The sequence below is a fragment of the Sturnira hondurensis genome, unplaced genomic scaffold (genome assembly GCF_014824575.4).
Source record: "Sturnira hondurensis isolate 20B ecotype Veracruz unplaced genomic scaffold, ASM1482457v3 Scaffold0006667, whole genome shotgun sequence".
In the NCBI taxonomy this organism is placed as follows: domain Eukaryota; kingdom Metazoa; phylum Chordata; class Mammalia; order Chiroptera; family Phyllostomidae; genus Sturnira; species Sturnira hondurensis.
This window is the reverse complement of record NW_028079298.1, coordinates 513,753-657,931: the sequence shown is the minus strand read 5'-3', so window position 1 is coordinate 657,931 and position 144,179 is coordinate 513,753. Positions and strand designations below refer to the sequence as shown.

Below are 144,179 nucleotides of genomic sequence, written 5' to 3'. Positions count from 1 at the left end.
TTCTCTCTGCAGTTTCAAGTGCTGTAGAAAGAAAATGCTGTGTTAATAAGAATATTAGGAAAGCTATGTTGTTTTATTTCACAGTAGACAACAAGCATATTTGTATTTTGTTCACCTGACTTGTCTCGTTGTTTTTGTGTATTGTTTTAAGCTAGCCACCCCAGACATTGTACAGAACAGTAAGGTGGACTGTCCTTGCAGACTTTCTCCAATAATGCAGGTTGTTCACCAGAGTGGTGCAGACTCTCACTGCTGGTTGACATGGTCACTCACTTTGGGTTCCACACCAGCAGTGCTGCTGGGATCACATAAGATTGTCCCACAGATGTAAAAATCTGATGGTGTTGCCATAACATAGGACTCACTGGGTGGTGTATAAAGCAGACACTTAATTTTTGACAATTCCAGAAACTAGTAGTTAGAAATGAGGATGTTGGCAGGGATGTTTCCTTTTGAGGCTTTCATCCTTGCTTATATACAAGGCCATCTTCTAATGTTGTGTCACATGGGATCTCTTCTGTGTATCCATGTGTAATCCTCTCCCCTTCTAAGAACTCTGGTTATATGGGTGTAAGACCCACATCACTGAATTCACTTAACCACAATTTGTTACTTAAGGACTGCCTGATGTGGAGAGCAGAATTTGTGTTGGGAACTACCCATAGTGGCAATGCCCAGACAGGCCACCAATGACACCTAAGGCAGTATTGGGCTCAGTCTTTGCAGAAGTCCAAGGACGGTTTCATAGCATGATTGGCTGATGGGTGCACTTATGCCATCAGCCACTAAAAGGCACAAGTATACCAGGCTGGGGATACCATCCATTATTGGTCTGAGCTTAGAGACAGACACTTCCAGAGCCCTGATATGACTGAGGTGGTATCATGAACAAGACTCAAATCTGGGGCCTTGAGGTTTTCACATGCCCACTCCCACATTAATCTGTACCTCCAATCCTACTAAGTAGGTTTCTCTACAATAGAAGTCCAGGCCTCACATAGGTTAAATAATAGAAAAAAAACATTATTTTTTTATTTTAATCATTTCTATTGTTTAATTACATGTAACATGTATCTTGCTGAGTAGAAAGCTGTACTGGCCTTGAAATTCTTCGAGTGTGTTCAACATCACACATAGAGGCTTTTTTTTTCATCAACAACAACAAAAAACCATTAGATGGATTAACATATCTGACATATTTGTCCATATCTTGATATCTCACGGAGCATGTAAACCATTTAGAAAGTAAAATGTTGGATAATTTCTTGCAAATTCCCACTTTACAGACCATGGAAAATCATTATAATCTGGGTAGGTTAGAAGCTGTGGCCTATTCACCTCCATGTTATCACACAATGACGGTAAATTCACAGAGTTGACTCAGCATTTCATTGTTGATAGGTGTAGACATGATGCCATTTTGCAGTGATTTTACCAAGGTGACAAGAAACAAAATCCCTCTGTGTTAATAGATTGCTGGCTATATTGTGAGGTATGCCATTAAATAGGACCACAAATTGTTGTAAGGTCCCTGATGCCTTCCCTCTCAGCACCAAATGGTACCTTTTAAGACTGAAAATAGTGACATCGTCCACCAGCTGGTCAATGAGCCTCTCCATTACTGCTGCTACTCAGAGAGTGTGCAAGTGCAGCAGTACAACTTCATCATCCAGGGGTGATCTAAGCTGAGAGCTACACTAAGCATCATTTTCACAACCAGAAACTAAAGGAGATCTGAAAGGGCCAAGGATCTAGGCTGAAATAGGGGATAAATTCCTAACAGTACACCCAGGGCTTGTCATACAATGGCCCACAATCTCATCCAGATAGGACTCGGTACTTGCACTTCTTCAACCAGCTTCATTGCACAGGAAAATGGCACTCCTCACATATTTTAACCAATATTATTTTAAAAATCATGTCCCACTTCACTGTAGAACACGTGTACATTTACACTTTGCTTTTCTTTTGTTTTTTTCTACCCATGCCAAATTTCAGCTACAGTAGACATGACCACTGTCCTTGTACAGCACCACCTTTCCACATTACCAATCTAGAAGGAAGAGGGCATGATACAGCAAAATGGGGACAAAGTAAAATGATGGATATTTTCTACACACTTTCACTTCACAGACCATAGGAAACCTTTCTAATGTGGGCAGATTAGGAGTTCTGGCCTCATTTAATTAGATGTTATCATATAACAATGGTAATTTTCCAGACTGATTCAGCCTTTCACTGTTGTGAGAGGTGGACATGATGATAACTGCTGTGATTTCACCAGTGAGACAGAGAGCATTCTCCCTGTGTCATGATAGTGCTTACTAGTTTGCTAGGGCTGCCTTTACATGGGCTGACAGAATGGGTGAAAGATTCCTGATGCCTTCCCTCTCAGTACTCAATGGTATCTTTTCAGATTAAAAATGGTGGCATCATCCACCAGCTGGTGCAAGAGTCCTGTTACTGCTACATCAAGAGGGTGCACATGCAGCAATACAACTCTCATGAGCAGTACTGGTTTGAGGTGAGTGCTGTGCAGTGGAATTCTCCACACACAAAACCCAAGGAGACCCGAGAAATGCATGCATTTAGGCTGAAATGTGGCAAAGGCTTCCATTCAGCACTCCCATGGGTTTTCATACAGAGTCCCTAAATCCCATGAAGACAGCACTCTGTATTTCCACTTCTCCCACCAGCTACATTGGACTGAAAAAGAAACTTCTCATGTATTTCAAAAAGTATATTAGATAAAAACTATATTCACTTCACAGTAGAACACTTGAAAATTTATGTTGCCTGTTGTAATTCTTTTTCTTGCCAGTTTCCACTTTCAGGTGCAGTAGTCATGTCCACTTTCCTGGTACAGCATAACCTTTACAAATCACCACTCTGAAAGGAGGAGGGCATTGTACAACAAAATGAGGACAAAGTAGAATGTTGCACATTTCTTACACACATTTACTTCATAGACCATAGTTAACCATTGTAATCTAGGCAGATTAGGAGCTGTGGCCTTATCTCCACGTTATTATTCAATATCAGTCACTTTCCACAGAGATTCAGCCTTTCACTATTGCTACCTGTAGACATCACTCCATTCTGCTGCTCTTTCAGCAGTGGGACTGGGAACATCCATCCTGCTTTCTAAGAGGATGTGTACAAGATTCTTAAGTCTGCTGTCTACTGTACTACAGACTTTCAGTAGTACAGACTGAAAAGTCTGTATCTTTTCAGACTGCAAGTGGTGACATCATCCAGAAGCTGGTCAATGGGTCCATGTACTACTGCTACCCAGATATGGTGCAAATTCACCAGTAAAACTCTATTGTCCCATACTGGTGTGAGGTGAAAGCTCAGATGGGGCATTCTCCACACACAGGATGCCAAGAAGTCCAGAGAAGGCCAAGTATATAGGCTGAAGTATGGGGATGGCTTCCTAAGAGCTCTCCCAGGGATTTATATACAGTGTCCCACAAAACCATGCACATAGGACTCTGGAGTTCCACTTCTTCAACCAGATTCATTGGAAAAGAAAATGACACTCCTCACGTATTTCAACCAATATTAGGGAAAAACTGTGTTCCATTTCATTCTAGAACATGTGTACATTTATACTTTGTTTTTTTGTTTGTTTTTCCTACCAGTGCCAACTTTGATCTGCAGCAGACATGACTACTGTCCTTGTACAGAACCACCTTTCCACATCACCACCCTAGAAGGAAGAGGGTGTGATACAACAAAATGGAGACAAGGTACAATGATGGCTACTTCGTGCACACTTTCACTTCACAGACCATAGGAAACCTTTGTAATATGGGCAGGTTTAGAGCTATGGCCTCATATAATTTCACATTACCCTATAATGACAGTAATTTTCCAGAGTGATTCAGCATTTCATAGTTGTTAAAGATGGACATGATGACAACTGCTGTGATTTCTCCAGTGCGACTGGGAACATTCTCTCTGTGTCATGACAGAGTGCATACTAGTTAGCTAGATTTGCCATTACATGGGCTTACAGAATGGGGAAGATTCCTGATACCTTCCTTCTCAACTGTGTCTTTGCAGACTGCAAGTGGTAACATCATCAACAAGCTGGTCCATGAGACCCTTTGCTATTACTACACAGATAGAGGGCAAATACAGCAGTATCACTTTCATATGTAGTACTGGTTTGAGGTGAGTGCTGTGCTGTGGAATTCTCCCCACGCAAAACCCAAGGACACCAAGGGTAGTGTAAGGATCCAGGCTAAAACATGGGGAAGGCTTCCACAGGGCACTCCCATGCATTTTCAGAGTCCCAAAATCCAATGCAGACAGGACTCTGGATTTCCACTTCTCCCACCAGCTCCATTGGATTAAAAAAAAGACACTCCTCACATATTTCAAAAAATATTAGAGAAAATATATTATACTTCACAGTAGAACACATGAAAATTTATATGTTGCCTGTTGTAATTATTTTTCCTGACAGTTACAACTTTCAACAGCAGTAGTCATGTCCACTCTCCTGGTTCAGTAGAACCTTTACACATCACCACTATAGAAGGGGCAAGGCATTATACAACAAAAGAAGAACAAAGTAAAATGTTGAAAATTTCTTGCACATTTCCACTTCACAGACTATAGCTCACCTTTGTAATCTGGGCAGATTAGGAGCTGTTACTTATTCATCTCCATGTTATCATACAAAGATGGTAATTTCACAGAGTGATTCAGTATTTCACTATTGATAGATTTACACACGATACCACTTTGCAGTGATTTCAGCAAGGCAGCAAGAAACATTATCCCTCAATGCTAATAGATTGTTGACTATGTTTTGAGGTATGCCATTAATTGGGACCACAATTTGTTGGAAGATTTCTGATGCCTTCCCTCTCAGCGCCAAATGGTACCTTTTAAGACTACAAGTAGTGACATGATCCACCAACTGGTCAGAGTCCCTCTACTACTACTACTCAAACAGGGTGCAAGTGCAGCTTTACAACATTATCATCCAGGACTGGTCTAAGTTGAGAACTATGCTGGGCATTCTTCACAATCAAGAACAATAGGAGATCTGAGAGTGTCAAGGATCTAGGCTGAAATACGGGGCTAGATTCCTAACAGCACATCCAGGGCTTTTCATACATTGACTCACAATCCCATCCAGATAGGACTCAGCACTTCCACTTCTTCAACCAGCTTCATTGGACAAGGAAATGACACTCATCACATATTCCAAGCAATATTAGGGAAAAAATTATGTTCCACTTCACTGTAGAACATATGTACATTTACACTTTGCTTTTTTTTCTTTTGTCTACCAAATTTCAGCTGCAGTCGTCACATGTCCACTGTCCTTGTACAGCATTGCCTTTCCACATTACCAATCTAGAAGGAAGAGGGCATGATACAGCAAAATGGGGACAAAGTAAAATGATGGATATTTCCTACACACTTTCACTTCACAGACCATAGGAAACCTTTCTGTGGACAGGTTAGGAGTTGTCGCCTCATGTAATTCCATTTTATCATATAACAATGGTAATTTTCCAGAGTGATTCAGCCTTTCACTGCTGTTAGAGGTGAACATGGTAACAACTGCTGTGATTTCACCAGTGAGACTGAGAACAATCTCTCTGGGTCATGATAGAGTGTGTACTAGTTTGCTAGGGCTGCCTTTACATGGCCTGACAGAATGGGTGGAAGATATCTGATGCCTTCCATCTCGGTACCCAACTGTATCCTTCCAGACTGAAAGTGGTGACATCATCCACCAGCTGATGCAAGTGCCCAGCTGTTATTTCTACNGTTAGAGGTGAACATGGTGAAAATTGCTGTGATTTCACCAGTGAGACTGAGAACAATCTCTCTGGGTCATGATAGAGTGTGTACTAGTTTGCTAGGGCTGCCTTTACATGGCCTGACAGAATGGGTGGAAGATATCCGATGCCTTCCATCTCAGTGCCCAACTGTATCCTTCCAGACTGAAAGTGGTGACATCATCCACCAGCTGATGCAAGTGTCCACCTGATATTTCTACCCCAGAGGGTAAAAGTGCAGCTCCACCGCTCTCATGTGCAGGACTGGTTTGAGGTGAGTGCTATGCTGTGTAATTCTCCCCACACAAAACCCAAGAAGACCTGAGAAGGGCAAACATCTTTGCTTAAACATAGGGAAGGCTTCAACAGAGCACTCCCATGCCTTTTCATACAGATCCCATAATCCCATGTAGATAGGACTATGGAATTGCACTTCTCCCACCAGCTACATTGCACTGAAGAAAGACACTCCTCATGTATTTCAAAAATATTGGAGAAAAAATTTATTACACTTCTCAGTAGAATATGTGAAAATCTATATTTTGTGTGTTGTAATTGTTTTTCCTGCTAGTTCCAACTTTCAAGTGCAGTAGTCATGTCCACTGTCCTGGTACAGCATGACCTTTACACATCACCACTATAGAAGAGAGAGGGCATGATACAACAAAATGAGGACAAAGTAAAATTTTGGACATTTCCTGCACATTTTCACTTCACACACCATAGTTAATCGTTGTAATCTGGGCATATTAAGAGCTGTGGCCTCATTCATATCCATGTTATAAGAATGGTAATTTTCCTCAGCCATTCAGCCTTTTTCTGTTGTTAGAGGTAGACATCACTCTATTCTGCTGCCATTTCAGCAGCATGACTGGGAACATTCTTCCTGTCTTCTGAGAGTGTGTGTACTAGTTTCTTCAGTTGACCATTATAAGGGACCACAGAATGGCTGAAAAGTTCCTGATACCCTCCCTCTCAGTATCCAACTATATCTTTGCAGACTGCAAGTGGTGACATCATCCTGCAACTGTTCAATGAGTTCCTCTACTACTGCTACCCAGACAGGCTTCAAATTCACCAGTACAACTCTATTATCCAGTACTGGTCTCAGCTGGGGTATTCTCTTCAACCAGGAAGCCAAGAAAATCAGAGAAGGCCAAGTGTCTAGGCTGTAATATGGGGATGGCTTCCTAAGAGCTCTCCCAAGGCTTTTTATGCACCGTCCCACAAACCCATGCACATAGGACTCTGGACTTCCACTTCTTCCACCAGCTTCATTGGACAGGAAAATAACACTTCTCACATATGTCATCCAATATTAGAAAAGAATTTTGTTCCACTTCACTCTAGAACATGTGTATATTTACACTTTGCTTTTTTTTTCTACCAATGTCAACCTTCAGCTGCTGTAGTCATGTCCATTGTCCTTGTATAGCACCACCTTTACACATCACCACTATAGAAAGTTGTATGCATTATACACCAAAATGGGGACAAAGTAAAATGCTGGATACTTCCTAAGCTTTTCACTTATCAGTTCATAGCAACCTGTTTAATCTGGGCAGATTATAAATTGTGTCTTTATTTATCTCCATGTTACAGTATAAAGACTCCAATTTTCCAGAGTGATTCAGGCTTGCACTTTTGTTAGGTGTAGATATTGTTCCATTCCTCTGTGTTTTTCCCAGTTTGACTAGGAATATTCTTTCTTTGTTCTTATAAAATAGGTACTTGTTTACTGGGCCTGCCATTACAGAAGACCACAGATTGGGCACAGTGTCCCTGATGCCTATTCTCTGAGACCCAGCTCTATCTTTGCAGAAATCAAAGGGTGACATCATCCAGACACTGGTTCTGGAGTCCAGTTACAACATCTAGTTGGACAAGGTGCATGTTACCCAGGCCAACACCACCATCTAGTGGTGGTCTAAGTTGAGAGCTAATCTGGGGCATTCTTCAAACCCAAGAACCCAAGAAGATGAGTTGGACAACCATGTAAGCTCAAATATCTACCTCAGAGCTTTCATAGGTTTTTTTTATAAAGTATCCTACAACCCCATATTCATAGGAATCGGGACCTCCATTTTTCCTGTTAGTTACATTGAATGGGATAAAGACACTCACATATTTGAAAGAGTATTAGTGAAAAATGTGTCACAACACACTTGACAGTAGTTCACATGAATGCTTACATTTTACTGTTTTGTTGTCTTTCTACCTTCTCAAGTTTCTGGTGGGTTATTCAGCTCCAATTTCCTTGAAGACCTCCAAGTCGTACACATCACCACCATGGACTGTGGGTCAGGGGTGTTGTACACAGAAATAAAGAGAAGCTAAAATGTTGGATTATTTCTCTGCAAGTTTTGAGTTCACAGGTCAGAGCAAACCTTTGTAATATACTCAGGTAGGGGATGTCAGCTTATTCAACTCTATATGATCTCTTAAAATAGGTAGTTCCCACAGTGTTCAGCCATTCACTGCTTTTGGACTTGGAGATTATTCAATTCTGTTTATACTTCAGCAGGGTTTCCAGGAACATCCTCGCTGTGTCCTGTAAAGTGTATCAGTTTGCCAAGGCTGCCTTAAGGATGAAACAGAGGTCGTTTGGAGTGTTTCTGATGCCTACTGTCCTGGTAGTGCCTTTGTTTTTGTAGAGTTTCAGTGAAGGCATCCTGGTGGAGTTTGTCAATGGGTTGAACTATTCTACCCAGATAGACAAGTGTTAGGTGCATCAGGACACTGACACTAGTCCATGTTACACTGAGGCAAGAGCTGTGACATAAAGGTCTTCAAACCTGTGACCCAAAGTTTACATTCTACTGCTCATGGCGATACTCAATCTCTGGTCTCCCCCAGGCTTCTAGTGGTTTTCCCTACCCCATCCCACAGTGCAGCATACAGAGGAATCTGGACCCCAAATTCTCCCTCCAGCTACAAATGAGAATAAAATGAAAATACTTTTTATAATAGTAATATTTGGAAACATGTTTTTTTCTAATAGTAGAAACAAGGATATTTGTATTTTCCTTGGTTTTCACAGTTTTTGATGTCTTAAATTTTTACTATTTTTTATTGATGTTCAAATACAGTTTTCTCCATTTCAAACCACAACTTTCCAACACCTCACCCTCCCCCATCTCCCACGCTCATTCCCATCCCCCTTTGGTTTTGTCCATGTGTCCATTATACATGTTCATTTACGACCATTTTCCTTCTTTCCCACGTAATTTCCCTCTTCTCTCCCTTGTGGTTACTGTAAGTTTGTTTTTAATATCAATGTCTCTGGTTTTATTTTGCTTGCTTCTTGATTTGTTCATTAGGATCCCCTTATAGGTGAGATCACATGGTATTAGTCTTTCACAGCCTTGTTTCCTTCACTTAGCATAATGCTCTCCAGTTCCAACCATGTTGTTGCAAAGGTTAGGGAGTACTTTTTTTTCTGCTGCACAGTACTGAATTGTGTAAATGTACCACAGTTTGTTGACCCACTCATTTACCGATGGGCACCTAGGCTGCTTCCAGCACTTGGCCATTGTAAATTGTGCTTCTGTGAACTTGGGGTGCATAGGTTCTTCTGAAGAGAAGTGTTCTTAGTGTTTCAGGATTCTTAGGGTATAATCCCAGCAATTCCATTTTCAGATTCTTGAGGACATTTTATTCTCTTCCACTGAGGTTGCACAAGTTTTCACTCCCACCAACAGTGCACTAGGTAGGGTTCCCTTTTCCCCAGCAAGCCTACCAGCACTTATTGTTTCTTGGTTTGTTTATGATGGGCATTCTGACTGGTGCAATGTGGTGTCTCATTGTGGTTTTAATTTGCATCTCTCCAAGAGCCAGTGATGGTGAGCATCTTTCATATGTCTCTGGGCCCTCTGTGTGTCCTTCTTGGGGGACTCTGTTTAGGTTCTTTGCCCATCTTTTAATTGCATTGTTGGTCTTTCTGGTGTGAAGTCATGTGAGTTGCTTATATATTTTGGAGATCAAAGGTTTGTCTGAGATATCATTGGCAAATAAATTTGCCATATTTTGCCATACAGTTGTTTCCCTTTTCATTTTGCTAATGTCTTCTTTAGCCACAAAGAAGCTTTTTAATTTTCATGAAGTCCCATTTGTTTATTCTTTTCTTTATGTCCCTTGCTCTAGTGAATATATCAGTGGCAAAACTGCTGTGTGTGGACTATCTGAGATTTTCTTGCCTATCCTCTCTTCTAGGACTCTTGTGGAATCATGACTTTGATGTAAGTCTTTTATCCATCTTGAATTTATTTTTGTGTATGGTGTAATTTGATGGTAGAGTTCAATGTTTTTTTCCATGTAGCTGTCCAGATCTCCCAACACTATATGTTGATAAACCTTTTTTAATCCCATTTTGTGTTCCTCTCTTCTTTGTCAAATATTACTGGACCATGGGAGACATGGGTTTATTTCTGGGCTCTCTATTCTGTTCTATTGATCTATGTGTCCGTTCTTATGCCAGTCTCACACTGTTTTCATTACTGTGACCTTGTAATATAGTTTTATGTCAGGTATGGCGATCCAACCTCGTTTTCTTTTTGTTTCTCATGATTGCTGCAGCTATTGAGGGTTGTTTATGGCTCTATATAAATTTTTGAAATGTTTGTTGTATAACTGTGAAATAAGTTATTGGAAATTAAATAAGTATTGCATTGAATCTATAAATTGTTCTGGGGTAGCATGGACATTTTGATGTTTCAAATTCTTCTAATTAAAAAACATGGTATATGCTTTCACTTATTTCTGTCTTCCTTAATTTCTTTCTTCAGTGTTGTGCAATTTTCTCAGTACATGTCATTTACCTCCTTGGTTAGGTTTCTTCCTAGGTACTTTATTTTTCTTGTTGCTATAGCAAATGAAATTTTTTTCCTGATTTGTGTTTCTGATATTTCATTGTTGGTGTGTCTAAAAATGCCTTTGAGTTCTGAATATTGACTTTGTATCACGCTGTTTCACCACATTCACATATTAGGTTGAGTAGTTTTCTGGTGGTGTCTGTAGGGTTTTGTTTGACACTGTAATGTGATCTGTAAATAATGACAGTTTTACTTCCTTTTTTCAGCTTGTATGCCTTTTACTCTTTTTTTTATTGTCGTTTGGTTATTGTGGGTAGGACTTCTGATGTTGTGTTGAAAAGAAGTGGCAATATGAACATCCTTGTATTTGTGCTGATCTTAGAGGGAAAGCTTTTAGTTTCCACCTATTGAGTATGATGTTGGCTGTAGGTCTCTCATTTATGGCCTTCATTACCTTGAGGAATGCTCCCTCTATTCCCGCTTTCCCGAGTGTTTCTTTCATAAGTAGTGCTGCAGTTTATCAAATGCTTTTTCCACATCTATAGATATGATCATGTGATTTTTGCCTTTCCATTTGTTCATGTGATGTATTACCTTTACTGATCTGCGAATATTGTACCATCCTTGCATCCTTGGGATGAATGCCACTTGGTCATGGTGTATGGCTTTTTAATGTATTGTTGGATGCAGTTTGCCAATATTGGGTTGAGGATTTTAACATCTATGTTCATCAGCGCTACTGGCCTATTGTTTCCTTTCTTCATTGCAACTTTGTCTGGTTGTCATATTGGGGTGATGCTGGCTTCATAAAAAGGGTTTGGGGTTTTACCATCTTCTTGAGTTATTGGAATAGTCTGTGAAGGATGGGGGCTAGCTCTTCCTTAAATGTTTTGTAAGATCCTCCTGTGGAACTGTCTGTTCCTGGGCTTTTGTGTGTTAGGAGTTTTTTGTTTTGTTTTTTTTTTAATTAATGCTTTGATTTTGTCAGCTGTTACTGGTCTTTTCAGGTTTTCAGCTTTTCCTTCATTCAGTTTTGGAAGATTATATTTTTCTACAAATCTGTACATTTCACCTAGGTTTTCACTTTTCTTGGCATATACTTCTTCATAGTACTTTCTTAAAATCCTTTGTATTTCTGTGATGTCTCTTGTAATCTCCTTTCATTTCTGTTTTTTTTATTTGGGCTCTCTCTTTTTTTCTTGATGAGTTGGCTGAGATACATTTTCATTTTATTTACCTTTTCAAAGAACAAGCTTTTGGATTTGCTGATCCTTGTAAATGTTTCTTTAGCCCTTATGTCATTTAATTGTGCTCTGATCTTGGTTATTTCCTTCTTTCTGCTTGCTCTGGGCTGTCTCTGCTGTTGTTCCTCCAGTTCTTGTAGATGTAGGGTTAGGTTGTTTATTTTAAATGTTTCTACCTTTTTTAGGTAGGCCTGCATCACTATGAACTTTTCTCTCAGGACTGCCTTCTCTGTGTCCATGAGTTCTGGATTGTTGTGAGTTTATTTTCATTTCTTTTCAGAAACTTTTTTATTTTCTCCTAGATCTCATTATTAATACATTCACTGTTTAATATCATGCTCTTCAATCTCCTCATGAGTTTGAGTGGTTTTGAGTTTCATCCTTCAAATTGGTTTCTAGTTTCCTGTTCTTATGGTCTGAGAAGATGTTTGATATGATTTCAATTTTCTTGAGTGTTGAGGCTTGTTTTGTGTCCTATCTCATGATCTATCTTTGAAACTGTTCCATGTGGATTTGAAAAGAAAGTGTAATTTTCTTCTTTAGGATGAAATATTGTGTGTGTGTGTGTGTGTAATGAATGAAGTCCATTTGATCTAGGGCATTGCTCAATGCCACAATATCCTTTCTTGATATTTTGTTTGGAATATCTTTCCATTTTTGACATTGAGATGTTAAAATCCTACAGCATAAGTGTGTTACTCTTTATATCTCTCTTGAATTCCTCCAAAAATTTTCTTATGTATTTGGGTGCTCCCATGTTGGGTGCATATATATTCATAAAATTTATGTCTCCCTGGTGGATTCTTCCTTTGAGTATAATGAAGTGTCAGTCTGGGTCTCTGTTAAGGCCTCTGTTTTGAAGTCTATTTGGTCAGCCCTGGCTGATGTGGCTCAGTGGATTGAACGCGGGCCTGCGAACCACACGATCGCGGTTCGATTCCCGATCATGGCACATGCCTGGGTTGCAGGCCAGTTCCATACATTGATGTTTCTTTCCTTCTCTCCTTCCCTTCCTCTCTAAAGATAAATAAATAAAATATTTTTTAAAAATGAAGTCTATTTGGTCAGATATAAGTATTGCTACACTGGCTTTTTTTTTTCCTGTGCATTTGCACAAAATTTTTTTTCCACCACTTCACTGTATACTGTGTATGTATTTTGTTCTGAGGTTGGTCTCTTATGCAGCATATGTTTGAATAATGTTTTCTTATCCATTCAGCTACACTATGTGTTTTGATTGGGGCATTTAATCCTTTTACATTTAAGGTTATTGTTGATATGTTCTTATACATTGACATTTTACTCCATTTGTACCTTTTTCCTTTCTTTCTCACTGTTTTTCTTTCTCATTTTAAAGCAGTCCCTTTAGCATAGCTTCCAGTGCTGGTTTGTTGGAGGTATTCTTTTAGCCTTCTTTTGTCTTGGAGGCTCCTTCTTTGGCCTTCCATTTTAATGGAAAGCTTTGCTGGATAGAGTAGTCTCAGTTATAGGCCTCTGTATCTCATTACTCAAATTATTTCTTGCCATTCCCTTCTGGCTTGTAATATTTCTGTTGAGAAGTCAACTACTAGCCTAATCAGGGCTCCCTTTTATTTTACTTTCTGTTTTTCCCTTGCTACATTTAAGATCCTCTCTTTGTCTTTGAATTTTTCAATTTTCATTATGATGCATCTGGCAGTGGGCTTCTTTGAGTCCCTTTTGATTGAAACCCTCTCTGCTTCCTGGACTATTGTGGCATTTCCTTCATCAAATTCATGATGGAATTTTTCCATCATTAACTTTCCAAACAGGTTTTCTATTCTTTGCTCTTCTTCTTCTCCTTCTGGTAACCCACTTATAAGGATATTATTTCATGTCCCATTGTCCTGTATTTGCATTACCCTCTCATGACTTTTTAGTATTTTTTCCTCTTCTTGCTCTTTTGAGAAGTTTTTTTTTTTTATTTTGTATTCCAGCTCACTGACTGGATCCTCTGCTTCATCAAGCCTGCTTTTGATTCCTTCTACTGTGTTCTTTAATTCAGAAATTGTTTTGTTCATTTCTCTTATTTCTTGGTGATTGTTTCTACATCCTTTTTTATGCTGATTTTCTCTGAAAAAGGTTCCTCATAATTTCCATGTAGTTTTGGTAATTTGCTCAGAGTTCAGTGACCTCCCTTATAACCATTGTTTTGAACTAATATCTGATTTTGACTTGCTTCTATTTCACTTAGCATTCTCTCTGGAGATTCCTACTTTTCTTTTGATTGGGGGTTGTGTCGTTGTCTTTGCATTGTTAGTGGGACTCTAGTTTTTTGCTTCTGTTTCTTAAATTGATTTGTTTTGTCTTTCTGACTTCAGGAATAAACTCCTATGGTGGAAGGCCTGTGAAATTCAGTGGTGCAGTCACCTTGATCCCCTGAACTTGGTGTTCTTGGGATGTGCTTTATGCCTTTTATGCTTGTTTGCTGGATGTAATTGGGTGCTGATTGTCATTGGTTCCTTCTTTTGTGGATTCATCCCTGCTGTTGGTTGACTGAGGATCATTCTGCCTACAACATCTTGTGTGCTATTGTGAGGGTACTGCCTGAACAAAACCACAGATCCCAAGAAACAAACGTACACATGCAAATATAGCCCCTTCCAACAATCCCACTATCAACAGCAAATTAGCCAGTAGTGATAAGGGTGTAGTGAGATTAAGACTCATATGAAAGGAAAGTGGATATGAGATGACCTACTGAAAGACAAACCTTTTTGAGAGGGTATAGGGAGGAGCCCTAGTAAGAATTGGGAGTGGAAGGAATGGAAGGAGGCAAGGTAGAGTCTACCTCATGAATAAAGAAAGGACTGAAGAGAATGGAATGGCGTATGAGAATGGGAGCACGTAATATCGTTTAAACAGATGTTAATATAAAAAATAATTTAGGCAAAGAAAAATATTAAATAATTAATTAAACATACAAGCCAAATTGGAGAGAAAGACCCACTGGAGTACTATCAACAACACAAAAGCTAAAATTAGTATAGGTGGTATGAGAATGAGAGGGAGAAAAGAGACAAAGAAAAGTCTAAGATGTATTTAGAGGAGTGGTATTTGATTTTGTAATTATAGAGGGAATACTAAGAATAAGGTACAAAGAGCAGACTAAATAAGTGAAAATTAAAATGTTGGGATGTAAAGAAAAAAAGAGAATAAAGAAATATAAGGGCGGGATGAAAAAGAAAGGGAAGAAAGACAAAAAGAATAAAAACAGGTTAAGATGGCAGAATTAAAATTTGACTAAGAAAAATAGTAGGAGAGGGGTCTGGTAAAATTTGTTATTTGAAATGCAGAATCAGTGGAGCTCTAGAAATAACCTTAAAAAAAAAACAATGCAACAACTACCCTACGCACAACCAACTAGGAATATTTCTTAAAGGTGTAGAGAGAATGCAGGTGTTTTAAGAATGGGCAAAAGTAAGTGAAATGACCCTTAAGAAGAGAATTCATTTTGAGTGTCTGGANTGAAAATCTATATTTTGTGTGTTGTAATTGTTTTTCCTGCTAGTTCCAACTTTCAAGTGCAGTAGTCATGTCCACTGTCCTGGTACAGCATGACCTTTACACATCACCACTATAGAAGAGAGAGGGCATGATACAACAAAATGAGGACAAAGTAAAATTTTGGACATTTCCTGCACATTTTCACTTCACACACCATAGTTAATCGTTGTAATCTGGGCATATTAAGAGCTGTGGCCTCATTCATATCCATGTTATAAGAATGGTAATTTTCCTCAGCCATTCAGCCTTTTTCTGTTGTTAGAGGTAGACATCACTCTATTCTGCTGCCATTTCAGCAGCATGACTGGGAACATTCTTCCTGTCTTCTGAGAGTGTGTGTACTAGTTTCTTCAGTCGACCATTATAAGGGACCACAGAATGGCTGAAAAGTTCCTGATACCCTCCCTCTCAGTATCCAACTATATCTTTGCAGACTGCAAGTGGTGACATCATCCTGCAACTGTTCAATGAGTTCCTCTACTACTGCTACCCAGACAGGCTTCAAATTCACCAGTACAACTCTATTATCCAGTACTGGTCTCAGCTGGGGTATTCTCTTCAACCAGGAAGCCAAGAAAATCAGAGAAGGCCAAGTGTCTAGGCTGTAATATGGGGATGGCTTCCTAAGAGCTCTCCCAAGGCTTTTTATGCACTGTCCCACAAACCCATGCACATAGGACTCTGGACTTCCACTTCTTCCACCAGCTTCATTGGACAGGAAAATAACACTTCTCACATATGTCATCCAATATTAGAAAAGAATTTTGTTCCACTTCACTCTAGAACATGTGTATATTTACACTTTGCTTTTTTTTTCTACCAATGTCAACCTTCAGCTGCTGTAGTCATGTCCATTGTCCTTGTATAGCACCACCTTTACACATCACCACTGTAGAAAGTTGTATGCATTATACACCAAAATGGGGACAAAGTAAAATGCTGGATACTTCCTAAGCTTTTCACTTATCAGTTCATAGCAACCTGTTTAATCTGGGCAGATTATAAATTGTGTCTTTATTTATCTCCATGTTACAGTATAAAGACTCCAATTTTCCAGAGTGATTCAGGCTTGCACTTTTGTTAGGTGTAGATATTGTTCCATTCCTCTGTGTTTTTCCCAGTTTGACTAGGAATATTCTTTCTTTGTTCTTATAAAATAGGTACTTGTTTACTGGGCCTGCCATTACAGAAGACCACAGATTGGGCGCAGTGTCCCTGATGCCTATTCTCTGAGACCCAGCTCTATCTTTGCAGAAATCAAAGGGTGACATCATCCAGACGCTGGTTCTGATGTCCAGTTACAACATCTAGTTGGACAAGGTGCATGTTACCCAGGCCAACACCACCATCTAGTGGTGGTCTAAGTTGAGAGCTGATCTGGGGCATTCTTCAAACCCAAGAACCCAAGAAGATGAGTGGGACAACCATGTAAGCTCAAATATCTACCTCAGAGCTTTCATAGGTTTTTTTTATAAAGTATCCTACAACCCCATATTCATAGGAATCGGGACCTCCATTTTTCCTGTTAGTTACATTGAATGGGATAAAGACACTCACATATTTGAAAGAGTATTAGTGAAAAATGTGTCACAACACACTTGACAGTAGTTCACATGAATGCTTACATTTTACTGTTTTGTTGTCTTTCTACCTTCTCAAGTTTCTGGTGGGTTATTCAGCTCCAATTTCCTTGAAGACCTCCAAGTCGTACACATCACCACCATGGACTGTGGGTCAGGGGTGTTGTACACAGAAATAAAGAGAAGCTAAAATGTTGGATTATTTCTCTGCAAGTTTTGAGTTCACAGGTCAGAGCAAACCTTTGTAATATACTCAGGTAGGGGATGTCAGCTTATTCAACTCTATATGATCTCTTAAAATAGGTAGTTCCCACAGTGTTCAGCCATTCACTGATTTTGGACTTGGAGATTATTCAATTCTGCTTATACTTCAGCAGGGTTTCCAGGGACATTCTCACTGTGTCCTATAAAGTGTATCGGTTTGCCAAGGCTGCCTTAAGGATGAAACAGAGGTCTTTTGGAGTGTTTCTGATGCCTACTGTCCTGGTAGTGCCTTTGTTTTTGTAGAGTTTCAGTGAAGATATCCTGGTGGAGTTTGTCAATGGGTTGAACTATTCTACCCAATAGACAAGTGTTAGGTGCATCAGGACACTGACACTAGCCCATGTTACACTGAGGCGAGAGCTGTGACATAAAGGTCTTCAAACCTGTGACCCAAAGTTTACATTCTACTGCCCATGACGATACTCAATCTCTGGTCTCCCCCAGGCTTCTAGTGGTTTTCCCTACCCCATCCCACAGTGCAGTATATAGAGGAATCTGGACCCCAAATTCTCCCTCCAGCTACAAATGAAAATAAAATGAAAATACTTTTTATAATAGTAATATTTGGAAACATGTTTTTTTCTAATAATAGAAACAAGGATATTTGTATTTTCCTTGGTTTTCACAGTTTTTGATGTTTTAAATTTTTACTATTTTTTAGTGATGTTCAAATACAGTTTTCTCCATTTCAAACCACAACTTTCCAACACCTCCCCCTCCCCCATCTCCCACGCTCATTCCCATCCCCCTTTGGCTTTGTCCATGCGTCCTTTATACGTGTTCATTTACGACCATTTTCCTTCTTTCCCATGTAATTTCCCTCTTCTCTCCCTTCTGGTTACTGTAAGTTTGTTTTTAATATCAATGTCTCTGGTTTTATTTTGCTTGCTTCTTGATTTGTTCATTAGGATCCACTTATAGGTGAGATCACATGGTATTAGTCTTTCACAGCCTTGTTTCCTTCACTTAGCATAATGCTCTCCAGTTCCAACCATGTTGTTGCAAAGGTTAGGGGGTACTTTTTTTCTGCTGCACAGTACTGCATTGTGTAAATGTACCACAGTTTGTTGATCCACTCATTTACTGATGGGCACCTAGGCTGCTTCCAGCACTTGGCCATTGTAAATTGTGCTTCTGTGAACTTCGGGTGCATAGGTTCTTCTGAAGAGAAGTGTTCTTAGTGTTTCAGGATTCTTAGGGTATAATCCCAGCAATTTCGTTTTCAGATTCTTGAGGAAATTTTATTCTCTTCCACTGAGGTTGCACCAGTTTTCATTTCCACCAACAATGCACTAGGTAGGATTCCCTTTTTCCCAGCAAGCCTACCAGCACTTATTTTTCTTGGTTTGTTTATGATGGGCATTCAGACTGATGCAATGTGGTGTCTCATTGTGGTTTTAATTTGCATCTCTCCAAGAGCCAGTGATGGTGAGCATCTTTCATATGTTTCTGGGCCCTCTGTGTGTCCTTCTTGGGGGACTCTGTTTAGGTTCTTTACCCATCTTTTAATTGCATTGTTGGTCTTTCTGGTGTGAAGTCATGTGAGTTGCTTATATATTTTGGAGATCAAAGGCTTGTCTGAGATATCATTGGCAAATAAATTTGCCATATTTTGCCATACAGTTGTTTCCCTTTTCATTTTGCTAATGTCTTCTTTAGCCATGAAGAAGCTTTTTTATTTTCATGAAGTCCCATTTGTTTATTCTTTTCTTTATGTCCCTTGCTCTAGTGAATATATCAGTGGCAAAATTGCTGTGTGTGGACTATCTGAGATTTTTCTTGCCTATCTTTTCTTCTAGGACTCTTGTGGAATCATGACTTTGATGTAAGTCTTTTATCCATCTTGAATTTATTTTTGTGTATGGTGTAATTTGATGGTAGAGTTAAATTTTTTTTCCATGTAGCTGTCCAGATCTCCCAACACTATATGTTGATAAACCTTTTTTAATTCCATTTTGTATCCCTCTCTTCTTTGTCGAATATTACTGGACCATAGGAGACATGGGTTTATTTCTGGGCTCTCTATTCTGTTCTATTGATCTATGTGTCTGTTCTTATGCCAGTCTCACACTGTTTTCATTACTGTGACCTTGTAATATAGTTTTATGTCAGGTATGGCGATCCAACCTCCTTTCCTTTTTCTTTCTCAAGATTGCTGCAGCTATTGAGGGTTGTTTATGGCTCCATATAAATTTTTGAAATGTTTGTTGTATAACTGTGAAATAAGTTATTGGTAATTAAATAAGTATTGCATTGAATCTATAAATTGTTCTGGGGTAGCATGGACATTTTGATGTTTCAAATTCTTCTAATTCAAAAACATGGTATATGCTTTCACTTATTTCTATCTTCCTTAATTTCTTTCTAGAGTGTTTTGAAGTTTTCTCAGTACATGTCATTTACCTCCTTGGTTAGGTTTCTTCCTAGGTACTTTATTTTTCTTGTTGCTATAGCAAATGAAATTTTTTTTCCTGATTTGTGTTTCTGATATTTCATTGTTGGTGTGTATAAAAATGCCTTTGAGTTCTGAATATTGACTTTGTATCACGCTGTTTCACCACATTCACATATTAGGTTGAGTAGTTTTCTGGTGATGTCTGTAGGGTTTTGTTTGACACTGTAATGTGATCTGTAAATAATGACAGTTTTACTTCTTTTTTTCAGTTTGTATGCCTTTTACTCTTTTTTTTTTTAATGGTTGTTTGGTTATTGTGGGTAGGACTTCTGATGTTGTGTTGAAAAGAAGTGGCCAATATGAACATCCTTGTCTTTGTGCTGATCTTAGAGGGAAAGCTTTTAGTTTCCACCTATTGAGTATGATGTTGGCTGTAGGTCTCTTATTTATGGTCTTCATCACCTTGAGGAATACTCCCTCTATTCCCGCTTCCCTGAGTGTTTCTTTCATAAGTAGTGCTGCAGTTTATCAAATGCTTTTTCCACATCTATAGATATGATCATGTGATTTTTGCCTTTCCATTTGTTCATGTGATGTATTACCTTTACTGATCTGCGAATATTGTACCATCCTTGCATCCTTGGGATGAATGCCACTTGGTCATGGTGTATGGATTTTTAATGTATTGTTGGATGCAGTTTGCCAATATTGGGTTGAGGATTTTAACATCTATGTTCATCAGCGCTACTGGCCTATTGTTTCCTTTCTTCATTGCAACTTTGTCTGGTTGTCATATTGGGGTGATGCTGGCTTCATAAAAAGGGTTTGGGGTTTTACCATCTTCTTGAGTTATTGGAATAGTCTGTGAAGGATGGGGGCTAGCTCTTCCTTAAATGTTTTGTAAGATCCTCCTGTGGAACTGTCTGTTCCTGGGCTTTTGTGTGTTAGGAGTTTTTTGTTTTGTTTTTTTTTTAATTAATGCTTTGATTTTGTCAGCTGTTACTGGTCTTTTCAGGTTTTCAGCTTTTCCTTCATTCAGTTTTGGAAGATTATATTTTTCTACAAATCTGTACATTTCACCTAGGTTTTCACTTTTCTTGGCATATACTTCTTCATAGTACTTTCTTAAAATCCTTTGTATTTCTGTGATGTCTCTTGTAATCTCCTTTCATTTCTGTTTTTTTTTTTTATTTGGGCTCTCTCTTTTTTTCTTGATGAGTTGGCTGAGATACATTTTCATTTTACTTACCTTTTCAAAGAACAAGCTTTTGGATTTGCTGATCCTTGTAAATGTTTCTTTAGCCCTTATGTCATTTAATTGTGCTCTGATCTTGGTTATTTCCTTCTTTCTGCTTGCTCTGGGCTGTCTCTGCTGTTGTTCCTCCAGTTCTTGTAGATGTAGGGTTAGGTTGTTTATTTTAAATGTTTCTACCTTTTTTAGGTAGGCCTGCATCACTATGAACTTTTCTCTCAGGACTGCCTTCTCTGTGTCCATGAGTTCTGGATTGTTGTGAGTTTATTTTCATTTCTTTTCAGAAACTTTTTTATTTTCTCCTAGATCTCATTATTAATACATTCACTGTTTAATATCATGCTCTTCAATCTCCTCATGAGTTTGAGTGGTTTTGAGTTTCATCCTTCAAATTGGTTTCTAGTTTCCTGTTCTTATGGTCTGAGAAGATGTTTGATATGATTTCAATTTTCTTGAGTGTTGAGGCTTGTTTTGTGTCCTATCTCATGATCTATCTTTGAAACTGTTCCATGTGGATTTGAAAAGAAAATGTAATTTTCTTCTTTAGGATGAAATATTGTGTGTGTGTGTGTGTGTGTGTGTGTGTGTGTGTGTAATGAATGAAGTCCATTTGATCTAGGGCATTGCTCAATGCCACAATATCCTTCTTGATATTTTGTTTGGAATATCTGTCCGTTTTTGACAGTGAGATGTTAAAATCCCACAGTATAAGTGTGTTACTCTTTATATCTTTCTGGAATTCCTCCAAAAATTTTCTTATGTATTTGGGTGCTCCCATGTTGGGTGCATATATAGTCATAAAATTTATGTCTCCCTGATGGATTCTTCCTTTGAGTATAATGAAGTGTCCATCTGGATCTCTGTTAAGGCCTTTGTTTTGAAGTCTATTTGGTCAGATATAAGTATTGCTACGCCGGCTTTTTTTCCCTATGCATTTGCACAAAATTTTTTTCCCACCACTTCACTATATACTGTGTACGTATTTTGTTCTGAGGTTGGTCTCTTGTAGGCAGCATATGTTTGAATAACGTTTTCTTATCCATTCAGCTACACTATGTGTTTTGATTGGGGCATTTAATCAAATGTTGATATGTTCTTATACATTGACATTTTACTCCATTTGTATCTTTTTCCTTTCTTTCTCACTGTTTTTCTTTCTCATTTTAAAGCAGTCCCTTTAGCATAGCTTGCAATGCTGGTTTGTTGGAGGTATTCTTTTAGCCTTCTTTTGTCTTGGAGGCTCCTTCTTTGGCCTTCCATTTTAATGGAAAGCCTTGCTGGGTAGAGTAGTCTCAGTTATAGGCCTCTGTTTCTCATTACTCAAATTATTTATTGCCATTCCCTTCTGGCTTGTAATATTTCTGTTGAAAAGTCAACTGCTAGCCTATTTCACTTAGCATTCACTTAGCATTTCACTTGGCATTTCTATTTCACTTAGCATTCTCTCTGGAGATTCCTACTTTTCTTTTGTTTGGGGGTTGTGTCGTTGTCTTTGCATTGTTAGTGGGACTCTAGTTTTTTGCTTCTGTTTCTTCAATTGATTTGTTTTGTCTTTCTGACTTCAGGAATAAACTCCTATGGTGGAAGGCCTGTGAAATTCAGTGGTGCAGTAACCTTGATCCCCTGAACTTGGTGTTCTTGGGGTGTGCTTTATGCCTTTTATGCTGGTTTTCTGGATGTAATTGGGTGCTGATTGTCATTGGTTCCTTCTTTTGTGGATTCATCCCTGCTGTTGGTTGACTGAGGATCACTCTGCCTACAACATCTTGTGTGCTGTTGTGAGGGTACTGCCTGAACAAAACCACAGATCCCAAGAAACAAATGTACACATGCAAATATAGCCCCTTCCAACAATTCCACTATCAACAGCAAAATAGCCAGTATTAATAAGGTGTAGTGAGATTAAGACTCATATGAAAGGAAAGTGGATATGAGATGACCTACTGAAAGAGAAACCTTTTTGAGAGGGTATTGGGAGGAGCCCTAGTAAGAATTGGGAGTGGAAGGAATGGAAGGAGGCAAGGTAGAGTCTACCTCATGAATAAAGAAAGGACTGAAGAGAATGGAATGGTGTATGAGAATGGGAGCACATAATATCGTTTAAACAGATGTTAATATAAAAATAATTGAGGCAAAGAAAAATATTAAATAATTAATTAAACATACAAGCCAAATTGGAGAGAAAGACCCACTGGAGTACTATCAACAACACAAAAGCTAAAATTAATATAGGTGGTATGGGAATGAGAGGGAGAAAAGAGACAAAGAAAAGTCTAAGATGTATTTAGAGAAGTGGTATTTGATTTTGTAATTATAGAGGGAATACTAAGAGTAAGGTACAAAGAGCAGACTAAATAAGTGAAAATTAAAATGTTGGGATGTAAAGAAAAAAGGAGAATAAAGAAATATAAGGGCGGGATGAAAAAGAAAGGGAAGAAAGACAAAAAGAATAAAAACAGGTTAAGACGGCAGAATTAAAATTTGACTAAAAAAAGAAAAATAGTAGGAGAGGGGTCTGGTAAAATTTGTTATTTGAAATGCAGAATCAGTGGAGCTCTAGAAATAACCTTAAAAAAACAATGCAACAACAACTACCCTACACACAACCAACTAGGAATATTTCTTAAAGGTGTAGAGAGAATGCAGGTGTTTTAAGAACGGGGCAAAAGTAAGTGAAATGACCCTTAAGAAGAGAATTCATTTTGAGTGTCTGGATGCAGGAGAAACAGTTAGAGTGTGGAATGTGAACAAGTTGCAGCTAGGGAGAAAACCAAGTTTAAAATGAAAATATTGCAAGGAAAGAGGAAGGTAAAATGGGCTAAGAGATGGGAGGCATTAAATATGTGAATTGAAATACACCAGAGTATAAAATCAAGCGACTTTTTACATGTACTGGCTGGACAAGAACTGAATGTTATAAATTTATGTCGAGCCATAGTGTACTTAAGGCCAGTGTGGTGAAATGTTTAAATAAAGTTGCCAGGACCAAAAGGCCTCAGTTTCCTTGTTTGATGGCTTATAACAATATTGAACTCAAAGGATTCAATAGGGTGACTGGGGTAGGACTAGCCAATATTAGCCATGGTGGCTTCAGAAGGCCCTTTAGTGACATCAGAGCTGAGACCTCAACTCAGGGTGGGAGAGGCTTGTGCATTATCAGGGAAAGATGGACTCCATGTGTGTAAAGTCCTGGAAGGGTTCAGAACTAGTAAAGCAGAAAATAAAATCGAGGCGAGCCATGGCTGGTGTCACTCAGTCAATTGAGCGCAGGCTGCAAAGCAAGGGTCGGAGGTTTGATTCCCAGTCAGGGCACATGCCTGGGTTGCAGGCCAGGTCCCCAGTGGGGGCTCATGAGAAGCAACTACACAATGATGTTTCTCTCCCTCCCTTCCCCATACTCTAAAAAAAAAATAAGTAAAAATAAAATAAATTGAAAAATAAAAAAACACAGGACTTGTGTTTTTATTTGTAGCACTTAACATTGTCTGAAACAATGTTACTAGCGAAATTATGATTGTCTATCACCCTTACAAGAATACAAACTCCGAGTTGCCAGGGACTTTGGTTCACCCTGTTTTCCAGCACCTAACACAATGTCAGGCAGATAATAGGTATATAACAAATTTATTAAATGAAAGAAAAATATGCTAGGTATATGAAACTCTCACCAACACAGCTCCTGACTTTGCAGGCAAGTTAACAGACACCAAGCAGGGATGAAAAATTTTCCACGGAGAATGGGACAAGGCCTAGGCTTCTGGATGATGGACCTCTGATTTTTTCCTGCACCATCCTGCCCGCTCCTGATTCAAATGTCAAGAACCAGTCATGTCTTTTAAAAACCACTGGTTCTCCCACATAGAATGACTTGTTTCTGAATTTCACATTCTAAGGTCATCTTTGAAAAATCTTTGCATTTTGTGTGTTCCAACCAAAGAAAAAGAGAAAGAGAAAGATATTTTCAACACAGTGGAGAAAACCAAACAGAATGTGCCTTTTCTCCAAGCATTAAAACCTATATGAGACTACAACTCATGGCAAAGGGGAATAAAACAAAACCTGGTTTTAAAATGGGCAAAAGATTTGAACAGATATTTCACTAGAAGCCACTGTGAAAGTTCCTAACACAAGGAACAACATGAGACAGTTGGTGTTTGTAAGTTTAACAAAACACCACTGGAAGGTTTTATGCAAGTGGAAGATAAACTGGACATTCTGTAACTTCATCTTCTTAAGGTGTAACCTGAAACTAAGACTAAATTGGACCCTGTGTTCCTAAGCTCACAAGGTGGTCCTTGGGCCTGTTCAGATTGGTGTTCCACACTATGCCCCACATGTCCTTGTAAATCTTTTTAAACAAATTTCATTGATTTATTTTTGTAGAGAGGGGAAGAGAAGGAGAAAGAAGGGAGAGAAATATCAATGTGTGGTCGCCTCTCAAGCATTCCCTCCTAGGGACCTGGACGACAACTCAGGCATGTGCCCTAGACTTAGAATCAAATCAGCGACACTTTGGTTTGTGGGCGAATGCTCATTCCGCTGAGCTACACCAGCCAGGGCCTTTCTTATGATTCCTTTACTTCTATTTCTCAACATCAGATTCATAGGGTGTCAGCTCAAAGGTGTTAAAAGACATTATCTCATTCACACCTTAGGATGCCCTTAGGAAATGTTTTCTACCATCATTCTCATTGTGCAGGTTGGGAGACTGGGGAGGTGGTGAAAGCACAAAGGCTTCCTCAGGATACAAAACTGGTAAGACAAAGGACTTCTGACCTCAGCTTATTCCCCTAAGACAAGGACCTGATACTTTCCCAGGGAGCTGTGGAGAGCACTGTGTTAGGTATTAGTGTACAGACACAGAGATGACATGAGAGAGGAGGGTGAGGACTCAACAGACCACAGGGGACTTTGGGACACTCTGACTGGAGAAAGGGGCTCAGGTCATAGAACCTTGAAGGGGTGAACTCACTTCTTAGTGTCAGACCCTCAAGAGAAATTAGAACTCTGGTAATTGGGCACCCTCTTTCTAGAGACAAGTGCCCATCCAGGTCAGTTGACTGTACACAGCCAGGAGACTAGGATGTCTCTGTCTTGTTTCCCACTTTTTCAAACTCTAGGCTAGAGAAAGTCCAGAATGAGAAAAGTTTCTGTTACTTTTTATGCTGGCACAAGAGCCATTGTCATCAATACCTCCCATCACCTGACAAGGCACACCCTCAGGTAATGGTGAGCAATAAAGGATACGTGCATCTCGGACAGGGGCTCACTGAGATCCCACTTGGTTCGCATCACACCACTTACCCCTCTTCCTGTATATATATGTGTGTTGGAGGTGGAGAGGGAATGGGGATTAGGGGTGCTCATTCTCAGTACAAGATGGTTGTTAAATGCTAGAAACCAGAAGGGAGTGTCATGATCATACCCCAGGTCATGGTAAGCAGATGAGAAGGTAAGTGTGGGGACCAAGCTCTTCTGCTCACTGGTCTCTCAAGGTGTCATTTTATTCCTTCTCTGATTGGATGTGTTTTCAGGTGCTTCTCTGTGCCTGTGACATGTAGGGAGGAGACATTCTGGTGGAAATATGCTCCAGTGGCAATGCCTAGACAGGCTCCTGATGACACCTGACCCTTTACTGGGCTCAGTCTCTGTTGAAGTCTAAAGAGAACATTGTAGTGTTGGCTAATGGTTTCACTTATGCCATCAATTTTGATGGTGGACCAGAGAACCAGGCCAGAAACACCATCCAGTACCAGGCTGAGGTGAGAGCTAGCCTATACCAAGAGCCCTGAGATGACATGGATGTAATCATAAATGAACTCAAACTTGGGGCTTCATGGTTTTCACCTGCCCACTTCAAAATCGATCTGTACCTCTAAGTCTACTACCAGGTTTCTGGTAGAGGAGAAATCCATTCTTCACAAGTGTAAAATTGTAAAGGAAAAAAATCCTTGCTGTTCCATTATACTTGTTTTGATTGTTTAACTACCTGTAACATGTATCTTGTAGTCAGCTCTGCTGTCCTTGAACGTCTTCAAGTCTACATATCATCACACATATAGGGTGATTTTTGTAAAACAATGAAGAAACCAACATGGGAGGGATTTACATATTTGATACATTTGTCTGCAAGTTGGCATCTGACAGAACACAAAAACCATTTTAAGTCAGCCCAGTTAGCAGCTGTGACATTACACACCTGCATGTTGCTTTATAAAGAAGATAATTTTCTTTCATAATTCTCTTGTTAGACCTTGACACAATGCCGTTTTGCTGCAATTTCAGCAGTGCAACTGGGAACAGCCTCACACTCTGTCCTGATAGACTGTGTGCCAGTTTGCTAGGCCTCCATTACATAGGACCTCAGATTGTGTGGAAGGTGGATGCTGACTCCTGGCTCACTACCAGGCTCTGTCTTTGCAGATCTGCAATGATGACATCATTAAGGAGCTGGTACATGAGACCCACTATAATATCATTAGGGTCAAAGTACAGGTGCACCAGACCAACACCTCAATCCAGCGAATGTCTCTGATGACAGCTGGTCCAGGAATTCTACACACCCAGGAACCTGAGGTGACCCGAAAGGGCCAAGCTTCTAGGTTCAAATATGGGGATGGCTTCCTCATGGCCCTCCCAATGCTCTTTCTAAAGTGTCCTGCTATCCCATGCATGTAGGAATCTGGACCTTCATTTCTCTCACAAGGTATATAGGACAGGAAAAAGACATTCCTCACACGATTGTGGAAATATTAGAGAAAAGATGTGTTACATTTCACAGTAGAGCTTGTAAACATTAGCATGTTGCTGTTTTCCTTTATTTTCCTACCAGCCCAAAGAGTTTGGTGGAATAATCAGCTCCACTGTCCTTGCACACCTCCAAATCTTACACATCATCACACTGTATTAGGAGGTGTTTTACACAAAATTAAGAGAAAGTCACATATAGCATCATTTCTCTGCAATTTTTCAGTTCACAGACCAAGGCCAACCATTGTAAACTGACCAATTTAGGAAATATGACCTTACTCATATCCATAGTATATCGTGAAGGAAGTAGTTTCTACAGTGTTCTGCCATTCACTGATTTTGAACTTTGACATTATTCAGTTCTGCCTCTGCTTCAACAGGGCTGACAAGAAAATCCTCATTGTCAGGAAAGATTATATCAGTTTGCCAGGGCTGCCATAAGGCCAAACCAGAGGTTGGTTGGCAGGTTCCTGATGCTTTTTGTCTGGGTGCTGGGTTTATCTTTATAGAATTTGAATAAAGACATCCTGGAGGATATGGTGAATTGATTTAACTACAATATATTGCTAAACAAGAGGAAGGTGCATCGGGCCACTGACACCAGCACATGTTGCACTGAGGTGAGAGCTAACTCAGGAGGGTCTCCACACATGACCAAAAGATTACATCCAGGTGCCCAGAAGCAGACTCAGGTGCAGATTTCCCAAGGCACCCCTGGTGGCATCCCCTACACTCACCCACAGTGCCATATACACAGGAATCTGGACCTCATTTTCCCTCTCCACCTACAAGGAAGAGTAGAAAGAAAATACTTGTTGTAATAGGAATATTCAGAAGCATATGTTTTGCCACAGTAGACCACAAGCATATTTGCATTTTCTTATTCTTTTTTGATGTTTTTAAACTACCTGACTCACTTATCCTGCAAAGCAAGGAGTTCAACAGTCATTGAAGATAGTCTCCAATAATGGAGGCTGTTTGCCACAGCTATGCAGCCTCTCAGTGCTGGTAGACACGGTGTCATTCACCTCAGGTGCCATGTCATCAGTCCTGCCAGATCACTTAAGTGGGTCCCAAGAAACTGTGTATACTGCTGAGGATGCCAAACATATGACCCCCTGGGTGAAATAAAGAGCAGACAGTTCATTTTTCCCAATTACAGAGACTATAGGTTAGAAGTGAGGCTGTGGGCACTGCTAGGTCCCTTTGGCTGGTTTCTCCCATACTCATACACGGTCGTCCCTAACTCTCTATCAAATGCAATCTCTCCTGTGCCATCTTGTCTCCTTCCTTCTAAGGTCACTGGTCATATTGGGTTAAGACATACATCATTGAATTCACTTGGCCTTAATAACCTCCTTTAGGATATAATCATATAGACATTTTGAAGATCTAGGGGTTCCAAAGACACGGAATTTGGGTGACATCCTTAAGACCATAATGCTTACCTGTACTATCCTCAGCTGGAAGGACATGCACATGTAAAATTTTAGCAGCCACAGCCAGATTCCAAAATGAAAAGTCTGTAACATTACAGTGCCAACAGAACTTTTGTGATAATGGCTGCTACCTTTCACCCACTGAGTGTTTCCCATTCATTTATATTTAGAGCAATGCAAGGAAAATACTGACAACTGTATCTGAGCAATGACAGAAAAAAGAAAAAAATACCAATCTGGTTATAACATATCCAAGGCAATCCCGGCATTCCTTGGTTTTCATTTTTCCCCGGCAAAATTTGACTCACCTGTCAGCTTGTCTCCATCCCCAGAAATAGGACCTACCCGAGTCATCTGCTCAGACTCCTGCCTGGTGACCAGCTTTCTCCAGTCAGGTGTCACCAGGCATTTGCCCCTGTGCTATTTATGCATCTCAGAATGACTTTTAGTGTGCAAGAAAGGAAAACAAGTGTCATTTTGGAAGTCACTGGTTTTCATAGGCTATGTCTATCCATCTTTTACTCACTTCCCAAATAGTGAGAGAGAGTATTCCTCAACCATTTCCATCCATGTCAGGAACAGGTAAGTGTCAGGTAGCCAAGAGGAAATGCCATGCCTCAGTAGCTTTGGACAGTTCTCAGTTCTAACCTGCATGACTATGACCAGCCATTTGACATGCCCACACATGTATGATTTCATCCCTATATTGAGGGTGCTGTTTGATGTTTCATGGGTAGAAAGATCTTCATAAGACTATGACTATGGAAAGTCTGTCACTCCTCATCTTAAAAGAATGTCTGGAAAAGAAAAATTGAACCAATACCCACACTCCACCAAAAACTGATGGTAATTTATAACCTACTGACAAAATCCTATGTAGTGTGGGCGCTCCTGACCCTTGCCTTGCACAGTCCCTGATGGGATGGCAGCTTTGGATGAGCTTTAAACCTCAGTCCTCCTGGTGACTCATGGTGATTCCACAAGATGACTATCCTGCTCCCACACCGGGTGTAGCTGAGTGCAACTTTAAATTGGGAGAAGTCTGTAGAATGTGGGCCCTCCAAGGAGGCACACTGAAGAAGTTGGTGAAATTCCTGACTCCAGCTATTCAGGGTGGAAACATCTGCCACCTATCCACCTTCAAGACCATGCACCCATCATTCTACCAAGATCCTGGATGATCTCCTAACTTCATGAACAAGTGCCCCCTTTTCAGCACAGCTCTAATTTTGCCCACTGGAATCAGTGTGACAAAAAAATGTCACCACATCTCACTGTGATAACTTTTTCAGGTCCTGCCCTTTATCTATATGTTCTGATACAATAAAATACTTCAGGATACCTGAGACCTACCTGCTAATAATGATAATGGACACTCATCAAGATATGACATAAAAAAGTGGGTGGTGCTTGGGTCCAGAAGGAAGAGCTCCTGTGTTGAGGGCATACTAACTGTGTCAGGGAGGGTCTAGTACTGAGATCTTATAGATCTAATACCCAAAGGAGGCCTGAGCTTGAGTGGTTTCTATCTCAAAGGGACAGATATAAGAAAATGGTAGATGGGGCTCCTGCCCTCATAAAACCAGAAGGAGGTTGGGCTGCATCTTTCCCTAGGGGTCCAAATCTACCATACTCCACTCCCACTCAGCTTGCCCCCCCCCAAGAGTCAACTCTCCTCACCACCATCCCCAGGCTCCAAACAGGAGATGTGGTCACACCCTGCTCATCAATCTACCTCTAACTTCAGTATAGATGAGTAGGTGCATGAAGGGTTGTGTAGGAAATGTGAGACCTTGAGAAGAAATGTCATTGGAAAGAAAATACTCACAGGGTCTCCATACTAAACGTGCTGAATTGCCAGGCCTGCTCCTTCCAGGACAGCCACACAGGGGTCAGGGTTGGCACTGGGCTGTCCCCTGGTTGGTCATGGGCATGCACAGAGGCCCTGTCCCAAAAAAGGTTTTCCTGGGATGATGCACCAAAGTAGGTTTTGAGACCGTGACTCTGATGACCAACTGCCACTCTTTAGGGCCATGGCTTCTACAGTGGAAACCTGGTCAGACCAGGTGCAAGGGTTTGACAAGCTCCTATGTTTATCCTTGTTCCATCTGAAGCAGTCCTTGGTGCAGGTCAATGTCCCCACTTCACAGCAACTGTGCCAGGTTCACCTTCTTTGTGTGAATCTGGAGTATCCAGAGCCCTGGGATGCAACGCCAGAAGGTGAGGGAACTGCAGTCTGGGAAGATGATCTGGGAAGGGGTTGTTCATGGGCAGGAGTTCCCTTAAATGCAGCAGCAACATTCCTGTCTCTGGAAAGGCAAGTGAAAATCAGGTATGTGTTTAAATCTGTTTTCTTCTGATGCTCCAGATCTACCCGCAGAGTTCAGACTCCCTGCACAGTTACAGAAGGACCTGCACAAGGGCTAGTGCCTTTTTCATGTAGAGGCCTCATTCTGGCTAGCCCTGCATGAAGCAGTACCAGAAGCCAAGATGCAGGCATCCTTGCAACAAGCACATCCTCAGGGAGGATGCTTAAATTGTTGCTTCAGTTAATCTACCTCCCTGGACAAGTGGAAGATGCATGTGGCTGATGACACCAGAAAGTTCTGCGCTGAGGTGAGAGCTAGCTCAGATAGGTCTCCATACACGCGACCTTGAGATTATATTACAGTGCCCCAGGACAGACTCAGTCTGGGGACTCCCAGAGGGACCTTCAATTCTTTTCCCTACAGTGTCCTACAGGCCCAAGTAAAAATGTCTCTGGACCTCCACTTCTCCCTGCAGTTTCAAGTGTTGTAGAAAGAAAACACTGTATTCATAAGGATGTTAGGAAACCTATATTGTTTCATTTCACAGTGGACAGCAAATCTATTTGTATTTTTCTTGATCTTTTTGGGTTGTTTTCATTTTTGTTTTTTTTTAAGCTAGCCACCCCAGACATTCTGCAGAACAGTCAGGCGGACTGTCTTTGCAGATGTTCTCCAATAATGCAGGTTGTTCACCAGAGTGATGCAGGCTCTCACTGCTGGTTGACATGGTATCATTCACTTCGGGTGCCATGTCAATAGTGCTGCCAGGATCACGTAAGAGTGTCTGATGATGTAAAATTTGCTGGAGCTGCCATAACATAAGACCCCACTGGGTGGTGGAAAGAGCAGACACTTGATTTTTGACAATTCCAGAAACTAGTAGTTAGAAGTGACAGAGTCAGCAGAGCTGGTTCCTTTTGTGGCATTCCTCCCTTGCTTATATACCTGGCCACCTTCTAATGCCATGTCTTCTAATCCCTTCCGGGGTTCCATGTGTCCTCCTCTCCCCTTCTAAGGACACTTGTTATACGCATGTAAGACCCACATCACTGAATTTGCATGTCCATAATTAATTTCTTAAGGACTGCCTGATGTGAGGAGCAGAATATGTGTTGGGAATTGCCCAATACCCAGACAGGCCGCCAATGACACCTAGGGCAGTACTGTGCTCAATCTTTGCAGAAGTCTGAGGAGGACTTCATAGCACAGTTGGCTGATGGGTTCACTTATGCCATCTACCACTTTAAGGGACAAGTGTACCAGGCCAAGGACACCAGCTAGTATCAGCCTCAGCTGAGAGAGACACACCCAGAACCAGGAGGTGACTGAGATGGGATCATAGCCCAGACTCAAATCTGGGGCCTCCAGGTTTTCACATGCCCACTCCAAACTTAATCTGTACCTCCAATCCTACTAACCAAGTTGCTGGTAGAGTAGAAATTCAAGCCTCACATAGGTTAGAATGGTAGAGAAAAATCATTTCTTTTTCTACTTTGAATGTTTCCATTGTTTAACTACCTGTGAGATCTATCCTACTCAGTAGTAAGCTCTGCTGGCCTTGGACATCATCACACATAGAGGGTTCTTTTTTATAAACAAACAAACACAGGATGGATTAAAATATATTTGATATATTTATGTGTATCTTGGCATCTCACAGAGCATGCAAACCATTTTAAGCCAGCAGGGTCAGCAGCTGTGGCCTTAGTCATCTCCATATACATTCTCATATAAACAGGGTAAATTATCTGAGAGATTCAATGTTTTAACATTGTTAGACCTTGACATGATCCTGTCCTGCTGCATTTTAGCAGGGTGACTGGGTCTATCCTCACTATGTCCTGATAGACTTTGTACTAGTTTACTAGGTTTGCCATTATACAGGACCACAGATTGGGTGGAAGGTTCCTGATGCCTACTGGCTAAGTGCCCAGCTCTATCTTTGCAGAAATTAAATGGTGACATCATCCACCTCCTGGTCAGCAAGTCCAATTACAATATCTGCTTGGATAGGGTGCAGGTGTTTTGTGGACTCCTCTGCCTGGTTTCAGGAATTGTAACCCGTCCCCCTGTGACTAAAGGCGAGTGACGACCTTTGAAATTCAAGCCCAGGGATACAAAGCTTGTCTCTGGTAGCAAACGTTGCCTCAGTTTCCTCTCCCTGCCCCCAAAGCTTGGTCAGAAGTCAATGACATGTCAGACCCCTCCCAGAAGAGGGGCAACCTAGGCCAGACACAACCACTTTGGAGGCCATCATGGAAGGACTTGGGGGTCTGCAACAAAGAGGCAGCAATGGACTCTTGCACCCTAGTTTTGACAAAGCCCAAGTCACCATGTCTCCCAGGAGAAGTGCTTCCTGGCTCTAATCCCCTTAAGCCTGAATCCTTGTTGGGGAGGGGTGCAGCTCCCTGCCTTGCTAGAGTGTGTCCTGGGGAACAATCTGGCATCACAAAGACTTCCTGATAAACCTGTGAAATGTGCTTTGCTAAGAGTGCTTTCATTCATATGATAAGGGTTCAAGCAGGAAACCCTAAAACCCTAAAATAGTTTTTCCACCTGACAGACTCTGACTGGGACTAAGCCCTCAGATTTCTTTGAAATGTTATCTACTGTTTGATCCTTGCCGCCCTGTATTCCTGTGTATTACAACCCAATAAAAGCCCCTGGAGGAGGGGGAATCAACGCCTTTTTCCCCTGAGAAACTGGCCACTGCTAAGGCCTTTTTCCTCTGGGAAACTGGCCACTTCTCCTCCCCAAGCAGATCATGTCTCAGTCATGTTTACTCTCATCTGTGGCATACGGGAGGACTTACGAGGAAAGTTGCCCCCAGACACAGGTGAACCAGGCCAACACTACCATCCCATGCTGGTCTAAGGTGACAGCAGGGCTGGGGAATTCCTCAAACCCAGAGACCCAAAAAGACCTGAAAGGATCAACCATATAAACTCAAATATGGGGAACAGGTACCTCAGCCCCCTCCTAGGAATTTTTATAAAGTGTCCCACAATCCCACACTCATAGGAATCTAGACCTCCACTTCCCACACCACCTACATTGGATGGGAAAAAGACACTCCTCACATACTTGAAAAATATGTTACACTTCATAGTAGAACACGTAAACATTTACATTTTGCTGTTTTGTTGTTTTTCCTACCACCCCAATATCTGGTGGATTATTCAGCTCCAATTTCCTTGCAAACCTCTAACTCTTAGAGATCACCACAATGGAATGGGGTGTATACAGAAATGAAGAGGAGCAAAAATGTTGGATTGTTTCTGTGCAAGTTTTCAGTTCACAGACCAGGGCAAACCATTGTAATCTGGTCTATTTAGGAAATGTGACCTTACTCACATCCATACTATCTCATAAAGGAGCTGGTTTCCACAGTGTTCAGCCATTCCCTGATTTTGGATTTTGAGGTTATTCAATTCTGCTTTTACTTCAGTAGGGCTGCCATAAGGGTGACACAGAGGTCATTTTGAGTGTTCCTGATGCCTACTGGGTGGAACTGGGTTTGTCTCTGTAGAGTTTCAGCCAAGGCATCCTGGAGAAGCTTGACAGTGGATTGAAGTACTCCACCTGTCTAGACAAAGGTTAGGTGCATCAGGCCACTGACACCAGCCCATGTTACACTGAGGGGAAAGCTATGACATAAGGGTCTCTGCACCTGTGACCCAGAGTTTACATTCTAGTGCCCACAACCAGGCTCAATCTGTGATCTGCCCCAGTGACCTCCAATGGCTTTCCCTACACTCTCCTACAGTGTCCTGTACAGAGGAATGTGGACCTCCAATTCTCCCTCCAGCTACAAGTGTGGACAGAAATAAAATACATGTTGTAATAGCAGTGTTAAGAAACATGTTTTTTTTGTCATAGGAGACACAAGTATATTTGCATTTTTCTTGATCTTTTTTGATAGTTTTTGACCTTTTTATTTTTATTAAGTTTGTTTTGATGTTAGAATACAGTTTTCTCCATTTCCTAACCACCACTTTTCCACACCCCACCTTCCCCTCAATTCCTTCCCCCCTTGGCTTTGTCCATGTGTCCTTTATACATGTTCATTTATGACCCTTTCCTTTCTTTCCCATGTAATTTCCTTCTCTTCTACTCTCTGGTTAAGGTCAGTTTGTTTTGAACATCAATGTCTCTGGTTATATTTTGCTTGCTTGTTTGTGTTGTTAATTAGGTTCCACTTATAGGTGAGATCATATGGTACTAGTCTTTCACTGCCTGGTGTACTTCACTTAGCATAATGCTCTCCAGTTCCATCCATGTTGTTATGAAAAACAGGAGCTCCTTCTTTCCTTCTGCTGAATAGTATTCCATTGTGTAGACATACCAAAGTTTATTGAACCACTCATTTACTGGTGGGCAACGAGGCTGCTTCCAGCACTAGGCTATTGGAAATTGTGCAGCTGTGAACACTGGAGTGCATAGGTTTTTTTGAATTAGTGTTTCAGGATTATCACTAATTTAGTCCAGTGGAATAGCTGGGTTAAAAGGCAATTCCATTTATAGATTCTTGAGGAAATTCCATACTGATTTCCACAGAAGTTGCATCAGTTTTCATTCCTACCAAGAGTACATTAGGGTTCCCTTTCCCCCAGAAGCCTGCCAGCACTTATTGTTTGTTGATGTGTTTATGATGGCCATTCTGACTAGTGTGAAGTGGTATCTCATTGTGGTTTTAATTTGTATCTCTGTGGGCTAGTGATGCTGAGCATCCTTTCATATGTTTCTGGGCCCTCTGTATGTCCTCCTTGGGCAACTGTCTGTTCAGGTCCTTTGCGTGTCTTTTCATTGGATTGTTGGTCTTCCTGGTGTGGAGTCATGCGAGTTGTTTATATATTTTGGAGATCAAACCCTTGTCCGAGAAATCATTGGCCTATATATTTTCCCATACTGTTGGTTCCCTTTTCATTTTTCTAATGTTTTCTTTAGCCATGCAAAAGCTTTTTATTTTGATGAAGTCCCATTTGTTTATTCTTTCCTTTATGTTCCTTGCTCTAGGGAACACATCAGTGACAAAATTGCTGCGTGGAATATCTGAGATTTTTATGCATATCTTCTCTTCTAGGACTTTCGTGGTATCATGACTTATATGTAAGTCTATTATCCACCTTGAGTTTATTTTTGTGTGTGATTTAAGTTGGTGGTCGACTTCCACATTTTTTTGCATGTAACTGTACAGATCTCTCAACACCATTTGCTGACAATGTTATTTTTTATTCCATTTTATGCTTCTGCCCCTTTTGTCAGCTATTACTTAACCGTAGAAACATGGGTTTATTTCTGGGATCTCTATTCTATACCATAAATCTGCGTCTGTTCTTGAGCCAGTCCCAGATTCTTTTCATTACTGTGCCCTTGTAATATAGTTTGATATCAGGCATTGTGATCCCAGCTACTTTGTCCTTTTTTCTCAAAATTGCTGCAGCTATTCTGGATCATTTATGGTTCTATATGAATTTTTGAAATGTTTGTTCTATAACTGTGAAATATGTCATTTGTATTTTAATAGGGATTGTGTTGAATCTATAAATTGCTTTGGGTAGTATGGACATTTTCATGGTGTAAATTTTTCCAATCCATAGACATAGTATATGCTTCCATTTATTTATGTCTTGCTTAATTTCTTTCTTCAAAGTTGTGTAGTTTTCTGAGTATAGGTCTTTTACCTCCTCAGTTAGGTTTATTCCTAGGTACTTTATTTCCCTTGTTGTTATAGCAAATGAGATTTTCCCCTGATTTCTGTTACTAATATTTCATTGTTGGTGTGTACAAAAATGCCTTCAATTTCTGATAATTGACTTTATATTCTGCTGTTTCTCTAAATTCAACTACTGGATCCAGTTGTTTTTGGTGGGGTCTGTAGTGCTTTTTTGTACACTATCATTTCATCTGCAAACAAGGACAGTTTTACTCCCTCCTTTCCAATCTGTATGCCTTTTATTTATTCTAATTGTCTGATTGTTGTCACTAGGACTTCCAATACTGTGTTGAATAGGAGTGGTGAATGTGGACATCCTTGTCTTGTTGCTGATCTTAGTGGGAAAGATTTTAGTTTTTGCCTATTTAGTATAATGTTGGCTGTAGATCTCTCATATATGGCCTTTATAATTTTCAGGAGTGCACTCCCTGTCTTCCCACTTTCCCATGTGTTTTATTCATAAATGTGTGCTGCACCTTCTCAAATGCTTTTTCCACATCTATTGATATAATCATGTGATTTTTGCCTTTTCTTTTGTTCATGTGATGTATTACCTTTATTGATCTGTGAATTTTGTAGCATTCCTGCATTCCTGGAATGAATCCCACTTTTTTAATATGGCTTTTTAAAGTACTGCTGGATATGGTTTGCCAATATTTTGTTGCATATTTTAGCATCTATGTTCATTAGAAATATTGGCCTGATGTTTTCTTTCTTTGTTGTGTCTTTATCTTGTTTTGGGATTAGGATGATGTTGTATTCAAAAAAGAATCTGGGAGTCTTTCATCTTCTTGGATTTTTTAGAATAGTCTGTGAAGGAGGGGGTTAGCTCTTCCTTAAATGTTTTAAAGAAAATTCTCCCATGAAACTGTCCAGTTCAAGGTTTTTGTGTGCTGGGAGTTTTTTTAGAACCGTCTTGATTTCATCAGCTCTTATTAGACTTTTCAGGTTTTCTGCTTCTTTCTCATTTAGTTTTGGAAAGCTATATTTTTCTAGAAATTTGTCCATTTCACCTAGGTTTTCAAATTTCTTGGCATATACTTTTTCATAGTACTTTCTTACAATCCTTTGTATTTCTGTGGTGTCACTTGTAATCTCCCTTCTTTCATTTCTGATTGTGCTTCTTTCGAGTCTCTCTTTTTTTTTCTTGATGAATCTGCTGAAAACTTGTTCATTTTATTTATCTTTTCAAAGAACCAGCTACTGGAATATTGATCCTTAGAATATTTATTTTAGTCTCTATGTCACTTAATTCTGCTCTGATCTTGGTTATTTCCTTCCCTCTTCTTCTTCTGGGCTGTGTTTGTTATTGTTCAAGTTCTTGTAGGTGTAGGATTAGGTTGTTTATTTGAAATGTTTCTTTCTTTTTTTTAAATAGTCCTGTATCTCTATGAACTTCACTCTCAGGCATGCCTTTGCTGTGTCCCATAAGTTTTGGGTAGTTGTGAGTTCATTTTCTTTTGTTTCCAGATTTTTTTTAAATTTCTTTCTTGATCTCATTTTTTGACACATTCTTTGTTTAAGCATGCTATTCAATCTCCCTGAGTTGGAGTGTTTATGAGTTTTTTTTCCTTGAGGTTGGTTTCTACTTTCAGAGCATAATGGTCTGAGAAGATGCTTGATATGATTTCAAATCTCTTGAATTTGTTGAGCCTTGTTTTGTGTCTTATCTCATGATCTATCTTTGAAAATGGCTCATGTGTATTTGAAAAGAATGTGTATTTTGACTTCCAGCCAAGATGGGGGCATAGATGGAAACACTGTGCCCCCTCCCACAACTAAATTTAAAGACAGCAAAGTTTTAGAAACAAAAATGCAGCCAAAACAGTGAAAATTGAACTGTATGGAAGTCCGACAACAACAAACCACTCAGCCAGACCAGTAAGAGGGGCAGAGTCGGCTGCAGAGTGGGGTCAGGCTGGAAAGATTGTTTGGTCTAACCAACGCAGGAGCGGAGGTGGAAGTGGTTGGTGGATCCCAGGTGTGGGGTGGCAACTCACAGACCCAGTGAGGGCACAGGGTGTCTGGCTGACTGTGGTCACACATTCACGCGCAGATAAACCAAGCAAAGGAGCAAACAGTGAGACAGACGGCTCAAGCTAGGGCCTAAGCAATGGGAATTAGAGTCTGAAAGCACCAATTGGAAAGACTTTCTCGGGGTTGAGGGGCCAGGAGAGGCTCCCAGGCTCACAGAGAGTTCGTTGGAGAGACCCACAGGGTCCTGGAGAGTACGTAGTCCCACACACCCAGGAACCAGTACCAGAGGGGCCCAATTTGCTTTTGGGAGGCTGCAGAGGGGACAGAAATCTGAGAGAGAACAGATCGGAGCGGAGCGGAGCAAAGCACCATTTTTTTTACCTCTCTGACCCCTCCCCCACATATAGGTTCACAACCCAGAAACTGGGTCTCCCTGCCCAGGTGAACACCTAAGGCTCCACCCCTCATACTTAACAGGTGAGAACAGACCAAACATTATGACTCAAGAGCAGCTCAAAGCCCCAGAGCCTATAATTCTAAGTGACCAAGAAATAGCCAGCCTTTCAGATGAACAGTTCAAAATACTGGTGATCAGGATGCTCACAGAATTGGTTGATTTTAGCCACAAATTAGAGGAACATATGAAGGCTAAACTGATTGAAATGAAGGGAAATGCACAGGAAACCAATAGTGATGGAATGGAAACTGGGACTCAAATCAAGGGAGTGGACCAGAAGGAAGAAAGAAACAACCAAACAGAAAAGAAGGAAGAAACAAGAATTCAAAAAAAAATAAGTAGAGGCTTAGGAACCTCCAGGACATCTTTAAACATTCCAACATCCAAATTATAGGGGTACCAGAAGGGGAAAAGAAACAGCCATGACTGGAAGACTTATTTGAACGAATAATAAAGGAGAACTTCCCCAGTCTGGAAAAGGAAAAAGACTTCCAGGAAATCCAGGACACTCAGAGAGTCCCAAAGAAGTTGGACCCAAGAAGGGACACACCAAGGCACATCATAATTGCATTAGCCAAGATTAAAATGAAGGAGAGAATCCTAGTAGAAGCAGCAAGAGATAAGGGGACAGTCACCTACAAAGGAGTTCCCATCAGACTGTCAGCTGATTTCTGAAAAGAGACCTTATAGGTAAGAAGGGGCTGGAAAGAACTATTACAAGTCACGAAATCCAAAGACCTACAGCCAAGATTCCTCTATCCAGCAAAGCTTTCTTTTAGAATGGAAGGGCAGATAAAGTGCTTCTCAGATAAGGTCAAATTCAGGGAGTTCATCATCACCAAGCCCTTATTATATGAAATATTAAAGGGACTTATCTAAGAAAGAGAAGATAAAAATATGAACAGTGAAAGGACAGCAAACTCACAGTTACTAACAACCACACCTAAAACAAAAGTAAACTAAGAGGACAGCTAGATCGGGAGTGGAAACATAGAAATGGAGATCACCTGAGGGTTAGCAACAGGGGAGTGGGAGGAGGAGAAAGGGGGAGAAAATACAGAGAATAAGTAGTATAGATGGTAGGTAGAAAATAGATAGGGGGAGGGCAGGAATACTATGGGAAATACAGAATCTAAAGAACTCGTGACACATGGACATGAACGACAGGGTGGNGTCCATTTGTGTAGGGGACTGGTTTGTTTTGGTCTGAAAAATGTGACTCAGCTCTGTATGGAAAACCTACAGAAGCAAGGTGGTGGGCAGGAGTCAGATCTTCAAACTGAGTTTTCCCATGTGAATCAGGCCTAGAAAATGCATACAGACTATCATGGCTTGCTCTTGCTAAAACTCCATCACCCTGGTCTGAAACAATAAATGTGTATTGTCTGACTTCAAGGTAATTTCCAAAGCCTGTGAGAGTTTTTCCAAGGACAGAGCTAATCAGCTTGCCTCCTTTCCCTTCTGCATATGTTATTTTCATTTCCTTGATTGTACCTAAAATGTAGACAATACTATTCTATCTAATAGATAATAAATCCTTTGATGTAAGAACCAAGAAAAACAATAAAAGCCTGTTTAGGCAAGGGTTGTGGCACTCTCCTCCTGAAAGAGTGGCTGTGCAGTCCCCCTTTTCTCCACAGGACTGCAGTAGCGTGTGCATTTATTCTCATCTTCAGTCACAGCAGGTGTACTCTGCTGGCCAGAGTCCACCACACATTTGATCTAGGGCATTGCTCAACACTGCAGTATCCTCATTGATATTTTGTTTAGAAGATCTATTCATTATTTTTGTTGATCTATTCATTGATATTTTGTTTAGAAGATCTATTCATTTTAACACTAGGGTGTTAAAATTGCCTAGAATAAGTGTGTTGCTGTCTATGTCTTTCTTGAATTCCTCCAAAATTTCTTATGTATTTGAGTGTTCCCATGTTGGGTGCATATATGTTTATAATGTTTCTGTCTTATTAATGGATTCTTCCCTTGAGTATTATGAAGTGCCCTTCTGGGTCTCTTTTTATGGCATTTGCTTTGAAGTCTATTTCATCAGATATAAGTATGGCTACTCTGGCTTCTTTTCCCTGACAATCTATATAGCATATTTGTTTTCCAGCCCTTCACTTTCAGTCTGTGTAGGTATGTTGTTCAGAGGTGGGTCCCTTGTAGGCAGCATATGTGTGGGTCATGTTTTCTTATCCATTCAGCTACCCTATGTGTTTTGATTGGAACAGGCAAAACATTTACATTTAAGGTTATTACCAATAGGTTCTTATTCATTGCCATTTTACTCCCTTTGTACCTTTGTTTCTTTCTCTCTCACTGTTTTTCTTTCTCATCTTAAAGCAGTCCCTTTAGCATATCTTGCAATGCTGGTTTGGTGGAGGTATTCCTTTAGCCTTCTTTGGTCCAGGAAGCTCCTTACTTGGACTTCATCTTAATTGAAAGCCTTACTGGATAGAATAATCTTGGTTGCAGGCTTTTTTTCCCCATTACTCAGAATATTTCTTGCCATTCCCTTCTGGCTTGTAATTTTTCTGTTGAGAAGTCCGCTGCTGACTTTATCAGGGTTCCCTTATATGTTACTTCCTGTTTCTCCCTTGATGCCTTTAATATCCTCTCTTTGTCTTTAAATTTTACCATTTTAATTATGATGTTTCTTGCAGTGGACCTCTTTGCATTCCCCTTGATTGGGGCCATTTCTGCTACCTGGACTTGTGTGGCTTTTCCCTCATCAAATTAGAAAATTTTCCTTCTTTATTTTTCTAAACAGATTTTCTATCCCTTGCCTCTCTTCTTATCCTTCTGGTATCCCTATGATGTGGATATTATTTCATTTCATGTTATCCTGCATTTCCATTGATCCCTCCTCATTCTTTTTTAGACTTTTTTCCTCTTCATGCTCTTTTTGGGAGTTTTTTTCCACTTTGTCCTCCTGCTCACTGATTCAATCCACCACCTCATCGAGCTTGCATTTGATTCCTTTTATTGTGTTCTTTAATTCAGAAATTGTATTCTTCATTTCTTCTTGGCCCTTGTTGATTGTTTCTCTCTCTTTTTTATTCTGATATACTTCACAGTAATTTCCTTGTAATTTCCCTGTAGTTTTTGGTAATTTGCTCTGAGTCCATTAAGTTTCCCTATAACCATTAATTTGAACTCAGTATCTGATAGTTGACTTACCTCTATTTCATTTAGCATTCTTTCTGAGGATTCCTCCTTTCCTTTTGACTAGAGGTTGTTTCTTTGTCTTCCCACTGTTAGTAGGACTCTTCTTTTTTGCTTCTGTTTCTTAAGTTGATCTGTTTTGATATTCTAACTTTCCAGTGTGAACCCCTATGGTGGGAGGCCTCTGAGATTCATTGGTGCAGGCCCCTTGATCACCTGAACTTGATGTTCTTGGGATGTCCTTTATGCCTTTATTCTGGTTTGCTATATGTAATTGTGTTTTGATGGTTGTTGGGTCATTTTTTCATGGGCCCTTCTCTGCTGCTGGTTGACTGAGGGTCACTCTGCCCACCCAGTCTTGTGTACTGCTGTGCAGGCACTGCCTGAACAAAACCAAAGAGTCCAGGAAACAAACCCCAGCCAGCAAATATAACTCTACCCCACAACTGCACTATCAATAGCAAATGAACCAGTATTAGTAAGGGTGTAGCAAGATTAAGACTCATATAAGAAAGGAGAGTGGATATGAGATGACCTGCTCAAAGAGAAGTGATTTTGAGAGGGTAGAGGGAGGGCCACTAATAAAACTTGGGAGTTGGAGCAATGGAAGCAGAAAAGGTAGAGTTTACCTTATGAATAAAGAAGGGGAATGAAGAGAGTAGAGTGGAGTATTAAAAGGGAAGCATATAATGTCAGGTTTAAATAAAATTAAAATAATATAAAATGAAAAGATTGAGACAAGAAAAAGGAAGGAAAAATATTAAATAACTAATTAAAGGAGCCAAACTGGAGAGAAAGACCCACCAGAGTACTATCAACAACACACAAGCTAAAATTAATATAGATGGTATAGGAATAAGAGGGAGGGAAAGAAACAAAGAAAAGCCTAAGAGATATTTAGAATAATGGGAAATGATTTTATAATGATAGAGGGAGAAGGAATACTAAGAGTGGTCTCTTGCCAGTGTGTCTTGTACACACCAGAATAAGTGGTCTGCCTGAGCAGAAAGGCTGCTGCCTTCTAGATCACAAGTGGCAATCACAAGGCCTGAGGGCCAAATCTGGTCCTCCACCTTGTTTTATCCAGCCTGGTACCTTGTTTCTACCTGGCGACAGCACTGAACTTCTTGTCCCTAGTTAAGGAGTGGTTACATTTGTACAGTCCTAAAATTACATTTGGCCCTTTGAACATAACCATTAGGCTATAGCCCCTGGTGAAAATGAGCTTGACTCCCCAGGTATCCAGGATGTCTCAGCACTGGGATCCCCATAGCTATTCTCTAGGTTCTCTCCCCAAAGCTTCTGACCCCCGTCTCTCCTCAGGTGTATCCAGCCCACTCTGCCCCCATCTTTGTGGAGCCCCTGGTAAGTGGCTGCAAATGAAAATCTGAGCGTTGACACTTTGAACAGCCCTTGTATCTCCAACAGTCTTTCTCTGGCAGAGAGCAACCTGCCACTTTTTGCCGCTGGTTGTTATCACTGTGTTTCTTCAACTATGGTGTTCTAGGCTGGGAATTCTTGCTTAGGGTTTAGACTGTTGGAAACCATCCTGCCTGGTTTTGGGAGCTGTAACCCCCCATGGCTAAGGCTGAGTGAGCAACCTTCAGAGCATAAGCCACTAAGAAAGCAAAGCTTATCTCCCTGGCAGGAGCCTCGCTTCTGCTTCTTTTTCCATAACTGACCTCCGATACTTGATCTGTTAGCCAATGATGGGAAAGATTCCCCCAGTAGGGAATCACCTAAAACAGGCATGATCACATGGAGGCCCCAGGGAAGGACTTGAGGGGCTATGGAGAAAGGGGGTGATGGACCTTCACCNTTGGGCCCCCCCCCCCCCCCCCCCCGCTGGCTTTGACGAAGCCTGAGTCCTCAGTCTGTCTGCAAGAAGTCTCTGAGAATTCCTTGGTTATCTGCCTCCTATGCCTGACTTAAGCCGGAAAACAATGACAGAGGGCGGTGCAGCCCTGTGCTGGGAATGGTGGGCTCCCGGGGTGATCAGGCCTGAGAAAGGATATGTAAAATCCTGTGAAGCCTGCTTTGATAAGAATGCTTTTAGTTAAATGATAAAGGCCCCGGGCAGAAAATAAGTTTGTTTTCCCAAAGTTTTGTAGCCTTTTAGCTGATAGATCTTGACTTAGAAGAAACCCTAATAGTTTTTTGTATGCCACATACTATTTACTGTCTGACAATGATTAATAAGTTGCACCTGAACTCCTGCACCAAAAAAAAAAAAAACAATAAAAAGTTGTCTAGGCAATGGTAGGGACACTCTCCCCTTGAGAGGGTGGCCAGGCCGTTCTGAGGTGCTTCCCCCTTGAGGGAGTAGCCCTGCCATCCCTTTTCCTCCACAGGACTCGGTAGTCTGTGTAAGTTTGTCTTAATTTTCCATCTATAATGCCTTGGGCACTGCAGGCCAGTGCCCAAGTAGAGTAGAATATTGGCCAGTTCCCAATATTCTACTGCAGGCCAGTAGAATAGAGGTCAGTGCCCTCTATTCTACTCAATGAATCAGTCAGTCACAATAAATATCTGTTTCATGTCAGGTCCTCTATCCATTAGATCAGAGACTCTCAATGCCTTCTTAATACCTGAAGGTCTCCCTGTTTATACTGAAAATAAACACTCACCAAGGTATGAAATAAAAGAGTGGGTGTTGTTGGGTTCAGAAAGAAGACCTCCTGTTTTGAGAGCACACTGGCTGTGGCAGGGAGAGCCTGGAACCAATGAGATCTTATATATCTGATTCCCAAAGTAGGCTTAGGAAAGCACCTTCAGAGCTCTGGTGGCTTCTATCCCAAGAGGACAAAATAGAGAGAACTGTGGATGGGGTCCCTGGCCTCATAGAACTGTACAGAGGCTGGGCTTAGTTTTCCCCTAGCATTCCTATCCCACCACAGTCCAGTCCTGCTCAGCCTGCCCTTCTCCAGAGTGAACTCCCTTCACCAGCATCCCCAAGCCCTAAACAGGGGATGTTGTCAGAGACTGCTCAGCAATCTACCTCAAACCTTAGTGTAGATGAGCAGGTGCGTGAAGGGTTGGGGTAGGCAGTGTGTAGACCTTAGGAAGAAATGTCATTGGAAAGAAAAGACTCACAGGGTCTCCATGGTAAACCTGCTGCATTACCAGGCCTGTTCCTCCCAGGACAGCCACACAGGGGTCATGGTTGGCATTGGGCTGTCCCCTGGTTGGTCATAGGCATGCTCAGGTACCCTGTCCCAAACAAGTCTGTTCTGGGGGCAGCAAAGAAGGAGAATTCCAGACTCTGACTCTGCTGCCCATCTGCCTCTCCCCAGAGCCATTGCTTCTACAGGGGTAACCTGGCCAGATCAGATGTAGTGGTTTGGCCAGCCTCTACATTTCCCCTTGTTTCATCTGAAACAGGCCTTGGTGCAGGTCAGCTTTCCTACTTCAAAGCAGCTGTGTGAGGCTCAATTTCTTTGGATCAGTCTGGAATATCCAAAGCCCAAGGATGCAATGTCAAAAGGTGAGGGAACTTCAGTCTGGAAAGATAATCTGGGAAAGGTGGTTCATTGGCAGGAGTTCCCTTAAAGGCAGGGATACCTTTCCTGTCTCTGGAAAAGAAAGAAAAAATCAGGTATGTGTGTGTGTGTGTGTGAATCTGTTTTTTCTCCTGCTCTTCCAGATCCACTTTCAGAAGAGTTCGAGAACAATGCACATTCGTAGAAAGTACATGCTCACTGGCTAGTGCCTGGTCCAGCTAGAGGTCTCGCCCTGGCCTGATGCAGTGCCTGAAACCACGATGGAGGCATCTCTCATGTTTTTTTTTTCTTGTCCTCTTAGATGTTCTAAGCTTTATACTAAATAAATAAGAGGAATGTACCCCAACAGTAAATATATAACAGGAAAAATTATAATATTCAACAATACCAGTTTGTTTATATGAAATATATTTCATGAAATAGTGTAAAGGAAATAGATATAAAGTTGTTAATTGTAAGGATGTGTGAACAATATGTACTCATATACATATACATAACATAATTTTTGTATATGTATATATAGAATTTTTAAATATGTTCACTATACCGTATATTCTTGAAATAACTTCTAAAACAGATTTAAATTTTAGAATTCAGTAAATATAAAGTAATACAATGATGAATAAAGTTGGAAATGCATGCACCAATGTGTTACTGGTAGTAACTGCAGAAAATTGAACCAATAAAACTGACTGCTCCTTCTTTTTTTGCTAAGTAACTTTTCTGGGTTTTGTACAAGGGTCATATACTTACATTACTACATTCTAATACTAAATATTTTAATATATTACACTTAAGTGTCCTTACATTCAATAATGTGACCATTGTCAATATGTTCGTAATTTACCCTAGCACCATTTTATAGCTTGAAACAGTCACATTAGGTGCTACATTGCTTAATGGGCTACATTTAACTTCACTCAACATTTAATTGAATTTGTTATCTGAGCAACAATAACCACTCTAATTAGCTCTTACCATCCCTGGGGAGAGAGATTGCATTTCTTTGGCTATAACTAAAATCGCTCAAAGGAAGTTGCTCCACTGAACACTCATTCTCTTTCTTTTTTGAGCCTAGAATTTAACATAACAGTCCAATTCGACTTAGGAATTGGCAATGGTGGTTTTATGGAACTGGCCTGAGAATGGAGAGGGTATTGCTCAGGCATGACTGTAGTTTGTGGGTTCATGCCTTCATATAGAAATGGTTTCAGGGCAATGTCCAGGTGACATTGAGACTGTGTTCATTAAAGCTGAGAACAGTGAAATAAAGGAATAACTTAGGGCAGAGGAAGCAACAGGAGAGAGCATACTCAGTGCTCTGCTTTGGTTCCCTAGGAACTTTATAGAAAAGAAGTAAGCCAAGGTAAAGCTGCCTTTAGGTCACTGGCAGAGGCAGGATCAGAAGTAATCCCAAGACTGGCTGCCACTGTCAGATGCACCCCTGGTTGTAAGCCTCATGAGTACCCTTCAGTTTAGTATGAAGTAGAAAGTTCTGGCCAGTGAAGAGGCATGGAATGCTCTACAATGAGCCCAAACCAGCGCTTTGTCTTAAGTAGCAAGCACACAAGCCTGTCTCTACATTCACGGCACCTTGTAACCCTTTTTCCACAGAGTATGAACCCAAAAATATTTGTGAATGAATAAATGATCAGAACAGTGATTCTTTTAATGCAATATTTACTAAATGAATTTTGTAGGGTATTGAATTTATACCCTGGTTATAACCTCACTTCTGGGATTCCATGTCTGTTACATGATTTTTTAAATGCTTACATATTTAATGAAATTTTTATGTATGCATTTGATGATGAGGTGATAACTCTTCTGCTGTTTCACCTTTGATCATTATTTTATAACAGGAAGGTATTTTTGAAGTAAGCTAGTCAATCAAGTCCTGTTAACATTGCTAAAATTCTGACAGATTCAGAGTGTTTAAAGACCTGCTTAGACTTACTAACATGTGACAAAAGGGTGACAATAAGCATGCATCTCAGAATTGCCAGGGTGGAGTTCATGTCACTGCTCCATGCTGTCTCTCCATCTGGCAGCACCAGCTTTTCATCACACCCCACCATAAGTCCATGTGTCCCTTCCACAGAGTGAAGATAATGGTTAGGTCTTCCAAAGAGCAAGAAGACCAGATTCTGAAAGAAGGCATATAACCTGCACTGAAATTGCCAAAATAAGGTCAGAACCATTTGTACACATTGAAAAGTCACACATACACTCACATCCCAGGGCAATATTTAGCCACTAAAGTTTTGCCATTAAGGAGCTTTCCATTAGCAGAAACCTCATGTTCGAGCGACTTAAGAATTTTTTCTCTGCATATTTTTTCCTTGGAAGTAGTTACAACAGTGGAGTCAAGCACAGGAAGCATGAGGACCTTTAGACAGTTCCACAGAGAGCTTTGGAAACAGGTGACAGAGTTGCTGGCACATTTACTGCAGCAGGAGCTGCATCCAGACCCATTCACCACTGGGCATGTCACTGAAATTAAGCAGCTATCACAGGCTCCTTTTCAACCTCTGATCTGCTCTTTGAACCTGTGGGCAGATTCCACACCCAAAAGACAAAAACATGACCTGGAGGAAGCAGGGTCAGACCTGGTGAGACAAACTCAATGTGACCATGGGTGTGAGGAACTGGTCCCATAGAATAAAGACATGGGCAGAATTGTGTCTTACTTGTTCAAGTTAGTTATAATACTTGTCAATTTCTTTTAAAAATGTAGTTAGTATCATAATTAGGATTTTGATAAATTTACAGGTTTATTTTGGGGAAATTACCATGGTTAGGATATTGAATTTTCTGCCCATTAATATTATATTTTCTCTTTTTAGAAGTTGACACATCTTTTTAAAAAGACTTTACTTATTTATCTTTAGAGGGGAAGGGAAGGAGAAAGGGAGAGAAATATCAATGTATAGTTGCCTCTCCTGCGTCCCCTGCTGGGAACTGGCCTGCAACCCAGGCATGTGCCCTGACTGGGAATCAAACTGCAATCCTTTGATTTGAAGGCCCACACTCAATCCATTGAGCTGCACCAGCCGGGGCAATATTATATTTTCCTGTTAACACATCTATAATAGCTTTCAAAAATAATAACTTTGTCGATACTGATCTGACACATCTTTTGTTAGATTTGTTTCTAGGTACCTTGTAGTTTGGTTGTTTTGAATGAGATATTTAAGAGATAATGATCATTATAGGCTTTTGTAGACAAATAACATAATTTTTTCAGCTATGTTGAAGAACCCATTTGTTACGGTAGTGTGTCTGTATATTCTCTTGAAGGTTTTATGAGGATAATTTATATCATAATTTTGTATGGTAAAATAATTTTTTTTCTTCTTTGGCACCAAAATGTCTTTCCTTTTCTTGTTTTATAGTGTTGGTTAGTATTTTTACATTGTTGCAGTTATGCACACTGTGCCCCAGAGGTCTGGAGTTGTTGTGTGTTCATTTTCATTTGTTTCCAGACAATTTTTTATTTCTTACTTGATCTCCTTATTAGCCAATTCATTATTTAACAACATGTTACTCAGTCTCCATGTATTTGAATGTTTTTGAGTTTGTTTCCTTGAAGTTGGTTTCTAGTTTTAAGCCCTTGTGATCCAAGAAGCTGCTTGATATAATTTCAAATTTCTTGAATTTGTTGAGGCTTGTTTTGTGCCTTACCATGTGGTCTACCTTTGAATATGTTCCACATACATTTGAAAAGAATGTGCATTTTGCTTTTGGGGGGTGAAATTTGTATTATATATAATCCAATAAGTCCATTTGATCTAGAGTGTAGTTCAAAGACACATATCTTTGTTGATTCTTTGTTTGGAAGATCTATCCGTTGTTCACAGTGGAGTGTTAAAAGTCCTATGATTACTCTATTGCTGTTGACATCTTGCTAGAACTCCTCCAGGATTACCTTTATACACCAAGCTGCTTCTATGTTGGGTGCATATATGTTTACAAGGATTATATCCTCTTGGTGGACATAAGGCCAATATATAATGGTATTATATAATGGCCTTATTTTTCTCTCGGTATGGCCTTTGTTTGAAGCCTAATTTGTCTGTTATAAATATTGCAATCTCAGTTTTTTTCTTAATGTCTATTTGCGTAGAATATTTATTCCATCCCTTCACTTTCACCCTGTCTTTTGTTCTGAGGTGGGTCTCTTGTAGACAGCATATCTGGGGATGGAGTTTTCTTATTCACTCAGCTCCCCTATACCTTTTCATAGGAGAAATCAATCCATTTCCCTTTAAGGCTATTATTGATAAGTACTTTTTAATTGCCATTTTTCCTTTGTACCTGTGTTCCTCTCATTCTCTGTCTCTCTGTCTTTCTCTCTCTCTCTCTCTCTCCTTTTCTGTGTGTGTTTCTCTTTTTCTTAAAGCAGACCCTTTAGCATCTCTTGCAATGCTGGTTTTGTAGAGATGTACACTTTTAGCTTTTCTTTTTTTGTCTGGAAAGCACCTTATTTTCATTCCCTTTTTAAGTGAGAGGTTTATGGGTAGAGTAGTTTTGTTGCAGATCTTTGCTTTTCATTACTAGCAGTATTTTGTGCCATTCCCTTCTGGCTCATGATGTCTCTTTTGAGAAATTAGCTAAGAGCCTTATTAGAGCTCCCTTGTATGTCACTAGTTTTTTCTAACTTGCTACCTTCAAGATTCTCTCTTTATTTTTAAATTTTGCCATTTTGGTTATAATGTGTCTGGAGGAGGCCTTTGGGTTCATCTTGACTGGGACCCTCTTTGCTTCCTGGACTTGTGTGACCTGTTCCCTCTCCAAGTTAGGGAAGCTTTCTGTCATTCTTTTTTTTTTGAACAGGTTTGCTCTCCCTTGTTTTTTTCTCCTTTTGGTATCCCTATGATACAAATATTATGTTTCATATTGTTCTGTAGCTTCCTTAAAATATCCTTATTCTAAGGAAAATGAGGAAAGACTCATTCTGCGTCTTTTTGTTTTGTTTTATCTCTGCATGTTTGTTTCTCCCTTGTACTCCAGCTTGCTGATTATGTCCTCTGCTTCATCTACCCAGCCTGAATTCCTTCTAGTATATTCTCCACTTGCAATATTTTATTCTTTGTTTACTCTTTCTTCTTACTCATAGATTCTATGCTGGTGTAATTCCCAGTAAGTCCTTGTAGCTTCCATAGAGTTCCTTGTAGTTCTCATGAGCTCCTTGAGCACCTTCAAAACCACTATTCTTTTTAAGATTTTATTTATTTATCTTTAGAGGGGAAGGGAAGGAGAGAAGGAGAGAAACATCAATGTATGGTTGCCTCACGTGTGTCCCCTGCCGGGAATTGGCCTGCAACCCAGTCATGTGCCCTGACTGGGAATCGAACCGTGATCGCGTAGTTCGCAGGCCCTCGCTCAATCCACTGAGCTACGCCAGCCAGGGCCAACAACCACTATTTTGAACTCTGTGTCTGATAGATTGCTTGCCTGAATTTCATTTAGCACTTTTTCTGGGAATTCCTCCTTTCCTTTCAGGTTGGAGGGGTGTTTCTTTTACTCCCCAGTTTAGGTAACTCTTTTTGTTCTTTTCTGTGTATTAGGTTGATCTGCTTTGACTCCCCATCTTTACAGGTGAATTTCTGTGGTAGGAGATATGGGACTCAGTGGTGCTGTCTCCTTGAGCTCCTGACTTGGATGTTCTTCAGATGAACTTCATGCCCTTTACGTGGCTTCTCTTATTGTAATTCATTTTTGGTTAGTGTTGAGTCACTTTTGGAGTGTTCTTCTCTACAACTGGTTGACTGAGAGTCACACCATCCTGCATGTCTTGTATGCTGTTGTACAAATGCTGCCAGAACAAAACAAAACAACCCAGGAAACATAATGCACACCTGCAAAAATAACCCCTGCACATAGCCATATTATCAACAACTAATGAGCAACTACTAATAAATTGGAAATGAGTTAAGACATGTATAAGAAATGGAAAATGGCCCTGGCTGGTGTAGCTCAGTGGATTGAGCCCGGGCCTGTGAACCACACGATCGCTGTTCGATTCCCAGTCAGGGCACATGCCTGGGTTGCAGGCCAGTTCCCAGCAGGGGACTCACCAGAGGCAACCATACATTGATATTTCTCTCCTTCTCTCCTCCCCTCTAAAAAAAAGTGGAAAAAAAGATGGAAAATGAATATGAAGTGACTAAGAGAAATAAAAAAAGATTATGAGAGAGTAGAGGGAGGAGATATAAGAGTAGAGAATAGAAACAAGGTGAAGAAAAAAATAAACTTTTACACCATTAATAAAAATGGGAGGGAAGAAGGCAACATGGAGTAAGAAAAGGGAGTATAATGTGAGTTTAAAAATTAGAAAACAGTGAAAAAATGGGAACAAAATTGAAGAAAATATATACCAAAGCGGTATCAACAATAAATAAGCAAAGATTAACACTGGTAGAAGGCATTAAGAAGAAAAAAAGAAAACTTAATTATAGTCTGTCTAAAGGAAGAAAATTGATTTTTGAGAGAATGTATAGAGAGGAAACATTTGTGAGTGTGGAATAAAACTAGGCTAAGATGCGGGGAATGAAATTTAAAATGAAAAAAAAAAAACCAAAACCAAAGGGCAGGAGGAAGGAAAAATGGAGTAAGAGAGAGGAACAACACAATCTCAGGTTTGAAATACAAAAATAGAGAACTTCTCAGAATAAATTGAAGAAAAGCAACAACCACTACCATATCAACAAAGCATGAGCAAAGATTAACAAAGGTGGAGAAAGAATAAGGATATTATAATCAATGGAAAAAGGTTATGAGATGACTACTGTCACAAAACATGGCTTTGAGGGCCTGGAGGGAGGAGAAATAGTAAGTGTGGAATAGAAACAAGTGATAGAAAGAGAAAAAAAAATTTAAAACAAAACAAGAACAGGAAGAAAGAAGGTGAGCTGGAATATGAGAATGGGAGAGTTAAATATGAGCTCTGAAATAAACTAAAATAAAAACATAGTGAATAAATAGGAGCAAACTTGAAGAAAAAGAAAAAAGTTAAAACGCTATGAAGGAGAAAAAATAAATCAAATAATGCAGAAGACCATGGGGGGATTTGTTTCATCAGAGTCTAGTGTTTGCCACTGTCTTGTGTCCTAGTCAAGCCCTAGCCACACTTTAGCGTTTCTTCAGCGTGATACTTTCTGTTCTTCCAGTGCAGCTGAACTCAGTGAGAGAAAATTATCCCTTCTCTCTGGTTTCTTTGTTGGGAGAATTGCTGTGTGTGCACGCATGCAATATAGGGTCCCTGCTTAGTCTCGCCTCGGCTCCTCTTTTAAAAGAGTCTGTGTGCCCCAACCTGCTGCCCTCCCCTGCCCACTGCAGCACCTGGGCAGGTTCTTTGCCCATTCTACCTCTCCAAAAAGCACAAAATCTCTCTTGATCAGGGCTTTCCACAGCCTGCCAATGGCCCTGGTTATTTTAGGAGGTAGAGTTTCTCTCTGGAACTCTCCTGGATGGCGCTGTAGCTATGGATGTGCTGCTCGCTGTGTGTGTGTAGCTTCAATCTCCCAGACTTTGTCTGTCTTTCCAAGTGTCTCCCAATTAGGGTTGGTGGTTTCCCTGTGTGGGACCAGAATCTTACCTACTCAGCTGCCATCTTCTGAATTCCTCTGTTGTTCTACATTTTAGTTGTAATGTTGATATGGTTGTGGGAGGAAACAAGCCATGTTTACCTATGCTGTCATCTTGACCAGAAGTATCCATGACTGTGCAACAGTAAACTCTATTTATTTAATAAATAACACTTATTTATTAAACAAATAAATGTATAATTTGCAACCATAGTAAGTGCTAAAGACAAAACAGTGTGATAAAATGAAGAACAATGGGGGTAGCCACTCATGTTATTTTTGAGGACAGTTAGAGAAGGGCTGTCTCAGTAAAGGATCACACAGAAGTTGTCTGAATCCCTAAAGAAGTTCACACAGAGCTCCTCCAGCTGAGCATGAGGTCTGGGGTCGGGGCCCTGAGGCCTGAGCTAGTGAAACTTTGCCTGTGGGATGGAAGGTCAATGGTCTCATTTATAGGCTTTGAGCACAGGGCCAATTTGGATACACACACACACACACACACACACACACAATCAAGTGTGACTGGAATGTCTCGAATTAGTCATGAGATTCCAGAAGCAGAGAGGGGTAAGATCCTGCAGTGACCTAATTATGAAATGGTAAGTTTTGGTTTTATTTTAATTAGAGTTGGCAACTTTTGAAAAGTTTTAAGGACTGTGATGCCAATTTGTATGGCATTGCCAAACTGAAGTCATATGATTTTACTTCAAAAGACCAATTTTAATGTTTAGGTATAGAGGGAACCATGTGTGCAGCTCACTGTCAAAATTTGGTGAGAAATTATATGTTTACATAGCCCTAGACAATCTCCTCACAGGATACTCAAAATCATGGAAGGAAAAACAGTAATTTAAAATTAAGAAATTTGATAGACACCACTTTATGGAGGTGATCAAGGTTAAGCTCATCAGTAAAGGGTCAGGTTTACTGATTCTCCTTTGATGCACTGAGGACACAACAGCACTGTATTCCTGCCAGAAATGGATATCCAGAACCTAATCATAAAGACATCAGACAAATCCAAAGACAGGGACATTTCACAAAGGAACTGACTGGCCCATGTTCTTTAAAAATGTTAAGGCCACGAAAAGATGAGAAAAAGCTGAGGAATGTGTCGCTGGTCTCCTTCAGTCTGGAGAAGACCAGAGACACATATCTAAATGCAATTTGTGTTCCACAAACAGAAATGTGTGTATGTATGCACACACACACACACACACACACACACACACACACACATATATATATATATATATTTGGTATGAAAAGTATTATCAAGACAATTGAAATTTGAATGTTTGTCAGTTAGAAAATCTGAAGATTAGAAAGGAAGGGCAGAAAGAAAAGAAAGCAGAGGGAAGGAAGGAAGAGCAGATGGGAGGATCATTACACACCAGGAAGAGAATACTGGTTTGGGCATTTTCTCAAAAGGATGGTGTTGCTGAGGATGAAGCTCTATTTGATCCTCATTTTCCTCCTCTCTTTCATGGGGATTATCACAGCAAACCTGAATTAATTATAATTTCTTTGTTTATAAATAGGTATTGGATCAGATAATGATGTCAATGTACTTTAGAAAATACACTGAGCCCTTTTTGATGTGACTTGGATGGGCTCTGTCCCACAAAGGATAGGTTGCTGGTTGGATCCACAGTCAGGGCACATGCCTGGCTGGATTGCAGGTTTGGTCCCTTTGGAGCACATGCAACAGGCAAACAATCAATGTTTCTCTGTCACATCAATGATGTTTTTCTCCCTCTTCTCCTTTCTCTAAAAATAAAATATATAAGATCTTAAAAAATTGATATGCACATGAAATACTTTTGTAATTATTATGATCAAGAGAGTTCATTTGTTTTTGCTTTCAATTTTTCCTTACTCAACCTTTCATTTAAGTTTGGAGTGAAAAAAAGAAGACTCAAAAAAACTAAAATTCTCATATTCTACAGAAATCACTAAAACCAGCTACTAATCTTTTTCCCTTTAGCAAAATATTCCAAATATTACACAGCTCCCCCAAATGCAAAACACTCATTATTATAATGACACCTTCATACAAAACACTTTCCTAATGGTACTCATCCAAAATCTTCAAGTACACTAATCTTCAAAGCTTGAAAATATTTTATTGGCTTGCCAACATTCAGACCTCCTGTTTATCACAAGCATGAGGCTGCTACACCTTATGATTATCTGGTACCTGCAGAAGTTTACTTACATGGAACTTCATTTTGTTAGGTCTCTTACATATCAGCCAGTTCTAAATCACAGAGCAGGTGCTCATCCTTTTGGGGTCTTTTCTCTTCCTGAGAGTTTCAACTGCAAATGGTAAGGCCACATCAGAACAGGGATAGGGCTGGGGGAGGGACTCCCTGGATCTATGAAAACACACAGGTGTTTGATGTAGCCTATCTTCAGAGTCAAATATGGCTTTTTTGGGCATATCACTTTTTGATTTTTTTCATCCACATCTCTATTCTGTTCTTGGTGGGAACCACTCTGTGTGGTTTTAGAGATTGTAGCCCCGTGAGAGCAAGTCCCTCTGCATGGATGGACTTATAACTTGTAGGTCCATCCATGTTGTGGCAGATGGTTTATTCTTTTTCATGGCTAGGTCATACTCCATTATATATATGCACAACTTTTTTTATCCATTCATCAATAAATGGACACTTAGGTGGTTGCTTCCATATCTTGGCCATTGAACATAACAGAGCAAAGAACACAGGAAGTGTTTTACATGTTACAGCTTTACCACTTTTGTTTAAGAAAAAGATTAGGGTACTTCCACTAGAACATATGATAGGACATTTTTTGCATAGGATAGGAGTATAAAATGACACATTCCAGGAATTAGTAATGTAGTGGTTATGGAGAAATCAAAAACCTATAAGTAGGTTTTTAACAATTTACTAACACTTGACACGTGCACTGACCATCAGTGACTGCAGCATCATGGAAGAGAAATGAGACAAATTCACATGGACTACTGAGTCCTGTGGAGGAAAAGGGATGGCACAGCTACTCCCTCAAGAGTGGAGAGCCTCCAAAAGGCCTGGCCACCCTATCAAGGGGAGAGTGGCTTGGAGCGTCCTGGCAACTCTCTCTCAAGGAGAGAGAGAGCACGTTGACCCTCGCCTAGACAGGCTTTTATTGTTTTGTTTTGTTTTGTCTTGTTTTGTTTTGCACAGCAGTTCAGGTACAACTTATTAATCATTGTCAGACAGTAAACAGTAGATAGTATACAAAGAATCATTAGGACTTCTCCTGAGTCAGGGTCTATCAGTTAAAAGACTACAGAACTTTGGGAACATAAACTCACTTTTTGCTTGGGCCTTTATCATTTAACTAAAAACATTCTCATCAAAGCGGGCTTCACAGGATTTTTAGGAATTCTTTCTCATGACAGATCACCTGGGAACTTGCAGTTCCCAGCACAAGGCTGCACCACCCTCTGTCATTTGCTTTCAGGCTTAAATCAGGCAGAGGAGGCAGATAACCAAGGAATTCTCAGAGACATCTTGCAGACAGACTGAGGTCCATCACCCCCTTTCTCCATAGCTCCCCAAGTCCTTCCCTGGGGCCTCCATGTGATCATTCCTTAGGTCAATCCTTCCTTGGGTAATCTTACCCATCATTGGCTAACTGATCAAGCACTGGGGGCCAGTTATTAAAAAAAAAAAGCAGAAGCAGTACCCCTGCCAGGGAGATAAGCTTTGTCTCCTTAGTGGCTTAAGGTCCGAAGGTCCCTCACTCAGCCATAGCCGGGGGGGGGGGTTCATCTCCTGAAACCAGGCAGGCCAGTCCCCAACAAACACTGTCTTTCTAAAGAAGAAATGTGTGTTATTTTACATAATTTACAGAGATATATTAAATGCCATAATAAGGAAGCAAATAAGTATGAAATATAAGGGGCAAATAGGAAACAAGGGAACTGAGAGCTGAATTGAGTACATACATTATGTACCATATTTACTAGAGATTCAGCTTTGCGTTTCCTAGAAGCCAGAGCCAAGAGGAAAGGACAAAATTCCTATAAAATTTATTTGCCCGAATAAAAAGAATAGCTTTCTCATAGGTTTTAATCATAATAGTAATTGCAACCATTTATTTGCTTTTTTAATTTTATTGATTTGGGAGAGAGACAGGCAGACAGCCATTGATTTGTTGTTCTACCCATTCATGGACTCTTTGGTTGATTCTTGCATGTGCCCTTACTGGGGACCAAACCTGCAGCTTTGGCCCATCAGGATGATGCTCCAACCAAATGAGCTACCCAACCAGGGCTGATGGCAACCTTTTATGGTGCACATTTGATATGCCAAACTATGTTAAGTGTATTAAGTATAAATCTTAAGGTTACCCCCATTTCACTGGTGATAAAATGAAGATTAGATGCCTTTTGTAAGGTCACAAGTAAACAAACGGTTGGACTTAGTCTCTGTGGTTCCAAATCTATTATCTTTCTTCATGGTATACTTACGACTTGTGTAAACTGTGCTTGGAAAACAATGGGGAGATCTATACTCCTTGACCACCTTGGCCTTTACTGCCTCTACTGCATTCTTGAGATTTTCATATTGCCTGTTGCCTTCTGCTGTTAACCACAGACACTACATTTTGCTTCCACAGTTGTTCTTTGATGGCTCTGTCTGCCACTTTAGATATCTTTTGAATCACTTCTTTCTGCAATTACATTTCCATACCGGTCAAAGTTTTATTAGTTTGGGAATTTTTTTATTTCTGTGATTTTCTTCCTCTTTCATCTATTTTTTCCTGGTTACTTCTGTTTCTTGTTTGTCTCCCAAGATATTTAAAGCAATTTTCAACCCTACTCTTTCCTAGTTGGCACTGAGGCTTGTTGTTCTACATACAATTGAAAATAAGCAAAAATTGAACATTTAGTTCTTCATGTTTCACAAAATCTGACTTCCTCTCATTTATTGTAATTTACTCGTCAAAGAACAATACGTAGAAAGATGATAGGATCCCTACCCACTTGGCAAGTCTTTTATACAAAATGTAAAGAAAATATTTATGTATTTTGTTATTAAAATGTAAGCATGTCCTAAGAAAATATTTATAGTTTGTAAAGTAGAAGTGAATCTGGGGAATGGTTGGCCAGTTGTTAATTTTGATTTTTTGTGAGGGGTGGAGGGATAATATTTATACTTGCCATTTTCCATTGTCTGCCCTAATAAAATAATAAATAAATGTTAATAGAGGTTCATCAACGGCCAGGGGTAATTGGGTTGGACATTTGTGAAAAGTGCATAATAATGATTACTAAAACAATATGTGTAAGATTAGCCAGGGTTCAATAACAGTAAATTGGGAGAGTGTTTAGAATCTTATTGCTGCATAAATAATTATTCCAAACTCGCTTGACTGAAACAGCAAACATTTGTTATCTCCTTATTCTTGGGTCAGATCTGGGCATGCCTTAGCTGTGTTCCTCGACCTCAAGATCTCCAGCAGAGTGGCAACCAAAGTGTGGGCCAGGACTGCAATGTGATCTGCAGACTTGACTGGTGCGGGGAGGATCTTCTTTCAACCTCACTCCCATGATTGCTGACAGGATTCATTTCTCCATGGCTGTTGAACTGAGGGCCTCACTTTCTGGAAGGTTGTTGGCCAGAGGATGATCTCAGTTCCTCGTCATGCAGGATTGTCTAGAGGGAATTAATCAGTATGGCAGTTGCCTTCCCTCAGAGGGAGCAAAAGAGCAAGAAAACACAGCAGATGGAATTCAGTCTTAAAACATAATCTTAGACATGATATTTCGGTACTTGTGTTACCAAACAGGAGACTGGCCCTGAGTGGGTCTGCCTAGGGCCAGCAGGTAGTGTGTGGGTTCCTGACTTCATGTAGGAAAGATATCACAACAGAAGTCCAGGTGACTGCCGTGGCTGGTGTAGCTCAGTGGATTCAATTGGGGCCTGCAAACCAAACAATCAGGGTTGGATCCTCTGTCAGGGCACATGCCTGGGTTGCAGGCCAGTTCCCAGCAGGGGAGGTATGAGAGGCAATCATATATTGATGTTTCTCTCCCTCTCTCCTTCCCTTCTCCTCTAAAGATAAGTAAATAAAATCTTTAAAAAAAAGAAGAAGTCCAGGTGGCTAAAAGTTTTATTCAAGCTGGTGACAATGAAACAAGGAAGAAGTCAGTACAGAAGGAGCAACATGAGAGCCCAGGCTAGCTGCCTCAACTAACTGAAAAGCCAGAGAAAACGGGCCCTGGGGACAGGTTCAGGGATTGCCTGGGATGAACTGCCATGCCCACTGCTCTCCGGGTTGCAAGACTTGTCGGGACCCCTAGAATTGTGAAGATGTATGCCTTTGGAGGCAGAAGAGAAGGAAATAGAGCAAGAAGCAAATGGAGCAGGTGGCTCTCCGAAGGCAGAGTGTGCTGTGTTGTTTGTCTTGAGGAGTTTGTCTCTCTTATAGGTGGGGATTTTAGGGGAGGTTCAAGGGATTGTTTCAGCCTAATACTCATCGGTTTTCTAGGTGTGCTCTTTCAGGGTCATGGTGTCCACTGATTGGTCAGCACCCGTGTAACTGAACAAAAAACAGTGGAGGTTCAGCTGCCTGTTGCACAAAAGCTAAACTCGTGAGGCACATGCTGACTCAATAGGAAAGCGGTGTTGTGTGATCTGGGAGAATGGCATATTCTCATTTCAAAGCCTATTTCCTCAGCAAGACAAAGACAAATGCCAGTGTGTCCAGAGTTCCAGCTCCAATTTAGAGCACAGAGCTTGGGGACCCACAAGTGGTTGCTAAGCAGTCATAGTCCCCACCCAGGTAGCTTCGTTTGTTCCTGTATGTTGTTCATTTCACACTCCCTCCTGGAACCTGCCTGTGGATCTTGCACTGCCATGGGCTATGTGGCTGCTAGGACTGCAAGTTTGTTACTGTCAGGAGAGCATGTGAAAGTATTGACAAGTGCATCAGCAGGTGAGCAAGAGTGAGTGAGAGATTCCCTTCTGGAGGCCATGGGCCACGTGGCCTTAGCAGGTGAGTGCACTGTGTGAGTTTAGGTAAAGAGCCAGAGGGAGTCATAAACCAGACAGCCTCTTTGTTTCCTTGGGATTGGATTAGTTCGGGTGTGGGATGGACCAGGCACTTTCTCAAAATGACCAATCAATTTCCCACACTTTCATGGGCTTCCTGTGGGTCCACCTCTCAACAAATCCTTTTTTTCACCCCAGGCTGGACCAATAGGACTCTTTGGTCCAGCAACACACCCTGTGCCAATTTGACTTCTGTGATGCCTTTACTTGCCTTCTCTTGGTCCCACCCCCAGTCTGGTATGGGGGAGAAGGGTGTTTTTTCTACCCAGTTATCTTGCTAGCTTTTCATGGGTTCAGGCTCAGTTCATTGATATTTCCAGCTTTCCGTGCACTCATTCTGAGAACCTCCCCTTGCCGCCATCCTAGCCAATGGAGGACACTGCTCCTTGCTCCTCCTGGATGTTTCACAGTAATACCAGAGCAGGAGGTCATTTGTCATTGCAGCTGGTCCTGGCATTGCCCACCTGATTTTGCTGCTTTTCTGGGCCTGGAGCTGGATATTATTATGTCTAGAGAGGTGACCTTTTGTATCTGGCTGTAAATTGCTCAGCCGTTTTTTTATCTATCTATCTCAGTTTCCTTATTATACTTGTCCTGTCTTACTGGCCTGTCTCAACTGTCTAATTTTAAATGCAATCAAAAATTCTCTACAGGTTCAAATGTTTCACACTAAGGGTGTAAAATGTCTGCTTTTTAAACACATAATTCCTCCTCGTTACTTACAAATTTTGTTTCATATTCTTTGTAACCACTTTTCAAACTTATCTGTGGATTTTAATTGTTTTGCTAGTATGCATAGCTCTAAAGTAAAACAGAAATTAAATAATTTGGTTTAATTCTTAGGGCCACTTGAAAGCTTTTGTTCAACTCTTTTGAATCATTTTCAATGCAGAATTGTCAATACCCATATTTTGTTTGGCCTTTTAATAATGTAGTCTAGTTCAACATATCAAAAATATTTTCATCTCAATATTTAATCTATATAAAACATTGTTTCCCTTTAAAATTTATTTTTTAAATTTGTATGAACTTACTGGAGTGACATTGATTAATAAAATTACATATGGCTTTGGCCTGTGTGGCTTACTTGGTTGGAGCATTGTCCCATAACTGAAAGGCTATGAGTTCGATTCCTCGTCAGGCCATATACTTAGGTTTCGGGTCCCTGGTCCAAGCACATGCAGGAGGAAACCAATCAATGTTTCTCTTTCTCACTGATTAGTCTCTCTCCCTTCCTCTGTCTCTTCCCCCTCTCTAAAAGGCAATGGAAAAATACCCTCAGTTGAGGATAAAAAATTAAAATTTCAACAATAGTTACTGGTTTTATAAGTTTCAAGTGCACAGTTATATAATACATCACCTGTATATTGTATTAAGTGTTCACTATACAAAATCAAGACTCTATCACAATTTACTTCTGCTTTATCTTCCTTACTTGCCTCACCCACCTTCCCTCTGGCCATCACTATACTGTTGAGTGTGTCTATGAAGTTTTTTTTGTTTGTTTGTTTCGCTTAACCCCCTCACCTTTTTCATGGAGCCCCCTAACTCCCCTCCCCTGTGACAGCTGTCATTCTGTTCTCTGTATGTAATAGTCTGTTTTTATTTTGTTCATTACATTCCACGAGTGAAATCCTACAGTATTTGCCTTTTCTCTCATTTCATTAAGTAATAATGCTTTCCAGGTCCATCCATGCCCTGGCAAAATGGTAAGATTTCCTTCTTTTTTACCTTCTTAATAAGATGTTTTGTAGGTACCACCTTTTCCTGTGTATAACGTGAACCCATGTTTCAGGCCAAGCTTTCAGGGAAAAAAATATTTCCTTATATTTAGATACCTGTTTATTGTATTATAAAAATTTGAGCATTTATTTTTGAACATACTATGGTACAATTAATTTTATGGAACGAATAATACAAGACACAAGAACAGATACAAGGTATTTCAGGTACTACCTCGGTATAATGCACAGCCTTATTTTCTTCTGAAAAAGTGGGCAAAAAAAGTGCGCATTATACTCGACAAAATACTGGGTGCATAAAACTTTAAGACAAGAGTTTGAAAATCTGCGCACATTCTCCCTACCAGCACTTCTCAAGACACGCTGCGATGGCTTACGCAGACCCACTTGCACAGGGTTTTAAAAAGTATTTTCTCTTTGTCTTCGCTTTAAATTATGGTGATTGACTCATCTTTGTCTTCCAAAACACTCTTTGCTTAACGTTTTATTTTGAATTAATATCACAATCTCGGAAAGCTGCCAACAGGATAGCAAAACTCCTTAACCTCTTCCTCTAGCTGAGACACCGGGCCAGAGGGCGGAGTCGCCGGTTACGCGAGAATTGGAAGCTGCGCGGCGGGCGGATTGGCGAGTTCTCGAAAGGGACGCACAACGTCGCCGTGCGTGAAGACGACTGCGTCCGGGTGCAGGAGAAGATGGCGGTCTCCACAGGTCGGTTCCCGGGCCGGGCTAAATGATTTCCCACTTCGACCAGGCTCTGCCCCGCCGTCTGCTGCTGGGAGCTGGGCGCTGACCATGTGGGTGAAGTCAGAGTGCGCCTTCTCAGATGGCGGGCTCCTTGCAGAGAGGAGCCTGGGACTGGGGAGGGTCCGGCGCCAAGGTCCCGGGGCGGCCGTCGGTGGCGACGGGTCGTGCTCGCTCCTGGGCCGCGCGCTCGCGAGCCTGAGGCGGGGTGACGCTGGCGCACACGTAGGGTCCCGCGGGTGCCTGAATCTCAGGTGGAAGGCGGAGTGGGAAGAAGGTGGAAAGGCCGAAGGTGGGCGGGTCTGAACCTGTGACACGCGAGGCTGTGTCTCGTTACCGAGCATCCCTGGTCGAGTGGAAGTCCGCTTCCCCTGGATTCTCCTTAACGTGGGTAGAGGAGGAGAGAACTAAGAAGAGGACTGTTTTTTTCTTTGTAATAATGGGAAGATGACCGTTCTTACCTGATTTAATACGTATTACCTTTTTTCATTAAGTGAAAAACTGCAGTGCAAACAAAAGTCAGAAGAAAACGAAAGCTACCTGAATAAAAGTGGTTTATTAGATAAGCTGCTCAACTCCTGTATATAGTGTTTAGTTTGCTATAAGCACGGACTTGGAGAGCAAGTTTTAACAATGAGGTTTAGAAATTTCATCATTTAAAAATGTTTTAAATGCTTTAATCCTTAAAAATGTTAATACGTATGACCTTTGGAAACCAGATTATAGGACAGTGTGATTTAATATTTCATGCTCTCACTGCATAATAAAAATAATTTTCAGATTATGTTTTGAAATGGAAGGCTTCAGTGTATTGTGATTGATACTTTTAAGGTAATACCTAAGGATATAGTCTAATTACACCATAATGAAAAATGGTCTTAAATCTCATCTTTATTATTTTACAGGTGTCAAAGGGGGTAAGGTTTTCAACAGTGTTACCTTTGGTATATTTTGCGTCAGAGCAACTAGTAAAGCAAGGATTATTTTTAAAAGTGACCTTTCATTGCTTCTCAGCCTTTTGGTTGAGATGAAGTGTAGTTATCTGTTCGTATCAGTTTGGCTATCTGATACATCCTCTCTCCGAGGACATTATATTAAACGGAATTTTGGAGCTGGGAGATGGAATAAGAGCTTGCTCCATCTCCTCCGGGTGGCATCCAGCAGTTATTTCAGTACTTCTGGAGAGGGTGCACCCCTTGGAGAGGGGGACAAAGAAAAGTGAGCTTTTCGTGTTACAACTTCGGTTACTGCACTTGATGTTTGAAATCGAGTGTGCATTGATGGAGATACAACTTTTTAAGAATTGTACTTTTAGTACCTGTAGGTTCTTGAAAATTTAGCAATAAAATGGTGTGTTTTAATTTGATTGATAGTTTTCATTTTATGGATTGTTCATTTAAACATGATTTTTGTCTAACATTGAACATATGAGAGAGTGTGGAAATATTTTGAAACGACCAAATACTAGATAATACTAATTAAGATACTTTTTAAACCATGTTTAGTCATTTTTGAACATCAAATGTAAATTCTGAGGAAGTTGCTGCTAGATTATTAGCATATTTTACATAGGAAGTCTGCATTTTTCAGTTGATATTTACTCTTATTGTTGCAGTTTAATTCTGTCTTTGGATTTATGAAATTTGAAACTTTGAATAATTAAAAGAAGGTATTTGGGGCAGGTTACTGAGCTTTCTTAACTGAAATTTGTTTTGAAACTGCTGTTAAAGATCTGCCCTGGTTTGACAGTGATTACATTTGTTCATTTTTCATGCTTTAATTTATTGACAGTGCTATCAAATGGGTAGAGGTGAGTGCAGAAAAAATTTTGGACTGTGTTTTGAAACGATTTTAAAATTATATTTTTTATTAGCTATGTTTTGTGTTGTTTGCTTCTTGGTAGTAATGTTGGTACACAGTACCTGTATATTTGTGAAATAAATGTGATATAGCTTGAAATGTAAAATTAGGTGAGTTAGATTTTAGGTCAAAATACTTGATAAAAATACAATAGTTGTTTGATAATAGGCCAAAAAGAGAAAAAAACTGACAAATAGATTTTGATCCTTATTAAAGTATTGTATTTTAATGTCATCATCTAAATCACATATTTTCCTTTTAGTAAAAGAAACATTTTGGGGAAAAATTCTAGTTGGACTGAGCCCTTTAAGCTGAAACATACTTGGGTCCTCTTGTTTTGCAGATGAGATAACTGAGCCTTAAAGAAACAAAATGTTTTACATAGTTGGTTACTAATTCAATATTAGAAGGCAGGTTTCCTTTTACCCTCAGTCTAATGCTCTCTCTGTTTTGAGGAACTATGAATTGGAATATTCCTCAAATCATGCATCTTACTGTCCTTCAGACTAGAGAGTGGCTTTCACCCTCCCCTTCCTAGCAGATTCTGCAGGGTGTAGCTTAAGAATCACTACTCTAGGGAATGGAAATTAGTACATACAGTACCTGTATTTTAAAAATGTCATTATATCCCAGCACTAATAAAAAGGTAGTGTTAGATAAAGAGTATGTGCAGAGCTCTTTAAAGAAATATTTAGTCTTCAGTGGTTTTAGATTTACAGGAAAGTTGGGAATTTCTCATTACCTCATTCTCAATTTCCTGTGCTCTTACATTAGTGTGGGACTTCTGTCACAATTAATAAACTAGTAGTGAGCCATTATTAACTGAAGTCTGTGGTATACTCACATTTCCTTAGTTTTTGCCTAAAGTCCATTTTGCATCCCAGTATCCCATCCAGGATACATTGAAGCGTGAAATGTTTGAAAATTTCTTATTAAGTTCTACTGGCGTTATAAGAGAGCTCTGAATGCAGATGATTTAAAATGTCTCAGTAGTCCTGGCCAGTGTAGCTCAGTGGATTGAGCGCGTGCCTGTGAAGCAAAGGATTGCGGTTCGATTCCCAGTCAGGGCACATGCCTGGGTTCCAGGCCAGTTCCCAGTGGGGGACACATGAGAGGCAACCACCCATTGATATTTCTCTCCCTTTTCTCCTTCCCTTCCCTTCTCTCTGAAAATAAATAAATAAAATATTTTAAAAAATAATAAAATGTCTAAGTAATGAGCCCTGGCTGGTATAGCTCAGTGGATTGAGCGTGGGCCTGTGAATAAAATGTCTAAGTATTGAGAGACTCAGAAAATATGGAATATTTTTTTTCTCTGCTAGTAGGTCTGTGGAATCATGTGGGTGGGAAATAGAACATAGAGCCTGGGAAGTAAATAACAAAAGAGCTGAAGTGCAGCAGGCCAGGGTATTTCTGTCTTGAATCTTTAATAAAAGGCATAGTGGATTTTTCTAGGCTAGTTAGGAACCGGGATGCTCTTGAAAAACATTTGCAGTTGATATCATTAAATAATACCTTACTATACAGGCATTACTCCCTTGACACAATAGTATGAGGTGGCAAAAATGACATTCAAACTGAAACTTCAGATGAGTCCTACTAAGTGAGATAAATTATGATCATTCTGTGACATTTGAAAATGTTTATTAAATGGTTAAAAACTCTTCTTGTGGTTTCAGTGTATAGAAAATAATAAAATAGTAAACATATTTGTTTAGTATACTGTACTTCAAACACTAGAGACGTTAAGAACTAGTGTTTTGTTTTGTTTTTTTTTAAGATTTTATTTATTTATCTTTAGAGGGGAAGGGAAGGAGAGAGGGAGAGAAATATCAATGTATGGTTGCCTGTCGTGTGTCCCCTGCCGGGAACCAGGAACTGGCCTGCAACTCAGGCATGTGCCCTGACTGGGAATTGAACCACAATCCTCTGGTTTGCAGGCCAGCACTTAATCCAGCCAGGGCCTGTTTTGTTTCTTTATGAACTTTTCAATGGCAGTTTGAACAATGCTTGCCTTTTTCTTCTGATTGTACAGCTTGTGACGCAGCACAAGCATATCTTCTATGCTTTGGTGAATTCTCATACTCCTAAGTCAGGATCAGCTTCCAGTGTTTTGTCCTTTGTGCTTTCACTGTTAGGAAATCTCTTTGAGAGATTATTCTGAAGTTTTCTACTTCCTCTGGAACATTGTGATCCTCTCTTTTTCAGTTACTTCCCTGATTTCCATACATAAACTCACCTTCACCAAGTTCCTCTGGCTGCTCCTCTGGAATCTCAGACATTCAGGTGGTGGGGTATTTCTTCTGTAACTATTTCCATTTGATTTATATTTCACTTCCAGCATTACCAGTTTTTGTTTCTTTTCTGCACATTCATCTTTGTGGGCTGATTGTCTTTTTTGACTATTTTTGTAGAATGCCGCATGGCTTCACTTACCACTGTTAGACAAGGAGGCAACACTACATGTTTTTCTGTCTAAGTGAACTGAGTGACAAATGTGCAGTGACTCACCATTAGACAGACTTTGAAGGATGTGAAGCCATTGGTCACTGGTAGTGTGCTCAACTCTTAGTCATATAGTGATTTCTGGACTGAAGAAATAGCAGCAAAATTGTTACTTTATACGGGTAGTCATCGTTAATATATAGTGGTACAGAGGTCTGAACTGACTTGTTGGGAAACTGGTGTTATTTAACTAAACCATGGTTACTAAATCATGCAGAATGAAAACTATGGAAAGCAAAGATTGCCCAGATGTGGAAACTTCCACATAGCAGTTGTTTGACACAAAACTTCAGAGAAGCAGATACGCAGCATTGGATTGGAATAAATAAAATAAAAATTTATGTTCAAAAGCTTGTTTTCAAAGAAGTTGCCTTTTTCAAGAACAAATGTAATTGTAAGTAATAATTTGAGATTTATATAAGATGGGACTTACAGACTGGGTTTGGGAATGATTTAGTCTTGTTTACAAAGTCTTAGTGGATTTGTGTGAGAACAGATGCTATTTACAGTTTACCTTGGAACTCAGAAGTTTCAAACCACTGAAGGAGAGAAATCCTTATGGCCTTATATTAGGTCTTTACGTATATTGAAATAAAACTTCTAATGGAAAGTACATTATGGATGGGCTAAGCTATAGGCAAGTTTATTTTTTATATGGGCAGTGGAAATACAAATATGAAGTGACTTTCACAAGTTGTAGCTTGATGTTGAGTCCAGAGATAGATTCTTAATTTTAATTTCAAAATTTATTTATTTTTTGCATTTTCCCATTAACTTATATTTCCCTTATGACCCTCTTCTCCCCAAATCACCATACTATTATTAATGTCCATGAGTCCTTTTTTTTTTTTTCTGGCTGTCCTCACTTGCAACCCCCACCCCATGGCTGTCCTCCAGCTCTCTCATCTACAAGTCTGACTCTGTTTTGCATGTTAATTCATTTTGTTCATTAGATTCCATGTATGAGTGAAACATATAGTAGTATTCTTCCTCTGACTGGCTTATTTCACTTAGCATAATGTTCTCCAGATGCATCTATGCTGCTGCAAAGGTAAAATTTTCTACCTTTTTGTGGCCAAAGTGTATTCCATTGGTAAGTGTCCCATAGTTGTTTTACCCACTCATGTACTAATGGACACTTGGCTGCTTATTTACACTTGGCAGTTGTAAATAATGTTGCAATGAACATAGGTGTGCATATGTTCTTTCAAATTAGTGTTTTGGGTTCCTTCTAATACATTCCCAGAAGTGGGATTGCTGAGTCACCAGGCAGATCCATTTTTAATTTTTTCAGATGTCACCATGCTGCTTTCCACCAGTCTGCATTCCCACCAGCAGTGCACAAGAGTTCCCCTTTCTTTACATCCTTACCAGCACTTGTTTGATTTATTGATGATAGCCACTCTAACTGGTGTGCTGTCTCACGGTTTGGATTTGCATTTATTTGATGATTAGTCATGTTGAGCATGTTTTTGTTTAGTGTCTTGGCAATCTATGTCCTTTTTGGAGAAGCGTCTATTCTGGTCCTCTGCCCATTTTTAAATTGGATTTTTTGGGTTTTTTGGTGTTGAGTTTTACAACTTTTTTAAAATAAAATTTCAGTATTAAGCTGTTATCAGATGTATCAGCATATAAGTTCTTCTATTCTGTGGGTTGTCTTTTTATTTTTTGATGATTTTCTTTGTTGTGCAAAACCTTTTTAGTTTGATGTATTCCCAGTTGTTTGTTTTTTTTCTTTTGTTTTCATTGCCTGAGGATATACAGGATCCAGCAGAAGTAAAACTTGCTTGAGTATGGTTGGTAGGGTAATATGGATGTGAGAATTCATAGTTTTAATTTGAGTATTTCACCTAAAACATCATAGGTTGTGCTTGAGTGTGATACTGTTATGTTCCAGAATTACATGCTTATGATTTTGTAATAAAAGATTTTGTAAAAAAAAGATTTTTTAATAAAAAAGGTATTATTTCTGCTGGATCCCGCATATCAGATAAAATATTGCAATGAGCATTGTATAAGATTTTATTGCCTGTGTTTTCTTCTAGGATATTTATCCATTTTGAATTTATTCTTGTGTGTGGTATAAGATGGTCTTGTAGCTTCATCTTTCTGCATGTATTTGTCCTGCCCATTTTTTCAGTACCATTTGTTAAATGAGCTATCTTTAGCCCATCCTATGTGCTTGCTTCCTCTGTCCAATATTAATAGACTGAAGTTGTGGTTTCATTTCTGGGATCTCTACTCTGTTCCATTGAACTGTGTTTCTGTTTTTATGCCAGTACTGTGCTGTTTTGATTACTATGGCCTTATAGTATAGTTTGATATTAGGCAGTATGATTCTTCCAACTTGATTCTTCTTTCTCAGGACCACTGTTGCTGTGTGGGGCATTTTGTGTTCCATATACATTTTTGAAATATTCTAGTTTTGTGAAATAAGCCATTGGAATCTTGATAGGAATTGCATTGAGTCTGTTGATTGGGTAGCTTGGACATTGAACAGTGTTAATTCTTCCTGTCCTTGTATGTGGTATGTGCGTCCACTAATTTGTATCTTGATCAGTTTCTTTCTTCAGTGTCTTATAATTTTCCTAGTAATGATCTTTTACATTCTTTGTTAGATTTATTCCTTGTTATTCTATTCACTTGAAAGCAATTGTGAATGGGATTGTTTTCTTCATTTCCCTTTCTGATAGTTCATTATTGGCACATAAAAATTCATCTGTTTTGGGGATGTTAAGTTTGTGTACCCTGCTACTTTGATGATTTCATTTATCCGTTCTAGTAGTTTGTTCATGGAATCTTTAGGGTTCTCTATATAGAATATCATGTCATCTTCAAATAAAGACAGTTTGACTTCTTCCTTTCGAATGTGGATGCCTTTCATTTCTTCCTGTCTGATTGCGGTGGTTAGGACTTCCAGTACTGTGTTGAATAAGGGGAGTGAAAGTGGACGTCCTTGTCTTGTCCAGATCTTAAGGGAAACACTGAGTTTTTGCTTACTGAGTATGATGTTGGCATTATGTTTGTCATTTATCATCTTTATTATGTAGGTATGTTCTCTCTATTCCTACTTCACTGAGAGTTTTTATCATAAGTGAGTGCTGGATTCCATCTACTGCTTTTTCTGCAGCTGTTGATAGGATCATGTGGATTTTATTCTTCATTTATCTGGTGTATTATATTGATTTGTGAATATTGTACCAACCTTGCATTTCATGGAATAAATAGCACTTAATCATGGTGCATTATCTATTTGCTGCATTGCTGTATTTGGTTTGCTAATATTTTGTTGAGGATTTTAGCATCTATATTCATCAGGGATAATGACCTGCAGTTTTCTTTTCTTTTTTTTTTTTTTCTCTTTTATTTTTTTAATCTAGTTTTGGAATTAGAATACTACTGGCCTCATATAATGATCTTGATAGTCTTCCCTCTTCTTGAATTTTTAGAAATAGTTTGAAAAGTAGAGGTGTTAGTTCTTTTGGAGTGTTTGGAAACATCTTCATGTAAAGCCATTTAGTCCAGGGCTTGTGTTTGTTGGGAGTTTTTTGATTATTGCTTCAATTATACTATGTGTAATGTATCCAGAGTCTGTGATTCTTCCTGATTTTGTTTGGAAAATTGTGTGTTTCTGGGAATTTATTCATTTTATCCAGGTTGTCCAATTTGTTGGCATGTAGTTATTCATAATATTTTCTTAACAACCCTTTGTATTTTTTTGTATGTGTCAGTTGTTATTTCTCCTCTTCCATTTCTGATTTTATTTGTTAGGTTCTTTCACCTTTTTTTTTTTTTTTTTGATGAAACTGGTTAAAGGTTTTCTGTGACAGGGGGCAGAGCTCCCCTGGCCACTTCAATAAGTCTACGAAGACATGAAGTGCTTGGGGAGGAAAGACTGACCAGTGTCTGAGAGGAGAAAGGCCTTGAGCCTCTTTCTCAGTGAGCTTTTATTGGGTTTAGTTTGCAGAACTATAAGGGCTAATTCTGAGTCAGGGTCAGATAGAGTGACTGTTAAAGGGCCATAAGACTTTGGGGAAAATCTCATTTTATGCTTGCACCCTTAACATTTATGTTGAGAGCATTCTTTGCAAAGCAGGTTTCAGAGGATTTTATGCATTCTTAGGCCTGATTGCCCTGGGGAACTGTCTCCAGCATTGTTTCATGCTCAAGTTAGGTGGGGGGGAAGTAAGGCAGCCGAGAGATTAGGAGACTTCTTGCAGACAGAATGAGGACTCAGGCTATAACAAAGCTGAGGAGTGAAGGTGCATCACCCCTTTTCTATAGTCCCCATGTCCTTCCCTGATGGCCCCTTCATGACTATACCTGTCTTAGGTTGTTCCTCCCTTGAGGAATCTTACCTGTTACTGACTATCCAACCATACTCCATGGGCCAGGCAGGGTGAAGTAAAGGGGGTAGAGGCTGTGACCCTACTGGGAGGATACGTTTTGTATCCTTAGTGGCTAATGGTCCCAAGGTCTTTTTACTCAGCCTTAGCCATGGGCAGTTACAGCTTCTGAAATCAGGCAGGGCAGTTCCCAACAGTTTTCAGTCTTGTTTATCTTTTCAGAGAACCATCTCTTGGATTTTTTGATCTTTGGTATCATTTTTTAAGGCTCTATTTTGTTTATTTCTACTCCAATCTTTATTATTTCTTTCCTACTACTCACTTTGGGTTTTGTTTGTTTTTCTTTTTCAAGTTCCTTTCAGTGTCAAGTTAGATTGTTTCTTTGAGATCTTATTTCTTTATATAGGCCAGTAATGCTATACTTCCCTCTCAGGATTGCTTCCTCTGTGTCCCACATATTTTGGGTTGTTGTATTCTCATTTTCATTTGTTTCATGGTATCATTTGATTCTTCCTTCATCTCAGTTGTTGACCCATTCATTGATTAATAACATGTTATTTAGCTTCCATATCTTTGCTTTTTTTTCATTGTTCTTGTGATTGCTTTCTAGTTTGATAGCATTGTGGTCTGAGAAAATGCTTGATATGATTTCAGTCTTAAATTTATTGAGACGTGTTTTGTGTCCTAATATGTGGTCTATCCTAGAAAACATTCCATGCACATTTGAAAAGTATGTATATTCTGCTGGTATGGGTTACATTGCTCAGAAGATATCAATTAAATCCATTTTTCTAGTTTGTTATTTAAGGCTGCTGTCTCCATGTTGATTTTCTGCCTACAAGGTCTATCCATTGGAGTAAGTGGGGTGTTAAAATTCTTGACTCTGGCCCTATTTCTGTTGATCTCTCCCTTTATGTCCTATCAAGATTTGCCTTACATATTGGGTACTCCTTTGTTGGATGCATAAATGTTTACTAGGGCCCTGGCAGGTGTGGCTCAGAGGATTGAATGCCAGCCTGTGTTCCAAAAGGTCACTGGTTGGATTCCCTGTCAGGGCACATGCCCGGGTTGTGTGCCAGGTCCCTAGGTGGAGACATGTGAGACGCAGCCAGCAACTAATTGAATGTATCACTCTCACATTGATGTTTCTTTTCCTCTCTCCCTCCCTTCCCCTTTCTCTGAAAGTAAATAAATAAAATCTTTTTAAAAATGTTTCCTAGGGTTTTATTCTCTTGTTGGATTGTTCCCAATATCATTAAAAAGTGTACTTTTTTTTTGTCCCTTACTGTAGCCTTGGCTATGAAGTCTATGTTGTTAGGTGTAAGTATTGCTACCCCAGCTTTATTTTGTTTTCTGTTTGGAGAAAATATCTTTTTCCATCCCTCAACTGTTTGTCTTTGTGTATCTTTTGATCTGAGGTGCATCTCTTGGAGAGAGCATATATATGGGTCTTGCTTTCTTATCCTATCAGCTACCCTGTCTTTTGGTTAGAGCATTTAAGCCACTAACATTTATGGTGATAATTGACAGATACAGATTTCTTGTCATTTTATTTTTTAACTGTTTTCCTCATCACCCCCTCCTCCTTTTTCCTCTGTTTAAAGCATGTTCTTTAACATTTGTTGCAGTACTGGTTTGGTGTTAACAAACCCCTTTAGCTTTTTCTGGTCAGGGAAGTTCTTTATTTCTCCTTGAATTTTAAATGATAGCCTTGCTGGGTAAAGTAGTCTGGTTTTAGGTCCTTGCTTTTCATCACCTTGAATATTTCATGCCAGTCCCTTCTAGCCTGAAATATTTCTGTTTAGAAATCAGGTAACAGTCTAATTGGAGTTTCCTTGTTGGTAACTATCTGCTTTTTCTCTTGCAGCTTCAGGATTCTCTCCTTGTCTCTAAGCTTTGCTGTTTTAATCATGATGTGTCTGGGGGTAGGCGTCTTTCGGTTCAACTTGTTTAGGACTCTGAGCTTCCTACACTTGTATGTCTTTTTCCTTCAGCAGATTAGGGAAGTTTTTTAATCATTATTTCTTCAAATAGGTTCTCGATCCCTTGCTCGCTCTCTTCTCCTTCTGGTATTCCCATGATGCAGTTGTTGTTACACTTGGTGTTGTCCAAAATAGTTCTTAAGCAATCCTCATTTTTTAAATTCTTTTTCTTTTTGCTGCTCTGCCTAAGTGCTTTTTCTACCTCCTCTTCCAAATCATTGATTTGATCCTCTGCTACATCTGACCTACTATTTATTCCTTCCAGTGAATTATTTATTTCAAATATTGCATTGTTTATTTCTGACTGGTCTTTTTTTATGTGGCTTCTATGCTTTTTTCATGCTGTTGAATAACCTTACAATTATTACTGTATACTCTTTATTTGATAAATTCCCTGCCTTCATTTTTTGTAGCTCTTCTCCTGGAGAATCCTCTCGTTCTTTCATTTGGAATCAGTTTTTGTATTTCCATTTTGGCTGTTTCTTTTAATTTGTTTATGTATTAGGTGGGTCTGCAAAGACTCTAGTGCAGACCCATGTCAGGTGCTCCGTGTCACTGGACCTGGGCTTCATGGTTGGGGTGTCAGTGATCTGCAGTATATGGCTTCCTCTCCTGGGCCTGTGTGTGTGCAGGAAGAACCAGGCTGTGCCCCAAGGCAGGATTTTAACTGCACCAGGCCTGGGAGATGGTCAGCTAAAGTCTCAGAGCTCCCACAGGTCTGCCTTAGCTACTAGACTTGATCACTGAATAGCCTCCAGCTGTAGCTTCACAGGATAGGGCGATAGGGCTTCCTGTGGGGTGGAGCTGTTGCTTCTCTCCAGGCTGATGCCATGTGGAAGGGAGTGCTCTGACCCAGAAGGATGGTCTCTGCATTATGGGGAATGAGTCAGTACAGAGATCCTGGTGGCTGACCATACCATTCCCTCCCAGAGCTACAGACCCCAGACTCCTGCATCTCTAGTGCACTCTGCCATCCATTTGCCAGTGTCCAGGGTAAGTGGCTGCAAATGCAGTTTGGTCCTTTAAGAGACTCATTGTGTCTCCAGTTTCTCCTTAGTGGACAGAAAACCCACTGCTTTTCACAGTCAGAAGTTATTTAGGCTCCTTTTCCAGTTCTCGTTCTCTAGTCTGGGGAGCCCAGCTTGGGATTTAGACCCCACACTTCTCAGGGGGAACCTTCCTGGCTGCTGAGGTATCGCTCCAGCAAGTTAGCTGTTGCTCCTGGGAGCCCAGCCAGTCCTCTAGTGCCTCCCCCACACTCCCTACCGGTCATGTTGTGGTGGAGTGGTTTCTTTCTTCATGTTCAGCTAGTGTTCAGGTATTTTTTTTCCTTTTTTTTTTCCCCAGGATAATTTTCCTTCAATTTATTTGAAATTTCAGTTTGGTCCTGGGAGGAGGTTAGTGTAACTTCCACTTAGTTTTCTGCCATGTTGGGTCCATCCCAGAGAAAGTTTCTTAATTTCAAGTTTTGATGTTCCTTCTGTATCTGATTGTATTCAGAACTTTCTGGCTGCTTTCATTTAGTGGAAACCCAATAATGTTTCTTCATAAATAAATGCCACTAAGAATTAAGAGTAGACACTTTGATAGAGTCTAATGTCATTATAAGTAAATAAAACTTCAGCCCTGGCTGGTGTAGCTCAGTGGATTGAGCACGGGCCTGTGAAGCAAAGGGTTGCCGATTCGATTCCCAGTCAGGGCACATGCCTGGGTTGCAGATCCCAGTAGGGCACACATGAGAGGCAACCACACATTGATGTTTCTCTCCCTCTCTTTCTCCTTCCCCTCCCCTGTCTCTAAAAATAAATGAATAAAATAATTTTAAAAACTTCATGTTCTTGTATGGAGTGAATGTTGAATTACAAATACTTTAGGAAAAGTGATTTTAGTGGCTAAATATATTTTTAAAGATTTTATTTATGGAGAAAGAGAGGGGGAGACACATCAATGTGTGGTCGCCTCTCACATGCCCTCTCCTGGGGGCCTGCCTGGAAACCTAGGCATCTGCCCTTTCTGGGAGTCCACCTGGGGACCCTTTGGTTCACAGGCCTGAGCTTCAATCCACTGAACGACATCATCCAGGGCTATTTTGCGGGCAAATATATATGTATTGATTGTTTCTTTAGTGCTTCTTATAATTCTAATATTTTCTCTCTGATTTCATTTTGGGGAGCTGAGGGGAGGTTATAGGGAGTGTGGTGAGGGTTTTATAGAGACTCATCACTGTAGCAGAAGTAGGAATTACAACCTAATGAGTTATGTTCACATTTTCAGGATTGCTTTATCATGTAGGTATTCGGGATGTATAATACTGATTGTCCCCACCCCAAGCATTCATCCTTTCATCTGCTTTCTCAAATAGAGTGCCTCTGGACAAAATTGTGTTCTTTATCAGGTAGGCTAATCTTGTTTTCAAGATTTTGGGGACTGGAAGAACTAGGTAACAGCTGTGTAACCTAGTCTTTTTCTCTCCAGGCATTTTGAAACTGCTCCCACAATCAGGGTCCTATGAAAAAAGCCATTCTTTTCTGTGATGTCCTTGATTATACCTACTAGTGATGGGTCATAAAAAATTGAAAGCTTCTAGGAGCTGGAGCTATAAATGAATATTGAATTTGGTTTTAGGGAGTTCATTTTTTTTATTTAAAAAAAAAACACTTTTCTTGTGATATAGTTCACATAGCATACAATTCACCTATTTCAAGTGTACAGTTCATTGGTTTTTAGTCATGTTGTAGCATATATTAATACTCATTATCTACCACATTTTATTTATCTGTTCATCTGTTGATTTGGGTTGTTTTTATTTTTTGCTATTATTAATAATGCTGTTATAAACATCTGTGTACAGTGTACAAATGGATATATATTTTTATTTTTCTGGGTGTATACCCAATAGTGGAATTGCTGGGTCATATGCTAACTGTATGTTTAATTGTTTGAGGAACTGCCAGACGTTAAAATAGTGTCTTGCGCTCATAGGGACACTATTTTATATTCCAGCCACCAATGAGCAAGAGCCACCAATGACCATGTGATTTCTCCACGTCCTAAAAAACACTGTATGACTTATAGAATCTGGCTATTCTAATGGTGTTCCATAGTATTTTATCATGGTTTTGATCTGCGTTTCTCTAATGACTAATGATTTTGAACATCTTTTCATGGGCTTATTGGCCTTATGTATATCTTATTAGAAGAAAATGTCTATTCAGATCCTTTGCTCATTTTTTAATTGGTCTTTTTTATTGTTGAGCTGTCAGAGTTCTTCATATATTTTAGATGCAAGTCCCTTATCATGTATATTGTTTGCATTTTCTCTCATTATGTTTTCTTGGTATCCTCTGAAATGCAAAAGTATTAAATTTTGATAAAGTCCAAGTTCAATTTATTTATTTTTCTATTTTATTAGAGTGCAAAGTCTTGCTTTTGATATGTAGTTGGATTTTTGTTTAAAAACATCATGTTGAAGACTATACTTTCAGGGATCATTTCTATAGTTCATAGTTTGATACTAGAGAAGTTTCTCTCTGAACCCGTAGAGCACCTGAAACCACAAGGAGGAGACGCACTGTTCTCTCCTGAGCATGAAACTGGCTTTTGGTGTTGCTTTAGCAACTGCCAATAGCCATTGATGATTGTTCTTCTCTTCCTTTGAAAGAGTAAGAGGGAGACAATGCAGTCTAAGTGGTAAAGAACAAAACAAAACATCATGTCGACTTTATGTAAGTTCTAACTAATGATCTGGTTGTGATTATTTTACATGGTTATCATGAGACAGGGGAGGAGCCTAAGCTCCACCTAGGTGTGAGGTTTAACTTTACATTAAAAAAGAAAAAATTGTATACCCAGATAATCAGACATACTCCAGGCAGAGTATTCTTTTTAAGTACTGAAATTATGCCATAGATTTTTTTAGTCTACTTACTGAAAAATGTTACTGACAAGCACAGAGAATGCATAGCTTGGTTTACTGTGTGTTTTCATGTTAGTGTCACCTGCTATCCAAATGATCAGTGTTGGTTCACTCAACAGTATTAATGTAAGTAGTTATTTCTTAACAGGAAATACTACTTAAGTAATTGAAAAGTCTTAAATTTCTGAAATGTTTACAAGCAGTGATTTGGAGAGAGATTGCCCTTTTTTTTGTGTAGTGTGTTTTTCTGACTTTGGAAGCTAACTGTAGTTTCCTAGACTCAGAGGGGAGCAGTTAATACTCATTTCAGTGGACCCTCTCAGAAGATCCCATATTTTGTAGTGTGTATGTCCCTCCTAATTTTATGTAGAAATTCATACTAGAGAAGAACCACAGTGTATTGTGGCTTTCCTAATTTCCCTTCACTCCCTAGTGTGTTCAAAGGGGATTGTCCTTTCCTGGTTCCGAAATGACCATTGTTAGCTGCTTTTCTGGAGAATGTTAGATACCTTCTGTATTCTTGCTTAATCAGTAAGATATATATAGTGTTTCTGAGCAGATTTTTCTGCAACAGTTTATTGCATTGTATTTGAATGTATCTGCCTATGTTGTAGTCTTCACTGCAGTTGAACTTGGGGAAGGGATTTCTTTGTGTTTGGAATCAGCAAAACCCACCACAGGACTGGTCCATAAATGTTGAAATATTCAAAGTAGCATCTGCCATAAATTCATCGAGTGTTTATTGAGTGCCCCTTATGCCATCATCATTTTCTTTTCTTTTTTCTTTTAATTTATTTTTATGCTGACACTATTACAGATGTCCCCATTCCACCCCCATCTGCCTGCCCCCATCCAGTGCTTGCCACCCCCCCTTCCCTCTGGCCATCACCACACTCTTGTCTGTGGGTTATGCATGTGTATTCTTTGGCTAATCCCTTCACCTTTTTTCATCCAGTTCCCCCCTCATGTTTTTTACAACACTCTTTCTATGTATGTGGTTTATTAATGAGAAAATAAATAGCTTAAGTGAAATAGAGCTTTTCCCGTTTGTTATTTGGGTTGGCCAAAAAGTTATTTTGGGGTGGTATATAAGATGGCTCCTGCAGTGCTTATGTATCTTTAACTTCATTTGAAACAATTTTATTAGATTGTATTGTGACAGCTGTCATGTCAGCATGCATTTAAAAAATCAAAATTAGTGAATTTTTGTGTAGCCATTTTAATACTGAAGATGGAAGGATGTAGGGCATATTGTGCTTTACTATTTCAAGAAAGGTTAAAATGCAGCTGAAATGCAGCAAAAATAAGATTTGTGCAGTGTATGGAGAAGATGCTGTGACTGATAGAACATGTCAAAAGTGGTTTTGTGAAGTTATATTACTCACTTTGATGTTGGGGTTGTGTGTAAGTTAAGAGGAAAAAAACCCTGACCATATTTCCACATGTGATTTTTAAGCATAAGGAAAACATTCTGTTTTTAAAACAAATTGTGACAGTCAGTGAAGAATGGATACATTATCATGTGGAACAGAAGAGATGGGGGAGGCAAGGGAAATGAACCACCACCAACCACACCAAAGGCCAGTCTTCATCCAGAGAACGTGATGTTGTGTATAGTGGGGTTGAAAGGGGGTCCTCTTAAAAGAGTTCCTTCCAGAAAATCAGACGGTTCTTTCCAACAAGTACTGCTCCCAATAAGACCAATTAAAAGCAGGACTTGATGAAAAGCATCCGGAATTATTCAACAGAACACGCATAATTTTAATTTTAATTTTAATGCAAGTTGATGACCAGGCAAAAACTATTACATCTTGGCTGGGAAGTTCTAGTTCACCTGCTGTATTCATCAGACACAGCATCTTTGGTGTTCCTCTTATTTTAGTCTTTATAAAATTTTCTTAGAGGTGCCCTGGCTGGTGTAGCTCAGTGGATTGAGCTCAGGCCTACGAACCAAACAGTCATGGTTGGATTCCCAGTCAGGGCACATGCCTGGGTTGCAGGACAGTTCCCAGCAGGGGGCGCATGAGAGGCAACTATCCATTGATATTGCTCTCCCTCTCTTCTTTCCCTCCCCTCTAAAAATAAATAAATAAAATCTTAAAACAATTTTCTTAGTGGAAAAAATTTCAATTCCCTGGAAGACCGAAAATGGCTCCTGGAACAGTTCTTTGCTTACACAAATAAAAAGTTTGGGGAAGATGGAATTAATGAAGTTGTCTGAAAGATGGCAGAAAGTAGTGGAACAAAATGGTGAATACATTGTTCAATACAGTTATTAGTGAAATTGAAAAAATGTTTCTTAAGGTTTAATCTCCAAAATATACAAAGAACTCACTCGACTCCACTCAAAGAAGACGAGCAATCCAATTAAAAAAATGGGCAGAGAACTTGAACAGACATTTCTCCAAGGAGGACATACAGAAGATCCAGAGACACATGAAAAGATGCTCGATATTGCTAGCTATCAGAGAGATGCAAATTAAAACCACAATGAGATACCACTTAACACCAGTCAGAATGGCTATCATAAACAAAGAAACAAACAACAAGTGCTGGAGAGGTTGTGGGGAAAAGGGGACCCTAGTTTACTGTTGGTGAGATTGCAGACTGGTACAACCACTATGGAAAACAGTATGGAATTTTCTAAGAAAACTAAAAATGAACGTGCCTTTTGACCCAGCAATTCCACTCTTAGAGGTATATCCTAAGAATCCTGAAACACCAATCCAAAAGAACCTATGCACCCCAATGTTCATAGCAGCACAATTCATGATAGCCAAGAGTTGGAAGCAACCTAGATGCCCATCGGTCAATGACTGGATCAAAAAGCTATGGTACATTTACACAATGGAATTCTATGCTGCAGAAAGGAAGAAGGAACCTACTACTCTTTGCAACATCATGTATGGAACTGGAAAGCATTATGCTGAGTGAAATAAGCCAGGCAGTGAAAGACAAATACCATATTATCTCACTTTTAACAGGGATCTAAACAAAACAAACAAGCAAAATATGACCAAAGACACTGAAATAGGGAACAGGCTGACAGGGTCCAGAGGGGAGAGGGGTGAGAATCATAGGGGAAAAGGGGATGGACTCACATGAACAAGTATAAAGGCGACATGGACAATAACTAAAGGGTGGGGGTGGAAATGGGAGGGAGGTGGGGGGCGGGAAGGGTTGAGAATATAAGACAGAAAGCTGTACTTGAACAAGAATTAAATAAAAATTATTTTAAAAAATGTTTCTTATTTTAAAAGCCAAACAAACGTTTTGGCTAACCCAATATAATGTTTTGCTCATAAATTTTGTTTGTTTTGAAGTGAAACAGTATTAAAATATTTTATGTTCAAATATAATCATTAAATAAATGCTAGCTGAGTTAGTGTACAGCAAATAGACTTCTAAATGAATGATTCATATAGTTGTAGTTTGGGGGTGTAGTTGAGGGCAGAGTAGTTTTGGTTTTAGCCTAAAAACTCTTTTAGGTAGCATGACTCATATTCTCCTATGTACAATACAACCCCCCTATCACAGAATTGAGGTACTTTACAAGTCCTCTAATCCAGTTTTTTTTCACTTATGTTTGAAGGTGTAGTACAGGTGCTTCAGGTGCACAATGTTTGACTTGATCTTTTTTTCAGATATATCTTTATCTGCCATATTTCATCCATTCTAAGACATTTCAATATGAAGTGTGTATATGTTATGTAGTTTACTTGATACTATTCTTTATTTGCTTAAAACAAGTCTCCCATATAGTTGATGCCATCTTAGATTTGATTAAAACAGTCTTCAGAAATTTCTTAAACACATAGTGAGGGGAATATATACCAGATTTTAAAGTACTGGGTTCTACAAACATGTTCTCATTTTATAATTGAATTTTAATTGATTGCTATAAATTTAAACTTTAATGTATTTTGGTGAAATAATTTTTAGTCTCATGTAAGTTTTAGAGAAAAAAGTTAAAGTTGCTTTCCCTGATAAGCCTTCATTTAAGAAGAATATCATCCTTTGATTTTTTCTGTGAATTATTTAAATATAATATAAAATATTTAATAAAATCAGTATTTGTGTAATTTCATATCTGAGGGGATCCATTTTTAAAAATTTAAATATAAATCATATGCCTCAATATCAGCAATATCAGCAATTGTATATTATTAACATTTTTCACATCATTTTCGCTGATGTTAGTTATAGTAGGGTTATAACTACTGTTTTTGAAACAGCACTGTGGGGTTATGGGCCCAATTGGGATTGTGGGGCAAGATTTTGAGTGAAGAACTGTGATAGGGATTAATTTAGTCAGATTCCTTTCTCTACTGACTGAGTGTGCATGTGCATATGACAAGACTTCAGCTAGGAATTCCACTGATGTTGGAATTCCACTCTTGATGGCCTACAAAGGAGGAAGTGCATATAGTTCAGAACAGAGGGCAGTAAAGCAATCACACAGAACTTCCCTTCATTTACTTTTGGAAGACTCGTGTTATTTTCTAAAATATTATGCTACTAGTAACTTTATAAAGTAAAAAAGCCTAGTGAATTTAAACATCAGTTGTAGTTTGTCTTTGGATCCATACTGATGTACTTTTGGAAGCATTTCATAATTGTGATCAATGCATATATGTTGTTGTTAGGTGTTTTTTCACTTATACACATTTAATATAATTCATGTACTTTAAAATGACTATGTAATATTTAATGTTTTACTTATTTTTAAAAAGATTTTATTTTATCTATAGAGAAAGGGGAAGGGAGGGAGAAGTAGAGGGAGAAACATCAATGTGCCAAAGATACATAGACGGGTTGCCTCTCACATGCCTCCAGTCAGATGGTATATAGCCTATTGTGGGCCATATTTTTATACAACTGGCAGTGCATTGTATTTACACCAGCACCCCCTACACACACATGAGTAATGCATTACACTGTTATGTTATGATGCTATGACCTCATATGTTAGGACTTTCTCAACTTCATTATAAATGGGACCACCATCAGGTATACAGTCTGTTGTTAACTGAAATATCCTAATGTGCTATATGACTGTAAAGGTTTTTTTATTTTTTTTTCTTTCAATTGTGGTAAAATAAACATAACAAAATTTACCATTTTAATGCCTCACTGTAAAATGTATCCACATTGTTTGTTTGTTTTTTTTTAAAGACTTTATTTATTTATCTTTAGAGGGGAAGGGCAGGAGAGAGGGAGAGAAATATCAATGTATGGTTGCCTGTGGTGTGTCCCCTGCTGGGAACTGTCCTGCAACCCAGGCATGTGCCCTGACTGGGAATCGAACCGCGATATCCTGGTTTGCAGGCCCTCGCTCAATCCACTGAGCTACACCAGCCAGGGCAAAATGTATCCACATTGTTATACAGACAGTTTTCACAACTTTTTCAACTTACAAAATTGCAACTCTGCACGTACTAAACAGCATGTTCTTTAAAACTTTAGCATTCATTATATTTATAGCTCTAATTCTTTCATTTCAATTGCAACAGTACTCTGTCATTGATTATACCATGTTATGCTTAGGTTGTTTCTGAAATTTTACTATTAGAAATAACACTTAGTGAGCATTCTTATTCTTGTTCCTGCCTCCCTGTGAACACTCACAGTAATTTCTCTAGCCTGGATCTCTGTAATTATTACCCTTTCATCATCAAAGTAATTGTACCTACCGGTTTATTCTGTTCTCAGCAGTGAATGGGCTTCCCATTCTCTACATGCTTGTTACCACGTATTGTCATGAGGGTGGCACAAAATATTCCATAATTTATTTATAAAAAATGATGTATTCTTACATGTTTAAACTAGCCTCCCTCAAAGTATTCTCCATTTGATGCTGGACACCTATCGAAATGTTTTTTCCTCACTGCTGAGGGCAGTTTTTGAACTCGTTGATTTTGATGCCTTTTAGTGCTTCTGCCGTTTTTTGTTTCATCTCTCCACAGGGGCGAAATGTTTCCCTTTAAGGACTTTTTTCATTGGAGTAAAACAGACTCTTGGGGCTAGAACGGGTGAATAGGGAAGGTGGGGCACAGAGGTCATGCACTTTTTGGTCAAAAACTGCTGAACACAGCTCAGTGTGGACAGGTGCAATCATAAGTCACCCATTATGAAATGGGCATATGTTTAAAAGAGTCTTCCAAAAAATTCACTGAAACCAGACACAGCCTCTCACCATGACCCCAGCTGGTGCACTGATACAGATGGATTTCTAGAACACTCATCTAGTGACAGAACTCCGTACTACAAGGGGCCCACCCTCCAGAAGGTAACTCCAGGTTTTGTTTTGGTTCCCTCTTGTGTTTGTCAGTCTGGTTTCTCTGATACATGTTTCTCTGATTGTTCATTCATTCCCGTTTCCTTCACTGTGAGTGTCCTTATTCATAATTATCTTTTCTTTGTTGATACATTCGGGATGTTAATGTTTTGCCTGTTACATGTTACCATTTTTCAGATTGAGGATCTTCATTTGTCTTTTGTTGAACTGGGTTGTATTTTACTTTTAGTTTATGCTCTGTAGAATTTTATTTAAGAAATCCTTTCTTATATACCAAGGTCATAAGGATATTTTATATTTTCTTAAAGTTTGTTTTATCCTTCCTATTTAGGCATTTAATCTGCCTAGAATTAGTTTTTTTGAACACTGTGAGATAGGATTCATTTTATTTTTTCATATGTATAAAATGTTCTATTACCATTAACTCAATAGTTCATTCTTTTTCTTTTTTTAAATTTTTTCAAATTTAATTATTGTTCAAGTACAGTTTTCCATCCCCCACTCCCATCCCAGCCAATCCCCCCGTGCTTCCCACCTCCCTTCCATTTCCATCCCCATTCCCATTAGTTGTTCTCCATGTGTCCTTTATACTAGTTTCTGCGAATCCTTCCCCTTTTCCCCTGAAATTCTCTCCTCTCACCCCTCTGGTCCCTGTCAGTCTGTTCTGAATTTCAGTGTCTTTGGTCTTACTTTGCTTGCTTGTTAGTTTTGTTCTTTAAGTTCCTGTTAAAAGTGAGATCATATGGTATTTGTCTTTCACTGCCTGGCTTATTTCACTCAGCATAATGTTTTCCAGTTCCATCCATGCTGTTGCAAAGGGTAAGAGCTCCTTCTTTCTTTCTGCTGCATAGAATTCCATTGTGTAAATGTACCATAGTTTTTTGATCCATTCATTTACTTATGGGCATTTACTCTTGGCTATTGTAAGTTGTGCTGCTATGAACATTGGTGTGCATAGGTTCTTTGGGATTGGTGTTTTAGGGTTCTTATGATATAATACCAGCAGTGGAATTGCTGGTAAAAAGGCAGGTCCATTTTTAGTTTTCTGAGAAAACTAATTTTATGTTTTCCAACCACTCTGCAATCCCACCGACAGTGAACTACGGTCCCCTTTTCCCCACAACCTCTCCAACATTTGTTGTTTGTTGCTTTGTTTATGATGGCCATTCTGACCAGCGTAAAGTGGTATCTCATTGTGGTTTTAATTTTCATCTCTCTGATAGCTAGCGATATTGAGCATCTCTTCATGTGTCTCTGGATCCTCTGTATGATTCTCCTTCGAGAAGTGTCTGATCAAGTCCTTTGCCCATTTTTTAATTGGGTTCTTAGAGTGCAGTTGAGTAAGTTCTTTGTATATTTTGGAGATTAAACCGTTGTCTGAGGTGTCATATGGCAAATGTGTTTTCCCAAACAGTTGGTTCTCCTTTTATCTTCATACTGTTTTCTTTAGCTGTGTAGAAGCTTTTTATTTTGATGAGATCCCATTTGTATATTCTTTCCTTTATATTGCTTGCTCTAGGAGACATATCAGTAAAAATGTTGCTGTGTGAAATATCTGAGATTTTCCTGCCAAAGCTCTCCTGTAGGACTTTAATGGTTTCAGGGCTTATATTTAAGTCTTTTATCCACCTTGAATTTATTTTGGTGTATGGAGTAAGTTGGTGCTCAAGTTGCATTTTTTTTGCATGTAGCCATGCAGTTCTCCCAGCACCATTTGTTGAAGAGGCTATTTCTACTTCATTTTATGTCATTGCCCCCTTTATTGAATATTAATTGACTGTAGAGAGTTGGATTTAATTCTGGGCTCTCTGTTCTGTTCCATTGGTGTATGTGCCTGTTTTTATGCCAGTACCAGTCTGTTTTGATTACAGTGGCCTTGTAATACAGTTTGATATCAGTTATTGTGATCCCTCCTACTTTATTCTTCTTTCTCAAAATTCTGGCTGCTATTCGGGGTCGTTTATGGTTTCATATAAATTTTTGAAGTGTTTGTTCTATGTCTGTGAAATATGCCATTGGTACTTTAATAGGTATTGCATTGAATCTGTATATTGCTTTGGGTAGTATGGACATTTTGATGATGTTAATTCTTCCAGTCCATGAACACGGTATTTGTTTCCATTTGTTTGTGTCTTCCCTGATTTCTTTCTTCAGTGTTGTGTAGTTTTCAGCAGACAGGTCTTTTACCTCCTTGGTTAGGTTTATTTCCAGGTATTTTATTTTTGTTTTTGCTATATCGAATGGGATTTGTTTCTTGATTTCTGCTTCTGCTGCTTCATTGTTGGTATATAAAAATGCCTTTGATTTCTGGTTATTGACTTTGTAACCCACTATTTTGCCAAATTTGTTTATTAGGTCAAGCAGTTTTGGTAGATTCTATAGGATTTTCCATGTACACTATCATGCCATCTGCAAACAATGCCAGTTTTGTTTCCTCCTTTCTGATTTGGATGCCTTTTATTTCCTTCTCTTGTCTGATCACTGTGGCTAAAACTTCCAATACTGTATTGAATAGAAGTGGTGAGAGTGGACAACCTTGTCTTGTTCCTGATCTTAGTGGAAACGCTTTTAGTTTTTGTCCATTGAGTATGATGTTGGCTGTAGGTCTTTCATATATGGCCTTTATTATATTGAGGAATGCTCTCTCGGTTCCCAGTTTGCTGAGTGTTTTTATCATAAATGGGTGTTTTATCTTATCAAAAGTTTTTTCCTCGTCTATTGATATGATCATGCAGTTTTTGTCTTTGCTTTTGTTTATATGATGTGTTACATTTACTGATTTGGGAATATTGAACCATCCTTGCATCCCCGGGATAAATCCCAGTTGGCCATGGTGTATGATCTTTATAACGTGTTGTTGGATGCACTTTGCCAATATTTTGTTGAGAATTTTAGCGTCTATGTTTATCAGCGATATTGGCCTGAAGTTTTCTTTCTTTGTTGTGTCTCTATCTGGTTTTGGAATTAGGATGATGCTGGCTTCATGAAAAGAGTTCGGCAGTTTTCCATCATTTTAGATTTTCTGGATTTTTTTGGAATAGTCTGTGAAGAATAGGGGTTATCTCTTCCTTAAATGCTTTGTAGAATTCTCCTGTGAAACCATCTGGTCCAGGGCTTTTATGTGATGGAGTTGTTTAATTACTGCTTCAATTTCATCTGCTGTTAATGGCATGTTCATGTTTTCTGTTTCTTTTTCTTTGAGTTTTGGAAGATTATATTTTTCTAGAAATTTGTCCATTTCACCTAGGTTTTCAAATTTCTTGGCATACAGTTCTTCATAGTAATTTCTTACAATCCCTTCTATTTCTGTGGTATCAGTTGTAGTCTCTCCTCTTTCATTTCTGATTGTGTTTATTTGGGTCCTCTCCTTTTCTTGATGAGCCTACTTAAAAGTTTGTCTATTTTGTATATCTTTTCAAAAGACCAACTCCTGGATTCATTGATCCTTAGAATTGTGCTTTTAGTCTCTGTGTCATTTAATTTTGCTCTGACCTTGGCTATTTCCTTCCTTCTACTTGCTCTGGGCTGTCTTTGTTGTTGTTCCTAGATTTCTTTCAGTCATAGGGTTAGGTTGTTTGTTTGAAATGTTTCTATCTTCTTTGGGTAAGCCTGTATTGCTATGAACTTCCCTCTCAGAACTGCCCTAGCTGTGTCCCATAAGTTTCGTGTTGGTTTGAGTTCATTTTTATTTGTTTCCAGAAACTTTCTGATTTCTTCCCTAATTTCAGTCATCACCCATTCGTTGTTTAATAGCATACCATTCAGTCTCCCTGATTTTGGGTGTTTTAGGTTTTTTCTTTGGGGTTGGTTTCTAATTTCAGTCCCTTGTGGTTGGAGAAAATGCTTGGTATCATTTCAGTTTCCTTGAATTTGTTGATGCTTGTTTTGTGTCGTATCATGTGGTCTATCTTTGAAAATGTTCCATGTGCATTTGAAAACGATGTGTATTTAGCTCATTTGGGATGAGGTGCTGTATATATATCAGTTAGGTCCATTTCATTTAGGACATTGTTCATTGCCACAATATCTTTGTTGATATTATGTTTTGAAGATCTGTCCATTTTTGACAGTGGGGTATTAAAATCCCGTCCTATAATTGTGTTACTGTCAATATCTTTCTTGAAATCCTCCAGGATTTTTCTGTATATATTTGGGTGCTCCTATGTTGGTTGCATATATATTTATGATGTTAATGTCTTCTTGATGGATTCTTTCCTTGAGTGTTATGAAGTGACCTTCTGGGTCTCTCTATGGCCCTTTTTTTGAAGTCTATTTTGTCTGATAGGAGTATTGCTATCCCAGATTTCTTTTCCTGTTCATTTGCTTGGAAAATTTGTTCCCAGCCTTTTACTTTTAGTCTGGGTAGGTCTTTTGTCCTGAGGTGGGTCTCTTAGGCAGCATATGTGTGGGTCATTCTTTCTTATCTATTCAGCTATTCTATGTGTTTTGATTGGAGCATATAATCCATTTACATTTAATGTTATTATTGATAGGTACTTATTCATTGCCATTTTTGTACCTGTGTTCCTCTCTGTCTCTCTCTTTTCCTTTCTTTCCTTAGAGCAGTCCTGTTAGCATCTCTTGCAGAGTTTGTTGGAGGTGTATTCTTTTAGTCTTCTTTTGTCTTGGAAGCTCTTTACTTGGTTTTCTATCTTGATTGAGAGCCTTGCTGGGTAAAGTAGCCTTGGTTGCAGGCCTCTGGTTCTCATTACTTGGAATATTTCTTGCCATTCTCTTCTTGCTTGGAGTGTTTCCATTGAGAAGTTAGTAGCTAACCTTATTGGGGTTCCCTTGTGTGTTACTTCCTTTTTCTCCCTTCCTGCCTTTAAGATTCTCTCTTTATCTTGGAATTTTGCCATTTTAATAATGATGTGTCTTGAAGTGGGCCACTTTGGGTTCCTCTTGATTGGAACTCTTTATGATTCCTGGAATTGTGTGACTTTTTCTCTCATCAAATTAGGGAAATTTTTCCTTATCATTTTTCCAAATAGATTTTCTATCCCTTTTCTTCTTCACCTTCTGGTATTCCTATTATTCGGATATTATTAAGTTTCATATTGTCTTGCATTTCTCTTAATCTCTCTTCATTCTTTCGGAGTCTCTTTTCATTTTCTTGCTCTTCCTGTGAGTGTTTTTCTACTCTGTCCTCCACCTCACTAATCTTATCTTCTACTTCATCGATTCTACTTTTGATACCTTCTACTGTGTTCTTCAACTTGGAAATTGTATTCTTAATTTTCTCTTGTTCCTTACTGATAGTTCCTATTTCCTTTTTCATGTTGATATAGGTTGCAGTGAGTTCATTGTATATCCCCTGTATTTTCTGGTAGCTCATTGTCAGCTCTTTGAACTTCCTGATAACCTGTGTTTTGAATTCAATATCTTATAGTTGACTTGCCTCTGTTTCATCTAACATTGTTTCTTCAGCTTCCTCCTTTCCTTTCATTTGGGGGTTGTTGTTGTTGTTGTTGCCTTCCCATTGTTTGTGAGCCTCTTTTTGTTAGCCTCAGCTTCTTAAATTGATCTGTTCTGACTCCTTCTGTTTATGGTGTGAACTTACATGGTGGAATGCCTGTAAAATTCAGTGGTGCAGGCTCTTTCGGTTATCTTGGTGTTCTCTACTTCCACCTACTTTTTTTGTGTGTGTGTGATCAGTTGGAGGAGGAGGCAAAGTGGTTTATGACAGCAGGAGAGTACTCCATGATATTTACAGTAAGAGCGGGTAGAGAAAAGATAGGTGATCCCCTGGCTATGTACAGAGATAACCGTAATCTTCAATCCCACTAGCCCCTTTTCAGAAAGGATGGAAGGAAGATAAGGCTCTTGTTGGGGAGGGAAGGTTTGTGATTTGGATCTAGAAGGGAGTGAAGTTGAGGGATGTCAGATTCTGAGGTAAGGTGAGAATATAGGATGGTAAATAGGTGTAGTGTGAGAGAGAATAGAGTTAATCACTACAGTATTATAGTTCAGGCAATAATGTAGTAGGCTAAGTTAATCACTACAGTATTATAGTTCAGGCAACAATGTAGTGGGCTAAGATATGGGGCGGGGGTGTTGTGTAGTATTTACAATAATATGTAATAGCTATTATTTCCAATAATATTAGAGCAACGGTCATATGACAGAATCTATGATATACCAAGATTAGGGAGTATTGGACCTTCAATAGTGTGCTAGCTGGGCAAGGGGAATTAAAAGGACAGTGAATTAACAATACACTATGATTGAGGGGAGGGAGAACCCTGTCAAGTGATACAATGTATCCCGCCAAGGAAAAGAACACTATACAGAAAGAGGGGTAATACAGAGATACTATTAAAATGAAAGATGTAAGAATAATGACAAAATAATGAAAGAATATACAAATATGCAGTAACTTGTAGTTTTTCTGTTATAGCAAAGTGAATTTTGTCTTTCTGTTTCTACTGTTGGGATGTCCCCTCTTTGAGTGTAACTCTGGTCTTTTCCCCTTTTCAAGTCTTTTGTCTCACTTCAGGGGAAGAGGGGCGAAAAGAAAGAAAGAGAGAAAATAAGAAGAAAAAATTAAGGGCAGTAGATGGGAGGAAAAAGCAGTAGGTTTGGAAAGAAAGGAAGAAGGAATAAAACAAAGAAGAAGAGAGAGGGTAAAAGTATTGAAAGATAAAAGAATAATAAAGTTAAAGGAATAAAAGATTATTTAAAAACAAACAAGCAAATAACAAACAAGCAAAAAAAAAACCACACCTCTTGTTGGTTTCCAGCCGGTCAAACCTTTTCTTCTGGTCTCACTAGCTGCAGCAACCTGAGGGGCTATTAGTGTGGCCTTCCTCCCTTCTCGGTGAACTCAGCTGGTCTCACCAGTGCCCTCCCAAGATCCATACTGGTTCCGCTCTCCAGCACCCCACAGAGAGCAGATTTTCCCCAGGATTCACAGTCCTGGCCTGGGGTGTGGGCGCACTCTCCCGGCCAGGCTTCCCTGGTCTTGCAGGCTTGGGCTCAGACCTTTCCCAGTGCTATTGCAGAACGCACAGGAAGACTCTCAATTCTCCCAATCCAGCAACTTCAGCCTGATTCCTCGTGTGATAAAAACTCTCTGGCTTGCTTCTTAGTGCCCACTCTTCTCTCTGCCACTCCAAGCAAACCAGCCTCTCCTGGCGTTTTTCAGTCTGTGCCCGGCTGGGTAGGGAGGGTGCTTATGACTGGCTCTCTCCCAGGGTCCTTGCTGCCAGCCCTGGGCTCCCAGAGACCTAGGCGGACTGGCAGAGAGAGGACCTGCAGCCTCTGCACTGTTCCCTCGGACCTTGTTGACCTTCATCACCTCCTCTCCTTACCATCTGGTCATTCCACTACACTTTCTGGAGTCCTACCTTCCTGTATGCTGGGTCCCTGTTGGCTATCCGCTGAGCTCCTTTGCAGATCAGCCCGATCTTTCTCTGGCACCGGGGTGGGGGAGTGAAATCCTTTGTCCTACTCCACTGCCATCTTCCGAGCTCCCTGTCCTTTTTCTTTTGAATTAATTTTTGATTTAGAGAACAGTGCCATAAACAGTACAAAGAATTCCCATATACCCTTGCCCAGATTCACCAGATGTTAATATGTAATGTTTTTCAGTCATTTACATGTGTGTTTTCTTCCCCTCCTTCCACACCGGTACAGTATATATTTTCTCAACCATTTGAAAATAACTTAGAGACATAATGTCTTTTCCTTCCTAAATACTATACTGTGTATTAACTGAAAACCAGAACATTCTCTTACTTTACACGAATATAGTTATCAAAATCAGAAATTAACATTGATGCAGATTTTTATCTAGAGGGCCTATTCAAATTCTGCCAGTTTTCTGAACAATGTCCTTTATTTTTTAATTTATTTTATTTTTATTATCTGAAAGATTTTATTTAATTTTTTTACATTTTTTATTTGTGTTGAAGTACAATTGTCTCCATTTTCCCCCTACCACCTAACCCCCACTTCAGCCATCCCCACCTCCACCCTCAATTCTACCCCACTTTTGTCCATGTGTCCTTTATACTTGTTCCTGAAAATCCCTCCCCCTTTATCCCTTCCCATCTCCCCTCTGGTTATTGTCAGTTTGTTTTTTATTTCAATGTCTCTGGTTGTAATTTGCTTGCTTGTTTGTTTTGTTGATTAGGTTTCACTTAAAGTGAGATCGTATGGTATTTTTCTTTCACCACCTGGCTTATTTCACTTAGTATAATGCTCTCCAGATCCATCCATATTGTTGCAAGGGGTAGGAGTTCCTTCTTTCTTTCTGCTGCATAGTATTCCATTGTGTAAATGTACCATAGTTTTTTGATCCACTCATTTACTGATGAGCACTTAGGTTGCTTCCAGCATTTGGCTGTTGTAAATTGTGCTGCTGAGGACATTGGGGTGCATAGGTTCTTTTGAATTGGTGTTTCGGGGTTCTTAGTATATAATCTCAGCAGTGGAATTGCTGGGTCAAAAGACATCCATTTTTAGTTTTCTGAGGAAATTTCCATACTATTTTCCACAGTGGCTGCACCGGTATCCATTCCCACTAACAGTGCACTTTTCTCCGCATCCTCTCTTTAACACTTGTTTGTTGATTTGTTTATGATGGCCATTCTGACCAGGGCAAAGTGGTATTTCATTGTGGTTTTAATTTGTATCTATCTGATGGCTGGTGATCCTGAACATTTTTTCATATGTCTCTTATTATTATTATTATTATTATTATCATCATTATTATTTACAGAGAAAAGAAGGGAGGGAGAAAGAGAAATATCAACATGTGAGAGAAAAATTGGTTGCCTCTCGCATGTCCCAACTGGGGATCTGGCCTACCACCCAGGCATGTGCCCTGACAGGGCATCTCTTTGTTGTCCTTTCAGTTACAGAGCAGCACTCAGCCCACTGAGCTACACCAGCCAAGCCTGACAAATTTCCCTTAATTCAAAATAGTAATAATTTTTATTTCTGCATACATGATCCAAGTTTGCATTTGGTTGTCATGTCTCTAATCTGAATTTCTGCTGACTTTTAAATGCCTTTAATACACTGTTTTCATGTATGTATGTATGTATGTTTCTGTTTAGGGACTTTTTTACTAGGCTGTTGATTCCTGTACTAACTTCACATTATCCTACTTTTGGTTGATGATTATAGTATCTATGGAAATAAACCCTATATTTTCTTTTACTTTAAAAATTTTCTCCAAACTCACCTCTTAGGGCTTCCATCAGAATATTATTAGTACAGTTCCAGGACTTGCTATTGGAATTGTTTAAATTGAAAGACTCTATAGATTAATTTGAGGGGAACTTACATCATTACTGTGAGTTTGTCATGTAGCTAGAGTGCACTACTTAGTTTTTGATGTTCTCCATGGTCATATTACTTACTTTCACCCACTCTTTACCTGGGTGGTTTCTGTTCTCTATGGTGCATCTAGAGAATTTCTTTAAGGAAACCTTCTTGTCCCTTTTTTTGCAGTGAGGTCTCTATTCTAGGTGCTCTCATAATACTTTTCCCTTTGTATTATGCTCCTTAATTTTTCTCTTTTAGACTGTAAGCTTGAAGGTAAACAGAGGTTCTAGTTTTTCAGGTAGTAAATGTCTAGCATAGTAATTGCGTGTAGTTTCAGTGAAGTGTTTGACTGAATGAATTAGTGTAAAGGTTAATAGATGATAAAATGTAGGTCTCATTATTATGCTGCATAATTATGTGTTCCTCATCATGGTGGTGCTTTCATAATTTTTTAAGGAAAATAATCAGGAATTTAGGAAGATAAAAGCATTTGAATAAAACCAAAAATATTTCAGTATTAAATTTCTGAAAAATTAGGAAAATTAAAGAGGAGCTTTTATCAATGCTTATATTAACATGATTTTGAGTACTGCAAAACCAGAAGGTGAGTTCCTATTTTTGTGACTTAAATTTTGAAGCTTTGGCTACAGTGTTTTACTCCTGCTTTTTGAGCAGTGGAACTCATTAGGCAAGGTGACTGGGCTGTGATTATTGTTGGGGTGCTGCTGGTGTTAGTGCTGCAGAAGGCCATCAAGAATGGTGAGGTCTGGGGTGGGGGCTTTTTAAGCAGAAATCCACACTTCTCAAAAACCCCACTACTAAACCAACAGGGAATACTCCCAGATGTACCTTTCAGCCTTACAAGTGAATCTTCCAAAGAAACCATCTACAATTCCAGTTTCCGCAGTCTCAAAAATGGATGCATCACCACCTTGAAACCCATAGCAACATCTAAAATTGATAACACCAGAGGTCTCAACAAATAAAGACTTCCACAACCTTAAAGTACCTACATATAAACAATTTTTCACAAAACACATCCCGCGTGATGACTACAACCCATGATTGTTAAGTGACCTGTGTATCTTCATCAATAAGTCACTGTAACTATGAATTTTAAAGAAAAGAAAGGATCAAATTTTGATATTGGCAGCTTTGTTGGTGGTATTGGATTACCTTGGGGAATTTTATCTTTTTTATATTGGATGCAAAATGTATTATTCAAGAAGAGACAGTCTATAAAGAACCATTGATGAACATGATCCTATCATTTGAGGGATTCCAAGGACCAGTGGAAAGATTGATGCACCCAATTATTTAGTTTAAGACAGTGTTCTCTTTTTGAAAATAGTATAAACAGGCCATGCATTAGAGGTACAATATATTATGTAAATACTTTAAAATTCCTCATGATTACTAATGGTAAAAAGGGTTTGGTTTGGGATTTTAATGAACATTTGTAGCATATAGTCAATGCAATGATTATATTCACTTTTAGAAAATACATAGACAAATCGTGTCCTATTTTCATTTAATTGGAAGACATTAAAAAGCACAGTGCCATCTGGGCATGCGAATAAGATGCTTGTCACAGCACTCAGTGTTGATTGTGTTTGTTGCTCATGCAGAGAACTTCAGTGCTCTTCAGAAGTGGATATAACCTGATTACTAATACCACAGCAAAGCTTTTACTGTGAGTAAACTCCTATGAGTAAACCAGGTCTTACACATAATTTTAGTTTAAGAGTCTCTTCAGAGAGCATCAGTGTTTTATGTTTTAAATCTTAGTACTTGGCTTAGAAACAAAATGCACACCACCATCTGCCCCACACCCACATCAAATAAAATAAACAATACCTGAGCTTAGCTCTGTTAGCCAATGGACAGCCTGTATTTTTATTAATGACCTTCTCACTTTCAGTAGTTGATATATATCTCTTTTTAATATCAGTGAGTTGCAATATTTAACATGATAATTTTTTTTATTTTTTAATTTATATTCTATTGAATATGCTATTACAGTTGTCCCAATATTTCCCCTTTGACCCCTCCCCCTGGTACTTGCATTCCCCCCTTCAGTTCATGTCCATGGACATAACTCCATTTCCTATACTGGTCATAACATCCCCTGCCTTGTTTTGTACCTACCAATTTGCAGTTCTTAATCCCTGTACCTATCCCTTATTCTGTCCCTTCGTCTTCCTATCTGATAACCCTCTACATGATCTCCATATCTATGATTCTGTTCCTGTTCTGCTGTTTGCTCAGTTTCTTTTTTAGATTCAGTTATAAATTTATTGCCATTTTAATGTCCATAGCTTATTTTTAGTATATTTTACTGATTATACTATTACAGTTGTCCCATATTTTCTTCCCTTTATGGTGGCACTCTACCCTGTACCTCCTTTCTCTCCAGGATTTCCCCCACACCACCTTAGTTCATGTCCATGGGTCTTACATATAAGTTCTTTGGCTTCTTCATTTCCTATACTGTTCTTAACCGTCCCCTGCCTATTTTGTACCTGCTAATTATTCTTCCTATTCCCTGTACCTTTCCCCCATTCTCTCCACTCCCCCTCCACACTGATAACCCTCCATGTGATCTCCATTTCCGTGACTCTGTTCCGTTTCACTTGTTTGCTTAGTCTGCTTTTGTTTCTAGGTTCAGTTGTTGACAGTTGTGAGTTTGTTGTCATTTTACTTTTCATAGTTTTTATTTTCTCCTTTTTCTTAGATAAGCCCCTTTAACATTTCATATAATAAGGGCTTGTGGTGATGAACTCCTTTAACTTGACCTTACCTGGGAGCACTTTATCTGCCCTTCCATTCTAAATGATAGCTTTGCTGGATAGAGCAATCTTGGATGTAGGTCCTTGCCTTTCATGACTTTGAATGCTTCTTTCCAGCCCCTTCTAGCCTCTCAAGAGGTTTCTTTTGAGAAACCAGGTGATAGTCTTATGGGAACTCTTTTGTAGGTAACTCTCCTTTCCTCTTGCTGCTTTTAAATTCTCTCCTTATCTGGGGAGGGGGGTAGATGCAGACAACTGTAATTGAACAATAAAATATTTTTAAAGGATTCTCTCCTTATCTTTAATCTTTGCTAACTTAATTAGGATGTGTCTTGGTGTGTTCCTCCTTGTGGGACTCTTTGAGCTTCTTGGAGGTCTATTTCTTTTGCCAGATTAGGGAAGTTTCCCTTTATTATTTGTTCAAATAAGTTTTGAATTTCATTCTCTTCTTCCAGCACTCCCCTAACTCAGATGTTGCAATGCTTGAAGTTGTAACAGAGGTTTCTAAGCCTCTTCTTATTTTTTTGCATTCTTGTTTCTTCATTCTGGTCTGGTTGGATGCCTGTTTCTTCCTTTTGTTCCACATCATTGATTTGAGTCCTGGTTTCTTTCCCTTCACTGTTGGTTTCCTATATGTTTTCCTTTATTTCACTTTGTGTAGTCTTCATTTCTTCATTTTGCAACCAAGCTCAATTCTTTGAGCATCCTCATTATCAGTGTTTTGAACTCTGCATCAGACAGGTTGTCTATCTCCTTGTTGCTTTGTTCTTTTTCTGAAATTTTGATCTGTTCTTCCCCTTCATTTAGGCCATATTTCTTGAGTCTGGGTACCTGTTAACGTGGTAAGGAGCAGAGCCTTAGATTCATTGGGTCAGGGCAACCTTCTTTCCTGTGTTATGGCCTGTGAGGGAGTGGTTAGATAGGGAACAGTGTTGCTTGCTCTGCTTTCATCCCACTTTTTCCTTTATGCCCACAAGCAGATTGTGCCCTTTCAGTGTTCATTTGCAGGTAGGTGAGTTTGTTTACATTTTAGGATCTGGATCTCTTCAATGAATTCTCCTGTAAGGCTGGGATTTTCTCCCACTTCCACAAAGCCCACAGGTTTTTGTTTTGTTTTTTACAGTCTGGGATTTTGAATCTTTTAGTTTCTGACGCTGAAACCCTGGATTTCGTGGTCTGTCTTGCTCCCCTGTTGTTCCTCCCCACTCCTCTGGGCACGGATGTGGGTTCACGCCTGCCTGTCCTTGCTGTTTGTCCTCTCCACCCCACTGCCAGTCTCCACCTCTCTTACTGTCTGGATGAATTTTCCTTTAATTCCTTGGTTTTTAGACTTAAATGCAAATGATTTTCTGGCAGTTTTGGCTGTTCTCTGTTTTTAGATTGGTTGTTATCCTCCCTTTGGTTATGTTAGGAAGCAAAGCATTTCTGCCTGCCCTTCCATCTTGGCTAGCACTCCTGATTTCTTCCATGAAATCATTGTTAACCCATTCATTGTTTAGTAACAGTTATTTGGCCTCCATGTGTATTTCATTTTTTCCCCAGAAATTGATTACTTGTTGCGTACCGTTGTGGTACGCAAATCATATAGAGAAGATGCTCTATATGATTTCAGTGTTTTAAAATTTATTGAGACTTTTTTTTTGGTCTAATGGGTGGTCTATCCTGGAAAACATTCTTTGTGTATTTAAGAGTATTTAACTGCTTTGGGATGAAATGCTCTGAAAATATTAATAAAATTTATTTGGTCCAGTGTGTCCTTTAAGGCTACCGTGCCCTTACTTATTTTCTTTCTGGAAAATCTATCCATTGATGTCAATGGGACATTAAAATTTCCTACTATGACTCTGTTAGTGTCAATTTCTCCCTTTATGTCTATTAATGTTTATATATTTAGGTGCACCTATGTTGGGTGCATGCATGTTTACAAGGGTTATATTCTCTTGTTGGAATGCTACCTTCATTGCATTACTGGTTTGGTATTGATGGCCTCCTTCAGGTTTTATTTTTTGGTCTGAGAAACCCTTTATTTCTCTTTTTTATTTTTTCTTTAATTTTAAATGATAGCCTTACTGGGTAGAATAGCCCTGGTTTTAGGGCCTTGCTTTCAATCACTTTAAGTACTTTGTGCTAGTTTTTTTCTGGCCTGATATGTTTCTGTTGAGAAATCAGCTGACAGTTTTACGGACGCTCCTTTGTAGGTGCTAACCATCTTTCTCTGGCTGCTTTTAAGATTTTTCTTTTAGACTTTAACCTTTGTCACTTTAATTATGATGTGTTTTGGTGTGGGCCTCTTTGGGTTTATCTTGTTGGGAGTATCTGTGCTTTCTGAACTGTGTCTTTTCCTTTGCCAGGTTATGGAAGTTTTCAATCTCTATTTCTTCAAATAAGTTCTCAATCTCTAGCTGTCTCTCTTCTTCTGGTACTCATATGACCTGAACATTGTCATGCTTGATGTTGTCCCAGAGGTTCTTTAAACTATCCTCATTTTTAAAAAATTCTTTCTCTTTTTGCTGCTTTGAATGGATATTTTCTGCTACCTTATCTTCTGAATAGCTGATTCGTTTCTCTGCTTCATCTGACCTGCTGTTGATTTAAGTTCTCACTGAATTCATTTATTCTTCCCCTAAGTTCCTTAGGTATCCTTATAATTTTTGGTTTGAAATTTGTATCTGGAAGCTTGCTTACCTTCATTTAGTTCTTTTCCTGGGGATTTCTCTGTACATTCATTTGAATAATACTCTTTTGTCTCTCCATTTTGATTACCTGTTGTATTTGTTTTTGTGTATTAGGTAGATTGTTTCCCAGTCTTGGTATTATTGCTTTATGTAGTAGCTGCCTTGTGGGGCTCATTTATTACTACAGTCTTTCTGATCACCTGAGCAAGGTGCCCCAGGAAATTCCCTTGTGTGGGTTTGTGAGCCTTCCTGATGTAGTTGAGTCTTGATTGCTGTTGGACTGTTTGTTGGTGGAATTCATCCTCAGATTGGCTGACTATGATCCACCCTGACCACATTCTACATGCTGCCGTGCAGGGCCAGATCTTGGGAGTGAATTCACTCCAGCAGGCTCTGATGCCTCCTGAGATCTCCCTTTTGGGTGTGCTGCTTGTGAAACTATTTGGGTCATGCTCTGACATGATCGGAATCATGCCACCTGGGTGTGTTTGTTCTGGGGCCTTTTGAGAGGGACCCCAATGAAGGCTGAAGTCAGGAACTGCCTGTGACTGGCTCTGGGCTACCTGTTTGGAGCTGCAATGTGATCCACAGTTAATGGCTGTCTATGCTTGGCCTGTGTGCCTGTGGGAGATGCCAAGCTGCCTTCTATTAGAACTGAACCTAGAGCTGAGTCTAGAGCAAATCACCAAAAAGCCCAAGACACCCCAAGATTTGCCTCCACCTACTGTCTGCTTGTTAGGTTCAGTTGCTAAAGAGCCTCCCATGATTCACAAATTCTGTGAGGTATGTTCTCTGTGAGTTATCAGGTAGGGGTGAGTGGTATTTACTGGTTTGGTACAGATTCAGACTCCACCATGCTGAGTGCGAGGCCTCTCTATACATCAAGGCTAGCTGCCACCTGCCAGGCGCCTACCAAGTTTCATGGTGGGCTGTGGTCTGAGGGATTCTTTAGGGTGGGACCACAGAGTTCATCACGCCAAAACAGACCAGAATTGCACTGTGAGAAGGGAGGGATCTGTACAAGAATGGTGATGGCAGTCAGGCGTGTGAGGGTAAAATGGTCCCCACCCCAGAGCTGCACAGTTCAGTCTCTGACACCCACTGTGTACACCTGAACTTCAAGATTTCTTTAGGAAAGTTTATAGCACTGGTTCAGGCAGCTGATGATTGAGCATGGCAGGGTAGGTGACAAGTAGGAGGATGGGGGCTAGTGAATCCCCCAAGGCTGATGCTAATTGGAGGAGAGGGTTCTGTCCAGGAATTATGGCTTCTGTGTACAGTAGGGATGAGAGATTCAGCCCAGAGATCCCCTGGAACCACACAACCCAGTCTGTCCTCACATGACTCCAGTCTACTCTTTGTTGTCCCTGACAGAGCCTGGAATGAGTGACAGTGAATGAGATTTTGTGCACTGGTCCTCTATGAGGGAGCCTGGGTTTCTAGCAGACTTCCTTCTCTCCCTGGCAGATAGAATCCCTGATTTTCACAGCCATGTGTTTGTTATATGGGCTCCTCTTCTTGGCTCTGGTGATCGTGGCTGGGGAGCCGAGCATGGGGTTAAGACCTCTTGCTCTTCTTGGGGAAACCTTTGCAGCTGAGATATGCCTCCAGATTCTTAACCACTGCACATGGATACGGGGAAGACTTCTCTTTACCTAGTCCTCAATTAGTTATTTAGGTTCATAGTTTTATAACTTAGTTGTAGTTCCAGTTTTGTCTTGGGAGGAGGTGCGTGTAACTCCTATCAAGTGCACCACCATCTTGGATCCCTCAATAATAATTATATCTTAGATTGGTCAAAGAAAATCACACCAATTTTTAATAGTCTAGAAATGAGCAAAGATGTCCTAATAAACATGGAGCTACAGTAGGGATTATATGTAACTTTGTGATCAGTTTTTGGTCTACAGAGAATATCAAGAATTTTGATATAAAAGGATAATTTCTACTCACTGTACATTATGGCCAATTGATGTGGTGAATAGGGGTGATAAAAATTTTCTAAAATATGTATGTGACAGGCTATGTGTGACATGTACATTGTGGAGGAAATAGTATGAAAGGCATGTATACATTAGTTTGAAGCAAGATTTGGGCTGATAGGTAAGTTGTATGTTACCAATTTAGCCATACTACTTTCAACTACTGCTTTAATATCTTTGCAAAATACACTTAAGGTATATTTTATAGTAATGGGAGCCTTTTAAGTTTAAGTTTAAACTTAAGTTTAAATGTAATTAAGTGTTGTTGCCACATTCTTGGTATTTCAGTACTTCAAATCACTCAGAACTTTGTAGATAGGCCTGCAATTTTCTTGAGTGATTGTTTCTTTAGCACCTTGGGATATAAAACCACTTTGTAAATTTAAATGTCATTATATATCTTTCAAATGTTCTTTTAATGTGAAATAATTTAGTTAATGTCTTTCCTCATCAGGTAAGTTGTATGATTTATTACTTTGAAATACCAGTACTTCAATATAGTCAGTTTTTTTGTTTGTTTGTTGTTGGTTTGTTTTTGGGGTTTTTTTTTGCGGGGGGGTCATTACAAAATCGAGGGGAAATGGTAATGCAAACCAATATTTTGCTTTGGAGCAGCATATTTCCTAAGCATAAATTTATCTTTCTAATTGTTTTTACTTAATCAAATGTTCAATTTGTTAGTAATACTTGAGAATATATTTACTTGAAGACAAATGCAGTCCATATATATATATATATATATAGGCAGAATCCAGTCAATGATTTTAAAATTTCCTTGGACAACCCATAAAATCAGTAATTAAAATACAGGTAAATGATAGTTGGCAGTGTATTATAATGATGAGACTATTTTTTAGAAAATAATTTAAAACAAGTACCTGCTTTTTCTTTTTATTATAATAACCAGCTTTTGGTAATTCATTTTTACTGAGATCCATTTTTAGAATAAACTTTTGTTCTCCACACAAAAAAAAAAAATTGGAATTATTCTTGGGGAATGACTGCATAATGGTAAGGGCAGTCAAGCTCATATAAGATTACTTTAAAAAGCAACTCAATAATAGCAAATAGCAGTTGTCAATGTTATGTGAATAGAAATTTACAGCTTAGGATAAAATTTCCCGGGGAATCACCCTACAGGATTGTACAAAAAGCTTTTATTTCTTGCACAATTTATATAAAGTTAAGTAGAAGTTTTATGCAGTTCTACTTAGTATCATTGGAAACTAAAAATGGTCAGAGCCATCATTTGTTTCAGGCGGATTCCCTTGTATAAATTTCACAATGCTTCCGTGAGGTAGGAACTATCATTATCTCAAATTTACAGGTGAGAAAACTGCTGAGGTCACATGTCATGTAGGTAGTCTGACTCCTAGATCTGTGTCAGGATATGTTGCCTGTGTAGCTTGTAGTGCTATGTAACTTAAGGGTTAAAGAGTGACTTTGGTCTGGAAACTGACAAGTCACATAACTTCTTCAAACTTGAGTTTCCACAACTGTAGAATGAATGCTTTTATGATTAAATGGGATAATTTATTTAAAATAGCATACAATGTATGCTAAACAGTTATTAATAATCACATTAGTTAGAATAATAACTACTCTTGTTTTTGTGATTTATAACAGTTCCATATTTCTTTGGCCCAAGATATTCAAGCATTTTTTTATGAAGCACATAAAGTGACTAGTGTTTTTAAGTTAAATACTTACTGGCTTTTGATTATATGTGTAGAAGGATTACTGTGAACAAGCAAGTTAAGAGATGTTTTGGTTTCAGCAAGAGACAGAAGTTATACAAAATGATACTTGCTTTAAAGAAGATATCACTTCTTTGTGCTTTATAATTGCTTGTTTGTGTGTGTACAAGAGAGTGAGAGAGCATGTGAACACGTGCTTTCCACCAGAGCCAAAGATAGAGGATTCTCAGAGCCATTATCTAATTTTTCAGGACTTGTGTAGTGGGGCTGGATGGTGTTTTATGTTAGATGCTATTGTGAACAGAGGAAACCACAGGGTCCATATTTTGGAGAGCCCAGGCCAGTGATCCTAGGAAAGTTTGTGATAAATTGGAAGAATCATAGTATGATTCCACAGATTGGAGGCCAAAATGATGGCAAAGACTGGATTTAGTGAAAATGAGAGTGGGAAACTGAAAGGCTAGGAGATTCTAGGCAGAGAGGAAAGATATCTGTGTTGATTTTGAGAATAAAATAAGGAGCCATGAAGTTAAAGGGTATAGAAGTGGAGGTGTGAGAATGGTTTGTGGCTTGTGTGAAATTTGCCAGGTTCTGGACAAATAGGTGAAGGGTAGGCCCTAGGGGATTTGTTTTAAAATTGAGTAACTGTCCTATTGAATATTAAGGATTACTGAATGTTTTGGATTGTAAGACGCACCAGACCGTAACACGTACCTGGGTTTTAGAGGAGGAAAATGGAAAAAAAGATTTTGAGGCAAAAAATGTGGTAAATATTTAATAACATAAATAACGTAGGCCCCTGCCCTGCGCCCTCTCTCCCCACCCCCCGCCACCGCAAGCCAGGTAAACTACATTCAGACTATAAGACGCAGCTCCTTTTCCTCCCAAATTTGGTGGGAGGTGGAAAGTATGTCTTATAGTATGAAAAATACGGTATGTACTAGTGCTTACGTGGGAGACGTAGGACCACATTGGTTGGGAATAAGAACAGGAAAGAGACTGGCTGAGGACTGTGAGTAGGGCCGCTTTAGCATTCTAGAAAATAATACCTTTTAGTGCCTTTTAAAAGATGTATATAATTCTATTCTTTAAAAATCATTAGAGAGTATATGTTAATAAAATTGAACTTTTATGAACTTTCTGATCATGTCCATTTATTTAATACATTGTTCTTGGCTAGGAACAGAAATCTCATTAAATAAATATAACATTTTATATATAAATTTTAATAAATTTATTAAAGTCATAAAGTTTACATATATCAAATAAAGTTAATAAAGTTATACATATATAAAATTTTGAGATAAAAACAATTTTAATATTTTCTCATATATAAAAACATGAAAATTGTCTATTTTAATTTTCAAAATTAGAAAGATACACTCTGGAGTCATATATTAATGATTATTTAGCAAATAAGTTTGCTGTAGCATATAAGCTATAATATCCAATCAACTATGTCACTTTCTATTAACCTCTGTTAGTAGGAACACAAGCTAAACAAATACTAGAAAAAGTTATTACTATCTAAGTAAATGTGTTATTTCTAGATTATCTACTGTTTGGTATTATTCATCCTGCTGTAATATTAGCAAGAATAACTGAAATTTCCCTATCATATCAAAATAGGAACCATCAAAAATTGCAGTCAGAGAACTGTTGAAAAAAGAAATCTCAACTATTCACTTTGATATCATTTCCTTATGATTAATTTATGTCAGTATAAAATTGATTAATTAGAAATTTATATGCATGTTCTATACTATTAATATTTGGTACAGTGCTTTCTTTAGCGTTTTCATTTTGAAAGATTATTAGATTCAGCATTTTCTGGGGCAGAATTTTTTGAGGCAATTTTGTCTTTTGGGGAAATTATAATTTGGAAAAAGCTGCATTTGAATATGTATAGTGCTTATAAATGTGAGCTTTTTGCATTTACACTGATGTTCTTTTGTATAGGAGTTAAAGTTCCTCGTAATTTTCGCTTGTTGGAAGAACTTGAAGAAGGACAAAAAGGAGTAGGCGATGGTACAGTTAGCTGGGGCCTTGAAGACGATGAAGACATGACTCTTACAAGGTGGACAGGCATGATTATTGGACCACCAAGGGTCAGTGCTATAAATTACATATTTTTTCTATTAATATTTTTGTACTTTACAGTAAGCATTTTATTTTATAATATTGATATTAAAATAATCATACTTCTAAGAGAAACATTTATTCCCTTTTCATTTTGTATACATTTATTGATGCTTCGCTTGTGCAGGGTATAATACTTGATTTTTCTGGAGGGCTTAGGGGGGAAGATTGATATTGTCATTGCCATCAAGGTGTTTGTTTTTTAGTAGAGAAGAAAACAAATGACAGACTCTAAAGATGGCAGAGAAAGTTCACTAAGGGACTTTAGGATATGTTTCTTCTAGCTGCAATAATGGAGGAAGGTTGAACAGTGGAGGAAGTTGCCTTTGGAATGAGCCTTAAAGAACTAACTGGTAGGATTTCAGAAGGTGGTGATGGGGATGGAGAATATTCCAGATAGACAAGAGAAAAGGTGAGGTAATGGAGTGGTTAACTGGCAAGCGTAAACAGTCTACCCCGATATATATTAATTACTAATCCAATATGTATAACCAATAATTTTTAAATTGGTTTCTCTTCAGTGCATGTTGCTATTTGCTTTGTGATAGTTGGCTTACCATGTAAATGGTATAGGCCTCAATTTCTTCATCTATAATATCTATTGAAAAGGTTTTGATTACTGCATATTTTCTAGTGATGTTGGGAACAAGCCCACTGTATTTTATTCTTAGGTCTTCCTGAAGTTTGTGAAGTTTTATTTTTACTCAGAATTTTTACTCAATATTTGGGAAATATTTTTCTACATTGCATTTCTTACTCATAGGTTCTACTTAACTGCACTCCCTGCAGTGAGTCATGTATGTATATGACTCACTAATGACTATCTACCTACTATTTATGCTACTTATTCTCTGTACCTTTTCCCCCTCTCTCTCGCTCCCCTGTTGATAACCCTTCATGTGATTTCCCTTTCTGTGGTTCCTTTCCTGTCCTAGTTGTTTGCATGATTTGCTTTTGTTTTTGTTTTAGGTGTGGTTATTTATAACTGTGAATTTGCTGTCATTTTAATGTGACTAGATAGTCACTAATAGTCATGTATGTATATGACAAATATGTATATATATTGAAATATGTATAGTGTAACACATTTGAAGTTCTTTTTCACTCTGGTTTTTTATACTATTTTGCTACCTTGTGATGTGGACACCGGCCTGCAGTGTCCATATTGTTGTGGCTGAGACAAGACAAATTTACATGGACTACTAAGTCATGTGGAGGAAAAGGGATGGCATGGCCACTCTCTCAAGGGGAGAGCACCTCAGCCACTTTCTCAAGAAGAGAGTGCCCGACCCCTGCTTTGACAGGCTTTTATTGTTTTTCTGGGCACAGTACTTTGAGGATGGTCCTCATTTATTATGCACAGGTTTGCTTTAGGTGGTTACCACTTACAGAAAACAAAAGAGAGGATGTTGTTAATTACACCAAAAAAGGAGGATATTTGCAAATGTAAAGGAAAAAGTGGTTGAACTGGTTATACTTGTCCTTGGAAGGTTTAGCATAGGTTTTAGGAAGTTACTTTAAAGATATGCAGTAAACAAGACTTCCAGCCAAGATGGAGGTGTAGGTAGACACACTGCCCCCTCGCACAACCAGAAGAAGGACAACAACAACTTAACAGAAACAACCAGGACTGACAGAAAATTGAACTGTATGGAAGTCTGACAACCAAGGAGTCAAAGAACAAACATCCATCCAGACTGGTAGAAGGGGCAGAGATGGGCAGGCAGGTAAAGAAGTGGCAAGGCTGTGTGCGGCTGGCAGAACAGGGCGGGCAAGGTGGCGGCCAGTGGACCCATCCAGGCGTTGGTTGGTGGAGAAGGCAGTCCCACATTTCCACACAGGTAAACCAGGAGGAACAACTGGGGAGCAAGACAGACCTCACAAGCCAGGGTCCCAGCTTGGGGAAATAAAGCCTCCAACCTCTGCTTGAAAACACCTGGGGTGTTGAAGTGCCAGCGGGAGAAACTCCCAGCCTCACAAGAGAGTTTGTTGGAGAGACCCACAGGGTACTAGAATGCACACACACTCACCCACCCAACAGTCAGCACGAGAAGAGCCCATTTGCTTGTTGGTAGAGGGGGAAATGACTGAAATCTGGGAGAGGGGAGCAAGCGCCGTTGTTTCCTCTTGGACCCCTCCCCCACATACAGCATCACAACAGAGATGTGGGTTACGCCACGCTGGTTAACACCGAAAGCTCCGCCCCTTACGATGTAACAAGTGCTTCAAAACAAAACAAAAAAAAAAATGGCCCAAATAAAAAAACAGATCAAACCTCCAGAAAAAATACAACTAAGTGAGGAAGAGATAGCCAGCCTATCAGATGCACAGTTCAAAGCACTGGTAATCAGGATGCTCACAGAATTGGTTGAATTTGGTCAGAAAATAGATGAAACAATGAAGGCTATGCTAAGTGAAATAAAGGAAAATGTACAGGAACAGGAAGGAAACTGGGACTCAAATCAGTGATGTGGACCAGAAAGAAAAAAGAAACATCCTACCAGAAAAGAATGAAGAAACAAGAATTCAAAGAAAATGAGCAGAGGCTTAGGAGAGATAAGGGGTGCCAACCTCCAGAACATCTTTAAATGTCCCAACATCCAAATTATAGGGGTGCCAGAGGAAAAGAGGAAGAACAACAAATTAAAAACTTATTTTAAAACATAATGAAGGAGAACTTCCCCAATCTGGCGAAGAAAATAGACTTCCAGGAAATTTAGGAAGCTCAGAGAGTCCCCAAAAATTTGGACCCAAGGAGGAACACACCAAGGCACATTGTAATTACATTACCCAAAATTAAAAATAAGGAGAGAATCTTAGAAGTAGCAAGAAAAAAGGAGACAGTTACCTACAAAGGAGTTCCCATCAGACTGTCAGCTGATTTCTCAAAAGAAACCTTGCAGCCAAGAAGGGGCCAGAAAGAAGTATTCCAAGTCATGAAAGGCAAGGACCTATATCCAAGATTATTTTATCCAGTGAATCTATCATTTAGAATGGAAGGGCAGACAGATAAAGTGCTTTTCACATAAGGTCAAGTTAAAGGAGTTCATCATCACCATGCCCTCATTATATGAAATGTTAAAGGGATTTATCTGAGAAAAAGAAGATAAAAATATGAACATTAAAATGACAGCAAATTCACAGTTATAAATAACCACACCTAAAACAAAAACAAAAGCAAACCATGCAAACAACTAGAACAGGAAAGGAACCACAGAAAGGGAAATCACATGAAGGGTTATCAACAGGGGAGCGGGAGAGAGGGGGAAAAGGTACAGAGAATAAGTAGCATAAATAGTAGGTAGAAAATAGGGGGAGGGTAAGAATAGTATAGGAAATGTAGAAGCCAAAGAACTCATAATAATGACTCATGGACATGAACTAAAGCTGGGGAATGTGGGTGGGAGGGTGTGTGAAGGGGGGAAAATAAGACAACTGTAATAGCGTAATCAATAAAATATGTTTTTTAAAAAATCTGATGACACTGACATAAATTTAGAATCACTAAAAAGAAAGATATACAGTAAATGTTTTCTGCCTCAATTTAGGGTGAGGCAGCTTTAGCAAAAAGCAAGTCTCAAAGTGGCCTAGGTACAATGCAGGCCTGATTCTCTGTGGGAGGACCTGTCCATGGGCATGGATCCTGTGTACTGGACCTTGCTTTCCACTGGCCTTTTTGAGTGGGAGCTGGGTCCACGCCACACAAAATAGTCTCTTATATTTCCCCCCTTGTTTTTAGTTAGGACCGCTATAGATCTCGTTATAGATCCCACAAAGCTTGCTACTTGCTGGTCTCTCACACGACCCTGGGAAAATAATTTGCAAATGTGTCAAGGTACTTAGAGCATTATTAAAATCTGTAAGCAACCAGCAACTGGAGAAAGACCCACATTCTCAGATTAAGCCCATTAGTCATTGTCAAGCAATAATGATGAAATAATATATAACATTCAGAGAACTATGAGGGCTTATTTAGAGTCAGGGTCAGATAGCTAACAGGCCATAAAGTTTTGGGTAAACAAACTCATTCTATGCTTGGACCCTTATCATTTAAATTGAGGGTATTAACAAAGCATGTTTCACAGGATTTTATGCGTTCTTTTTTAGACCCAATGGCCTGGGGGAACCTGCCCTTTCTAGCACAGGGGTGCACCCACCTCCTGCATTGTTTCAGGCTTAGGTCAAGCAAAAGAAGTAAGGCAGCCAAGAAATTAGAAGACGTCTTGCAGACAGAATGAGGACTCAGGCTGTGTCAAAGCCAAATGGCAAGGGTTCATCACCCCCTTTTTCTATAGCCCGCCATGTCCTTCCCTGAGGGCCCCCTCATGACCATGCCTATCTTATGTCATCTCTCCCTTGAGGAATCTTTCCGGGCTAACCAGTCATGCACTGGGGGTCAGGTGGGATGAAGTAAGGTGGGCAGAGGTGGTGCTCCTTCGAGGGAGATAAGCTTTGTTTCCTCAGTGGCTTAGGGTCCTGAGGTCTCTCATTTAGCCTTAGCCCTGGAGGGTTCACAGTTTCTGAAACCAAGCAGGGTGATTCCCAACCTCATCTCTCCCCCTTTTTTGTTTGTGAATGCAATTGCAGTTGTTAAGCCTGTGAAACCTACTATTTGCTGTTCCTAAATGCAATCTTGAGCAAACAACCTCCATATACATATGCTTCTACATTGTGAAGCATTAATAAGGATTAAGACAAGGAGACATACAAGAGCTGCCATGACCCAAACTTGTAAATTCAGTCCATTGAACCAGTTTTTAGGATTCAACAATTCTAGATTATTGTGGGAGGTCTGGAACACTTTTTGTCTGGTAAGGCTTTTAATGTCACTGAGCTGCTAGTGGAGCTCAAGCTGAAACTGATCAATTTGTCCTTTGAGATTGGTAGAGAAATCCTCTCTTAGGTGATGTTGAATATCACTCCAGGAGTATTGGCTGGATTTCTATTGGAGCATAGTAACGTACAGCTTGGTGAATCCAGGATCACAGGTCAGCTGTTGGTGGGTCACTAGTGCATCCTGGCGCTCGCCAATCCAGTTGAGTGCTGATTCAACTACAGAAAGGCGAGTCAGGATTTCTTGATCAATCTGGGCCTGTTGAATCATTTTTAAAGTAACATTATAGGGTACTGAGGGGTTGTTACCCTCTGCAGGAGGTAGGTGCTTAAGCCTTGGCCCCTGTCATTGAGGCAGGCCTCATCCTCCTCCATTGGCATACTGAGGCCCGTGAGTGACGGTGTGGGTGTCCATTTTCCTTTTGGTTGTTCAGGGTCAGCTGGGCCATCTGGTCTGTCAGTCCATCCATTCTCTGCTCCAGGTAGCGGAGCTTGGTGTCTGTTTCACTCATGATAAGGTTTTACTCTTTTGGCTGGTAGCCAGACAAGACCGGTAGGAATGGAAACACATATATACCCTCTGCCCCATGTTAAGAGATCTACAGGGCCCTGCCAAAAACCATCTCCCAGCGAATCTCTGTATAAAACCTGAGGATAAGATGACTTTGGCCCTTTCTTCTGAAAATGTTTCTCAATTTTTGAGAAACAAAGTGATTTATCACAATTTAGAAAATTATATTATATGTAAACATGGCTAGCATAATCAAATTTGGGGGGGAAGGATTCATGACTCCCTTTTTTTGTTTTTTAAGATTTTTAAATGTATGATGATTCTATTCTCCAATTGCCTGACCTGTTGGATTGTATGGTGTTTCTGTTTTATGTTGAATATTCCAATGCTGAAGGAGGACCTGAGTAGAATGGGCAAGGCATCCAGGGCCACTATCAGTTTTAGTTTTCTGAGGCCATCCTAAACGACTAAAGGCCGTGTATGCTTTTAGCAGATTCTCCTGTTAAAGCAGATGCATGTAGGGCACCAGAGTGAGTATCAATAGTTTTCCCTGAGGCAAAACTCTCCCACTGAAACCACTGTAAAGGCTGAGAATTGTTAATGACTGGGAGGGAAAATGCAAAACGTTCCTGATCCTTTTCTGCCAAAGGGATTGTAAAGAAACAGTTCTTTAGATCAATAACTAAAAGTGGCCAATCATTTGGAATGCAAGCTGGATTGGAAACTCCCAGCTATAGGAGGCCCCTAGAGTGTTGGAGGGATTCATTGATTTTTCTTAGGTCATGAATACGCCTCCATTTGCCAGATTTCTTTAGTACAGCAAAAATAGGCATATTCCAAGGGCTGTTAGAGGGTTCAATATGACTTGCTTTTAATTGTTGTTTAAATAAAAGGCAAGTCTGTTCAAGTCGCTCTCTTTTAAGTGGCCACTGATGAACCCATACCAGTGTATTGGAGAGCCAGGTAAGTGGCAAGGGAGTAGTGTGAACCAGGCTCCAAGTGGTGGTTGAGAAATAGCCTCAGTTTTAAAGTGCCATTTTTTTCTTCTGCTTGGAAAGACAGGCCCCCTGCTGTTTCTGGAGGCTGCAGTGAGTTTAAGCAGCAAGTTGTTCTTAGGACCCGGTAGCTCCTAGGTTCAGAGTTTTCAAGGAAAGTGGGAAAGATGGGTCATGCTCTGCTCAAATATGGTTTAGAAAGAAGTGCTTAGGCGCCAAGGGCCTTTGTGACTATTGACTAACCTTACCCTCCAGGAGAATAGCCAGTTCTTTGCCAAGGAAATGATCAGTATTTACAAGTACTGAGTTAAAAAATGGTGCTTACTCTTCCATGGAGGAGGGCTAGTTGTCCCTGGGACACAGTACACCTATATTTCATTTTTATAATAAAAGGTCACAGCTCCGGCATAAACAAGGAGGATTCTTAGTATTTCTTTAACATGTCACACACCCCCCATCCCACTTACCATGCTTTAGATCAACAAATTTATGAACACATTCATTACTTTCAGAAACAGTTTTTTCTCTGTTGGCAAATATATTTACTTTTTTATGTTAATTTTTATTGATTACTGCATTCCTTGAGTGTGCTCAGAAGTGAGCTGCCCAATTATCTAGTGCCCTTGACAACTTCAGGGAGGCTGAGAAAGAGGGAGGGAGGGAGGGAAGGAGGATACTAATCTTGGCACAGTTTGTTCTGAGGACGGAAGCTGTCCCTGGGCCTTCAGAAGGATTCAGAGTGGTTAAAACACACATTTTATCATTATTTTTCTTCCTGTGCTTTTTATTGTCTGAGGGAAGTGAAATTTTTTCAAACAATCAGTTTAAGTTCTTTCTGAGTAGAATCCTTCTGATGTAATATTAGAGATCTTATTCTGTTTACCAGAGGTTTAGCAGAATATTTTGAGACTGAGCCATTCAGAAACAAAAACAAAATTCAAGCAAACCAATATTTTTAAATTATATCCTCTAAAGGAGGGAGACACTAACCTAGAGTCTTTATCTCACACCACCTGGTGTTACTTCAACTTCTGCCCAGATTTTTCCTAAATAATTAAGTCTAAAGATCCCTAATCAGGGAGACCATTCAGCAGCCTTAAGAAGCTGCTGAATTACTTGAAACATTGCTCCTGTTCGTTAGCCCATTCCCCATGGTTGAGGATTCACAGGAACCTTAAAAAATTTTTTTTAACAAATAGAACCTTTTTCTGATAGTCCTCCCGCCACAAGCACAGCATTTACGAAACCATTCTCAATTTTGCTTTTTCTCCACCTGCAACTTTAAATCCTTATTTAGACGGACGGAGGGAAAAAGCAAAATTGAAGGGACCATAACAGGCAGCTTAAAAGAAGGGATTTGCTGAGATGTTTGTAAATAGCCCTGTAACTAGTTCCTTCTTTTAAAGTTGATTAGAGGGAAAGTCTTTGCTCTCTTCCCCAAGCCTAGGTCTAGTTGGGGGTTATGCCTAGGGGATGGGCTTGTGAGTGTTTTTACAATGTGCCTCTTGTTGCGTGGACTTTTGCTTGCGGCTGGTGGGAAACCTAGTGTTCTACCCTGGCGCACGTCCAACTAATCCTCTCATGGAAGTCTTTATTGAGGCCAGCGCCCTTGTGGCTCTTAACTGCTCAACATGTGCCCACGATATTTCATCAGATACTTGGGGGGAGAGCAAGGCTTCTGCTTACTAAAGAAGGTACAGTTGCAAAGCAGTCACCAGAGAGGGCGACCTAGGAAGAAAACCCCTTTCCTTTGAAATCCAACACACCCTACAACCTAACCGAAAAGCCCTCAGTGTCATTGGCCCTTAACCTGGATTGATGCGCGCATACTCAACCAAGTCGGTATGCTGTTCACGACTGCTCATAGCCCTGGGTCCCTTTTTAGATGCTAGCTGAAGTGGACACCGGCTTGGAGTGTTCACAGTGTTGTGGCTGAGACGAGACAAATTCACATGGACTACCAAGTCATGCGGAGATAAAGGGACAGCACAGTCACTCTCTCAAAGGGAGAGTTCCTCGGAGCACCTCAGCCACTGTCTCAAGATGAGAGCGCCCCGACTCTTGCCTTGACAGGCTTTTATTGCTTGCACAGGTTCACTTTTGGTGGTTACCTTTTACAGAAAACAGAGAAGAGGATGTTGCTAATTACATCAAAAAAGAAGGATGTTTGCAAATATAAAGGGAAACGTGGTTGATCTAGTTACATTCATCCTTGGAAGGGTTAACATAGATTTTAGGAAGTTACTTTAAAGATAGACAGTAAACGTTTTCTGCCTCAATTCAGGGTGAGGCAGTTTTAGGAAAAAGCAAGTCTCAAAGTGGCCTAGGTACAATGCAGGTCTCATTCCACACAGGAGAACCTATCTGTGGGCGTGGGTCCTGTGTACTAGACCTTGCTTTCCACTGGGCTTTCCAAGTGGGAGCTGGGCCCATGCCATGCAGAATGGTCTCCTTTAACCTTGTGATGGAAACATTTCATTGATTTTTTCCTATTGGATTGTGTTTAGAATTCCTGTGGATTATTACCAAAGAAAAATGGATCAGGTAATTAGCAGTGCTAACTTTATTTTTTTTTAATTTATTTTTATAGAGAGGGGAAGTGAAGGAGAAATAGAGGGAGCGAAACATCAGTGTGTGGTTGCCTCTCACCCGTCCCCCTACTGGGAACCTGGCCTGCATCCCAGGCATGTGCCTTGACTGGGAATTAAACTGGCAACCCTTTGGTTCGCAGGCCAGCACTCAGTCCTCTTAGCCATGCCAACCAGGGCAGCAGTGGTAACTTTAAAAGATAAATTAATGTAAGTTTGATATTTTCTGGTATTCCTTTGCAAAATTTGTTTATACTACTAAAGTAACAAACTCCCCCATCCCTCCACTCTGATTTTTCCATGAGACTTTTGAAGAAGGCAGTATAATACCGATGATTAGAATTTTTTATATTTTATACTTAGTATGTGTAACCTTGATTTTCACTGCCTATGAACATTATTACCATGTCTGTTATGTTTTAAAAAAATGTCTTTTACTTATGAGTATCTTAATGAATAGTTTGAACATTTGATAGTCTGAATTGATGGAGTATAAAGTGGAAATTGTTTATATTATTTTTTCCTTAGCTACTACCTCCAGTGGATTTTAAGAACAGTTTTGTAGATTATGTCTAAGTTCCTCAGTGATTTTTGTGGACTGTTTCAAAGCACAGTTGCCAAATGTGGAAGAACATCTTTTATATTTGTCTTCTACTTGATGTCTTGTCCAGTTGTGGTTACCAGCAGGACTCTCTAAGCTGGCTGTCTTTTCTGGTGTCACAGAGGTACAGGAAGCTTCTGTGTCCAGGCTGCACCTAGTGTTGGGACAAACACTGTTCTAGCTTGTGGAGAGGTTAGGGCCTTTTTGGCAAGGGGGGGCACATAGACCAGAGCTGCTGGCTGCCAGGCCGTGCTTCTCTTCCAGTGGGTCCTCAGCTTTCTGTGGGTGGTAGTTTTGGAGCACTTTCTCACTCTTGGGTGCCAGGAAGAAGCAGGAGGGGAGTACTTTGCAAAGGCACAGTACACACTTCCCAAGCCAGACTGCTCACTACATAATGATTTTCTGTCTCGAATCTTTTCTCTAGTTATCTCCCTCACTGAGGCATATGGGACTAGGATAAGGTGAGTGGTCACAGAACTCATTCATTTGCCATTTAATAAAACTGCCAGGGTTTGTCTTTCATTAGTTGTTTTCTATTTAGAAGGTGCCATATTTAGAACAATTTTGTTCTTAGCTTTAGGTATCCACATTCAGCCAGGGTAATAGGAAAATTCTTATTTTAACATACTGCTATTTAGTTAGCTGTTTTTTTTTAATGTGCTACTGATTAAGAGTACTGTTTTTGTGTTATCATAGTACCTATTTGGATTTATATGATTTAGCAATTTCTTTTTCTCATATGTTTGTGTTAAGTTTTATGAAGCAACATTTTTTAGCATTAGAGGTTTAGTTACTTTTCCTTATATGTATGTTTCTTTACGTGCAAATGGAGGTACTATACCCATCTTTTGAAGTTTTGAGAATTAAATGAATTTATAATTAGACAATAGAATATCTGACTATAATGCATACTTAATAATTATTAGTTCCTTTTACTACTCTGTTCTATTTTGTTCTTTTGTTAGTAATAGAAATACTCAAGTGTTAATTTAAAATTTAGAGGTAAAAGAAAAATTAACCCAAGGTATCAAAAGGTAGTATGGTTTGATTCCCAGTCAGGGCACATGCCTGGGTTGTAAGCCAGGTCCCCAGTGGGGGGCACGTGAGAGACAACCACACATTGATGTTTCTCTCTCTTTCTCCTTCCCTTCTCTTCTCTCTAAAAATAAATAAGTATCTTAAAATATATATTTTTAAAAAGGTAGTATGATGTTTAATATAAGCACTGAATTAGATACTAGGTTAGCTTATAGTTCTTCAACTTTTTTAAAAAGTTAAGGTATAATATACATATAGTAAGATGCACAGATCTTAGCATGAGTTTTGACCAATGTGTACCTTGTTACCCACACACTTACTGAGATAGAGAACATTTCCATCACCCCACAAAGTTCCCCATGCCCCTTCCCATCCCTTTTCCACCCCAGTCACTACTTTGTGCACCCTATAGTTTTGACTGTTGTAGAACTTTGTAGAAATGGAATCATGCAGCGTGTTCACTTACCAATTTGCTTTTTTGGACTAAGCATAATTTCTTAGGTAGTCATCTGTGGTGTTCCATGTAGTAATTTTTATTGCTGAGTAGTAGTTTGCTTTATGGATATGCCATAATAGTTCTCTTGTTCATGGGTATTTGGATTTTATCTGCTTTCTGGCTATTGCAAACAAAGCTGCTATGAGCATTTTTTTTAATACAAGTCTTTTTTTGAATGTATGTTTGTCTCCATTTCTCTTGCTTAGGAATGGAATTTCTAATTCATAGGGTAGGAGTATGCTTAATCAATGTTCATAAGAAAATGCCAAATTGTTTACAAAATGGTTATACTATTTTTTGACACCCAGCAAATATGAGAGTTCTGATTGTTTCCACACCTTTGAGTGTCTTTACTGTTACGGAATTTCGTGGGGCTATTATTATTATAGGAGTTTTTTTAATGCAAGTTTTCTGGACAAGCTGAGGTTCTTCCAGATTGGAGAACCACAGACTAGATGATTTCTTTGAGATCTGATTTTAGTCCTTTTTTGTACTATCTTAAGTGCTGATCATATTATTAATATATGTTTACCATTGAACTTTGATGAGTTTTATATAGGTGTTTCTTTTATACAAGACCACTGCATATATTTTAAACTATACCAAGTTTGATATCCCAGATCTGATCTCCACTTAGAAGTAACTCTTAAGGGAAAGGAAGCTGTGGTTCAGTTTTGGTAAGTGGAATCTGTAGACGGATGGTTAGTTGCACCACCCACCTCCAGGTTATTGTAAAAACCAACAGGCATTATATTTGTCCCTTTCATTAATTTTTACTTTTGTATTTTAATTATGTACCAGTAAGTTAATCAAGTGAGCAAATATGATAAATAAGACTTAATTATAGGGCATGAAAATAAGCCATGAATAATCTAGAACCATTAAGTCTTTGATATGGTAGTGTGAAACTTCTCAATTAAGAAAACCTATTTTTAAATGATGTGGAAACATAAAGCTTTCCGTTTTATCTCTGAACTCAGATAATGGAACTTAATGAACCACAAAATTAGTAAACTAGTAATGGAAATAAAACTAATAATAGGCACAAAATATTTTCTTTCTTTAAGATAGTATAATATAGTGGTTTTCCTTTTGCTAGAAGTTACTGATTGCCCTGTGAGTGGGATAACCATATAATTTATTGTCCAAACAGGTTCTTTTGAGAATGAAAAGAAGCACTATTGATGTTAATACTAGGACAGTAGGAATAAACAGAATTGTCCTGGACAAATGGGAACCTTTATATGTGTGCGTGACACAGTCAAATAGTTCCTTCCCCAACAATGTAAACTTTTTTAGAAACCTGAATTTATGTGGTATACTTTTTTCTTTTGTTATAGGCATTGTATGTATCACAAAAAGCACATTCTTATCATTTTGATATGACCATATAGAATTATTTTATAAAATCTCTATTATGTTTGCTGCATTTTTTCTAATTATATAGGTCAAATAAATTTGAATGTAGAAAAGTAAATTCTTGATCACATACACAATAACATCAATTACATTCAAATTGTACTTTGTTCTTTATTAGCACTTGAATATTATTGTGGTTTTTTTTTTTTTTGCCTTCTAGACAAATTATGAAAACAGAATATATAGCCTGAAAGTAGAATGTGGACCTAAATACCCAGAAGCTCCTCCATCAGTTAGATTTGTAACCAAAATTAATATGAATGGAATAAATAATTCCAGTGGAATGGTAAGTTAAAGTAGTCATTTTATTCTTATATAACCTATAATACATAGTTAGAAGAAAGTTATAATAAAAGGATCTATGTTTAGATGAAAGTCTAAAGAAGTTTATCTTACATTGTTTTTCTTTTATAAATCAACCCATATGTACAATCTTCATGTATATAGGTGTGATAGCTACACTTCTCTTGGGGTTTTGTTAATTGCTTCAGTCATAGTTCACTGAATCCTTATTTGTTGAAAAGGTGACCATTAGTTTCTTTTTTGAATGTTACTTTTCTTTGTGGTTGTTATTAATATATTTGGTGAGATTAAAAGGATGAATATTTATGAAAAGGGAATTGGTATGTCTGTATTGAAAAAAAAGGAACAGGTATGTCTGTATTGAAACAAGTAATCATAGTTGTTGTATACTGTTATTTATTTAAAACAAACGAAAATGACACTCTTTACCTGATTCACATATGAAAGTTGGTTGAAATAGCTAAATTTCCAATATGAATAGACTATTAGATTCAGACTTAAAAGTTCGGACTCTTTGAGATACCATGTTGAGATCACACTTACATGCAAAATACATGTTAGGGATCATAATAACATATTAGAATGAACTTTATTCATCTTAGGAAATATTACAGAATGTTGTCAGTAGTCTTAAATTCTGTGTGCTTGAACTTATTCCGTCCCTGTGTTCTCTTTCTCCAGCAAGGTAATTAACATCTTGAAAATTGTCTTTTATATTTACTTACTTTATAGTTTTACCTAATTTGTCACATATGGACACCTATTGTTCCTCCCCCTCCCTCTTTCTGTCTATCTATGTAGCTAAAACCATGAATTTTTTAAAATATATTTTATTGATTATGCCATTACAGTTGTTCTATTCCCCCCTTCATTCCCCTCCACGCTGCACACCCCTCTCCCACCCTTCCCCCCTTTAGTTTATGACCTCGTGTCTCAAGTTCTTTAGATTCTATATTTCCCATACTATTCTTGCCCTCTCCTCTGTCTGTTTTCTACCTACTGTCTATGCTACTTATTCTCTGTACCCTCTCCCTCCTTCTCCTCCCACCCCCCTGTTGCTAACCCTCCATGTGATCTCCATTTCTATGTTTCCTCTCCCGATCTAGGTGTCCTCGTTAATTTGCTTTTGTTTTTGATGTGGTGGTTAATAACTCTGAGTTTGCTGGCCTTTCACTGTTCATATTTTTTCTCTTCTTTTTCTTAGATAAGTCCCTTTAACATTTCACATAATAAGGGCTTGGTGATGATGAACTCCCTGAATTTGATCTTATCTGAGAAGCACTTTATATCTTCCTTCCAATCTAAATGAAAGCTTTGCTGGATAGAGCAATCTTGGCTATAGATCTTTGGATTTCATGAGTTGAAATATTTCTTTCCAGCCCCTTCTTGCCTGTAAGGTCTCTTTTGAGAAATCAGCTGACAGTCTGATGGGGGAACTCTTTTGTAGGTGACTGTCCCTTTATCTCTTGCTGCTTCTAGGATTCTTCCCCTTATCTCTCGCTGTTTCTAGGATTCTCTCCTTCATTTAATCTTGGCTAATGTAATTATGATGTGCCTTGGTGTGTTCCTTCTTGGGTCCAACTTCTTTGGGACTCTCTGAGCTTCCTGGATTTTCTGGAAGTCTATTTCCTTTTCCAGATTGGGGAAGTTGAACTTTGTTATTTGTTCAAAGAAGTTTTCCACTCATGGCTGTTCCTCTTCCCCTTCTGGTACCCCTATAATTCGGATGTCAGAACGTTTAAAGATGTCCTGGCGGTTCCTAAGCCTCTCCTCTTTTTTTTTTTTGAATTGTTTCTTCATTCTTTTCTGTTTGGTCATTTTTTTTCTTCCTTCTGGTCCACTCCCCTGATTTGAGTCCCAGTTTTCTTTCCATCACTATAGGTTTCCTGTGCATTTCCCCTCATTTCAATTAGTTTAGCTTTCATTTATTCCTCTAATTTGTGACTAAAATCAACCAGTTCTGTGAGCAGCCTGATCACCAGCATTTTGAACTGTGCATCTGAAAGGTTAGCTATGTCTTGGTCGCTTAGATTTATTGGCTCTGGGGGCTTTGAGCTGTTCTCCTTGAGCCATAATGTTTTAGTCTGTTCACACAGGTTATATATGAGGGGCGGAGCCTTAGGTGTTCACCAGGGTGGGGCAAGTCAGTTGCTGGGTTGTGACGCTGTATGTGGGGTGGGGTCAAACAGGGGCAATGGTGGCCCCCTCTGCTGCTTCCCGCAGCTGGGGCCTGCGCGGTCTGGCTCACTGCTAGCTCCTTCACTTTGGTTTGTCTGCGCGCGAATGTGTGACCATGGTCAGACTGCCGCCTTGCACCCTCACTGGGTCCACCCGTTGCTACCCCACACCTGGGATCCGCCCACGGCTGCCTGCGTGCCTGGGTGGGGGGATCTTTTCTGCCTGACCCCACTCTGTTGCTGGCTCCACCCCTCTTACTGGTCTGGTTGGATGGTTGGTTTTTGTCAGACTTCCCTATAGTTCGATTTTCTGTGTTTTGTCTGTGTTTTTGTTACTAAAACTTTGTTGTTTTTTAACTTGGTTGTGCAAGAAGGCACAGTGTTTTCACCTATGCCTCCATCTTGGTGGAAGTCCTAAAACCACAAATTTATACCTATACCTCAAATTCTATCCCAACGCTAAAGGGTTTATTATAGATTTCATCCTTCTCATATTTGTAATTCCTTCCTCCAACAGTGAAGGATTTTTTAAAACACAAATTGTGTCATATCACTTATGTGCTTTGGAGTTTTTAATGGCTTCATTCACAGTGTACATGGTTCTTGCCATGACTCAGCTGGCATGTACTGCCCAGCACACCTTTCACTGGACTCTAAGACCTTTTGCACTTTCTGTATCTTCCTGTCTGGGCATCTCTACTCTGGCTAATCCTAACAGATTATGAAAGAATCTGTTTCTTAAAGAAGTCTTTCCTGAGTCCCCAGTCTGAATTATATCTCTTGTAACTCTACTCTGTTATATGTAGTCACATTGTTATTTTCCTTTGTAGCAGTTACTGTACATATATTGTCACCTTTCTCTTGTTTTTATTTTTGTATTGCAAAAGAAATATTTCTAACATACAGACTGGTTTTAGATAATGATATAACCAACATCCTCCACCTATTTTTGTCATATCTTAATATTTTTATCTTATTTGTAATAGATCTTTTTAAAAACTACATTATAAATAGTTAGCTCTCTGTGTGCCTTTCCCCAGTTTCCCCCTTTCTTTCTTTCCTCAGAGGTAGTCCCATCTTGAATTTGCAGTTTATAATTTCTGTGCATGATTATTGTGCTTTTACTATGCACCTGCTTATACCTCTATGTTGTGTCATTTTTGTGTGGAATCACATGCCACTGATTTTTTAGATTTACCATGTTGTCATGCAAATTAGATTTTTTTAACTGTTCAATAATCCATTTTTCACTTGCTGAGCATTTAGGTTTTTTTAGTTTTCTCTGAAAAGATTGTACAAGTGTTCTTATACCTTAAGGCAGTGTGCCTCTCAGGACCTGGTGTTTGTTTATTGGATCCAATGTTGTAGATAAATACTGTTGTAAAATGTGATAAAATTAAATTACTAGAAAAATGAAACAACAAAGACAAAATACAAGTTCTGATTTTTTTAAATAAAATTTTCTCTGTCAAATTGCTCTAGATCTCTTTGATCCCTACTCTGAATTCCTATGTTTATCTTGTCATGAACTAGTAAAAATCAGTTCAACACCCAACACTGTTCTGTGGAAACAACTTGAATAGCACTTGCTCCAGGGCATGCAACTAGAAGTGGAATGTCTGCCGAGGTATGGGGCTTATTTTTAGCTTGATTGAATACTGCCAAGTTGCTTTCCACAGGACTGTGTTTATGTCTTACTAGCTATGTGTAAAAGCACCTGGAGAATGTACATTCTCATTGGTACTTCATAATGTCAAGCCGGAGTGGGGATTAGAAAACAGTAAAATATATACTGATTTTAATTAGTGGAGTGTAGGTATGTGTATAGAGGATTGATGTAAGGTGAATATATTGGGAATGAGTTTTCCCCTTGGTAACTAACATTTAAATTATTAATTTTATAACTAGTAAGTAGTAGGGAATTTCACATTGAGTCTTGGGGATTGTGCCAGGATGATTTCAGATACTTTGAGTGATTTATGGATGAATTACGGCTGTTGCTTTAGTCATTTTGGTTTATATTTACTTCATAGAACCAGTCAGAATTATTTTTGTGGGTGGTTAACACTTCAAATAAAAAAATTACAGTGTTTTATGTTGTAAGGTCTCAAGTTTTGGAGGTTATTGAATATTATAGACAGATAAGATCCAGTTTTGTTCTAACATGATAATTATTTCCCATGCTCTTTTCTTCTATCTCTTTTTTTATTCTTCCCCCCAAATTTGTATACATTCTGTTGCTATTTTACAGGGTTTGCAATCACTTACATTTATTTAACTGTCTTTTAACTTTATAGTTAGAAGTATTGGTTTCTGCTTTGGAAAACTTGGTATTCTTTTGACTTCTTTTATAAACTTGTTCACTTATGGGATCTATTTAAAATAGGCTAATGGGGTCGCTACTCTTCTAAGTTAAAACATTAGAGGAAGGATTTTTAAATATGTTAATATCGTTTCAGTTATTTGACAGGTTATAAAAAATATTTTTTGTTCTATTTTTAAATAGTTTTTATTGTTACATAATTTACATACCATGCAATTTACTCATTTAAAGTATTTAATTCAATGTATTTTAGTTTTTACAGCGTTGTGGACCTATTCCCAGTTTTAGGTCCAGGTTTAGAACATTTTTATCATTCTCAAAGCAACCCCCTTATCCGCTTGTTGTCACTTTCCACTCCCCACCTTCCTCACACTAAATAACCACTAAATTACTTTCTGTCTTTATAATAGATTTGCCTATTCGGGAGTTTTTGTATAAATGGAATCATACAATATCTATTCTTCTGTGACTAGCTTCTTTCACTTAATCTAGTATTTTCAGGGTTCACTGATATAGCATTTATTAATACTTTTTGTCTTTTTATTGCTGAATGCTATTCCATTATATAGTGATATCACATTTTGTTTATCCTGTTATCAACTGGTAGATATAACATTTTGATTCCTCTTGAGTAAATATACCTTGAAGTAGAATCGTTGCATCATATGGTAACTCAGTGTTTAACATTTTGAGAAACTGCCAGACTGTTTTTCAATGTGAACATGCCATTCTCCATTCCCACCAGCAGCATGTGAGAGTTCCAACTCTTCTACATCCTTGCCAACAATTGTTACTGTCTATTTGTTTTTGTCTTTTATTATAGCCATCCTATAAAGTGTATAATAGTATTTATTTCATTGTGGGTTTGATTTGCAATACCTTGATTAGGCTGGTGAAGTTGAGTATATTTTCAAATGCTTATTGGCCACATGTGAATGTTCTTTGGATAAATGTTTATTTAGATTCTTTGTCTGTTTTTTTAAAGCGGCTGAGACAACAGGACTTACTATCTCACAGTTTCTGTAGGTCCAGGAATGTAGCTTTTCTGGGTCATATGGCTCAGGGTCTTATAGGTTGCAATCAAAATGTCAGCCTGTGCTGTCTCACCTGAATGTCTCACCTGAATGCCTCACCTGAATGCTTGACTAAGGAATGATCCAATTCCAACCTCAGTGTTTTGGTTGTTGGTTGTGGATTTTTCGACTGAGGACATTAGTTTCTTGCACACTGCTGCCCAGAAAGCCCTCTTGGTTCCTTGCCATAAAAGCCTCTCTTTTTAGAGCAGTTCACAACATGGCAGCCAGCTGACTTCCACCTGTGAAACAAGGAGTAAAAGCAAAGAAGAGTAAGAAGTGAGAATATTTTTGTAATTTAATATTAGGAATGACATCTCAGTAGTCTGTTCATTAGAAGCAGGTCACTAGGTCTAGTCCTTACTCAAAAGAAGGGGTTCCATAGAACATGAGTATCAGCAGTTGAAGATCTTAGGGAGCCATGTGAACAACTGTCTTAGTTTGGGCTGTTGTAACAAAAATAGCATAGACTAGGGTGGCTTAAACAATAGAAATTTATTTCTCACAGTTCTGAAGGCTGGGAAGATCAAGATCAGGATGCTAGCATGGTTCCATTCTGTGAGAATACTCATCCTTGCTGTAGATAATTGACTTCTTGTCCTCACTTGGAAATGAGACAAGCTCTCTAGTCTTTCTTCTTAAAGGGACACAAATCCCATCATGGGTACTCTACCTTTATGACCTCATATAAGCCTAATTACTTCCCAAACACCTCAGCTTCTGATACCATCCCTGTAGGGCACAGGTGGCAAACACAAGGCCCATGGGCCAAACCTGACCCTCCACCTTGTTTTATCTGGCCCTGCACCTTGTTTCTGCTAATGGCAGCATCATTCTCCCTTAACTGTTAAGGAGTAGTTACATTTATACAGTCCTAAAATTACATTCGGCCCTTTGAAAGCAACTGTGAGGCTGATGTGCCCCCCTTCCTCCTGCTCCCAGTGAAAATGAGTTTGGCACCCTTGCTTTAGGAGTTAGGGTTTTAACAAACCAGTCCATAAAAGCTGCCTACCACAGTCCGCCTTTGCCCACATTTTAATTGAGATAATTTTATTACTGAGTTGTAAGAGTTATTCAAAGAGTGAAAAAGAGTCTCTGATCAAATGTATGATTTGCAAGTGTTTCTCCTACTCCATGGGTTTTTCTTTTTGCTTTCTCGATTGTGTGATTTGCAGCACAAACATTTTATATTTTATCATTTTTTAAGTCTTTTTCTTTGCTTTCTTTTGTTTTTGTTGTTGTTGTTGAATGCATTCTGTTATGTCTTAGAAACCATTATAAAATCCAATGTCAGGAAGGTTTACTCCTGTTTTCTTCTGAGAGTGCTTTTTTAAAAAAGATTTATTAAAAGATTTATTATTTTTTTAAATCCTCAGCCAAGGATATCTTTTTTACTGAATTTTAGAGAGAGAGGAAAGGAGGGGAGACAGACAGTCAGACAGAGAGGTGTCAATGTGAGAAACATCAATTAGTCATCTCCCATACATGCCCAGACCAGTGATTGAACTGGACCAGTGCACTGACCAGGGATTATGTGCCCTGACCGGGGATTAAACTTGCAATCTTTTGGTGTATGGGATGATGCTCCAGCCAATTGAACTACCTGACTAGGGCTCTTCTAACAGTTTTGTAGCTTTTGCTCTTAATTTAGGTGTGTTATCCATTTTGACTTAATTTTTGTGTATGGTGAGAGTTAAGAGTACAGCTTTATTCCTTTGCATATGAATATTTAGCTGTCCAAACACCACTAATTGAAGAGACTTTTTACTGTGTATGCTTGTAAAGATCAGCTCATTGTGTATGTATGGTGCATGGATTTATTTGGGGGCTCTCAGTTGTATTCCACTGACAGGTACATTCATCCTTATATAGGCACCACCTCCTTGATTACTGTAGCTTTGTAGTAACTTCTGAAATTGGAAGAACTTGGTTCTTCTTTTTCATATTGTTTTGGCTATTCTGGGTTCCTTTCTTTGTCATGAATTTAAGGATCAGTTTGTCCACTTCATAAGAAAAAGTTGAAATTTTGATAGGGATTGTATTGAATCCATAGATCAATTTGAGGAATATTGTTATCTTAATCAGTATTAAGCCATCTGATCCATGGGATGGAATCTTTCCATTTATTTAGGTCTTTAATTTCTGTCAACAATTTTTTTATAGTTTTCAATGTACAGGTCTTAACACTTCTGTTAAATGTATAGCTATGTATCTTATTCTCTTTTCCCTACTGTAACTAGCATTGTTTTCTTTCTTTGATTTTTCAGATTGTTCTTTGCAGGTATACAGACATACAGCTGGGTTCTGTGTGTTGATCCTGTATCCTGCAGCCTTGCTCTACTTGCTTATGGCTCTAATCGTTTCTTTAATGGATATCTTAGGATTTTCATTATAGAAGATCATGTCAACTGTAAATAGAGATGATTTTACTCATTTCTTTTCTACCTGTATGCCTTTTATTTCATTTTCTTGCCTGATTGCCTACTTAGAACTTCCAGGTCCATCACAAATAGCAGTGATGAGACTGGAAATCCTAGCCTTGTTCCTGATATCGAGAGGAAAGTATTTGGTTTTTCGCTGTAAAGTATGATGCTAGCTGTATATTTTTGAGATGCCCTTTATTAGGTTGAGATAGTTCCCTTCTGTTTTTTTAGTGTTTTTATCATACAAGGTTATTGGATTCTGTCAAATGCTTTTTTGTGTGTGTTGAGATAATCATGATTTGTTTTTTATTTTAATGTGGCATATTACATTGATTGACTTTAAACTATTGAACTAGCCTTGCATTTCTGGGATGAATCTCACATGGTTATGGTACATGATCTTTTTTATGTGTTGCTCAGGGTCAGCCACGGGTGAGAGTTTATGGCCTTCTCAGGTCTTTCAGGAGCCTGTGTACAGCCCTATACTTGTGTGGTCTTCTGGATTTACAGGCATATTTTAGAACTTTTCAGTGTCCCTACAAACATCAGTAGATTTCTCTGAAGTGTTTTGATTACCTTTCTGTTTGCCTTGTTACTGACTCCCCTGGCAGTAGGGATGTTAAACAATTGACACTGCTTTACTGTCACGCGCAGGGGTGGTGTGGGTGCGTGACAGAATGGGCAGTACCCAAGGTGTGAGTTTTTAGGTCAGTTAAGGAAAAGCATTCTGAATGGTGTTTTCCGTGGAGGTGCCAGATAGGCCAAGTGATGGCAATTACCCGGAAATGAAGCTTTGAAGGATCTCCAGCCACATTATGCCAATCTTCCATAGTGGAAGGTTTACATAGAACACATCGGAAAGAAAAATCTGAATTGGCAGAGAAAATGGTTCACAGTTCTTTCCTAAATTCCATTGGAGATAATTACCCAGGTTTTTGGTAGAGGCGTTGGGAATAGGGAGGAACTCTCCATCCTTATTTCATCAAGAAGGGATTAGTAAATATGTTTACAGTGTAGTTATATAATATAACATTTTTTAAATTTCTCATGACCAAAGTTCATTACACATTTATTTGTAAAATATAGAAAAGCACACACACACAAGACACACATTTTTTGGAAATACCTATTAAAGAAAGGAGTATTTTCCCTAAATATTAAATGAATCTGTAGTTATAACATTGACTTTGAAGGAAAGAGAGCCAGGCTACTAGTTTTTAAAAGGACTTATTAAAATGTTTTAACATATTGATGCCAGGGTACTTTAAACTTGGTAGTTAATTTTATTTCTTTATTCCTCCTTTCAGGTAGATGCACGGAGCATACCAGTATTAACAAAATGGCAAAATTCATATAGCATTAAAGTTGTACTTCAAGAACTAAGACGTCTAATGATGTCCAAAGAGAATATGAAGCTTCCACAGCCACCAGAAGGACAAACATACAACAATTAATTTTAGTGGATCTCAAACTTGTCTTAAATCAACAATCTTCTATTTGTGTTAATGTCTTGATTAAATATCACAATGCAAAATATCCACACATTAAGTAAAAGAATTCCAGCTGGTAAACATGACCTGGACAGTTGTAAGAATATATTTAATATATGTATATGCATTATGTTTTCAGGTAATAGAAGGAAAAATGCAGCACATTTGTTTTTAAGGCGCTGTCGTGTAAACATAAACCTGGAGTACTCAAAATAGAATTCAGGTTTATAAAATGAAAGTGTGGTGAGAAGTGTCAGAGCTGTGGTGGAAGCATGTGTGTTTCTAAAAATCTCAAGAAGGGAAAAGAAATGGCATGCTTTATCCATCTTGCTTAGTGAAAAGAGCGTCAGTTTAAATTATCTGAAGTCGCAGGTACAATGAATATTGTCATAATTGTTTTAATTTTCAAAGTAGTGTGAATGCTGACTACCAATAGTATCAGAAATATGTTAAGGATTGTTTTGATACCTGCATTTATAATAAAAAAATGTCATGGGGAAGGTTCATGAATTTCTGTTAAAAGCTATTTCTGTACTACGTTACATGTAACAGACATGACAAATATTTGTTTACAGTCTTTGACAAACATACATTTAAGTTTAAGTGAAATCAGCAAAAAGGAAATAAATGTATGGATATGTGATTTTTGGGATTAAAGTTAGTCTTAAAATGTAAATAAAATGTGGATTGTGTCCTCAGAAACTGTGCCATTTCTATTATATTAATGTGGTATATGTACAGTACCTTGCCAAGGTGGCAAAAATTTGAATTGTTGTAGCTTTTCGTTCATATACACTTTTTATTATTTATCCTATTTTGTACACTTCTTGTGAATTGGAATTTGCAGAGTACAAATTATTTGAAAAGTTTTAATTTCTTTCGACAAGGAAGAATCCCAAATACTGTATTTTCATTTTGATTTTACCAGAAATATATTAAAATATGTTTGAATTCTAGCAATTTTTATAGAATTATAGATTGTAAATTATTCCAATATACATTATATTTTTTTCTTTACAACTTTTTTCTTTATTTTTTTTCTCCCAATGCTTTTAATACATTTCTGTGACATTTCTTCTCCCAATGCTTTTAATATTAACTGGGATTAATTTTATCCATTCCACTGTCTTTCACATTGGCACATATGTATTTGGTACTGATGTTCTGTTTACCAAAGTGATGGAGATTTTAAGTTACTGGTTTTCATTTCAAAGCCCCAGGCATATTACTTTGTTGAAAATACTCTTCACATGAAATTCACTAAACAAAATAGAAAGGCAGTCAGGCGACAAGGACAGATTTCTTAAACATGCTCTGGCATGTTTGTATCAAGTTCATTTAAACCTAAAGCTTTGAGCTACCTTTTCTGTGTCAATAATATATTAAAGTCAGTGATAGTTTGTCTAAACTTTCAATTTCAATGTGGCTCTTCTATTTTAATTGTGAAAGATTTTTAAAGTACTTTAAACTGACACATAGAGAACATACCAGTACAAATTAATGCATGTGTAATTTATTAAAATAGGTTTGAAATGAACTATTACCTTGGAATACACTCTTAAAGTTATTACATTGTTAAAGGAGAATAAGTTGGATTACACTAATATCATACATAGTTACTGATGGTCTAAATTAACCTCTTTAATAATTTCCACTTTGAAAATGTCTCATCATAATGGGCGCTAGGAAGCATTTGAATGCTGTTAAATTATTTATATATTGGTGGGCTGAGAATCTGGGTACTTTAATCTCATCCTCTTTTGTTTCCCCATATCCCATATTGTGAAATTTTGATTTTTTAAAAATTTCTCTCAAGTATATGTTGTCTGAGTTGATTCTAAGTTTATGTCCCTTCTTTTGTTTTTGAGACTGTATCTCTTCTGAAATCTGCATGCTCTTCAGCTAATTTCCAAAGCAGGATTCATTTTGCATGTAACAATCAAGATGTACATGGCAAGCTAAGACACACTGGTTGAGTATAGGAGGAGTTAATTCAGAACTACTCTTAAATGTAGTAACATGTCTAAGACAGCAGTTTTGAAGCTATTTTTCATTTGCCTGTTTTGTAAAGTGGCTAAGGTTGTGGGAGTGTGTTATTAACTTAAATGAACTGTAAAACTGCCTTTGAAATTTGTTTAAAAGGTTAGGAGTTGAGACCCTAGGGGATGATTTTATATTAATAAAGATTACAAAAATAAAATTCTTGTCCTGTTAGGTTAGTGTTTTGCTTTAATGATTTTAATTACTAATTTTCAGAATTTTATTAGTATTTTAAAGTAATGGCATTTGCTGTTACAGAGTTTTTAGAATTTTGGAACAAACAGTTGTAAAAATAGTCAATGGTATTTAAGACTTTCATGTGTAAAATGCCAAATGTATAGTTTTAAATCATCCTTTCAAAATAACTTATACTGCAGATTTGGGTAAATGATTGGAGGGTGAATTAGTTTGAATCCCGTATAATTTATTAGTCTGGATTGCTTAATATCAATATATCAATTCAACTGTTTCTCACTAAATATTATTGATAAATACATATGAAATACATTTTTTTTTGGAAAATTTAGAGGACAGAGCTATAAAATTTAATGTTTTTTCCTTGATAGATTTGGCGTTCATGGCTTTGGATAGTGTTGGCAGGTGCTCCAGAAATTGAAGACTTTAGTCAAAACTAGGTTAACTTTTTAAAAAATAAATTTACTGGGGTGACATTGATTAATAAAATTATGTAGGTTTCAGGGGTACAATTCATAATACATCATTTATATATTGTATTGTGTCTTCACCGCCTCAAGTCAAATCTATCATGTTTTGTCCCCCTGTGACCCTCTTCTTCCTCTCCCCAACCCTATTTCCCTTGGTAATGGCCGTTCTCTTGTCTATTTATGAAGTTTTTTGTTTTTGTTTTTTTCCCTGTTAATCCTGTCACTATTTGCATTCAGCCCCACTACCACGTTTCCTCAGATAGTCTTCCCTCTCTGTATCTAGGAGTCTGTTTCTGTTTTCTTTGTTTATTTTGTTATTTAGATTCCACATCTAAGTGAAATCATATATTTGTCTTTCTCTGACTGGTTTATTTCATTTAACATAATGCTCTACAGGTCAATTCGTGCTATTGCAAAAGATAAGATTTCCTCTTTTTATACTAGTGAGTAGTGTTCTGTTGTATAAATGTACCAGAGCTTTTTTATCCTCTCATCTACTGATGGCCACTTGGACTTACAAATCCTGGCTATTATAATTAATGCTGAAACGAACATTCTGGCACATACAGTCTTTCAAATTAGTGCCAGGTTTCTTTGGATAAATTGTCAGAAGTGGAATAGCTGGATCATAAAAAAGTTTCATTTTAAATTGTTTCAGGTAAATCCCTACTGCTTTCTACAGTGGCTGCACCAGTCTTCATTCCCACCAACAGTACATGAGGGACCCCTTCTCTCCACGTCCTCATCAGCACTTGTTTGTTGATGATGGCTATTCTGACAGGTGTGAGGTGATACCTCATTGTGGTTTTAATTTGCATTTCTTTGACATCATGTGTCTATTTCATTTGTCTATTGCCCATCTGCATGTCCACTCTAGAGAAGTGTCTATGCAAGTTCTTTGCCCATTTTTTAATTTGCTCTTTTTGGTGTAGAGTTGTATGAATATTAATTTCGAATATTAAGCCTTTATCCGATGTATCATTGGAGATTATGTTCTCCCAGTTAGAGGTTTCGTAACAATGTGGGTCATGCCAGATTGCTGGGGAGCAGAGGGGTGAACTCCAGCCCAATATTAGAAGCTGCCTGACCCTCCTCCTCAGGAGAAGGGAGGGGGCAGTGAGAAACTCAGTGGTGGTGGTTTGAAACTGCAACCTAAGAAATAGGCTTTCTTATTCTTTGGGAGGGTAAACAACTGGTGTTCCTATGACACAGCTGGAGAGAGCTTGAACATATATATGTGGGCTGAAAAGGTCATAAAACGTGTAATAAGGTGACTCCCAGCTTCAAAGGAGATGCTTTTGGCCCTGTGCAGAGCTGGGAAACAGCCCTTTCCTCAAAATGGCGGTGGGAAGGCCAGAGATACTGTGGAGCTGACAAATATGGTGGACGTTGATGCACATTGGTTGAAAAGCTAGATGCTCTGTTGCATGGGTTTCTGGGCCAAGTTTTTAAAAAGGAAAATGCCAAGAAGCACATGAGTCTTTCCCTTCCCCTGCTAGTCCAGCTGGCCACAGCGGGCTTGAGTTCCTGAGGTTGGTCAGTCCTGAAGGCCATTGTGGTTGGAGAACATTCCAGCTCCCCTTCTATACAGAGAGTGGCAGCAGCGTTGTCAGTGATGCACAGCCCTGCCCAACAAGTCGCGGAGACCGGACACCTGCGGAGAGACTTGGAGCCGAGCTGACTAAAAATCTGCCAAGCAGTCTGGATTCTCCCACCTGAGTTCTCCCAAGGATGGCATTTTAAAATGGGGGAAAGGGATTCCAGGCACATCCTAGAACTGGTCTGGCCTGGCAGAGGGTAGCAAAGTTACTTGATTTTAGTGTTTTAAAGGGAACAGGGTGGTCTGTGTTGCAGAAACCTGGCCATTATCTAAAACTGTATAGCCTTTAAATAAATATCCCCTTTCCTTTGTCACCGAACTTCTGATTCCAGAGTTTTGCCTGTAGCCAGCCAGTAAGAAGTAGAATCCCACTGACTGTTCTCCAACAGCACTGGCTGTCCTGTGCCAGTTTGATATTTCATTTTGTTGATTTCCTTTACCGTGCAAGAAGTTTTTAGCGTGATGCAGTCCCATGTTTATCTTTTGTTCTTTTTGCCTAAGTAGATATTTCAGAAAACATTACTGTGTATGAGAAATTTTCTAGATCATCCTGCCTATATTTTCTTCTAGAATATTTATGATTTTGAATCCAACATTTAAGTGTTTAATCCATTTCGAGTTTTTTCTTTTTTTTTTAAGATTTTATTTATCTTCAGAGAGGAAGGAGAGAGGGAGAGAAATATCAATGTATGGTTGCCTTTCATGTGTCCCCTGCTGGGAGTTGGCCTGCAGGGAACCAGCTGCAACCCAGGCATGTGCCCTGGCTGGGAATCAAACCGCGATCCTCTGGTTCGCAGGCCTGCGCTCAATCCACTGAGCTACACCAGCCAGGGCAAGTTTCTTCTTATGTATGGTGTAAGAAGGTGGTCTATTGTATTTTTTGCATGTATCTTGTATTTTACCAATATCTATTTCCTTCACCAGATTGGGGAAGTTTTCCTTCATTATTTGTTCAAATAAGTTATCAATTTCTTGCTCTTTTTCTTCTTCTGGCACTCCAGTGATTCAGGTATTGGAATGTTTGAAGTTGTCCCAGAGGTTCCTAAGCATCTCCTGATTTTTTTTTTTTTTGCATTCTTGTTTCCTCATTGTGCTCAAGTTGGATGCTTATTTTTTCCTTTTGTTCCAAATAGTTGATCTGAGTTCCAGTTTCTTTCCTTTCACTGTTGGTTCCCTGTATATTTTCCTTTATTTCACTTTGTGTAGCCTTCATTTCGCAAACAAGTTCAACCAATTCTGTGAGCATCCTCATTACCAGTTAGGTTGGCTATCTCCTTGTCACTTAGTTCTTTTTCTGGAGCTTTGATCTGTTCTTTCATTTGGGCCATATTTCTTTGTCTTGGTGCATCTGTTATGTCTGAGGGGCAGACAGAGCCTTAGGTATTCAGCGGGGTGGGGCAATCCACTCCTTTGTGGTGCTCTATGTCAGGGAGGGGTCAAAGAGGGAACAGTGCTCCATGCTGTGTTCTTGTCCCACTTTCTATCACTTCCCTTGTTTCCCACAAGTGGTTTGTGCCCTTTAGGTGCTGATTTGCAGGTGGGTGGGTTTGTGTACGTTCCAGGACCCTGTTGATCTCTCCAGTGTACATTCCTGTGAGGCTGGGAGTTTCTCCCTTGGCCACAATCTCCTGATTTTTTCTTCATACTGTGGTTTTCAGTCCTTCGTTTCCTGAGTGGAAACCCTAGATTTTGAGGTCCATCTTGCTCCCCAGCTTTTCCGTAGGCTGTGTACTCGGGAATGTGAGATTGCTTGTGTAGTCCTCAAGCTGCAGCCTTGCCAGGTCCCCTCCATGCTGCTGTCTGTCTCCTGCCCTCCTACCTCTGGTTGAATGTTTCTTCAATTCCTTGATTGTTGGACTTGTGTGCAAATGTTTTTCTGGCAGTTTTGGTGGTTCTTTGTTTTTAAATTGGTTGTTTTCCCTCTTTTGGTTGTGCAAGGAAGTGAAGCACTTCTGCCTATTCCTCCATCTTGGCCCCCAGAGTTCCAGCAAAGGCTGCCATTTCTTCCTATCCATGAACACGGTTTCTGCTTCCACTTATTTGTATCATTTTTAGTTTCTTCCTTCTGTTTTTGGAGTACAGGTCGTTTACATCCTATGTTAAATTTATCTAAGATACTTTTTTTTTGGTGCGGTCATAAAAGAGATTGTTTTCTCATTCTTTTTATGATAGTTCATTATTGGTGTGTGGAAGTGAAACTGATTTGTTATTTATTTTGTATCCTGCTATATTACTGAATTTATCAGTTCTAATATTTATTTTTTGGTGGACTCTAGTGTCTCTACATGCAGTATCATGCCATCTTCAAATTATGACAGTTTTACTTCTTTTTTTGCAATGTGGATACCTTTTACTTCTTGTCTGATTGCTGTGGCTAGAACTTCCAGTAATACGTTGAATAAAAGTGGTGAAAATGGGCATTTCTGTCTTGTTCCTGATCAAGGGAAACACTTTTTTACTCGTTGAGTGTGATGCTGGCTATGTGTATTGTATATGGCCTTTATTCTATTGAGGTATGTTCCCTGTATTCCCACTTTGCTGAGCATTCTTTATCATAAATGTGTGTTATATCTTATTAAATGCTTTTTCTACATTTATTGATATGATCTTATGAGTTTTAACTTTAATTTTTATGTTAATGGTGTTTAATGTTAATTGAATGCAGATATTGTACCAAGCTTGCAGCCAGGAATAAATCCCACTTGATTATGGTGTTCAATTGTTTTAAATGTATTGCTGGATCCAGTTTGCTAATATTTTGTTAAGGATTTTAGCATCTATGTTTATCAGGGATAGTGGCCTACAATTATTTTTTCTTTTTAGTGTCTTTATCTGATTTTGAAATTAGGATAATGCTGGCCTGGTAAAATGAGCTTGGGAGTCTTTCTTCCCCTTGAATTTTTTGAATTAGTTTGAGGATAGGTGTGTGTTCTTTAAATGTTTGGTAAAATTTGCCTGTGAAGCCATCTGGCCCAAGACTTGTGTTTCTTAGGAGTTTTTTGAATACTGATTCAATTTCACTAGTTATAATCTATGTATACAGATTCTGTGATTCTTCCTGTTTCAATTTTGGAAGATTGTATGTTTCTAGGAATTTTTCTGTTTCATCTAGATTGTCCAATTTGTTGGCATATAGTTTGTAATATTTTCTTATGATCTGTTGTATTTCTATGGAGTCAGTTGTTACCTTCCTTCTTTCATTTCTGATTTTTTTTATTTGGGTTCTCTTTTTTTTTTTTTTTTTTCTTGATGTCTCCAGGCACAGGTTTGTCACTCTGGTTTATGTTTTCAAACAACCAGCACTTTGCTGATATTTTGTATTTTTTAAAACACTGTTTAAAAAAATAAAACACTCTTATTTTGTTTATTTCTGCTGTCATCTTTATTATTTTCTTCCTTCTCCTCACTTTGGATTTTGTTAGTTTTTTTCTTCTAGTGGCCTTAAGTGTATAGTTAGATTCTTTGAGTTTTTTGTTTCCTGAGGTAGTCTTGTGAAGCCATGAATTTCCCTGTGAGGACTGCTTTCACCATGTTCCATAGTTTTGTGGTGGCTGTGTTCTTATATTCATTTGTTTCAAGGTATCTTTTGAGTTCTTCCTTGATCTCATGGTTGACCCATTCACTGTTTATTAACACATTATTTAGCCTGCATGTTTTAGTGTTTTGGTTGTTTTTGTGTGTGTGTGTGCATTTTTAGTTTTTTTCTTGTCATACCATTATGGTCAGAGAATGTGTTTCATATATAATTTCAGTGTTTTAAATTTATTGAGATTTGTTTTGTGTCCTAACCTGTAGGGTCTGTTTTAGAAAATGTGCCATGTGCACTTGAGAATAATGTATATTTTGCTGGCTTGGGTTGAAATGCTCTGAAAATGTCGGTTAAATCCATCTGATCTAGTGTGTCTGTCATGTGAGGCCACTGTTTCCTTGTTCTCCATTTTCAAGGTCTATCCATTGATGTCAGTGGATTTTGTTGAAGTTCCCTACTGTGACTGTGTTACTGTTGAGCTCTTCCTTTATGTCCACCAAGATTTACTTCATATATTTAGGTGCTCCTGTGTTGGGTACATAAACATTTACAGGGTAATATCCTGTTGTTGACTTACTTTATCATTACGTATAGTCCTTGTTTGTAGCTGTTTATAGCCTTTGTTTTAAAGTCTATTTTGTTAGATATAAATATTACTACTACAGTTTTCTTTCGATTTGCATGAAATATCTCTTTCCATCTCTGTACTTTAAGTCTGTGTGTGTCTTTTCTTCTGAATTGACTCTCTTGTCAATAGCTTATGCCGTAAGATCCCCCAGAAAACTGGATATCTTCTGGAGGGTGGGCCCTTGTAGTACAGGCTTCCTCTGCTAGGTGAGTGGATAAGAACCCATCTGTAGGAGTATACCATCTGGCATTATTGTGAGAGGCTGGGGGGAAAGGTCTCTGGCATCAGGGAAATTTTTTTTTAAGACTTTCAAAACACAATGCCCAAGATGGATAATTTACGAGTCCACCTGCTCATACCACTTGAGTTTTCAGCAGTTTTTGACCAAAAACAGCATGGCCCTTGTGCCCCATCCTCCTCATTTACCTGATCTCTCCAAGTGACCTTTTTTTATATGTATATCCTAGATGAACAAAGTCCTCAAAGGGAAATGTTTTGCCAGTTTGGAAGAGATGAAATGAAAAATGGCAGAAGCACTAAAAGGCATCAAAATTGATGAGTTCAAAAACTGTTATAAGCAATGGAGAAAAACATTTCAATAGGCACATTGCATCAAATGGAGGGTACTTTGAAGGTGACTGAAGTTTAAACAAGAATAAATACATAATTTTTAATAAATAAATTAGGGTATTTTGGGTTCTCTCCTTCTGTATGTGGTAGTGTTTTCTTATCCATTCAACTAATCTATGTGTTTTGATTAGAGCACTTAAGCCATTCACATTTAAAATTATTATTGATACATATGTATTTATTACCATTTTATTCCTTATAACTTAGTTGTTCTTTACCTTCTTTCCTTTGTGTTTTTGTCTTAAAGAAGACCCTTTAACATTTCTGTTAATAGTGGTTTGGTGGTAAAGAACCTAATTTGGTTTTTTGTTTGTTTGTTTTGGTCTGGATGCTCTTTATTTCTCCTTCAATTTTAAATAGTAGTAAAATAATCTTGTTTTTAGGTTTTCCTTTTTCATCACTTAGGTTATTTCTTGTTAATCCCTTTTGGCTTGAAATGTTTGTCTTGAGAAATCTGCTGATAGTCTAATTTTTTATTATTATTATTATTTTTTATTTTTTTTAAGGTAACTGTCTTTCACTGCTTTTAAGACCCTCCCTTTGTCTTTTACATTATGAGTGTGGGCCTGAGTGTGGGCCTCTTGGGGTTCATCTTGTTACTCTCTCTGCTTCCTGAACTTGTGTTTCCTATCCTTTACCAGGTTAAGAAAGTTTTCAGTCATTATTTCTTCGAGTAGGTTCTTAATCCCTTGGTCTCCCTCTCCTTCTAGTACCCATATGATATGAATGTTATTACACTTCATGTTGTCCCAAAGGTCCCATAAACTATCTTCATTTTTAAAATTTCTCTATTTTTGCTCCTCTTGTTGGGTGTTTTCTTCTACCTTGTCTTCCAAATTGCTGATTTGTTTCTTTGCTTTATCCAACTGTTTATTCCTTTTGTGTATTTCTTTTGATTCATACCTAAAGACATGCTCATTGATTTTAGAGAGAGGGGAAGGGAGGGAGAAAGAAGAGAAACAATGTGAGAAAGAAACATTAATCATTTGCATCTCGGACATACCCTCGGGGACCTCTGATCAGCAACCTGAATATGTGCTCTGACTGGGAATCAGATTCCTAACCGTTACATTTATGGGATAATGCTCCAACCAACTGAGCTACGCTGGTCAGGTCTTCCAGTGTAGCCTTCATTTTAGATACTGTATTTTTTTCTGACTGGTTCTTTGTTATGGTTTCCATGTCCTTTTCTATGTCTTTGGTTAAGTTCTCATTGATGTCATCTCTTTTTCCCCTGAGTTTGTTGAGCATTCTTATAACCATTGTTTTAAACTCCATATTTGGTAAACTGCTTGTGTCCATTTCATTTTGCTCTTTTTCTGGAGTTTTCTCACATTTTTTTTTGTTTGGGGTCTATTTCTTAGTCTCTCTGTTGCCTGCCTTTTTGTATGTGTTTCTGTGTGTTAGATGGATTTGCTATGGTTCTGAATCTTAGTAGGGAGGCGTTATGTATCCTGTGGGACCCCATGACACAGTCTCCTTGATCACTTACTTGACTGGGTGTTCCAGGAATGTCCCTATGTGGGTTGTGTGGGTCCTCCTGTTTTAATTGTGTCTTGATTGCTTGGCCCATTCATGGATGGGGTCAACCCTCAGGCTGGCTGACTAAGGATCAACTGCAACCACAGTGTATGAGCTGCTGTACTGGTGCTAATCTCTCAAAGCAGAATTGACCTCGGTAGAATCTGCTGCTTGCCACAATCTTGGCTATGTTGTTTGTGAAGCTAATTGGATCCTGCCCTGAAGTCTGAAGCTGGCCACTGAGTGTGCTGTTTGGGATGTCTTGGGTGGGACTCTGGTGCAGATCAATTTCAGATGCTGCTTGTTACTGGCCCTGAGCAACCTGTTTGGAGCTGCAAGGTGATTCACAGTTTTTAGCTGCTTTTGCTAGGCTTGGGTGTGTGGAGGAAAGATAAAGTTCTACACCAACCCTCACTTTTATTGTTATCGGACCACAGGGCAGGTCAGCAAAAGTTCCCAGGAACCCTGAGGTCCACCTCCACCTGGCAGCTATTTTTTTTTAGGCCCAGTAACTGAAAGAAGTTCCTGCAGTACTTGAGTTGCATGCAATAAGTTTAGTCACCAGGTAGGGATAAGAAGTGTTCTCCAGATCTCTCCAAGTTCTATCTTGGTGCCCATGTTGGGTCTGAGGACACTTAGCAAATGTCCAAGGACATACCAAGTCTAGCTGCTGCCCAGTGGGTGCTTGCATACCTTTGTGGTTGGGTGGAGTGTCAGGGAGTCATTAGGGTGAAGCCAGCAGAATTTTTCAGGCCTCAATAGGCCAATATTTGGCCATGTGAAGGGGAGGCTCTGGGTAATAGAAAAATTTTCGTTTATCCTAGAGCTAAGCAACTCAGTCTGTCCCTCCCCAAATGGAGCCTGAACTTAGCAGGGAGTGGCCACTTGTTGAGAGGGTGGTGCTGGTCATGTTTAGAGAAGCTTGAGGACCCCTGCCCAAGAGTCAGACAACTTAAGACTGTTTCCAGTTCTGAGCAGACATCAGCAGGATAGAGCCACCAGGAGTCAAGAGGGTGGGGCTAGCTAATATTATGGAGGAGGCAGTCAGAATCCTGGGAAAGTGGGGGGAATGACTCCCACCACCTAAGTCATGCAACTCAGGCACTGACATCCCTGAATCTTCCCAGACCTCTACTCCCTTGCTCAGGCTGCTGACTCGTTAGCAGTGTGGAAGCTCCACTGGGTAGGGTGATGGGAAATCCAGAAGACCCGGATATTGCATTCCCCCAGGCTGATGCCCTATGGAGGGGTGTGCTCCAGCCAAAAAAGGTGCCATCTTTTGGTGCAGCAGGTTGACTCAGCACAGGTGTCGTGATGGTTGTCCCTTCAGTTTTCTTCCCAGAATCACAAACCCCAGTCTCTCCTCACACTGTTCTAATCTGATCCACCTTTTCTCCACCTGAGCCCAGGTTGGGTGGCTGGGAAAGTGATTTTCTACATTGGCCCTTAAAGAGGGTGCCTGTGTCTCTTTCCATGGTGTACCATAACCCCACTGCTTTTCACAGCCAGGTGAATGTGAGCACCTCTTACTGGCTCTGGTGCTCTGGGCTGGGGAGTTTCTCTTAGGCTTGAGACCCCAAGTTTATCAGGGATCCAGTGCAGCTGAGATATCTTTGGAACTTAAGCCACTGCCTGTGGATATGGGCCTGCCCTTTTCGTGCCTGCACACTTTTTACAACTCTCAGTGTGGCTTCTTAAATCCCTGGTTATAATACTTCTCTTCGGCTAGTTTTCAGTTAGCTATTGAGGTTGGTTGCTCTATATTTTTGCTGTACTTTCAGTTTGGTCCTGGGAGGATATCCGTGTAGTTCCCACCTACTCTGCCACCATCTTGGATCCCTCCAAAACTATGTTAATAGTGGAACCTTGTTTCTCAGATTTAATTCGTTTTGGAAAGCTGTTCAAGAAACAAATTGTTTGAGATGGGAGATGTCCAAGAACCTAGGTTTGACTGTATCAGTATGAAAGGGTTGTCAGGTTGAAAACAAGTTTTGTTTAACAACCGAGACATTTTTTCCATGAATCACTTTGTTGAGAACTAAATTGTTAGAGATGGGAGATGTTCAAGAACTGAGATTTGATATTAATGATAAATTGTAATATTATGAATAATTGGATTTTGGGAGGTATTTAAGGATTTTTTTTTCAGATTCCTTTTTTATAAATATCTTTTGGCATATGTGTGAAGATTTATAGTTATTGCTGTAAGGATCTAAAAGATTTTACTTTTTTGATAAGTATCAATATAATTTTCTGGTACCAACTTTATTGACTTTTGGTTATTTTCACAACAGGATTTTAACTCAAGGTTTTGGAAAGTGTATGTATTTTGTTTCTAAAATAGAAACATTACAAAAAGGAGTAGGTGCAGTGTGTGATGGAATTGAGTATAGCATTAATAGTAATTCCCCATTAGTACTGTGTTTACTAAAAAGCAGAAAATGCATGGGGTTAGAATATCTTTTATACTAAAATTAATATGCTTTATAGAAGTTTTAAAGAGTAGATGAGAATCTCATAGTCCATGCTGAAAATGCTGGCTATTTAAAAAGGATTGTGTGGCATTGAAACTAAAATACTGTCAGCATTTTCTGAAGAGAAATTTAATGATGATACTGATACTGGTATTTGATGATACTGAAAATAAATGACAAGTCAAAACTATCACTTAGTCAATAAGGACGTTTTGGGAACTCATGAAGTGAGTACATGATAAAAAAGGATAATTGGATATGAAGAGAGGTTGCTATGATATTTAAATCCTTAGGAGGGCATTCTCACCCAGAAAAATTCCTAAGGTTTTGCTGTATCTTGTTGTTTTTTTTAAACATGTAGCCCAAGATCAAATTTTTTTTGGCAAGTTCATTTATATAATTAATGATAAAAGTCAGGTCTCACCTGCTTAATTTGGAAGGATTCCAGGAATCAGCCTTTTGCAAGTGAATCAACTGACCAAAAATCCAGGTACAGTGAGTGATCCATTTGCTGCCAAAAGTAGCTTTCAAATAGTAAGTCTTTTTTGGTCTTTGTTTAATGAGCAGTTACTTTAAACTTATCTAGAAGTTTTAGCCAAAGGTTGCACAAAAGTAAAGAGTATTCTAATCTACAAAGGAGGACTAATATAGTTGGCACCAAGGAACCAACTATTTTCTCATTCAGTAATAAGAAAACTGGCCAGTAAAAAAGCAAATCATCAAGCTGATTGAAATTTTAGTTTCTTGTTCAGGGCAATAATTGAGTAACTTGAAAATATAGAATTCAAAGGTTATAAGGAAGCACTGATAACAAATAAGTGTACAGTCTTCCTTCATCTAATATAATAGCTTTTTAAAAAAAACAGGCTCTTAATAGTAGATAACTTTACAAAGTAGTGGGACATGAGATTTTAAAAGGACTTCCTCATAATAAAATGTAGTAAGATTTGATACAATAGTTAAAGTCATATTTTGGGATGAAAAGACTCATACTTTTATAGCCTACAAGCATGGTAATTATAAATGCTTTTTTAAACAGGACTGGGATTTTATAGCCTTTATAGTTCATAAGCAATTACAAGTGCTAATCTGAGGAAGAAAAGTAGATTTTCTTCACAGTTGAAAGAAAATTTTCTTCACAGTTTGTCAGATAACTGACAAAAAAGAAATGTATTGTTTTACCCCTGCTCAAACCATTTTGTCCAAGTGAGTAATGATAGTCAGATGTCCAGATTATATACATTATCATAAAGTATTTTCTATTGCTGTAAATTAATTTTAATGGCTATCTAACACATTTAATGTGGGTAATAGACTTTTTTCAATTATCTTGCTATTCAAGTGACAAGAATTGAATTCACAAGAAAGGCAAAATATCTAATTGTCTGGCTTTTAACAAAATATTTTATTAATTTATTTAAAGATTTAAAAAAATTATTTATCTTTAAGAGAGAAAAAAGTAGGGAGAAAGGGAGAAACATCAATGTGTAAGAGATACATTGATTGGTTGCCTCTCACACGCCCCTGACTGTGGACATGGCCTGCAACCCAGGCATGTGCCCTAACTGGGAATTAAACCAGTGACCTTTCAGTTTGCAGGCTGGCACTCACTCCACTGAGTCAAACCAGCGAGGGCTAATTTCCTGACACTCTTAATTGAGTAATATATGAATTTCTTTAAAGAAAAAAAATTATGGATTCAGAATTTGAATTACTTTTCTTAAAACATTATTTAGTGCATAAAGCTGTATGTATTAATGTAAATGTATAAACTTATGCCGTTAGTTCTTATAAAATTAAAAAATAGATTATACAGTGCACAGTAGTTAAAATATAATTTAATAATGAGGATATTTCATTGATTTAACTTCTGCTTGAAATATAAATATTGTTGTTGCTTCTTCTTGGCTTTTATTTTTATTATTATTTTTTCCATTACCATCCCTCCCCACACCCACCCCTCCGTGCAGTCACCACAGAACCCATCTCTATGAGATCTTTCTCTTTTTTTCTTGTTCCCTCAACCCCCACTCCCCTTTCAACTTCCCCCAAGAGCTGTCTGCTTACTTTCTCTCTATGAATCTGTCTCTCTTTGGGCTATGCCTATACTGTGTTTTGTGGACCTCAATGATTCCAACTTTTTTTATCTTACCAGACTGCTGTGAAAATATCTGTTTTAATGATGTTTAGTATACATTTAGTAGAAATACAATTACAAGTTCACTTGTGTTCTTTTTTATTAGCCAGGGATAGCACTTTAACAGAAAGATTCCTAAATCTTTTGATCCTACTCTGTGACCACAATTGTCTTAAACCCTTGATTGTGAAGAATTGCAATGATATTTATTGTGCTGTGGTTTTTGCCCTGTATAGGAATAAAAATGATCTCTGTTGATGGTAGATAATGATATATTAATAACATTTGAAACCTGGGTAACCTATTGAAATCGGTGATACTGTAAAGCTAAATAGTGTGATTCCCCAAGCTCAGTTATGAGGGGTGCTGAATACATTTATTGTTTAGAAAATAAACTGCAGTCAAAAGTGGCCCCTTCCATTTTGTGGCTTCTGGGCCATTCTTTTCTGGTGAATCTCCCTTAGCTATAATTTCTCTTCATCTCTCAGCTTGTGGTCACCTCTAATCTTTTTGTGGCAAATTCTATTCTGTTCCTGTTGAATGGATCCTTCCTTTAAAATCTATTAAGTTTTTTTCAGTTTTCTTTTCCCCATTATCTTGGGTGTGATCCCCTTTATTTCTTTGATATCGGTCACTAACCCAGAATTGGAAGCATACTCTCAAGTTGCTTCCTCAGCTGGAACCCTTTGTTGTGCTGACTCCTTTCCACGCCTGTGCCTTTTGTTTATCTTCTCTGTTAATGTTTACTCCTGTTCCCTTCATTAACCTAAAATGTTAGGCACTCTCCTAACTTCTTCATCTCTCTGCTTTGCAGAGCTTTTTCTTAACCTCTTGCTGTTGCCCTCCTTGACAACAGTGTCCTTATGTGTTTATATTTTGGGCTGTACTTGGCTCCTGAGAGTTGAATGTCTAAGAATCTAGCTATAGTGGTAGTAACCATCACAGTAATAAAGTTGTAAAATTGTTTATAAATTTATTTGAAAATTTTAATTATATTCTTTGAAATAAAAAAATGCACATCTCCAAAGTATATTTTTGAAACCGAAAACAGAAATCAGATGGTTTCTGATTTGAGATTATTAAAAATGCCACTTTTTGAAAGTGTATTTGGCGACAAAGAAATGTTAAAATCATTTATTTGAATTAAAAATTATTGAACTCGCTACTGCCAGAAATTGGGTAACTTTTTATGTGACGAAAATTCTACTTTATCACACAGGTTGGGATGCTTGTTTTGAAGCCCTCCCTGTATTAAGTGCTTGTGATGTGCTACCTACTTAGTGTATGAATGTAGTTGATAACATTGAAGATTATAGGTAGTTATAAATTATGGGCAACTCTTGGTTATTGAATAGATGATCAAGTCTGAGGTGTCTCATCTGGTACTACTGATATTACTGATAGAGCTGAAGTGCCCATTAGCACTAAGGTTCTAAGCCAAACTGGATAGTAGTGATAAATGAAGAGCATCAGAAAACTAGTGCAAATCCTGGGACAAATACCATTTTGTCCCACACTCTATGACTTTGGACCAGTTAATGTCTGTACCTTCAGTTTCTTCTATAAAGGCCATGCTCACCTCACCAGAGTTGTGGTTTCATGAAATAATATTTATGGTTTTAATAACAGCATGACGCAGACTAATTAATAAATGGTAGTATTTAAAAATATTAACCTAAGAATAGTCTTCATTTATGTTAAAATATTTGCATTGTCTGAATTTCTGTGTAAAGTATAGGCTGATTTTTAAGAGGTTACATGGTCCTCATTAAGTCCTGAGTGCTCTGAATAAAGTTGTTTTCTGCTCTTGGTTGAAGGTAAACAGATGGGCTTCTGGATGTTACTGAGTGCTGACATGCCTGGGGCCCTGCCTCTGCCCAGACGATT

The 144,179-nt window shown here is 38.8% G+C and overlaps 1 protein-coding gene and 2 non-coding genes across 5 annotated transcripts; all 3 read left to right on the top strand.

Annotated features, from left to right (window-relative positions):
* The first annotated feature begins 63,225 nt into the window (after window positions 1-63,225).
* UBE2V2 (ubiquitin conjugating enzyme E2 V2) lies at window positions 63,226-129,061 on the top strand. Of its 3 annotated transcripts, none has more exons than XM_037050274.1 (4): window positions 63,226-63,303; window positions 104,619-104,767; window positions 117,440-117,565; window positions 126,886-129,061. In XM_037050274.1, exons 1-4 carry the CDS (start codon window positions 63,288-63,290, stop codon window positions 127,030-127,032), a joined length of 438 nt encoding a protein of 145 aa, XP_036906169.1. In that variant the 5' UTR covers window positions 63,226-63,287; the 3' UTR covers window positions 127,033-129,061. The 3 variants fall into 3 exon arrangements, with proteins under 3 accessions (XP_036906169.1, XP_036906172.1, XP_036906170.1); XM_037050275.1 differs by having other exon boundaries at window positions 63,299-63,389; XM_037050277.1 differs by lacking the exon at window positions 117,440-117,565.
* On the top strand, window positions 64,339-64,534 carry LOC118989945 (U2 spliceosomal RNA). Its single transcript, XR_005067132.1, has one exon. It is a non-coding gene; the product is annotated as a U2 spliceosomal RNA (small nuclear RNA).
* On the top strand, window positions 77,499-77,721 carry LOC118989946 (small nucleolar RNA U3). The gene has a single exon (XR_005067133.1). It is a non-coding gene; the product is annotated as a small nucleolar RNA U3 (small nucleolar RNA).
* Window positions 129,062-144,179: the final 15,118 nt, after the last annotated feature.

Coding starts and splice junctions, on each gene's coding strand:
- UBE2V2 (XM_037050274.1), top strand. Junction 104,768..117,439: donor TGATTATTGGACCACCAAGG/GTCAGTGCTATA, acceptor TTTGCCTTCTAG/ACAAATTATGAAAACAGAAT. Junction 117,566..126,885: donor TAAATAATTCCAGTGGAATG/GTAAGTTAAAGT, acceptor TCCTCCTTTCAG/GTAGATGCACGGAGCATACC.